Genomic DNA, 107424 nt, shown 5'->3' with positions numbered 1-107424 from the left:
ATAATAGGTAAAGACATCTCTGATACTACTGTTACTGTAAAAGACATAATTGACTTGGTTGAAATGGATAATCTAGAATGTTATTTGTTAAAGTTAGATCAGGAAAAGCCTTTTGACAGGGTTGGGCATGAATATCTTTTCTCAGTTTTACAAACATTTGGTTTTGGGGAGAGATTTATATCTTGGATAAAAGTTTTTTATACAGATATTTTTAGTACTGTCAAGTGCAATGGTTTCCTATCCAAATATTTTCCATTGGCAAACCCTGTTAAACAAGGTTGCCCAATATCTGCTTTATTGTATGTTTTAGTTGCTGAACCTTTAAGTATAATGATCAAAAGGAATGATAGAATTCAAGGTATTAACATTCCTGTTGTGAATATTGAAGAAAAAATATTTTCACATGCTGATGACACTACATTGATATTGTCTGACAAAAATTCAGTAACTGAATCCTTTAATGTTTTACAATTGTATGAACAAGCATCTGGGGCAAAATTAAATAAAGATAAATCTGAAATTTTGGCATTGGGTACTGGAAAAATATCAAAAAATGATTTAGATGCTTGGAAAATTAAAGAGTGTGATGGGGTTTTACAGCTTTTAGGCATATGGATTGGCAAGAATAAAAAGTTATGTGATAATCTCAATTGGGAATGCAAAGTGCAGTCTATTTCAAAAATACTGAATCTTTGGAAAATGAGACAATTGTCAATACATGGTAGAGTAACTGTGATAAATACTCTTTTAATGAGCAAACTTTGGTATACTCTGATGGTAGTTATTATACCAGAAAAATAAAATACTATTTAGATATCAAGAAATTGTGCATCGGGTTTTTGTGGAATGATAAACCATCTTTGGTTGCTTATGATGTTGTTATGAATAGAATACTAGATGGAGGTTTGAATTTTCCAGAAATTTTACATAAGATGTATGCGTTTAGACTTAAATTTTTAAGTCGTTTGTTAGATGTAGAGTACAGTGCTGTTTGGAAGCATCTTTGTACTTATTTCTTTTCCAAAGTACAAGAAATGAAACTTGGTATTGAGATTTTGTTCTGTGAATTTAAGCAGAGACAGTTGGAGAGTATTTTATAAATGTATGCTGTTTAATGTATGCTGTTTACTTGGGGAAAGATACGTGATTATATTGAAATTGATATCAATTTGAATAATGTATTTGACCTGCCTTTGTTCAATAATCCTTTGATTACTAATAATGGTAATATGCTGTATATCAAGACTTTTATAGATGCAGGCATTATTAAAGTGAAAGATTTAGCATTTGAATGTAAAAAGGGATTCATGAGAGATGAGTTTGTTCAAGATATTGTTTCTGAAAAGTTTCCGCAGGTATCTGCTGCTAAGATTATTAAGGTAGTACAATGTATAAAACAATGTATTCCTGATGAATGTAAAATTTTAGTAGAAAATAATGAAAATGTTCGTAGAAATCTCAGTTTGAATATAGAATGTAATGTTAATAATAGAAAGTAATCTTTTCCTAGTACAACAAAGTTTTTTTATTCTATGTTGTTGAAATCATTATCAAAAGAACCGAATGCTGTCAAATATTGGTGTGAGATGTTTTCTGATTTTGATACTCAAAAAGTCCAAACAATTTTGAACTTTCCATTTTTACCAAGTGATTGGATTGAGTTATCATTTAAAATATTTCATAGAGTTTTATTTACCAAGGAGAGGTTATTGAGATGTCGCATTACTGATGATTCATTGTGTCCAGTTTGTGACGATATGCATGAGGACTTAGAACATCTTATAATTTCGTGTAGACGTTTGACTCAATTCAATGACTTTTTTAAAGATTTTTTACATTATATATTGTGTAATAGTTCAGCTACCTTTATCAATATGTTAGACTTTGATTATCTATGTTATTTCGGTCTACTCAAGAAAGATTAAAAAAGTTAACTTTTATTTTGTTAATACTGCTTTATCTGTTAGAAGGTTTTATGTTGTAAAGAGAAGAAATTTAGTCATGAAAGATGAGAAAGTTTTGCACATTATTTCTTATTTTAAATCTGTTCTTCAAAAGCATGTTAATTATGCTTACATGTATTATATACAGAAAAAGAACTTTTCTTTGTTTCAAAAATATTACTTGAATGACAATCCTGTTCTTCGCATCTCTGATGATAATGTTGTGATAGACATTTAAATTTACTTATTCATATATACAGTCAATGTAATTTAGGAAAATTTGTGATCTGTGATATGTGAATTATTGGGAGACTAGCCCAATAATTCTTTTATATGATATTTTACTGTGAATGAAATTTTATCAAGATAAAAAAAAAGAGCGCCAGTCTAGTAAACTGGAGGTCGCGAGTTCGAATCTCGCTGGAGCCTTTTTCTCAGTTGAAATCATTGTTCACGTCTTTTTTCCCCTATTTTGACGCTTAATAGGCTACAATTAGCAGATTGTAGAAAATAAACTTTACATTTATTCCAAATAAAGCATAAGAAATCATCAACTTGTGGAACAAGTTATTAAATGCGACGTCAATGACGTATAAAGAACATCTACATGCTATTATTTTTTCTTTAAAATGATTCGGTGATCTTTCTGATGAGTAGATATCTTCAAAACAAGTACATGTATGTATATGCACATATCACCTTTTCTATTAAAATCAATGCATCAATACTATACAACAGTGTAGATCTATACACAAAGGCAGACGTAGATGTATTGTGTGTTCATTTTGTGAATCTGAACTTGTAATATTTGAAACTTGGTGTATATGATTAAAGGTTGTTTCTGTTGTATTCCATTTTCATATTACTATACTTTTCCTATTTTTTGCTGAACAAGACTACCTCTAAATACGGTAATTTCCTAGTCGTTGCTATCGACGGCTCCATACCTCAGTTGGTTAGAGCGCCAGTCTAGATTAGATGGTTTTTGGACTGATGAGGAAATTGTGGATAGATTTAATAAAATTGGTGTTGAAATTGTTTCTGTTATTAAGAAGCATAAGATGAAATCAAAGAACAATATTTATGATGGAACAAGAATTTTCAAAGTCAAACTTCCCCCGAATATGAAGTCAATCCCATATTCAATGAAGTTTTCAGTCAATGAGAAAGAGACTGCATATTACCGCGTGATTCATAATTACCAGGTAAAAGTCTGTAAAGGTTGCTTTAGTCCTGACCACATGTATAAGGACTGTCCTGAATTCAAATGTTTTGAATGTGGAGAGCAAGGTCATGTCAGCAAGAAATGCTTTTAGAATAAGTGCTCTATGTGTTTGCATAAGAAGGTTAGCTGTAAGTGTAGTACTCTAAAGAAAACATACGTAGACAATTCTTTTGCTGAATTCCAAGGAACATTTACACGAGATGACAATGTATGGCCATGTAGCAGAATAATGGATGATGACCATACCAATGGTGAGAGTAATAGAACTGTTAATGCTCATCTTGATGATGTAAATGATGTCAGTGATAGCGGAAAGAATGATGTTGCGAATCATTCCACTGTTGAGCGTGGTGGTGAGTCTTCGGCTTGTAGTGATAATGGCGTTGCTAGTCATATCACTGAAGATGATGAGAATGTTGATTTAGATGTTATTTCAAGTGTCGTTGCTAGCCGTTGCAGTGATGAGGGTGATGGTAATGGTGATATGAATGATTCCGTTTTGGACAATGATGATGAAGCTGAGATGGTAGATGGTGATGATGAAGTGTCTGGGGAAGTTGGACAAGATGATAGTATGGTTTATGGTGACCAAGAAAGAAACAGGACAGATAAAGAAGAAAGTAATGTTGATATTGAACTTAATGTTAACAATGTTGATTATGTTAAATCTGAAAGTAAATGTGTTATGCCAAAAGAAAATGTTTCAGAAAATGATTGTAAATTAGGTTCTATTTTGAATATAGAAGCTTCTGTCTCCCCTCTAGAACAAATTAACAGTCAGGGGGAAGTCAGTCAGAGTTCATGTGACACTTTAGACGACTTTGAAATGGATATTTTTCTGATGACTGATAGTAGTCAAGGGGCAAGTGAAAATGATTTTACTCTTGTAGCTAAGAAAAAAAAATGCCTTGGGTGTCAAGAGGGGTAGTAAGATTAATATAAAGCCTAATTTGAAAGCAGCAAGGTTATCGAATATACATAAAAAATTGAAATAAGGAATAATGGAGTGTTATATGTTTGCTATTTTACATTTTTGTTTTGCGATGGCTTCTTTTAATTTTATAAGCCTTAATTGTAATGGTCTTTGTGACAAAAACAAAAGATAGTGTATTTTTGCACTGTGTAATGAAAGGAAATATGATCTTGTATGTTTACAAGAAACATTCTGGAATGATGATTTATATAAAATTATACAGAATTACAATAGTGTATGGGGTGGTGATATTTTTGCTAGTAATAGTAATTGTAATAGAAAAGGTGTGGCTATTCTTTTAAGTAAAAGATTGAGAAATGTTTTTAAAGTTTGTGATAGTATATGTGGAAGATTATTGCATATTCAAGGTAAAGTTGAAGGTAAAAATGTTGATATAATCAATGTGTATGCTCCTAATAGTATCAGTGATAAATGTACTTTTTTTAATGATTGTAAAGACAAATATATGGAGATGAATATATTATAGTTGTAGGAGATTTCAATACTGCGTTCTGTCCTTTAGATAGAAGTGGAAAAACTACGTTTTATGCAGATAAATCTGTAAAATGTTTAACTAATTTGATGAATGATAAATGTTTATTTGATGTATGGAGAAATAGAAATATGAATGTCAAAATGTTTTCTAGAAAACAGGTAGTTCAAGGTTTTTTAACACAAAGTAGGATTGATTATATTTTGGTATCTAGTAATCTAAAATCATGTATAAGAAATATTTTTTATAGCGACACATGCTTTAGTGATCATAGCATTGTAAATATGAAACTTGATTTCTCTGAAGTTGAAAAAGGACCTGGTGTTTGGGTTTTTAATGAAACCTAATTAAATGATGATGTTTATGTTGAAAAGATTAGACAAATTTTACTTGATGAAATCGGTTCTGATTTTTATGTGTCAAATCCACTTATTTGGTGGGATAATTTGAAATATAGAGTAAAGAAAGTCAGCCAAAAATATGGAAAAGAGAAACAAAAAGAATTAAATAGAGAGTATTTTAGCTTACAAAATAAGCTGCAAGAAATGTCTGTGAAGTCAGCTTGTGGTATATCAATTGATCATGTCAAATATTTAGAATTGAAAGATGAATTAGAAAGTTTAGAAAAACACAAACGTAATGGTGCTATTATTAGATCAAAATGTCAGCATTCAATTGAAAGTGATAAGAATACAGCTTATTTCTTACGTTTAGAGAAACATAGACAAAACAGAAATATGATATGTAGTTTAAAAAATTGTGATGGTGTTGTTGTCAATGATTCTGCTGAAATGTTAGATGTTGTACACAATTTTTATGAGAAACTCTTTTCTTGTGTTCAAACTGATCATGAGGCAATAGAGGAAATGTTAGACTGTGTTCACGTTAGTGTTGAAAATTGTGATATTGAAAACTGTGATTGTGAAATTACTAGTGATGAAATTGAAACCTCTATAAAAGGCATGAAAAAGGGTAAAACACCTGGCCCTGATGGGCTTACTGTAAAATTTTATTTATACTTTTTAGTGAGTTGAAACCTGTATTGAAATATATTTATGACTGTATCGGAGAAAATAAAATTTTGTCAAGATCTATGAGATATGGAATGATTAACCTGATTTATAAGAATAGAGGTGACAAGTCTGACCTGAAAAACTTCAGACCTATAACTTTGTTAAATGTTGATTATAAAATTTTAGCCAGAGTAATGGCCAACAGATTTAAATTTGTATTACCAAAGATTATATCACCAAATCAGAGTTGTTGTATTATTGGTAAAGATATTTCTGATACTACAGTAAGTTTCAGAGATATTATATAGTTAGTAGAAATGGATGATTTGGAATGTTATTTGCTGAAACTTGATCAGGAAAAGGCATTTGACAGAGTTGGACATGACTATTTATTTTCTGTATTCCAGAAATTTGGATTTAGGGAGAAATCATGGATAAAGATATTTTCAGCACTGTCAAATTCAATGGTTTTTTGTCCAAGTATTTTCAATTAAAGAACTCTGTAAAACAAGGGTGTCCTATATCAGCTTTGTTATATGTGTTAGTTGCTGAACCCTTGAGTATTATGATTAAAAGGAATGATAGAATTCATGGTATTCATGGTATTGGGTAATTCCCAATGCATCTGGTGAGGAGAAAATATTTTCACATGCAGATGATACAACATTGATATTGTCTGACAAAAATTCAGTAAATGAGGCCTTTGGAGTTTTAAATTTGTATGAACAAGCATCTGGGCAAAATTGAATAAAGATAAATCTGAAATTTTGGCATTGGGTACCGGAAAGATATCGAAACAAGAAATAGATGCTTGGAATATTAAAGAGTGTGATGGGGTTCTTCAGCTTTTAGGTATATGGATTGGCAAAGACAAAACTGTTTGTGATAATTTAAATTGGGATTGCAAAGCGCAATCTATTTCAAAATTATTGAATTTTTGGAAAATGAGACATTTATCAATACAGGGTAGAGTAACGGTTATAAATACATTGTTGATGAGTAAATTATGGTATACTCTAATGGTGGTTAATATACCTGAGAAATACTATTTAGACATTAAAAAGATGTGTGTAGATTTTTTGTGGAATAATAAGCCATCATTGGTTGCATATGATGTTATAATAAATAGAGTTTTGAATGGTGGTTTAAATTTTCCAGATATATTTCACAAAATGTATGCTTTTAGACTTAAATTTTTAAGTCGATTGTTAGATAATGATTATAATGCAGTGTGGAAACATACTTGCACTTATTTTTTATCAAAAGTTCTAGATATGAATCTTGGTATGGAAATTCTATTTTCTGATCATAATAATAGACAATTAGGTATTTTACCTGATTTTTATAAGTGTATGTTATATGCTTGGGGAAAGATTCGTACTCATATGGAAATTTATATAAATATGAATAATGTATTTGATATTCCATTGTTTTATAATCCAATGATAGTAAATGATGGGAAAATGTATATTAAACCCTTTGTAGATGCAGGAATAGTTAAAATTAAAGACTTGGCATTTGAATGTAAAAAAGGTTTTTTGAAGAACAAATATGTACAGGATATAGTCTCACAAAGGTTTCCTGAGTTAGTTGCTGATAGAATTGTTGATGTAGTTCAGTGTATTAAGCAGTGTATTCCAGAACAGGTAAAACGTTTAGTTAAAGAAAATGCATATAACTATAATAAACCTGTCCTGAATGTAGTATATAATGATAATGGTAAAAAATATTCATTACCTAGAACGGCAAAAATTTGTTATGGTATGTTCGTAGAAACTAGTACAATAATGCCAAATGCTGTCAGCTACTGGTATGAAGTATTTAGTGATTTTAATGTACAAAAGGTTCAAAATATTTTGAATTTTCCATTTTTACCTAGTGACTGTATTGAAACATCGTTTAAAATTTTCCATAGACTTTTTTTTACGAAGGAGAGATTATTCAGATGTCATATTACTATTGATTCTTTATGTCCAGTATGTTATGATGTACATGAAGATTTGGAACATCTTATAATTTCATGTAGATGTTTGACTAAATTCAACAACTTTTTGAAGGATTTCCTACATAATATTTTGTGCAATAGCTCTACAAGATATGTCAATATGCTTGATTTTAATTTTCTATGTTATTTTGGATTAACTGAGAAAGATAAAAACAGTAACTATTATTTATCCTAAGTTTTATGGAATGCCAGCGAGGTCAGAATTCTTAATCCGTAAATTGTTAATTTGTAACTTCTTGTTTTGTAAATTGTCATTTTGAAATCCGTAAGTTGTTAATTTGTAACTTCTTGATTTGTGAATTGTCAATTTGAAATTCGTAAATTGTCTATTTGAAATTCGTAAATTGCCAATTTGTAACTTGTAAGTGTGTAACTTTCCATTGTGTACATTGAAATTCTTCATTTGCACATTTGTAAAATTATTAAAAAAAAAGTTCGCAAATGTAATGCACCGGTTGTCTTTTAGTTAATTTGTGTTACAATTGAATTAAAGTGACTTGTTTTTTTAAAAGATTAACCGAGTGTTTCCAAACACTTCATCTCTTAACCCCTTTTTTATAGTTACAACCTACTATATCCTCAATACCATCGGCCTCACCACAATCTAAATTCATTTCTACAGTTGCAGTTTTTTTTTATTTCAATTTATCTATACTTCATCCATTAGTGAATTAGGAAATATCCTGAACTCTCCCTTTTCCAAACATGAAATCAAATGACCTCTTATATATCGTTTTAAGTACTGAGTATGAAGACCACCAGTAAAACCACTTACATGTGTATACAGAATTCAACCGTGTTTGCAATTGCCATTAAGTCTCGTTGGATTATTGTCCTTTTTCAGGTTTTTTGGTTTTTTTAATATTATTACTTTCAAAAATCTTCTGTGATTCTACTCGACCAATTGGAACCAAACTTGGTATGAACGGTCCTTGATATATTCTGCATAAAACTGATGTGGGGATGTTTGACCCGTTGAAAAACATATCCGCCGTTGCTAAAAATACGACATAGGCGGCAGACAGTAGTTTTTCGCACCGTAAGGTTGAGTCCAATTCTTTGAATTGCTGAAATGATCCTTATTATAAAGCCTACAAAAGTCTGCGGGAACAAAGTTGTCAGACGACCCTGGTAAGAGTACATATAATTGTTCTTGAAGATAGAAAAATGATAATTTTTTAACAGTTTTCAGCTAATATCTTGAAAACTATGATAGATTGAAAGAAACTTTCATTTAATGAAATGAACCTGATGACAAATCCTACCAAAGTCTTCTCAAGTCAAAATTGTTGTACATTGTCGTGCTAAATGTATTGCCCTTGAAAGGCAAAATTCAACTAGATGAGCGATTCGGGCTCCTGGGAGCCTCTTTTTTCTTACATGAGTAAGTATGTAATACTGGATTTCCAGAGAAACTGCCAATTTATCATTTAAACTATCTAAAACATATAAACCTGTTTTTTAATGTTGTTTCCCTGCATGGTGCGTTAATTAGTGCTGATTTGATTGACACAAGTCCAAAAAGCTCTTTTTGCTCTCTAAAGGAAACTAAGAAACATTCCACTGCCAATAGATTTACAGTTGAAGTTATTTGATACTTTGATATCACCAGTACTGTTATATTCCTCTGAGGTCAGGGGTTTAGAAAATAAGCAAAACATTGAAAAGGTGCATCTTAAATTTTGTCAAAATATCCTTAAGCTGAGAAGCAGCACTCCAAATTTTATGGTTTATGGAGAGTTGGGTAGAATTCCGCTTGGAATATTTGTTTAAGTAAGAATGGTTAGCCTTTGGGCAAGAACTATGCAAAAGGAACAAAAACTGTCAAATCTAATGCTTCGGCTTATGATAAAATTGCATGATAATAATCCAACCAGATTTAGGTGGGTTAACTATATTAAATCTATCTTGGATGATACGGGTCTTAGTTACTTATGCAACGAACACGTTAAAGTAAATATTAACTGGCTTAAGGTCACAATTAAACAGACATTATGTGATCAATTCTGTCAATTTGGTTTTCACAAATAGACAACATATCTCGTGGTGAATTCTATTCAACTTTTAAACATGAATTCAGAATTGAACCATATCTTCTCAGATTGTCCCCAACAGAACGTATTCATTTGACAAAATTAAGATGTTCCACGTTAAAACTATCAATAGAAACTGTGAGGTGGTCTGGAGTCCTACGGAGTCAAAGAATATGTAATATTTGTAAAGAAGGGGTGGGAGATGAATTTCACATATTCTTCCAATGTAAAAATTCAACGGTTAAGTATTTAAGATCTCCTTACATCCCTGATTACTACATATACTCAAAGCAACCAAACATGAGTAATATTTGTGGGTTATTGACTATCTGTAATTTTCAATTATACAAAAGAGTGTGTGTTTTTTTTACAAAGAAAAATGCTTATATCATATGAAAGTGAATGTATCAAAATATAAATGTGATTCTGTTTGTATTCACATATTTTATGAAATTGACTGTTCTGTGAATTGTGTTTGTGTATTTGTCTTTACATGTATGTACATGTTTGTATTTGTTTTTTGTTGTCCTCTTGTACACCTATTGTGTCTGAGGCTATCAATAAAATCTTGTCTTGTCATGCATTAATTAAAAAGGTTGGATGTGGGTTAAAATGAAATGTGTGTGTAATTATCTCTAAATTAGATTAACAATGTGTGAAAGTTTTACAAGCCATGTAGCAATGATTAGAGATAGTTAATCCAATTATGATATATATGTATTCTACGCCTAATTATGTCGATAACTGAAGAATTTTCACCCGTAAAAAAGGTTCGATTTTTTATTTATCTCTACATTTATTTCGCATATTTATACACCAAAATGTAGTAAAACATGTAACCTGTAAGAATATGATAGATATTTTATGTTTTGTTACCATACCCCGTAAAATACTGCACAAATCACGTAACAGAAAGAGACCGTCCTGTCAAAATTCTCTCTCTCTCTCTCTTTAACGCTCTCAAAATTTTCATATCAAAATACTCTGTTCAATATAGTCTTTAAGAATGTGTAAATAGTTTTGACATACATTTATAATTAAGAAAAATAACTTTGATTGTTCCCATATCAGATACCCAATAGAAAATTTTCTGTTGGAAAAAGTTCGTCCAGTTAAAGTTCTGAATTTATTTCTGGACATATTTCAAAAACATATATATCAAAATGTAGCAAAGGTTTGAGCTTTCAAAATATTAAGTTTTTTGACAGACATGACGTAATTTTCAAGTACCGCTCCATGTTTACGAATCGGCAGACGAGAGTGACATCTACGTTTTTACACACGAGTTTTTTTGTGTGTAAATTCCAATTCAATGAAGCGTTTAAAAAAGTTCAACCAATCAAAAGGCTTAGATAAAGGTCATTATGGGGTCAATGCAATAGACTCCTCAAGGAGACTATTGCACCGTGCAATAGTACATCATCAGTGCAATAGATCGCCCTGCCCTGAATAAATTTGAAAATAGAGAAAAATATGTGTATATTTAATAAATAAGATAAAACCTTATAATTAGGTAATAAATACATTTATGACCACAGCTGTACTATTGCGCTATTTTTCAATGTATACCTAGGGCCTAGGAGGTCTGCCCAGCGCTTGTTCTCTTCCCTACTTGTAGGTTTTCTTTAAGAAATAAAATCAAGTATTTACGATCTTTTCCTATTTTTTATGAATAAATTTCATTTTCCGACGACGGCCATGTTAAACCGTGGCTTTTGTGGAAATTTAAATAAGGTCGCCTGAAAGGCCTTGTAAGTGCCTATTTTTATATACAGTGAAACCTGTCCAAACCGAACCCTATAATCCAAAAACCGGTCTAAACCAGATACTTCTTGAAATCCCTTTGTATCAATTTTAATGTATTTTGACTTTTGGCAAACCGAACCCCTTTCTAAACAGAACAACTTTAAAGTCCGAAAGGGATCCGGTATAGACAGGTTTCGTTGGAAATATATAAACAAAAGACTACGATTTTGTCCCTTGTATTTGTGAACATTTATTTTCTTTTTTTAAATGGCGGTACTGTTGGGTCCCTTGATATGTGTGCTGTTGCACAACTTCTTTAAATGGCACTCGATCTTCTACCAAACTTGGTTTGCTTGGATACGGTTCAGAACTGTAACTAAGCCAAATGACATCCTTAATTATTACTATTTTTTATTATTTTATTTAATCATAACGGTTGTAAATATATAACAATCTGAGACTCCCCCGGCTAAAAAAAAACAAAAGACAAAACTAACAGAAAACAAATACAAAATGAAGAAAACGTTTCTTATGTGCGAATTTCTAAATCCCAATAACTTGCCAATTAAGACAAACCGCTCCAGAATCCACATCTGTACTATCCTCCAGAATCCACAGCTGTACTATCCTCCAGAATCCACATCTGTACTATCCTCCAGAATCCACAGCTGTACTATCCTCCAGAATCCACATCTGTACTATCTTCCAGAATCCACATCTGTACTATCCTCCAGAATCCACAGCTATCGCGTTACCAAAGATAATTAGGGCCTGTAGGGGACAGACCAGAATCCACATCTGTACTATCACGTTACCAAAGATAATTAGGGCCTGTAGGGGACAGACCAGAATCCACATCTGTACTATCACGTTACCAAAGATAATTAGGGCCTGTAGGGGACAGACCAGAATCCACATCTGTACTGTAGCGTTACCAAAGATAATTAGGGCCTGTAGGGGACAGACCAGAATCCACATCTGTACTATCGCGTTACCAAAGATAATTAGGGCCTGTAGGGGACAGACCAGAATCCACATCTGTACTATCGCGTTACCAAAGATAATTAGGGCTTGTAGGGGACAGACCAGAATCCACATCTGTACTATCCTCCAGAACAGAATCCACAGCTATAGCGTTACCAAAGATAATTAGGGCCTGTAGGGGACAGACCAGAATCCACATCTGTACTATCACGTTACCAAAGATAATTAGGGCCTGTAGGGGACAGACCAGAATCCACATCTGTACTATCCTCCAGAACAGAATCCACAGCCATAGCGTTACCAAAGATAATTAGGGCCTGTAGGGGACAGACCAGAATCCACATCTGTACTATCCTCCAGAATCCACATCTGTACTATAGCGTTACCAAAGATAATTAGGGCCTGTAGGGGACAGACCAGAATCCACATCTGTACTATAGCGTTACCAAAGATAATTAGGGCCTGTAGGGGACAGACCAGAATCCACATCTGTACTATAGCGTTACCAAAGATAATTAGGGCCTGTAGGGGACAGACCAGAATCCACATCTGTACTATAGCGTTACCAAAGATAACTAGGGCCTGTAGGGGACAGACCAGAATCCACATCTGTACTATCGCGTTACCAAAGATAATTAGGGCCTGTATGGGGACAGACCAGAATCCACATCTGTACTATAGCGTTACCAAAGATAATTAGGACCTGTAAGGGGACAGACCAGAATCTACATCTGTACTATCGCGTTACCAAAGATAATTAGGGCCTGTAGGGGACAGACCAGAATTTTTTGGGGGTACTTCTTGGCATGTTTTATTTACTCAAAATGAAATAATTTTATATCAAAATCTGCCTATTACTATAAGATTTACGAATAAGTAAACTTTATTTGACAAACGTGACACATTTTATCAAAAATGAACTTTATTTCATCGGCATGTCCCCCTTTTTATCGTCATTCTCTTGTCAGAAAAACTATGTCCTGCATGTCAAGATTTTCGTTTTGACTCCTTTTTTGTTAATATTTCTCAAATTCTTTTAAGCAATTGAAAACACTTTTATTATTCTTAAGAAATTATTTAATTTTTTTCAATTCCACAGAATGAAACTAAAGTTATAGTAAAAAATGTATCAAAAAATGTCTGTCCTGTTTTAAGACCAACCCGTTTAATTATCGTTCTGGACAGCAGCGTCTTTTTTTGTCTTCCAATCCCGAGCGCCATCTGTCGTCATAATGATCGTTAGCATATAATGCAACTAAGCATACTTTGACATTTCAAATACACATGTTTCACGTCACAAAACTTCAGAGTACGAACTACCAATTGTGACATGTCAATCTTACGTGGTTTATTACATCGTCAAAGTTTAAAGTGACGAGTTAAAAAGTAAAAACATTTAAATGATTTACCAGTCTCGGAAAACGCATTACGAAGTGCGAAGTTGCAAATGAAGAATTTCAAAGTTAAAAAAGTTGTATTTCAAAGTTGCAAATACAGATTTTCAATGTACAAAATGTAAAATTACACACTTACAAGTTACAAATTGACAATTTACGAATTTCAAATAGACAATTTACGAATTTCAAATAGACAATTTACAAATTTCAAATTGACAATTTACAAATCAAGAAGTTATAAATTAACAATTTACGGATTAAGAATTTTGGCATTACATAGAGTTTTACAAATGTGTGCTGTTTCTTTGGGGAAAACACGTGATTATATTGAAATTGATATCAATTTGAATAATGTATTTGAACTGCCTTTCTTCACTAATCCATTGATTATTAATAATGGTAATATGTTTTTTATTCAGACTTTTTAGATTTAGTGTTTGAATGTAAAAAAGGATTCACGAGAGATGATTTTGTTCAAGATATTGTTTCTGAAAAGTTTCCAGAGGTATCTGCTGCTAAATTATTACGTTAGTACAATGTATAAAACAATGCATTCCTAATGAGAAGAAACATTTGGTAGAAGAAAATGAAATTGTTAGTACAAATCTCTGTTTAAATATAAAATGCAATGTTAATAATAGAAAATACTCTTTTTTGTCCTAGTAAAACAAGGTTATGTTATTCTATGTTGTTGAAATCATTATCAAAAGAACCAAATGCTGTCAAATATTGGTGTGAAATGTTTTCTGATTTTGATATTTAAAAAAATTAAACCATGTTTCTTTCCATTTTTGCCGAATAATTTGATTGAGTCATCATTTAAAATTTTTATTTACCAAGAAGAGCTTATTGGGATGTCGCATTACTTACGATTATCTGTGTTCAGTGTGTGATGATATTCATGAGGACTTGGAACATTTAATGTTTCGGGTAGATGTTTTACTCGATTCAAAGACTTTTTATAAGATTTTTTACATAATACATTGTGTAATAGTTCAGCAAGCTTTATCAATACGTTAGATTTTAATTATCTATGTTATTTTGGTTTAGTCAAGAAAGATAAAAACATTAACTTTTATTTTGTTAATACTGTTTTATCTGCTAGAAAGTTTTTTGTTGTAAATTTAGCCGTGAAAGAGGAGAAACTTTTTACACATTATTTCTTATTTTAAATCTGTTCTTCAGAAGCATGCTTATTATGTATATATTTATAATATACAGAAAAAGAACTGAAGAATGAAAATCCCGTTTTGCGTATCTGTGATGAAAAAGTAATCAAGGGGATCAAGATTCTAGTGGAAATCAAAAGAATGTAATACAGGGACAAAGACCAGACATGGAAAACCGACAAACACAACCAAGAACATAAAGTAACTAGAATAATACATACAAAAGTTAAAGAGCAACTCGAACTCAATTAAAAACTTGGAGCATGGACCAGGTGCACCGGTAGGGTAAGCGTCCTCTGCTTTTGTTGTATATATATAGACTAGCCCAATTATTCTTTTATATGATGTGTTTCAGTGAATAAAATTTTATCAAGAAAATAAAAGAGCGCCATTCTACTAAAATCTCGATGGCTGGGCCCTTTCTGTCAGTTAAATCATTTCTCACTTTTCCCCCTCCTGTTTTGACGCTTAATAGGCTACAACTAGCTGGTTCTAGCAAATAGACTTTATATTTGTTCGAAATTAAGGATAAGAAATCATCAACTTGTGGAACAAGTTATTGAATGCGACGTCAATAACATATAGAGAACATCTATATGCTAATATTGTTTTCTTTGAAATGATTCGGTGATCTTCCTGATATGTAGATATCTTCGAAACAAGTGCATGTATGTATATGCATATATAACTTTTTCTATTAAAATAAATGAATTAATACTATACAACAGTGTAGATATATACACAAAGGCAGACATAAAGGTATTGTGTGGTTAATCATTTTGTGAATCTGAACGTGTAATATTAGAAACTTGGTGTATGTCATTAAATATGTCTCTTGTATTTTTTTTCATATTACTATACTTGCCCTTTTTTATACTTAAAACATGCTTATTTCCTAAACGTTACTATCGAAGGCTCTATAGCCCAGTTGGTTAGTGCGCCAGAAGAAATCGGGTTTTGGATGTATCATCGCAGGATGCAAATATTGTGTCGTCCAGAAATTTTCCATAATTCGGTGAGTTTATCGTCACGAATTTGTATATAATTTTTTTCCCGATGTAAAGTGATGTATATATGTTCCAAAGTACTTTGTTGAACGCCCCCTTTACTGCTATTGCGGTGCAGAAAAAGGCGGTAGGTGCCGTTTGTTCGATTACTTTTTAAAGATCTGACTAATAACCAATGGCAACTTTAGGAAACGGTGGACCAGGAAGGTACGATAGAAAATCATATTTTGATATCAAACGCAGAGAGTGGTATTGGCTCTGTGAATGTTGATGATATGATAAATGAACTTGAAAAGCAGTGTGGGGTCGATGGTGTCACTCTTGTTTCCCGAAACAAGAATTTGGTTACGAAATTGTATTTATTGAAAGAAAATTTATGAAGCCAACACTTGGAGAACTATCAATTAATTGAGTTTAAAGTCTATGATATTGATTTTTTAAAATGTGATGAAGAAATGTCTATCAGTGAAACAGAAAACTCATTGAAAGGTGTGAAAAAAAAAAAGAAAAACACCAGGTCCAGATGGACTGACTGTAGAATTTTATCTTTACTTTTGAAATGGGTTGACACCTGTGTTAAAATATATCAATGATAGTATAGAAGATAAAATTTTATCTAAATCTATGACACATTGTATGACAAACTTGAACAAAGATGACAAATCAGATTTGAACAATTTTAGGCCTATTAGTCTATTAAATGTTGATTTTAAAGTCTTGTCCGTCTCCCGATGGAAGCTGTAATCCTGCCGCTTTCGAAGTTGTCGTTATTCATCAGTCAAAATAATGGTGATGAAACTGGGAAGTTAAGAAGCCCAGAGGTAACGCACTTCACTTTCGGATAAAAATAACAGGGGGTCTTCTTTTGTAGAGTTTCCGAAGATTAACATCAATGCGAACCATATCTCCGCTAAAATGCATGAAAGCTTGGCATATCTTAAATTTAGCTTCGATAACTAATTTCAATAAATGTCACGTGAATATTCATACCACTAGACATCAGTTGGTTCACGGTCAGACCATGCTTATTTTACCTGTCAACCTACATAAGGCATTGTCGCACCCCATCCAATCCACCACCCGCGACGCCCCTGTTTTTTGCAACACACGAAAAAAAAAGACGACAAAAAGCTGAACAGCAGACAACAATTAGCACGACATGCAGGACTGTTTAACACAAATATCATATAACAACTGTTATAACAAATACTAAATCTACATGTAGGCTATTAAGCACAGACATTTACACATGAACGTGAAGAATTCACATGTACATCCATGCTCCTCATGAGCGGTGCATCAAGCATTTCCTCAGGTACTCTTGATATAAATACGGGTATTTTAAGTTTCTACATATTTTTGGGTATGTGTAGGTGTACACTAAATACGAAAGAAATGTTGGAATATTTACTTTATGTACAAGAAACCTAAGCAACAGGCTTTTATACACACCAGGTTGCATACAATTTACCAGCAATTTGCATATATTAAATTTGCAATATCGAAAACATGTAAGGACATGTTTAATATGTGCACATTGTAAATGTATATGTATATTGAAATTTTTTTCCCGGATAAAGAAAGCAGTGTTTAAATAATTTTGTTATATAGAACTGTGCTGAATCATTTCAATAGATAAATACCCAGAGCCTGGACCTTTTAACAGGCAAACAAAGCAAACGGCTTTTAATTTTTCTACTTTCAAAATAAAAACAGGACAGAGTAAAAAGCTTTATTCGCACTTGATGTTATAACAGTTTCTAACTTCGCCAGATCGCCTAAGGAAATAAAATGCGTTTCAGAATTTATTACAAACAAAATTATCTTTAGACAGCGTGTTACAGGTTTCTATATACTAATGTTTATACAAGCTTATTTAAAGCCTTTCATTTTCACGCAAAAGTAAACCATAATGCAGAAAAATCTTTTACAGAGGCGGATCCAGGATTTTAGATTGGGGGGACGCACAGTTAAAATGTTCTTCCAGTGTGAGTGCAATGTAGATATCTTTTGTGGTAAAATTAACGAGAAATTAAAGTTTCAACCTCAACCACCTAAATCTACCGCTGACAACCCATGCTTTGCAAATTTTAGGTGGTGGCGCACGCCCGTCACGCTCCCGCCCCTGTTTTATCGATGAGGTTTAAACGGCTATCAGGGCAAAAAAGAATTTAAACTATTCAAATATTAAATCCATAGACAAAAAATCCCACGTAAAAGACAGTAAAGCAGTTCAAAGTATGTAAGTGCATTCACGTACATGCATGCATCTTCATAGCAGTGGCCACATCATAATTGACGTCTGATCAAAGTATAGTTCAGACTATTTCATTCTTTGGCGTAAAGGTGAGATAAAAGCTCTTTAATAAATATATCTACTCCACTTCCTACAGTATAATTAGGACTTCAGCGTATATTACACGGATGGCCATGTGCTTAATTATGTGACAGTTAGCGAGATCACATGATACAAGTACAGGTAATATACGACTTAAACATTTTTAAAGCGATTTTAAGTGTGATTATTGAAGGTTTTTTTGTCAAATCCATATAGAGATCCAGCGTTAACCAAAAAATCCTTTTTTCCTGTAGGAAGAATTTATAAATGCACACTTTCAGTTTCAATTTTTTTCGTTAACGCTGGATCTCACTATAAAATAAGAGGCAGAAGAGTGAAAAATGCTGTTTTATTTACAGAATAGCCTTCCAGGCGGTTTTTGTACGTTCGTTTCTGTATTGTTACTCTATAAATCACAAATTGAATGCATAAAATTGAAAAATTACAATATGTGTTACATCAATACTTAGTTTTCTTCCTAATTGATGACGATTTTGTTTATCAATTATTTCAAAAGGCAGAACAAGGCCTTTTGGACTCCATCCTTTGTTCTTCCTAAAATTATATCTCCTACACAAAGCTGTTGTATCACAGGGAAACATATTTCTGATACTGCTGAAGTGTCTGAGACATAATTGAGTTAGTGGATATAGATGATGAAGAGTGTTACTTATTGACACTTGATCATGAAAAAGCATTTGACAGGGTTAGTCATGAATATCTTCGGTTTTACATAAATTTGGATTTGGGGATCGATTTATCTCTTGGATCAAAACTCTGTACAATGACATTTCCAGCACTGTCAAATGTAATGGTTCTCTGTCTCAATATATTCCATTGAAGAATTATGTGAAACAAGAGTATCCAATATCTGCTTTGTTGTATGTGTTAGTTGTTGAACCTCGGAGTATTATGATAAAGAAGAATAATGTAATTCATGGTATACAAATTCCTAACACCTCTATGATTCAACATTGATTTTGTCTGACAAAAATTCAGTAAATGAAGCTTTTGGAGTTTTACATTTGTACGAACAAGCACCTGGGGCCAAGTTGAATAAAGATCGATCTGAAATTTTGGCATTGGGTACAGGAACAATATCAAAACGTCAATTAAATGCTTGGAATATTAAAGAGTGTGATGTGGTTCTTCTGCTTTTAGGTATATGGATTAGCAAAGACAAAAATGCTTGTTATAATTTAACTGGGATTGCAATGTGCAATATATTTCAATTTTTTTTAAGTCGATTGTTGGATAACGATTAAAATGCACTTATTTCTTATCAAAGGTCCAGAACATGAACCTTGGTATTGAAATACTATTTTGTCATATCTTGTTATTTCTATTATAGACAATTATGAAATTTGCCAGATTTTTATAAGTGTACGTTATATGCTTGGGGACAGATTCGTATTTTCATGGAAATTGATATAAATGTGAAAAAATGTATTTGATATTCCATTGATGTACAATCCAATGGTAGAAAACGAGGGTAAAATGTTGTATCTGAAACCATTTGTGAATACAGACAAAGTTAAGATTAAAGATTTGGCATTTGAATGTAAAAATGGCTTTTTGAAAGACAAATATGTACAATATATTGTTTTTTAAACTTTGCCTGAGATAGATGCCTATAGAATTGTAAAAACAGTGCAGTATATAAAACTATGCATTCCAGAAGAGTGGAAATTATTGGCTGAAGAGAATGCACATTACTGTAATAGGCCTGTTCTAAATGTAGTATATAATGATAATGGTAAAAAATCATTGTTACTTAGTAAGGTAAAAATGTTTCATGGAATACTTTTGAAAAAAGTGCCAAATGCTGTTAGTTGCTGGTGTGAAGTATTTACTGATTTTAATGTACAAAAAGTTCAGAATTTAGAATGTTCCATTTTTACAAAATGATTGTACTGATTCATCATTTAAAATTTTTCACAGAGTATTATTTACAATGGAGAGACTTCTAAGATATTGTATTACTGTTGAAAATTTGTGACCGGTGTGTAATGCTGTGAATGAGGACTCGGAGCATCTTATTATTTCGTGTAGATGATTGACTCAGTTTAATAACTTTTTAAAGGACGTTTTATATAACATTTTGTACGAGACTTTTGCAAACTATGTCATGCTTGATTTTAATTTTCTGTGTTACTTAAGTGGATAAAAACACCAACTATTATTTTCTTAATACAGTTTTTAAAAGAATAAATGTAGCCGTGAAAGATGAGAAGATTGTAGACATTTTATCCTATTTTAAATCTGTACTCAATAGGCATGCGAATTATGCATTTATGTGTTATAAACAGAAACAAGTTTATTATTTATTTGAAAATATTACTTGAATGTAAATCCTGTTTTACGTTTTTGTGATGAAAATGTGATTGACTTTTAGATGTGGACTGCAATATATGATAGAAAAGAATTTACTTGTGAAAAATAAATGTAAACCGTGAAAAGTGAATTATTAAGAGACTAGCCCCAAATTTATTTTATATATGTATTTACGTGAATAAAATTTTATGAAAATAAAAAGAGCGCCAATCTAGTAAACTGGAGGTTGCGAGTTCGAATCTCGCTGGAACCGTATTGTTTACAAAGTTAACTGTTTTCTTTTTCAATCCTTTCTTTCCCTTGCTGCGCTGACATATTCATCGAAACACACATTGCTATAGTGACTTTGATGGGTTTTTTTTTCAAATTCGACATCAAACGCGCACCTCTCTTCTACAACGACTTCACTAAATACCACTATTTACATAGTGTCCTTCAAGCCCATACATAGCACAACATTATAATTTATAACCATATAATTGACTGACTTTACACATTCACATGTATATGACACTTTTATTCCATCACATTTAAATATTTTAATATGGGTTTCGATATATTATATATACTTTGTATATTTTGTTAAAAGCAGCAACTCACATAATTACTTTTTTTTGTTTCTCTTATATAATTGTTGGATTTTTTCCTTTATTATACGGTTACAAAAGTATAAGTTTTAGTAATCTGTTTAAAGAGAACAAAGTCAGAGTGATTTTCTAAACTACTGTCTCTCTTCTAGTCACAGCTTCAGAGTGTTCTTTTTCTTTGGAAATATTCAAGAATCATATCAATGGAATGAAATTTTATTTTTGCATTAATATACTATATTATACAATTAATGACACTCAAGGTTCCATGCTCTACGGGAAATTGAAAACAATTTGCATATATTTTTAAAACCACAGTTTATTCAGCTCATTGAATAAAAAAAATACTTACAATCATTTAACAATCATTTTGCTCAATAACTATCATTAACCATACAGAACACATTAATATGTAAACACATTAGTACATTTTCACCATTAAAATATTCATTTCGACGAGTACCTTTCTAAAAACATAAATTCACAGTGAACAAAAGGATGTGGTAAATATTATACATTGTTGTATTAATTTTAAATACAATAGTATTTTGCAGAAAGAGTTCTTCCAGGAAAGTAAATTGTGCTAGACATAAAATGTATTGTGTTACTTGAGTTTCAGGGTGCCTTTCCTATAGCAAAGTCAAAGTTTTTGTTATTTTTGGAAGTATGGTACTTCATTCTAAAATTTAAAGGATCTATACATGGTCGAATTCAAAATTTCATAAAATGGCAGATGATTTTTACTGTTTAAAAATAAAGTGTAAAGAAATTAAAACCTGTCTAAAACGTCCAATTGAGATTTAAAATGTTTCACTGTATTTTTTTTAATGTTTTGCATAAATATTGAATGAAATTTGTGCAGTTTAAAGAGTGAACTTTCACAAAGTAGGAACTTTTTCGCAGTACACATATATATTTCAAATGCTGGTCAGACATTTTAATTATACAAAAAAGCCTTTTTTTCATGTGCAGTGACTCTGAAAAGTATACACCTGTCATCTGCATGAAATTAATTGCTTTGCAGGGTGCAGCTTAATACAACCCCACAGGTCGAACATTGAAGTTGGGGCAAGTATGGACACACCATTCTAACTTGATTATAATTAAATATTTTTTTGACAAAGGATAAAAATTTGACCTTAACTAAGTGGTCACTTTTCGGCCGCTTATTCCTAAATGTCTGAACTCAAAATCAATCCAAACCTTTCTTTTGGGATATGGCACTTAATTTTAATGCAATTAATTCCCGTTTACTCAAATTATTATACATCAATGGAAAAAAAACAAAAAACTTAATTTCTGGCCCCTTTATGGCCCCTTATTCTCACCAAATTTTGCGGTTGCACAAAAAGTTATAGCAAACCAATATTTAATCTGACTTTTTTAGCTGTCACTCTATAACAAGAAAAATATCATTTTTGGTATTTGAATAGTCAGTGAAATTTCATGGATATAGCTACTTCATTTTCCTTGCAATCTAATTGCAATAGAAAATTATTAGAAAGGCATTTTTTGATATGCGTGGTCCTTAAAAATGGTCACAAACAAAATATTTCAGTGAAGTATTTGCTGCTATGCATAACACAAAAGTAACATATAATACTTTGATTCTTATAAATATAAAATTGAACTGAACAAGTAAGGGTTTGACAAATCAACATGCCATTTAGGCTTCACAAAAAATAGTGTAGGTTCTCGGGCCGGAAAACAGTTTCAGTTTTATAAATATGTTACCATGATTGTTTGAGCGTTTGATAGGAGGGAACAATACACTTAAGCAGATGCAGTTATTTCACACAGAATAAAACATGGCCAATAATGTCATGTAAAACTTTATTTTTAGGAAGATTTTGTTGCCATGTAGTATCATACACAGCTTTTCCTCCACATCAACATTTTCTTAACTATACAGTAAATGTTTATCATTTTGTTCAGTATGTATCATAAAATTTTCATAGAAAAGTTAGTCTGTTTGCTTCTGACAAAAAAAGCCACCCTCTCCCATTTTTATAGGTGGCCTGAGAACCTAGACATTTTTTTTTTTGTATGGCCATATAAGTAGCAATCTTCATAATAATCAGGAGGTGATTCATGTCAAAAACCCACCGAATTCACTTATTCAGAAACACTTACAGACTTTCAATTTCGAGACAAAAATCATAAAGATTGTGTATAAAATCATCACTTTGCAAGAATTATCATTCCTGATTTGGTTTGATTGCTTGAATAGAGTGGTAGATGAATGTATGGTTTTCTAAAAAATAAAGAATTTTTCTTAAGGAAAGACTACTGGTATCATTACATAAAACTAAAACATAAGTAGGCCAGAAAAGCATAATTTGTTCAGTGGGTTTTTATTTACAATGAATCACCTTTACCATAAGCAGTGTCTAATATGAACTGGTACTTAAATTGTATAAAAACAAATACCTGTATGCAGTGATTGACTAGCTACATTTAATTGTGGATTTATGAGTAGAAGGAAAGACGAGAAAAAAAATTTAACACCCATAAAAAATCAACAAGCATGCTTATCAAGCTCAGTTTACATTATACAATATGTATGCATATACAAACAATAACTAAATTAAATGTGAACAGTATTACATTTTACATTAATTATGTATAAAAGTTATTACTATATTCTTCAGTGTATTCTGCGCATTCATGTAAACTGCACACATTCTTTGCAAGGGAAATTGATGAAAAAAGTTAGTTTCTGTGTAAAATGTGCATTGGAAAGCAAGGACAAGATTCTGGTAAATTGCCTAGAATGCATATCCTTTCATCATTAATCTTTTTAAATAAAAGTACTTATTATGTTTTCCTGCATTTGCAAGCCATTTAATAAATACTGTAATGTATTGAATCCATTCTAAAAGTCAGCTAAAATGTTTTACATTTCCTGTTCTTATGCAAATCAGGTGTATCACTAAAACAATTGTGTCAAGTCTGACTGTTTCTAAAAAAAAGGTGTTTTAGTTTGCCAAGCTTGTGTATAGACATTTGACTATTTGAAATAGATCATCAAGAGGATAACAGATTTAGTGACATGAAGACAGGTTGGCATTCCTGTTATTGCATATCTGACACTCCACTGCACACAGGTGAAGAAGTTATAATTGGGACTGCATGTTTTAAGAGAGAAATAAGAAGCCAATAGTAGTTTTTTTGTACAAACTATAAAATGCAAGAAAATAGCATTGATGGATAAAACAACAATTAAATAGCAGTAAATTTTTTGTTTATTTCATATAAAACTGTTCTCAAAAATACAAAATAGCTTGAAGTTGTTGTTGGTAGACAACTTTGATTCTGATTCCTGAAATGTCTCCAAAAAACAAATCTAGAAACTCCCATGTTTTTGTGTATACCTCACACACCCCCTTTCCTGGAACAATAGAAACTCCCATGTTTTTGTGTAAACCTCACACCCCCCTTCTTGGAATAATAGAAACTCTCATGTTTTTGTGTATACCACACACCCCCTTCCTGAAGCAAGAAAAAAGTTGAAAAAAAGTGTGTGGAATACATGGAAGAATACAGAACATCCATCCATGATTAAGACAGTAATTGACTACTGAATAGTGATTATGAAATAATTTTCAATAATGATTATTAGATACTAGTTGTGGAATGATAATCGACATGGATGGTTATTGGACAGTAATTATAGAATCATGTTCAATTTTAATAATTATTAAACAATGATTATGGAATGCTGATCAATGTGATTATGGAATCATGATAAATTTCATGAATATTGAATAGTAACTATGGAATCATGATCAATATTGATGACTATTGGATTTTGATTATGTAATCATGATCAATGTTCATGATTATTGGATAGCAGTTATAAAAGTATGATCTATGTTCATGATTATTGGATAGTGATTTTGAAAACATAATCAAGAAGAATGGTTATATGATGGTGATTTTTTAATCATGATCTATGATGGTGAAAATCTTCATTAAGCTATAAAATCTTTTTAACCTTAAAATATAGATTTAATGGAATGAGAAATGCTTTCAACAAAAACCTTGCTTAATCCTAACATAACCTGTGTGGACAATCACATAAAAAGTATCTTGATGAAACAGCAGCTGACTTGATGGCATAAGAACCAGGAGTTAATCCTTTGTCTGATATCACATGTTATTATCACAGTTATCATGTATTCTTGGGTTCAAATGTCACATTACAATACAACCTTGCTGTGTCCCTGGCATCTTGGGTAGTCCATTCTCATCAAAGTCTAAACCAGGGGCCTGATAAAATAAATGTAGTAAAAAACTGTCTTATACATAGATAAACCAAGGAAAATCTTATTTTAATGCATAGTAACTAATAAAACAGTCCTTCAAAGAAATAGTTCCAGTAAATAATGAGACTGCATGTAATGCTGCTGTTACAATGGTTTACTATAAGAGGTATTAAGTAGCATTCCACATAAGAATCATGCAAAATGTGATTCATCGTTGGAAAACCTACATATTTTTTTTAATTTTTGATATTTTGTTTAAAATGTTATACTAACAGAAATTAATATGTGGCTTTTCATATATATCTTAGGAGATAAAAATTATACAGAATGTACTGTAGAATTCAAAATTAAGAGAGATAACTCTGTAAATGACAATAAAATACAATAGAAGCTGTTGGATTGTCAATGTGGATTATCTCCAAAGAGCAGACAGATTGGAATCAATAATTATACATTTTCATCAAATAGACTGATCATGAAACTTAATAACAAAAATAAAAATGTGTAGCCTTTTTCAGGGTGTATCACATATTACAGACTTTGCATGATTCTTACAAAGACTACTACTTAATTATTCACACATTTTCATCAGTATCAAATAAATAAAATCAAACTAACGTAGTATGGCATTCGTGTAACTCCCTACTTAAACCTTTTATAAACAGACATGGTGGTTTCTATGTACATTACGAAAATTTTAGTTTGGTATTAAAAATTACATGCGAAATGAAAAAAAAATTAAGTATTCACAGTACTCAATGTGAATTCTCTGCTTTTTGCAAATCATACAAAACACAATATAACCCATTTTAATTCATTCTTTTTAAGAGCAAAACTCACTTTGTAATATAAAATAGGAAACTTGGCCAATACAAAACAAAATATGTCAATACCGATTTTAAATACATTAGTATAATCTGGGTCATTCAGAACTTCTCAATTACAAAATATTTAGAACGAAAAAGCCTACAGCACACAAAGAGTTTATTATCTGCAATTGTGAATGAACAAACAAAGAAAAATCAGAAATAGTTATGAAATCCAAGGTCCATTAGCTGGAGATTACACCACTGGCAAATGGGGAAGTATCAGGCCAATACAGCTGGTTTTGAACCAATAACAAGCCCAATACAGATATCATCACATAATAATATCATATTATTAACACTGAAATAACTACAGTCCCCATTTGCAAGTGGTGCGTAGTTATATATAAGAAATAATTTTTGAACTGTTATCTACTGGTGACCCAAAAATGTGCATACATACCATATCACCTACTATTTCCTTTGGGGGCTGACCTAAATCCTGCATCTGAAATTATTGATAAAAAATAATCATAAAACACTTAAGAATTGGATTTTTATGTGTAATGTTTTGCTCTGTTGGTTCAATGATGAAGTGAGAAAGCCAAAAATATATAATTGAGGAACAAACTGGTCATTTAATATATCATTTAACAAAAAAATAATTACTTTCTGTCAAAAACTGTTTCTATGAACTAAGTAACTTTCTTCTTAAAAAAAATTTACATATCTCAAAGGCTACTGTCACAAATAAACAACTAACCTATTGTACTTTCATGGTAAAATAATTATTGTATTATTACAATTTAAATTTTCTAGAATTAATACTACTAACAAACAAATACTGTGAAAGTATCATTGTTTGTGGGGTACCAATTTTCGTGGTTTTCGTTGGTTCATTAAACCACGAAATTTAGTTCCAAACGAAAAGGAAATTAATCTTTTATTTGTATTATGAAGTTGTCAAATCCACAAATTCAAGAATCTATGAACTGATGATTTTCCCCTTAACCACGAAAACTGGTTACATCATGAAAATTGATACCCCACAATTATTACCGATTTTACAGTAAAAAGCAGTATTATTTCTAAAATTTAAGGAATAGAATGGAACCTGTTGCATTAAATCCACTATTCTCTCAAATCTTAATTTTTTTCTTTCTTCAGAATCTGATGGTTGTTCTGATTCAAACTCTTGACATATTTCTCCCACAAGTGTCTGTTGTTGAAGATATTTTTCTAATTGAGCTGGATCTGTTTTATCTTTATTTTCATCTAACCAATGTGGGTACTAGAAAAAAAATTTTTAAAAACAAAATATATGTTAATTTCATAGTAAACAACTACTTTTTCTGATATTTAATTATAACACTCTCTACAATGTTCAGGAAGCACGAGTATTGATGGGAAACTTAAAGTGTTTAAGAGATACAGATAGCTGTTTATACAAAGAGTTCCAAGGAAAAAATGTTCATTCAATTTTCATGTGCCATAGTAAAATTGATAAAAAAATAAATAAACGTAATATAATGAACAATCAAAAGAAAGATTGTCCTGTTCAACCTAGAAAATTGTTCAGCAAAAGGTTGGTTGAAGCCGACTGACATTCTTTACTTGTTAAAGAAAAAAAGAAGTTTTACTTAGTAAGTCAAGTCTAGTGGCTTTGCGAAAAAAATCATTGAGCTAAAGGTAAAGGCATCACACTGAAGATTGTAAACACATACCAAAACTGTAAAATATCATGCCGCATATCTTATCATGAACTGCTTATTAGTGACCAATGTGCTGTTAGCACTGGAGGGTTTTGATTCTCATGGAAATTGTAGCATGAACAAAATTTCCATAAAAGTTTCACCAAGGACAGCATGATATGACCTCAGGTGTCGAAGCCTGAACAGTTGGGGAAAGTGTGGACACTCTATTAGTTTTTGACACTCTAAAGAATAAGGACTTACAATTTACTATGGACACATCAAAAGGTTTTGACTCTATATTGCACAAAATTTTAAATTAAATTAAAAATTTTCAAAATCAGACCAAAAATAAAAAAGTTGCTTTTTTCAGGTGTTGCCCCTCTGACTCCTTCTAACAGGAAAACAGTAAGAAATATCGGACATCTGATTGTAAAATGCAGGTGGGCATTTTAAGAGGAATCCAATGAAAATTTTGTTTTTAAATCGGTCCAAAAAAATGCATCAATTCTTTGGGGCATAACCCCTTTCAAAACTGTAAAAGATATCTGAAATTTGATTGAAAAATGCAAACATGGATTTTTATGAGCAATCCAATAAAATTTTTTGGGGCATTGTCCAAATTTGACCCCATATACTTGGAAACAGTTCAATACACATAAAATCTGCTGATTCATTTGTTTACCAGAATTAAATAAGGGACACAATAAAAAAAGAATAATTATAATAGGAAAAAAATTAACATTCAACATAGGTTTTAATAAAACACCTATTTTTACCCTTTTTGTAAAAAGGTAGGGGACACAAAGTACAAATTATATATGAACAATCCTTTAGTGGTTAGTAAAATCACATCAAAATTTCAGAACAATTGGTAGGCAACAACTATAGTTATTACAAGTGTCTCCAGTCGACCACAATGCAGATGCTGATGACTGCACAATAACATCATATGATGCAATTTGTTTGTTGTCATATAAAAACTAAGGGCAAAGGATTTACCAATATTAAAATAGCCTTATAGCAACATGACAACTAATTAACCTTTTTAGAAAGTTCCTTAAGAGATGGATACAGTATATCTTTAGATAGCAATGACTTCATCATTCCCTGCATCATTGGCATGAATCCATCTTGTCCATCTTCTAAACCCATGCAGGTAAAGGCTTTCATCAAATCATCCTCTGACATCTGACCCTGCAAAATAATACCCCAAAAATTCCTCAAACTGGCAATGAACCATATTTTGATGTGTTAAATCAGATCAGACAGAATCTAATCTAGCACTGTTAATGTAAATGGCTTAATGTTGAATAAAATTATACTTCAAAAATCATAAGACAACTACTTGAAAAGTATCACAAAAGTATTACTGAAAGGGTTCTTCGAATTTACAACAAAAATGGAAAATAAATCATTTATCATATTTATAATGACATGAACTTAATTTTGATGTGTACATTATGTACACTTTTATTCTTCAGAACTACCTGTAACTCTTCTGAATTTTCATCCAGACTAGAAATGGTTTGAGCTAAATTCTTTGCAAATTCTTGTTGAGCTTCGGTAGAATCACCTACAATCAAAAATATAATATATAGTTCACAATGTCTCCACACTTTCTAGACTTCTTTTAAAAGAAATAATAAACTTCAGAACAAGAGAAAAAAATAAATGCATCTATGGCCATTTAGACAACACCTTTCGGAACTGCTAAGGATTTTTAATTCGCATTCATGTAATTACATATTTCAGTGGTTTTTTTTTTCAGAATAAAGGTACTTCTTCTTGTTCCAGTTGTCAGTGCAGCACAAGATAAGCTATTGTGCTATAGCACACAATATACCCACCCCTCTTAAATAAAGATAAGGCAGGAAACAAAAACAGAACCTAAAGAAAACTTTGTTCTTTGCAAGAAATATTGTACATTATAAATAATTTTCAGCTTGATAAAACAGCATAGTTCGATAACTGAACAAGCTTCATTACTCTCTCAATTTTTATTGACGTTAACTTTTTCACTGCATAGGTTTCTTACATAGAATGAATGTTGTTATAGAACATAAATAAGACCCCAGCACATGGACAAGACCGATTAGAAATAATTACTTAAAGCAGGACTACCCTAGAAACGTCGATGTAACTAGGAGATACAGAAGATGCCTGTGTACATGAAAGATTTGCCTATTGACACTTAGGCAATATAATTAAATAAGCAACTTTTCACAGAGGTGTTAAGCTGGTAAATAGAGTTTCTACAAATCCTCCATAAATATGTACATGGGCATGAAGAACATATATACTGTATAGATGAAAATGTTTTTCAAAAGTCATAAACTTAAAAAATAGGATTTGTGTTTTTGAGTTATTGAGTGAAAACTGGAAAACACCACCCTTTTTATCAATGAAAAACCACAAAAACTGGAAGATTTCAAAAAAGATTAAAAGGAGCTTCCCATTAAGAATCTACCTACTTTCTTAAAGTTTCAATTTAATTAGAGTAAGTGTTTTTGAGTTATCATGCAAAATCTTGTGTGATGGATGGACAGACCAGAGTTAAAAATATATACCCCCAACTTTTAGTTGTGGAGGCATAAAATATGAGAGATAACATTTACCTATTATGGTCCAAAATTCCAAAACAAAGTTGAATTTTGGACCTTAGAACTTGGAGGTAGACCAATTTAAAAATCAGGGCCCAAAATCTTATTGCACTACATTTGTATAAGATTTTTGTTACAAATGTAAAATATGTTTCTAGAGAAGGTATTACAAATTATTTTTGACATTAAACCATGAACACTTATTTTCACCTATTCTAATTCAAGATTTTGGGAGAGTTTAAAACAGACCTCAATCGGTTGAAACATTATTTCTCCTCTTAGTCATCATTAGTTTATCTAATGTTCTACACACCCATTAATTTAAACCTGTATCTATAATCAGTACATCACAAACCATTAACCAATAGTAAAGAATAAACCATGTACATAGAATAAAGATCTGGTAAACCAAACAATAGTCTGTGTACCTGCACCACCAGCAGCAGCAGCTAGCTTTTCTATTTGTTGAACAAGTTCTGTGTCTCCACCAGCCATGCTTTTCATGGCTTCTTCAAATTGTTTGGCCATTTCATCAGAAAACTCCTCTGCAAACATGTCTGAGAGAGGATCATTGGATGCCTGTGCTTGTGGCTGCTGAACAGCCTAAATATAAAAAATAAAAAAAATCAAGAAAAATTATATATACTTGTCACATTTCTGCTTGGGCCTATGAAATGTCATGATTATCTAAAATATTATGAAAAACGTGTAAGCGGCACCTTCAGCCTTTACTCAAAAGCTTATTTCTAGTAAAGGTTGAATTGGTTTTGTTGATAAACAATGAAATTTGTTTACTAATATAGAAAATGCTAAACTCTATGGTTCATGTTCATGAATTAATTGCAGAAAAAATAAAAGATGTTATAACCTTTCCAAAAATTCTGCTATTTAATCAAATCAAATAACTTTATTGTCATTAAACCTAAATAATAATTATGTTTGTGACAGAACAAAACAAACACAACACAGCAAGAATTACATGCATGAATAAAACAACAACAAAATAAACATCTCATGATAATACTTCTGTCCTCACTGAGGTCTCCTCAGTTCTAATGACCCATGATAATACTTCTGTCCTCAATGAGGACTCCTCAGATCTAATGACCCATGATAATACTTCTGTCCTCATTGAGGACTCCTCAGATCTAATGACCCATGATAATACTTCTGTCCTCAATGAGGACTCCTCAGATCTAATGACCCATGATAATACTTCTGTCCTCATTGAGGACTCCTCAGATCTAATGACCCATGATAATACTTCTGTCCTCATTGAGGACTCCTCAGATCTAATGACCCATGATAATACTTCTGTCCTCATTGAGGACTCCTCAGATCTAATGATACATGATAATACTTCTGTCCTCAATGAGGACTCCTCAGTTCTAATGACCCATGATAATACTTCTGTCCTCATTGAGGACTCCTCAGATCTAATGATACATGATAATACTTCTGTCCTCACTGAGGTCTCCTCAGATCTAATGACCCATGATAATACTTCTGTCCTCAATGAGGACTCCTCAGTTCTAATGATACATGATAATACTTCTGTCCTCAATGAGGACTCCTCAGATCTAATGACCCATGATAATACTTCTGTCCTCACTGAGGTCTCCTCAGATCTAATGACCCATGATAATACTTCTGTCCTCATTGAGGACTCCTCAGATCTAATGACCCATGATAATACTTCTGTCCTCATTGAGGACTCCTCAGATCTAATGATACATGATAAAACTTCTGTCCTCAATGAGGACTCCTCAGTTCTAATGACCCATGATAATACTTCTGTCCTCATTGAGGACTCCTCAGATCTAATGATACATGATAATACTTCTGTCCTCACTGAGGTCTCCTCAGATCTAATGACCCATGATAATACTTCTGTCCTCATTGAGGACTCCTCAGATCTAATGACCCATGATAATACTTCTGTCCTCATTGAGGACTCCTCAGATCTAATGACCCATGATAATACTTCTGTCCTCATTGAGGACTCCTCAGATCTAATGACCCATGATAATACTTCTGTCCTCATTGAGGACTCCTCAGATCTAATGACCCATGATAATACTTCTGTCCTCAATGAGGACTCCTCAGATCTAATGACCCATGATAATACTTCTGTCCTCACTGAGGACTCCTCAGATCTAATGACCCATGATAATACTTCTGTCCTCACTGAGGACTCCTCAGATCTAATGACCCATGATAATACTTCTGTCCTCATTGAGGACTCCTCAGATCTAATGACCGTTTCAGACAGAAGCTAATAATTCTAACATGCCTAACAGGAAACAGGATTTAATAAATTTACTCATTTTCGTTCATCCAAAATCTTTGAGAAAACTACATTATCTTATTCTATATTTTTAAACAAAGAGTCTCTCAAATTCTGATTAACTTTACATTTAAACATAAAATGTGCTTCATCTTCAATAATGCCACAATTTTTGCATAGCCTTTCAGTACATGGATTTTATCATAACCACGTTTTTTATTCCAAGACTATGGTCACTGATTTGAAATTTAGTAAATTTAGTATAATTGACATGATTGAGAATTCATTAAAGAGTAAATAGAAGTTACTGTCTAATGAAGGTTCTATATTTTTATAAGGAAATCTTGCTTCTCTCATCAAGTCGTCAGATATATCATTTTTAATATATGATTTGAATTGTATTATACCCTTTTTATTTTGCAACTGTCAGTCATTGTCTAGGCCAATATTTTTTTTACATGTGTGTACCAAGAGTAAATCATTTGTAAATCATTATATTTTGAATGTTCAAAAGAATCTTTAATTAATGGGTTTATGTTTCAGTCTGGCAAGATATAATTTTCAACTGGTAGTCCACCAATTTCTGTTCTTACTCCAATACATGTATTTGAAGAAGTTTTTTTGTTCCAGGAAGATACTTACAAAATAACAAGTGATGTTTTTAAATGGAAATCTATCAATAAAAGTGAGATGGAACAAAGTAGGGAACCATCAAAACAGGTCATATTTCAATAGGAGATATTTTTTTCAAATCTGGCCAATGAAGGCTGAAAGGAATATATGGATACAAAAAACAACTTTCAATCAATCACAACTTATCATATTAGTACCTGTTTTGACTTTGCATTTTTCTTGTCATTTTCTTTTGTGGTCGCTTTCTGTTTAATGTCATCAAAGTCCTTCAATGCACCTTTAAATAAAAATAATGGACATTTTAGACTACCAACTATTTCAATGCTTTAATACCAGTGTTCTTAAGTTGATATAACATGCATATAAAAGTGTTTAAACCAAAGCGGTTGGTGCAAAATGCATGTAATTTTAAGAAACATGTACAAGTGTGAATAATTGAATAAGCAAATCTTAGAAAACCTCAATCCATTAGAGAGCCTAATATCATACGAAACTTTACATTGGATTTCTCATTACATCAGTAACTAACACAACTACAATTTCTAGGGGGTATTTTTTAAATTTTTTAAACATTTTTTGAAAATGTTTGACAGAATTCATCTTCAAATTAGGTATTGATATTCTTAGAAATCTAAATGAATGGTTCCAGTATAAATTCTTAAGAAAATTCTTCTTTCAGTATATCTGGGTGACAAAAAAAATCTGTGATAAATACTGGTAGAATTAAATTGGTTGCCACATTTATGGAACTATATGTACATACGAGCCCCGTGCAGGTCCGGGTGTTAAAAGAATAGGCCTGCAGCAGCGCTAAGCTTGTTGTAAGAGGCAACTAAATAGTGCTCAGAACCCTAGCCTGGAGCTAGGGCGCTCTGCCCACAGAGCAACTGGGATGTGTGCCCCAGGCGGTGGAATGGGGTACCCCTGGCGTGTTACATGCTGGGGTTGTCATGCTATAATACAGAAAACCTGACCGCAAACCATAGTGGTGCACCGTGTTGGGAAAGATGCCACGTTCCTCGCACGTTAAAGAACCCTACTGTGGTATTCTCACGGAGTAGGAACCATAGGGCTCCGCCACAGGAGTCTAAATTGCCCGACCCTACCCACCTCTCCCTATTTCCAGTGGCAATCAAAATTTGTCGACCCCATTGTCCTTGTGTCCCATCCCTTTTTCATATCATCATCATTTCATGTTCATTTTATCATCAATTTCATGTTCATCGTCTGAATATAGCAAAAATATTTCTGCTCGGACGTTAAACCTCAACAAACAAACATATGTACATACGATGTATATATGTTCATAATTCTACAATTATCATAACTTATATGTATGTTTTATAAAACATACTTCCACCTTATATTTATTTACAATGATTAATATACACATGTAGATATGTACATTTACATTGATTGGGGTATAAATATTAGTAATATTGAACAATCATACAATATATAAAAATAATTAAACAATCAAATGATTATTCCACAGCCTAATTGTAAGATTAATGCAGTGTCCTAACTAGGGCAAAAAATGGAGAGGTGCTGCTTGTTAATTACGGTAATTTACCCCAAGCCAATTGAGAAGTGTCATCTTCTTCATTAACTACATCCTGTCATACTTAACCCCAAGGTAAGCCTAATGTAATTAGCAAGACAAGACAAGACAATATTTTATTCAAACCTCAGACACAAAGGTGTACAAGAGGACATCATATAAACACAAACATCACATTATAGCATACAAAGCAACACATAACGTATAAGTCCATACAAGATATAAATACATTTACACATACATGTATATTTAAGTCAAAATACAGGGAGAATACAACGCAGTATACCTATAATAAGTATGATATGTAGGGGTACTAAACCACATAATTTGAAAGCATTTACATAAGCAGTATACACTGGATGAGATAATTTATAAAGTACGAATAAGAATTTTTAAATAACTTGCAAGATTTCTGTAAAGTTCAACATGGCAAAACATTAACAGCTTTTTTAATTTGTGATCCCTTGGATTTACAGTGTAGTATTGAGGAATATATTTTTTACGGAATTTCTTTAAATCTGGATTATTACAAACAAAAAGATAATGAAATTCATCCCCAAGACCGTTTTCACAAAGATGACAAATTCACTCTTCTTTTGGAGTATTTGTCCACCTCCCCATTTCAATGGGAATCTTTAAATTAGAGCATCTCAGTTTTGCTATATATAACCTATCGCCCTGTTTCAACTTTAGTAAATATTTTTCTAAACCAAACTCGGTTTTGTATTCTGAATAGAAAAAACCTCTAGATGAATTGCTCATTTGGGCAAACCACTGTTGGATAAATTGATCATGTAATTGTTGTGTAATTAATTTTTTCAAAGCCAATCTCTGCATTGGAATCTGACCTTCCCAAATAATACTCAAGCCATTTTCGTCAAGTACAGTTGTATTGACTTAACATAAGATATCCATTTAAATTTCTGCGGAAATTCTAAATGCAGTGATAGCAGTGCTCAATCTGCTGATCAGGGTTATCAGAGAAATGGTTCCCATTTGGATCTATCACCATTTTATGGACAGCCAATCACTTGTTAATAATTAATTTCTACTGCAAAATCAACTTCATAAATACTGTCAATTTAACAGGTCTAAATATTGAAGAAACTATTGTGTAAATAATTACATTTAGCATATGTTTGTTTGTTTAAAATGTCAGTTGCAATAGTTATGGGGAATGATATTCCTTTTAAATTAAATATGATTGTGAAATTTAAATGCAGCAATACTGAATATTCATTACATTTCATGCAACATTTCACCTCATAGTATGTGATAAATGTAAAGAATCAGTTGCCCCAAATTACAAGATTGCAATGTTTAAACAGACTACTTGAAGTAATACTGATAGTCATCTTCCCAGCATTGAGCAGTGTAGGAGTTGTGCTTCCTAGGTTTTAACATTATCTACCTTTGGAGTCCCACCAACAGAAACTATATTCCTTCATGCACATATGCATATGATACCCCAACCTTCCTGTTTTCATCAAAATCACTTGAGTTTTGCTTACAAGCAATGTGGACAGAAAGGCGGACACAGTGAGACAGGATGATTCCTATATACCGCCTGCACAGAGAAATATAGACACTACTATAATTGGTGAATCAGGATCAATTAAAATTGAAAAAAAAATTCCAAACTGACCGGACCTAGCAGTGTTCTCCCCTGGCCATTACAGCACTGTACTTTGCAGCGCTATGATTTCTTAGCACTGTGCTATCAGTAATTACTTTTAGTTAGAATGTACTATGGGCGCTGTGCTATAATTTTGGAGAAATGCCATAAGAGCTGTGCTATGCTAGTAAGCACTGTGCTACATGTATTTAAAAATAGTGGGGAGAACACTGCCTAGTGAAAAGAGAATCGACCCAGGATTACACAGCTTAAGTTTTTAGACACTTTATGATAACCAATGAAATGCAAAATACATACAATGTACATGTACTGGTAATTTTTGATAACATAGCAAAATATTTTAAGCCTTATGAAACAGAAAACCATTTAAACATACTTTCGTATTTCAGAAATTAGCATACATGTACATGTACTATAATAATGAATAATTTATCAAAACATTATTTGGGTACTTTTTGTACCAAGGACATACAATACGTATGTTGTAGGACTAAAGTACATCCATGGATCATTGCATGCTAATTGATCAGTGGTGGTCAAAACAAAAAGTATCTCCACAATTCAAGCCGTTTTGACCACACTGCCAGGGATGTTAGTAATATTTTAAGTACAGTACAGCTTGCAGCATAGTCTGATAAATACCAGGCATACCTCCAATACCTGGTATGCCAGGTATGGATCCTTTGAAATTGATTCTGTTATCTGTAATATACAACTCACTATTTGATAAATAAAATTATGGTGTCTCAGGTAAAACTTACATGTCCAGCAAGAAATATGGTAATAATTTTATATTATATTTTGAAAATATAATATAAAATTATTAAATTTCAGTATTAAATGTATGATAAAATACAAATTTTTATCTTTTACAGTTGATATTTTCCATAAAAGCTCCAAATATACTGTACATGTATAAATATCAATTTTATAAAATGCCCTGCAACTTTTTCCCTACATTTGATTTTTACTAATACTCTCCATGTAATCCTAATGAAAAAAATAGTAAATCTTTTTATTTTTTGGGGGGTCAATATAACTCAACTGAAATTTCACATATGTCTGAAAAGTTGAAAGTTTCATTTTTATCAAAAACAATAAATAAAAGAAATGAACTATGAAATATGATAACAAAACAGTTTTTGTCAATGAAGCCACGACAGTAGCTGAAATTGACCTAGGCATTACATGAAATCCTGCTTCGTTAAGCAGATATAATATTTTACAGTAGCACTCACAAGCATCCGTGATCAAGTTTCTAGGTACAGACCATAGTCAATAGAAAGGAGTGAAACTTGAAATGGGAAGAATTAAAAATAACCATAAAATTCATAGTTCATACCATAACCAGCATGCAAGAGAAATTTTGCATCTTTCATTTCATTTAGAAGTCCGCATAATAAGTTTGCACTATTTGATGACTTGTTTCATCAGACTGTTTGGTCACGTGGTGACAGTCAAACAATCACCAACCATCCCAAGCATATTAATTTCTCACATGACCTTAAGAGAAAAGTAATCTGGTTCCCTGGTCAATATCATAAGCTACCCTAGGGTCACTAAAAATATATATCTGAGAAAAACTTGTGGAACAAAAATATTATCCAGGCTACGAGGTTAAGGAGAAAAGCTGCTGAAGCTGAAGGGGACCCCACTCAGGAAACAGTTTTACCAATTTTAAAAGGCGGGTAACTTCACAAAAGCATCCCCTAATGTAGACAACATTCTTTTTTTCATAAATCCTGCATGAGTTGCGAAAAAAAGTTTTGATTATCTTAAGTTTTTTCTACACCTGTGGCCACCATTAATCAGTACCATTGTGTCTCCCTTCACCAGATGAGCATCATGTCAATTTTGATATGTAGCAGGGAAAAAAGGAGAAAGTAGCAGCTACATGTAGGTAAACTAATAAGAGTTTCGCAAGAGTTCACCCATTTAAAAAAAATAGAGTAGTTGTCAAAAGATGAGCAAGAAGCTGGTTGACAGCTTCTACTCACATCCATTACTACCATCTTGGCCATAGTCAGTTCGGCCATAGCAATCTTGTACACAGTATACATGTACATGTATATTTTGTCCATACATTTTTAAAATATTGTATACAGTCCTCCCTGGTGCATGAAATATTACGAAGTTAAGTGTGTACGTTTTAAAAATGCCAGACTGTACATGTATGGTTCAACTCTTTAGGTGTGTATAGAAAATACCCATATTATATCCAATATATTGAGAAAGCTGTAAGTCTATTCATCAGAGATGCACACAATTATAGAAAATGCTAGGAACAGTAATTTTATTTCCATATTAGTAATATGTGTCACAACAAGGTCTTATACTTGATGTTACTACAAAGAGTAGTTTATGGTTCTACCAGCATTGTCTTGTAAAAATTGGAAGGTAAGCTTCCTTGACTTGCTGAGACTTTCAATCATCTCACCTACATGTATTAAGGTGCTGGCAAGAACCAATTATATGTGAATATTTAATAATTAATTTCAACAAATACCTTTCTAGAGTGCACATGATTATAATAGTGAGGGTTGCCCATTATGAAACATTTTATACTGTAATTAAACAATTTTACCACAAAAGAAGCATGTTGATAGGTGAGCAAAATGGCTCAAATATATAGAAACTCATCGAAAAATTCATACATGTATATTGACCACTTGAGTATAAACAAGTCATCTCTACATACTGAAACTTCAAAATGTAGTTAAAACACCCACTATACAAAATGTTTCAAAGATATACTTGTTATTTGTTTGGAACCTCTTGGGTATATTCAAAAAATCTTACTTTGAATTGTGCTAAAACCAGGCATTCTTTGCCAATCCCAAAAATTTTTAATCAGTTAAAAATTCAAATTTGCCAGTGCCTAGAACTAAAAATATCCTAAATCAAATTTAAAAAAGGTGGTAAATGAAATGAATCCAGTTTATTTAAGAGTGAACCAACCAAATGCTTTCCCCATATTTATGATTAATAAGCTCCCAAAGGGAGTGTTAATGGCTGTGTTATCAACTGGGCCCTGATACTTATGGGCAGAAAAAGCATCATATCTGGTTTTTGTATGTAAAATCAGAAGCTTAAAACAGTATAATGGCAGCTTTATTTTCGTATACTTGGTAAATGAGATTGAGGACCACACCAGTCTAGGAAACATAAACTAGCTTCAATGATTAAATATGAATCAAACCTGAGCTTTTTCTAAGATAGGGATGGTCAAAGCATGGCACCTGAATGTTTATAAAAATGACATTATCAATACCAGAAAATTCGACCAAAAGTCATTTCAGACCATGACAACACACAGTTCCTTACCAAAGCTGGACATTTGGGCTCATACATATTTCAGATCATGACAATATGAGTATGTATAAGGACAATGAAAATTGTTGTATTATCAACTTGGTTCTGTATACTTATGGCAAGAAAAAGCATCAATATCCGGTTTGTACCTGCATTTTCAGGAGCTGAAAAACAGCATAATGGCAGCTTCATTTGCGCATACTTGTAAATGTGTGATTAAGAGCCAAACCAGTTTCGGAAAATATTAGCTAGTTTTGATAAATAAATACAAATTGAATCATAGATTTTCCAAGATAGGGTTGGCATTATAGTCTGCAGTATGACGTCCAGATGTTTATGAAAATTACGTAATCAATATTACCCATAATTCTCTGGTTATAAAAATTGCGAAATGAAAATGAACCAAAACAAAACGAAAATAACTGATAAAAGAAAGAATCGAAATGAATCAATTCGATAAAATGAATCAAATTGTTATAAAAACATAATTTAACCATACAAAATGGAACAGAATGAAGTGAAACTAAATGCAACAAAAGAAATCTTTGCAGATGTTTCGCATATATAAGAACCATAATGTTAACCAGTGCCAGACAATACGACCCAAAGACATTTCGGACCATGACAACCAATAATTCCTTACAAATGCCGGACATTTGGCCTAATAAACATATCAGACCACCACATTCAGTATAATGCTTTAGGACAAATATATATTATTACAAAATTTGCCATCCTTGAAGGTTTTAAGTATAAAATATCAAATCAGAGCTGACAAAAATTATCAAAGTTGTTTTTAATTAATGTTTCTTCGGGAGCATTAAAAGGTTTCACCTTCATCATATTATTAAATGATGAATCAAATCCAACTTTTATACCAATAAAATTACTTAACTGATTGCTTATCGAAAACCATGGCCGATATGGACTATGCCTATGGTCGAATAACAAACTGGCCAAAGGGGATTTCAGTATATATGTATCCCACTAAAAATCTCCATACTTTCTAACAATGAGTCTAACTCTTCATCCTCTTCCGAAACAATGGTCGACTTTGTCCCATTTTCAGCACTGTCTGTTGACTCTTTACCTTCGTCTCCTTCCATCACGCCTTATACAGATTTCGTTCCTTACGTGCGTGAAAAGACGGAAGCCGCTTAAATCATTTTGAAATCTTTTTTTAAAATGGTTTTAACATGATAAGGGTAAAGATTATTGTCTTCATTTCCCAATCATTTATTTCTTCTTTTTCGTATCTCCAAATTATGCTGAAAGTTAAAAAGTAGGTACGAGGCTCGTATAATTTTGTCAACGACCTTCACCTTTTGATCAGTTGAATAATTGATATAAAATTTAGGACATGATCAGCTGGATCTCACGTGTCAACATGAAAAAAAGAAAACAACTCCCGTAATGATGAACGCATTTTAACAGGAATATCATCACTGTTCAGAGGTGCGAGAAAATGGCTGAGTACATGTCTGAAACGACTTCCTCGGAGAGTGAATTTTTGAGTGATGGTGCTGAGGATCTATCATATGGTGACTTGACAAGCATTCCTGATTGCTTATATGATCGAGCTAAGACAATCAGAGCATTGTGTTTACATCACAACAATATAAATGTTCTGCCAAAATCCATTAACAATTTTGCTAACCTTATAACTTTGGATATAAGCAACAATAACTGTCACGAACTTGACGAAGCTGTGGTGTATTTGAAACAGTTAAGAACATTTATAGCTAAAAACAACCTACTAGACTGTAAAAGTATTCCTAAGGATTTCAGTAAACTTCGTTCTATAGAAGTGTTAAATTTTAGTGCTAATTTATTGACTGAATTACCTCCACAATTCACTGAACTACCTCGGGTAAAGGCATTGTATCTTGGTGGCAATGAAATATCTAATGTTACTGGACTTATCAGAAATATGTCTAGGTAGGTCATGTATAGCATGCTTATGTGTGGCTTCTTACACTCTCTCAATTATTTGATATTCAAATCTAAGTAGACCTGTACATGTATGTTGCTAGTTGTTTTTATTTTAACCTTTCAAAAAAATATTAAAAGTTTACATTGTATAGGAGAGTTCGCCAATCTCATTAGTGATGTCATATTCACTAATTTGTATATCATTAAGTGTCAAATTGGTTGGCAAATAAACAACTAAATGAACAATTAACAATTTCATGATTAGAATCCCAATTTTCAAAACTTTATAGCTTTGTTACTTTACATGTTTACTTTAAACGATATATAATCTACAGTACCTTAATTGCACTCTTTGTTAAAGGTTTTTGGTTTGACAGGAGAAGTTTACAATATGGCTATGATGCGACTTGTTTGATTTAAGAGAAACAAAAAATTATACACGTATTAACTCTTTCAGGTTGGAAATTCTCTACTTAGGTGGAAATAGACTGTCTGAGATACCTGCAGAAATAGGTCAACTTCATTCCCTGACTTCCCTTGTACTCTGTGATAATCAGCTTCAGAGTCTACCTCCAACTGTTGTCCATCTTCATCACCTGAAGTCCTTGAGTCTTCACAACAACAAATTATCAACTTTACCATCGGAAATTGTTAAGCTGAATTTGGTTGAACTAAGTCTTAGAAATAATCCTTTAGTTGTAAAATTTGTTCAGGATTTGACATTTACAGTGCCTTCATTGTTAGAACTTTCTGCGAGGACCATTAAGAATGAAAGAGTTAGATATAAAGCTGAAGATTTACCTGGTAATTTGACACAGTACCTAGACTCCTGTCAGCAATGTGTTAATCCTAAGTGTAAAGGTAATTAGGTATTGTAAAAAACATGTACAAATCAAATGCTTGCAATGGTACAATTTGTAGTATACAAATGTACACATGTATTATTGTGTTTCATATTTCATACATGTAGTTTCATTTAAAGGAGAAGACCATGTTAATGTGCAAGTCATAAATATCGAAACTAATCTGTTAAATATTCATGAAAATAAAATTGAAACAAATTAATTTCCTTTTCTTAAATAATAAATCGAGATTTATAATTAGGAAATTTGAATTTCCTGCGCCTATGGACGCCACCATGACCGGTTGAACTTTGACGTCACGAAGTCGGTTTGTAAAGTGGAAGTAAATAGGTAGTTGGTTATAATGTCCAAAGAAATCGCAAATTTGGGACTTTTCACCTATAATTTCAACCCAAAATAAATCTAAGAGATTGAGGCACAACATGTATAAGCAAATGTGAGACATCATTGACGAACAATGGGATTTTCAGCCAGATGACTAGTATTTGTAAGGAAAATCTTGTGGCTACTTCCGAAGAATGTTTGTGTTGCTTGCAAAAAAACTTTTTAGAACATTTCTCTTTTATCATTCGTGCAATCGTAAGCTTGACAAGTCATCATTTGATGATTAGATAAACATGATCGTAGAAATATTCACAGAATATTCTTTGTTTACATATTATTTGGAGTACTTGTTTCAGTACCAAACCGAGGTCATGAGCCAATCGGAAGCTATCGGTAAAAATAAAAAAAATCTGGCTATGATCTTCCATTAGATAGGAGAGTTCTGCAAGATGGCTATCCACTTATATTTCAAGGATTTCGAACTTTGCATAGCCTTGAGCATTTTATAAAAGCACATTTTGCATTAAAGGTTATTTATTTTTGTTTACGTGGGTATGATTTATTATAAGAGCCCAACTTAATGCATAGGTGGTCTTTCCCTTTAAACAATGATTTTTATGACACACCCGTATATTGTGATATTACATACATGTACATGTACTTGGCATTTATATTACAAGTGATATTGTACAGGTGATGTCAGTTTTTTATTCACAAAAAAAAAATACATATATTGTTTTCAGTGGTAAAATTATCAGAATCAGAGTCAATATTATTCTGTCAAATATTTCATAGGTATTTGCCTAAATTTGTTCACTTCTTTAAAAGACACTGAAAAACAAATACATGTACACTATGTACAAAAAAATGTGCATATAAAAATCTGGTTATACTTGACTCGAGCAAAGTTAATGTATACCAAAATACATGTATATTTTTATTTAAATCAAGGTAAATACAATGCAAGTAACATACTGAGTGGGAAATTCTTAAAATTTCTACAGAGAAATTAATCTTATAAAACAATTATGTCAGTTCAATGTATGCAGTATCATGGCCATGGACCTCAGTCAACTTTTCATTTACAATGAACGTGTTGATTTTGACCCCTGACTTCGTGTAGAAAAAAGTTTTAATGGAAGTGAATATTTTGTTAATCTACATTTGTACAAACAAGCTCACTTCTTTGCAAGAAACAAGCAATGTACATGTATTTCTATACAATTTACTGCTAGGTCATAATGTTTTGTTTTCTGTGTTTGAGGTGTGAGGTTTGTTGAGGTAGAGAATAGGAAGCTAGGAACCAGTTTTACATCTCTAATATTTTTTCTTTTAGTTTCATTTAAACTGGAAGTGCATATATCAATTATACTCTTTTTATATTTTTTAGGTGTATACTTCTCATCAAGAGTTGAAAAAGTGAAATTTGTTGATTTCTGTGGAAAGTACAGACTGCCATTACTGCAATACCTATGCAGTCCAACTTGTTGGACAAAACCCTTTATTCCTCATAGTGATACTGACACTGATGATGAAGATTCAGCTAGAGAAAAATTGAAGAGAGTCTTGCTTGGTTAGTCCATTAGGTTTGATACTCATGTCCCTGTAGTGCTTTCCATTATATATAAAACAATCTGTAAATCCAGTAAAAACATTGTACAATGTACAGGTATCTTAACATTTACATGTACTACCATCTGTATACAGTGTATGTACGTGCATAATTGTGATTGTAATACTGTACAATGTAAGTTCAGAGCTCAGTGTTATGTTTTGATTATTACTACATTGTAAATTGTGGCCTAGCAACTGCTGTAACTCAAATTATCAGTTATCACTAGTGGCAATGGATTGTGGTAACGGCAATTACCACACTCCCAATAAGGAGGAGGGAAATCCTGGTAAGATCATATCCTTAATCATTTTCTCTGTTGATACATTAATATGGCTGAAGTTGTTATTATTTGCAACAAGTCTGTGAAATACATATATCTATTTGAAAAAGATGTCTTGATACTGAGAAAAAAACTGGAAGCAAATGATTATGTGGTTTTAATTATGAGCTCATTATTTTTAGAGAATAAGATTCTCTTTTATTTTGTGATGCAAAGAAAATAATCTTAATTTTATTGCAATAACAACCAAATCACAAATTTTATTTTTTGAATAAAATTCATTTCTGAATTTCAAGTATCTTTGTCAAATAGATAAAAAGGCTGGGGAATTTTTAACAGGACAGTTTAATCTTGTAGTGCAATTGTTTATTTAAGCCTCATTTGACATTTTTGTTGTCTTCCACTAGAGCTGTTGTTGATCAGCAGTATTATTGTTAAATTTTATTGATATTTCCATCTACATGTACATGTATAAAGAACATTTATACAATACAATTTCTTCAAAAAGATTGTTATTTTATATGATCTTTTACAATAGCAAAATTATGGAAATATTGTCAAACAGTTTAAATTTAAGCGGTATACATTTTTTTATGTTTGTGTTTAGATAAATACTCGGATATGATCTTTTGTACAATACACTGTCAAATCACTAGGTTACACTGATACAATACTATAGTGCAAATGAAAAAAAAACAATTTCTACACGCTCTGTAAATTTAGACATTGTTCGGCACTCATGATCATATTTTGGTTGTTCACTCTTTCCAATTAGTTATCCTATTATTATACAAGAAGGAAACATTATTGGAGGAGGTCACATCATGAATTTACCTTCTAGTCAAATATCTGATAGGTTTATTATTGAATTTACTTACATGTTAATATATTTTTGGAATTTTGTTTCAAAATACACTGAAACCTGTCTAAACTGAACCCCTAATTGGACTTTGAAATTGGTTTGGGCTAGACAGGTGTTTGGTTTTCCAAGGTTCAGAATTCATTAGATTGCTATAAAGGAACGTCAAAAAGTGTACCTGGTTTGGTCAGGTTTTGAGGTTACCAGTATTCAGGGTTCAGTTTAGACAAATTTCACTGTGCTTACATTTTGAATATGATATATTCAAGTACAAATTTGTGAACAGTAATCATGGGTATTTGAACATGGTTTAGGTAGGTTTTTAATCTACTCAGGGTTTGATAAAGATGTGATTTACTGTAGAAAGGCTAAATACCATTAAAACCATGCTGGGCATTTCATTTAACATAAATATTTTTTTTTATTGTGAAATTTTATTTTTGACCTAATCTTACATTTGAAATCAGCGACCTTGTATTTTTTTAATAAACCATGTGTTCAAAATGTGATAAATGAACATTCACACATACTTGCATCACTTCTCTAGTTAACTGTTCACATTGTTGTACCAATGTTATGGTGTTATTGGTATAATGTAGATACATTGTGTGTGATGTACCATACCTTATTTCTCTCAGGAGCATGTAAACTAAACTGGAGTATAAATTATGAGTTATCACTTGCAACATTGATCTAATAAACCAATTATATGGGGTGACTATGTAATTAGTAATGATGTCAATTGCACACATACATGTAATTATACATGTATATTGAGTTACCTTTTTGCCCTCAGGTATGTTTTCACTCTATTCCAAAGATTGCCCTGTGCAGTTATTTTCCCCATTTAGAATTGACTCTGGTTCTAGATTTTGTTTTGGTACATCTTAAGTGTACAATATATTTATTTTTATATTGTAAATTTAGAAAGCATTGCAAGACCTCTAATAAATAGGCAATTAAGGTTCATCATTACCAAAAATAGACCTGGTTCAACATTCAATTTGCATCCAATTACAGACATACGTGTACACTTAGGATAAGCATGGCTGGAACTAGATGTTTAGACTTAAAATGCATTTTCTGTATTTGAATAAATTTGAGCATGGTTTTCCTGTGCCTTTTTTACCAATTCTGTAAAGAGTGCCAAAATAAACTAAATTGAGAAGAGGTTTTGAGATGCTCCCCAATTATGAAAGGTGGGCTCTTTTCAAGTTGACATGCTGGTCAATAGTCCCTTTTGTGGTAAGTTGGTGAGCATGCTCAATAAACACTTCAGAGAGGGGCTTGGGTAGAACAAAACAATTTTCCTCACAGAAGTGTATATTGAGCATGCACTTCTCATGCTCATCCACTACCCAACAACACATTAGGTTCTATAGAAGTACAATAGTCACTGGTATACAAAATGTGATTCAATTTGTGTGGATGTGGGTCAAGTGAGATAGGGATTAATGTATTTTTTATAAGGCATGTTATACCTTTTTTTTCTAAATGCAGACTTGTCTATATTCAGGGGACATGAATGGTGAAATTGAGCACATATTTGTGGAAGGTAATGATGAACCTTAACATAGAGTATTTGTTAATACACATAATAGATAGCTGAAGAAACGAGTATCACAATGGTTCTAAATTGTTAGTATTCAGGTCAATGTAACTAAAGCAGAGCTTCAGATAACCTGCTTATTTGCATTTTTAGGCAGCCTATAAAATCCAGTGAAGATGTGTGTAGTGGCAACTTTAATAGTGTATGTATAATCCATTTCTTCTGAAGGATAGAGTCCAATAGTGCAAAAGAAATGCTAGTATGCAAATAACCATCATCTTAGAAAAAGATGGGATAACTGCTCCCTGAACTTATTTGGAGCTCCATTAATATACAGTAGTTGAATAAATCTCATGTCTTTCCTACAAATGTATGTTTGGAATGAAAGTCAACCTAAAATGATCCAGTGATGTCACATTCTTTTTGATTTGATTTTAATTATATTTTGTTTTTTTAAACTTTATTTTGTCATTATGTAATATCTTAAAACTTCCTATTAGTCATGTCATTCTAGCATTTATCATTTTGTTTACTATGACTTGAAGATGATCATGTGTAACTCTTCTTTGAATAGTAAATTCCGGCTTAAAATTTTGAAGAATTTATAACCTGTAGCTGATAATTAAACGAATCTATAGGCGCAATGTAACTTTTTTAGTTCACCTGGCCTCTGAAACTACTTGACCAATTGGAACAAAACTTAATATGAATGTTCCTTGGGGTATCCTGCATAGAACTGATATGGGGATTTTTGATCCATCAAACATGGCCGCCATTACTAAAAATAGAACATAAGGGTCATACAGTAGTTTTTCGCATATATCTCCAAAACGGTTAGGTTAAGCCAAAGTCTGGTTGGGTAAAAGTGTTCAGCATGATGAGATCTATCTGCAGTCAAATTTTCATTTTAATCTATTAAGCCATGTTGGAGTTATTGCCTTTTTCAATGTTTTTTGCTATTTTTTATGTCATATCTTTCAAAAATCTTCCCCTCTGACACTATTTTACCAATTGAGACAAAACTTGTTATAAGTGTTTCTTGGGGTATCCTGCATAGAATTGAAGTGGTTTTTTTTTTATCCATCGAAAAGCATGGCCACTGTTACTAAAAATAGAACAAAGGGGTCAGACAGTAGTTTTTCGCATTTGTCAGACGCCTTCTAGAGTTATTGCCCTTGACAGGGGAAAATTACAGGGTTTTTTTTTACAGTTTTCAGCCATTGTCTTGAAAACAATGATAGATTTATACTTTCATTTACTGAAATGATCCTTATGATAAGTCCTATCAAATTTTTCTTGAGTCAATATTGTTGGACAACTTCTTGTTTAATTTATTGCCCTTGAAAGGCAAAATTCAACCAGATGAACGATTCAGGCTCCTGGGAGCTCTTGTTTTTCTTTTACTTCTAATGTCTGTGACTTGATTGTAGGTAATATGAGTTTCCATTTTAATCCTATAAAATGTATGCCAAATTGCAAAATAACTATACTTGTCCAGTTAAACCCTTCATGAATTTTATTTCTTAATGTCATATGATTATGGTATTGTAAATATTTAAGCTTTTAAGTTGAATAAATAAAATTGAAAAATCATAATGATTGTCATATTTTTTTATCATTATTGATGCTAAAATCCTCTCGCACTTGCTCTCCGTTCATTGACATGTCGCACACACGACATATCAATGGATGAGGAGCAAGTGATTGGCTAAAGTCTACACTGTATTTTGAGAAAACAGCATGAGAAGTTCATGAAAAGCTGATCTCTGTTGAGAGAAGCTTCTGTTTGTAGTTTCACAGATGAAACGGTTTAAAGGTATTTTTAAGGTTTTAGCCAGGAAATTTCGAATAGCCTCGCTAGAAGTGGATGAGTAAAGCTTGTGTCATTTAGGTGCATATTGGCAAGAGTCTCATATGAGCTTGAAATTGCTTTTGTTATTAAAAGTATCTATTTTGGAAATAACCAGTACTTTAATTCAGAATGTCAAACGAGGCCACTGAAAGAAGTTTTCAGTTAGTATGACTTCTATGACCTTTTGGTCAATTTTCTTTTAGGAGCTATATTGCCCGAAAATATTGCAGTCCTGAAATTGTTTGAAGCTGTTGCCAAAGTTTTCGTCAGTTTTATTGACAATATACACTTTTTTTTTTTTTTTTTTTGTTTGTTTGTTTTTGTAGTGACTTGAGTATTGTTTAAATGGAATTTCTAACTTGGTTTACTGAAAGCATGTTGAAGTTGATTAGGTTACTATGTGACTTCGTAGCTTCAATTTTCGAAGATCGTTATCAGGGTTTAAAAAATACAAGAACATTACATTTCTTGCCGAAGGTTGATGGAACACAACTTTGATATGCCAGTTTAGTCTTGACGCCTTACTAGATCAAATATATTGAGAAGATAGAAAGCGTTCAAAGAAGAATTGCCAAACAAATTCTCGGGATGAAAAACCTGTCATACCTAGGAAGACTTAAGATTTTGATTAAGTTTAATTAAGTCTTTAGGAAAGGTCTTTCTTACATTTATATGTAACCCGTGTAGGTCGGGGTGTCAAAAGAATAGGCCTGCAGCAGCGCTAAGCTTGTCGTAAAAGGCGGCTGAATGGTGCTCAGAACCCTAGCCGGGTGCTCTGCCCACAGGGCAACTGGGTTGTGTGCCCCAGGTGGTGGAATGGGGTACCCCTGGCGTGTTACATGCTGGGGTTGTCATGCTATAATACGGAAAACCTGACCGCAAACCATAGTGGTGCACCGTGTTGGGAAAGATGCCACGTTCCTCGCACGTTAAAGAACCCTACTGTGGTATTCTCCCGGAGTAGGAACCATAGGGCTCCGCCACAGGAGGCTAAATTGCCCGACCCTTCCCACCTCTCCCTATTTCAAGTGGCAATAAAAAATCTCTCGACCCCCATTATCCTTGTGTCCCATCCCATTTTTCATTTCATCATCATTTCATGTTCATTTTATCATCCACTGCATGTCCATCGCCTGAATATAGCTGAAATATTGCTGCTCGGGCGTTAAACCCCAACAAACAAACAAACATTTATATGTAAATGATAAACCTTGATGTAAAATGCCACAGGTTTCGACACTTAATTGCGGTCGTATCAAGCTGTTTATCACATACATTCTAATGATAATGATTAAGACCGTAATAGAAAGAGAAAGAAACCTTCCATTCGTTAAAACGATTGCAAGGCAATAAGTTTTTTTTTCAATAGAAAGTAATATGTGGCTTTTCATATAACCCTTCTTCATAGGAGAAAAAAATATATAGGATGCACTGTAGATTTCAAAATTAAGGTAGAAACTATTCGATTTTCCACGTGAATTATCTCCTAAGAGCAGACAGGTTGGAATGAATAATTATACCTTTTATTATATGGACCTATAAAAGAACAAAAAAAAATATGCAGGTGTAGCACATTTTACAGAATTTGAATGATTCCTACAAAGGCTGCTACTTAAGTTTTCGATTAGGAATATGACCACTTGTGCCAGGTCAATCATATTTGGCATGCAGTTGCATTAGCACAACTACATCACGATTCTGTATTGATTTCATGCCCCCGATTTACGGTCTAACGTAATTGATTGAAACTTCAAATTTCTTAATTTTTCATTTTTTTTCGATTAGGTCAGTTTGATATGAACCACTTGTGCTAGGTCAATGATATTTACGGCATATATCTTCATTACATTTCCATTTATATTTCATGCATATATGTTTGCTCCCTTATGCAGTGAATAACAGACCATGCACGACAGGCGAGATATATCTCTGTGATAACAGTTTGTTAGCTTTAAACATTCTCATATTTAATTCCATTAGGTTATGAACCTTTTGTTAAATACCGCATTTTTAAGGGCTTTCTCTACATAGGAAAGACTTTATTGTTTTTCTAATGTTTTTTAATTATTATTCTTTCGTCATTTGGAAAATTTGACATGCTTTCCTCTATTCATCTTTCAAGACATCATTACCAAATATGAACCATCGATAGAACTCATTAGGGACTTTTATAAGATGACCCTGTGAAGAATTCCACCATCCACTGTAGAAGTCATCGCCCTTTTATTGGCGTTTTTTCAACATGGTCCCCGAACTCATTTTTCATGATATCATGAACATATCTGGTGAACATATAAATGTCATCATGTTCTATCAGGAAATGACCCTGCTAAGGATTACATTATCATTTTTAAGAGTTATGTCCCTTTAAAACAATTTCTTTCAATTCCTCATATCTTAAAAACCATAATAGATAGAATAAATCTGGAAACGGTTTCATGTACATAAGCAGACGACCAAATTTGTAAACATGAATTTGTATTTTGTTATGAAACCATACGGGAGTTATTTCTCTTGAAATATCATACTAATTTTTTTTAAAATTATATTTCGAGAACCGCAAGTTGTAGAGACATGGGACCTTCATCAATGATCTTTGGTCCATGTGACCTTTCATTTACATCCAAAGTCAAAGGTCATAGAGTTCCAGAAAGACTTCTCACTGCAAACTACAGCCACAGAGTGCTAGTCTTTTTTCCCTTCCAACATTTACTTTGACACGACTCTGTTTCGTCATCTTTCAAGATATTACCAAATTTGGACCATCGATAGATCTCATTTCGGACTTTTGCAGGATAACCCTATGAAGAATTTCATCAGGTCTCACTAACCACTTCTAACGTTTCCATTACTTTACATGTTAAAAAAGTAATTTTCAAAGTCTCACTGTGAATTCCCAGGACAAATGACATCTTAAAGCTGCATACCGTTGCGAAGCTTGGAAAATAAGGCTTCCAAAATCATTATGCTAATGGTACGATCATAGTAGAAATTCTTCACAAAATTTACTTGAATAAATAATACTGAAAATCCACATTTTTACCTGTTCTGCTGACAGCATGGAGGCAAATTACTCACACATGTAAACAATATTCATACACTTTTGTAGTTAATTACATATATGATTTTAAAGTACACATTCTCAGCTTTATTTTGACTACTTTTAATCATAATACACACAAATAATGCACTTACAATGCATATGTCTAGGTTCAGTGTGTTTTTGGTACTACATAGGGGGATGGCCATTTGACCCGGAAGTGGTTAGTGAGACCTCATCCATAGTAGAAGTTATCTCCCGCTTATTATGGTCTTATCAACATGGTCAACAGGTTCCCCGAACTCATTTTTACGGTTATCATAATCATACTTGGTGAAGATGACCCTGCTAAGGATTTCATTATCATCTTTAAGAGTTATGTCCCCTTAAAACAATTTCTTTTAATTGCTCATTTCTTGAAAACCATAACAGATAGTATCAATTTAAAAACTGTTTCATGTACACAAGAAATAAAACCTAATGAATAAACATAAATATGTATTTTATTAACAAACCATACGGGAGTTATATCTCTTGAAATATCATACTTAAGTTTTTAAAATTTATATTTCGAGAACCGGAAATTGTAGAAACATTGGACCTTTATCAATGATCTTTGGTCCATGTGACCTTTCATTTACATCCAAGGTCAAAGGTCATAGAGTTCTAGACAGACTTCTCACTGCAAACTACAGCCTTGATATTAAGAAAACGATAAGAGATAAGTGCAAACATACAGCGTATGAAATGACCCTCTCGATTAGCCCTACATTTTGAGACAAAATTTACAACTGTCAGACCGACTACTCAAAAGTTATGACAATTCTAACCTTTTGAAGAATCCGGTTTGTGACCTTGACATATTTGTATGACCTTGACATTGTTAGTTTTATCAAGGTCAGGTAATTCTAAGATGTATGGTGATAGTTTCATGTCTCTACGACTTCTGGTTCTGGAATTTGTTATTGCATCTTATTCAAATAATCAGTGTGCTCAAAATGAGCTCTGCTATTGCCCAAATTGTTTTGTAAATTTGTTGCATATGTTCTGTAAATTATCATACAGTTTTCAGATTTGATGTATCATGTCCCCTTTTGAATCTATTGGAATTTTAGTTTTTCAGAGCGAGGGTATATATTTTAAAATCCACAATAGACACACAAAATGATCAGTACACAAAATGAAAGATGTGCTCAAGCACAAGTGTTTGACACAATACCAAGGACCAATAAAAAAAAAAAAACCAACGATACTACAACAACTTAAAATTTTCGTATTTTTCAATGGTTTTAAATACTTCATCAATACCTATTTATAGATTTGATATTGCATCATTTTTTCAACTTCGTCGAAGGGGGTCATTTTGAAGGTCTAAATGAATACATTTCAAAAATCAGGGTTTCAACCATGATAAGTAATACATGTTCGAAGAGTAGGGTCATTAAGTGCAAAAGAATAAAGTTCTAATAAGGTAATGTAAGCCACCCGCCGGAATCCTGTCCGTAATACCTTCCGGTGGTTACCGTAATGTACATGTAGAACATGTAGCGCCATATTCATATAATTGTTCGATTTAATAGTTCTACTTGTAATTTCCATTTTTATGGGTTTACTTTTCATAGGGTTTTCTGGTATTAGTCTTTGTTCCGTGAGATCGGATCTGGTATGCGTTCCTTTCTTTTATTGTGACCATGGATTCCCAATATTTCTGATAATCCAGATTCTGCTCATAAGATAGGGTCTTTGTTGTTAACTTCAAAACGTTTATTATAATAATAATCATATATATAACGACTATATCAGCTGTACGAGTGGTGTCCGACGTGGTGGGGGATAGTACTGTGCTTTCATGAAGCGGTTTTATTATTCCGTTAAACTTCCCGCATAAATAGAAAGTAATATAAGCGGCGGACATACGAAATTATCTTCCTTAAGTTAAGTAAAATCCATATTTGGTATAATTTCCTCACCTTAAGTCTGTAAAGATTTCTGGCAAAAATTCTATCATATCAAATATAATAAATTCCTACCCCATCCCTCCATTGAAAAACTATGCTAAACAGATTAATTTCCCAAGAATAAAAAACAGTTTCCTACTGTTTCTTACAGTAATATTGTTGCATATCAAATGAAAGGTCTTAAAGCGTACATCCGAAATATCGATGGTTTGTCCAGATATAATGAGTCGGATAATGTCAATGAGTGCAAAACTAAAGTTCTTTATATAGAGGTGAAAATTCTAAAGATCAACGAAAGTAGGGTAGTTGTATATCTAATGAAAGGTCGTCAAGTTTACATTACAAAAATAATATTGGAAACATCCACAATTGCATTTGACCAGGTTATCAACTGCAAAAACAACAAACTTTTGTAGAAGGTAGCATGTTATGTATCAAACCAAATGTCTTTACGTGAATATTTCAAAGAAATAGTTTTCAAGGGAAAGACCTTTGAATTGTTTAACAAACAATTGACATACTAGTTTGTTTTTTTGCTTTGCTTTGTTTTGTTTTGTTTTGTTTTGTTTTTTTGTTTTTTGTTTTTTGTTTTTTTTATTTTTGTTTTGTTTTGTTTTTGTTTTTGTTTTTGTTTTTGTTTCAAGAGCCTCAGTGTATGAAGATAAAGTACAGGAATCATGTTTTTTTTTACTTAAATTTATTGTTTTGCGTTTGATATTGACTTTATAACATAAAAATAGTAGAGTAAATAGATAATAAGAAATGGATTAAAAAACTACATAAATAATCCATATTAGATGTACAGATGCTTTTGGAAGTAGAAAATAAAATTTAGTTTAATAAAATATTACATTCCAGAGAATAAATAGTCGATAAATCAGTAGTGTGGTGAGGTTATAGCCATTAAGAATGAAAAGATACATGGACAGGTCCAATAGAAGCACACAGCCGTCTTTGATTTTCTCATTGTTGTATTGTAGAAAAGATACCTTAGGTTAGACATCAGCAAGTAATTGACTTGAATGACAGTGTAAAATTAACATGAAAATAATTCGCTCTGTGCACGCAGCCTGATATGGCTGTGAGTGTCCAAGAATCGTTTTATGCTTATATTATATAACTCCAATGTATTCCAAAATCAGGTGAAAATACCTGATTTATATTTATTTCTCGAAGTTGAATAAAAAAGACCGATTAACATGTCTAGGCCTGCTTCACTTATTTTTTGACACGATGCGTTTTAGAAAAAATGTCACACAAGCCATAAAGTGGTTTTGGATTTGTTGAAACAATGTCGGTTCCTCTACCCCTATCTTCGTCAATGCATGTTATGGAAATGGAGACCATTGAACTTGGTGAGCTTATAATAAAAATACGGCATAAATTTAATAAAATGATTGGGCGTATGAACCCAATGTTTGTTCGAAAATTAATTGTATTGATTATGTGCATTGCTCGGGTAATCGCCATGAAACTTGTTCCCTTTCTGAGCCCGTCAATCCCAAAATATCTTATTTGGTAAAAGTACAATGGCAGTACCTGCGTGCTAGTAATTCCCTTAAGTTTAGTAAATGATCAATCTATTTTGCAGGAGTGCACTGGAAAATACGGAAGGAAGGATGGGTGGAAGAAGATAACTAAATCAGGGGAAGTAAAATTATCGTATATTACGATATAAATTGAGTTGGAGAAAACCAATGAACATGCACGTACAAGCTAACCTCCAAACCCTCATTGAAAACTCGTCAAGAAATAGACTAGACTATCCACAGTGAGACGACACCACTTCTGTTCGAAGATTAAATAGAAATATTTCATCATGTTTTGTCATGCAAGATTGAACTTTTTATATAAAGTAAATTAAACTTTCATATTCTAAGATTTAAACTGTTCCAATCTAGGTCTTCAATGAAAATATTGATTGCACCCTTTTTACGGAACATTACTCCTGACAAGTGTACAAGTACCGTAATATAAAGTCCCCGAATGTACATCTATACGATAATATGAAGATTTTTATTTTTTATTGGTTTTTGATGTTTGAGAACCCATAGGAGTTTCGCGCTGAAGCTTCCTCGTGTTCTAAATCTTTTTTTGTTAAAATTATCTTAAAGGACCTTTCAAAATATTGACCGTACCAGAAAAGCTCCTTTAAATTCACCTATTATGTCAAATTCTCCATGTAGATTGTTTTATTTCAAAATTCGTAAGACAAAAAGAAATACAATTCTATTTCAATTATATCCAAGTCATACACGTGCGTCGACATCTGTGTCACGAGTCGCCGAACCATGTAAAGATAAAAGCCGCTAACGCTCACTCTTGAACATAATTAAGTCTACCGGGATTGTTTATTGATATAACCCAGCGACAAAGAAAGAACGATACACATAGTGTCACTATTTTAGTTGTACTCTCCTGTTCAAGTCCTTAAAAAAGTGTGCAAAGTAGTTGTGTATTCGCCACGCGGTGATGTATGCCTAACGAAAATGTTTGTTTGTTGGGGTTTAACGTCCGAGTAGCAATATTTCAGCTATATTCAGACGACTAACGAAAATGAATTAAGCTCACAGAAAACGGGAACTTTAGTTTTCTTACTTATTAAACGCGGTATCGCACTCATGCACAGATCAGTGGGCCACTCTGCATCATATATACAAGCTATTTTCAAATATTTATTAATTTTCTCGGGCACGTGTATACATTTTCAGTGCACCCAAATGGATATTTAGAACCAATGACGTAGCACTTCCATATGTGGTAAGTGTGTTACTTCCGGTTTTCATTTATGCATATTAATTAGGTCGTCGTGAAAATTCGCACTTCATTTAACCACACCTGATGAGAAAGCGTTTGTTACACTCGTATCTAAACATACTATAGTTTTTATAAATATAAAAAGTCATAAAATATTTATTTGTGTGATGTCTCTTTAGATTTAGAGATCGAAGGAAAAAGACTTAGCTATATGACAAACGCGACCACTTTTCATTCCGTACTGTCAACTTTCCTTTCATCTGTGGCAACATCCCTTCATCACCTGCGTATAAAGCTCTTACATTATACTAGAGCTTGCCTTAACTAGGCAGACTTTTTGTACCGTATTGGACTTCAGGTAGGCTTCTTTTTTTTTATGGTCGTCTAGAACCGATTTGTTCAACGTCAGTTTTCCTTTCCTCATTCGTCCACCCTATCCCAGACTTGACTATTGTGAGCAACTGTGCGGGTCTTCCTAGAAAAGCATAGGATACTTTTCCTAGCGGTGTACCGATTTTTACTAGAGTCCGAGTTACTCATTTACCTTCGTTGTTTTGTACGTATTATTTCGGTTATTTTAAATTTATGTTCTTCGTTGTGCGTGTGTTTTTTCATGTCTGGGCTTTGTCCCTGGATTAAATTCTTTTGATTGGTTTCCTTGATTGAATATTTGTTTTCTTTATCCCTGCTAATAAAGCTGCAAATGTTGTTTTTATCGGTTGATGGATAATTATTCACATAGTCCTCACCCGATTGTTTCATCGTTTAAAACAGGGAACCTCTTACCTGGTCCTCGCTTGGAGTAGAGAAGCAGCACGCATGCTCCCATGAGTCATTTTTGGTCACTTTAACATCAGTTCGAATACCTGTACCTCTGATGTCGCATCATGTCTAGAAGGAAGCAGGCAAATCCTAGACCACTAAAAGGTAGGTTTCATTTTTATTTCATAAATTATTTCAACTTTCCTGTTTTATTATCGATTTGTATGTATGATTTATCTCTACCAACTTATAGGAAGTTTAAATTGCTTAAAGAGAAAATGACATCTGCCAATTTTTTTTTCTTACCTGTGCGACAGGTGAGAAAAGATGCTGATGTATATTTCATGGATTCTGAAGACTACGATATATGATACGGAGGAACATCTTTTTTAACCTTTTTTAAAAAAGTTTTCCACAGTTACATTTAATTTTCGATGATACATAGGTTACTGGTGCCAAAGGGACAGCCTGATATGTTTCAGTAGAGTATGACTATTAAGAATCAAAAGAAATAATCAATTCATAATGCCATTGAATTTGGTTGGTCTTTTTTTAAGATAAGTCCAAGAACGGGAAATTGCCCCATACAGGTATTCCGTAACTCAAATGTGTAAAATCTAAAACATCAAAAAATCAAAAGCTTACACTCTTAGAAACTAGAAATACTGTGTGCAAATGGACTTAAATCAAAACACTTGTTGCATTATCTCCTATTGGAGTCTTAACTATGGTTACATTCCTTCAAGCACATCTACATATGTTGCCCAACCTTCCTAGAAAAAATTTCACTCACATCCCTTGAGCAGTCTAGGGGGATTTGCACTTACAAGGTTTTAACATGTTAAGTGTAAGTGTTTGTAAGAATCAGGTAAAATTGGAAAAATCAGAAACATGCATGTCAAAAAATCTTACAATGTTTTTCAATGATACTTTCTCCATTTCAAAAGACCTTTATTTGATCTCTGCATCACTGGATTTGCTGAGCAATTTTTCAATAGAATGTTAGAAAAATGAAGTTTTCGACAGAGTTATATGCCTTTGAAATGTTCCTTTACAGTGCATTTCAATGAAATTGTAACTCAATGATCCAGCATGATATGGAAAATCTTGTCTTATTTTCTCGATTCTGACAGTGTAAAAAGTCAAATTAAATTTCCAAAATGGTGTTTTTTTTTTATACAATGTTTCACCCACTGCCCGATTCTTACAGAGACTGACACTTAAATCCTTAATTGGATGATCTCCCTTTGAAGTCCCTGTAGAGTTACTTTGTTTCTTTTTGCAAAGATACCAAGCCTTCCTATAACCCCCTGAACTTTCTTTGTGGGGGAATAATATACTAAGCAAAGTTTCATGAACACTGCTTGAAGCATTTTTAGGTTATTGCACTAATAATGGAAACTGACCACTTTTTTATGAATAAAAACCCACAACTTTTAATCCTAAAATCACAAATTGTCAAAAATAGATAATCAGTGCACTAAAATTTCATTGAAATTGCTGCATGGTGTTGGAGTTATAGTCCAAAAACAGAAAATTGCCCCATATTTATAAGAGAAGTCCCATTGCTAAAAAAAATGAAAAATCTGAAGTTAATAAAACTGAAAGGGAGCTCACATTAATAAAAAAAAAACCAATTCCTTAGTTTCACAAAAATTGGAGACAGCACTTTCTAGTTATCGTGTGAAGTTTTATGTGATATAAATCATGCAATAACCCTTTTACTGTATGGATATATAATTTAGTCTTGTTTAAAATGAACTTTTGTTACTGAATAATGTCACATATTTGAACTATATTTGCACTAATGCAATATGGAGATTTATTGCTTGCTGGTGTTGCATTGCTTTCCATGGGGAAATTATATTGCTATACATTAATATTGAACACTGGTTTACTATATGTTCCTTCCATCTTAAAAGATTGGCGTTTAATTGTTAATTAAATCAAGTTAATAAAATGTCATCTTTTTATTTTTACCAACATTTTACATCAATCGCAACTTAACAGATGTGTTCACCTAAAAATGCATGTTTATATGACTGCTAAGTTAAAATTGTCGTAATACTGGTTATGTGTACTGTACTTATTGACATTTTCCAAACAATCAGTTGAATATTTTACAATAGACCAATAGTAAAATTATATCATAAGAACATAATAAATAACATGCATGGAAGATAAAGAACAAATAGAATATTTGGTACATTTGTACTACAAATAAATAGTTGGATAGAGAAATTTTACTACACAATACCCTTGTAATCCCTTACATACAGGGTACTAAGTGGTGCACAAAATAATGAATGTCATCTGTAGAATAACATTCCTTAAGATAACCCAAAGTTAAATACCACCCCCATTCAAAATCCTATTTCAAGACTAACCCGAAACAAACAAGAAATTCCAATTTTTTTTTTTAAACTTTGAACTGTCATTTTATTTTTATTTAAGGAAAGAACAACCAGAACTTCTTCATACATAAAAATGTAGCACATGTGGTTATTAGTTAAGAGATTAGTTTTACATTCCAGCATAAAAAATACCATCATCCACTATGTATGAAACTTACTTTCCAATAAGACACTTCAAAGCTAGTGACTAGGATAGTCCAAACTGGATGAGACTTAGGAAAATTTGTCTGCACCACCTGCCTTTTGGCTTGGACTTGAAAGTAGTGGTATTTCTTTTCTCATTATATGACACTTGCATTTCTATTTCCTAGAAAATTCTCAATTAAGTCTTGACTTCTTCACTTAACCAATTCTGCTTTTTTTTGTTTTTGTTAGTGCATACACTTGAAAAACTGAAACCATTGCAATAAGTGACTTGCAAGCTGTCTTTCAAATACCCTTACAATCTACTTGTGACTTAGTAGCAACAATGAAATGTCTTCCATACTTAAATGTAAATATATGATAATAAGATTAAGTTAAAGAATTTAAAAAAGAGAGAGAAAGTCTGATAAGCAATAACCCCAAATGAAATACGTAAACCTATTCAATTTATCAATACATTTAAACACTATTTTATCCTTAGCATTTTTTTTTAAATTAATGTACAAAATTGCCAAAAACACATTAAACTACATCTGCTCATATAAAATTCATACTATTCCTTACAAGAATTCAGCAGAAAGTAAAAATACAGACTGAAGTGTCTTAAGAGACAGAAATGTTAAACCAACTATTTATACTACAACAAGGCAAGATAGCACAGTGGCTTGTGTGTCTTCCCCCTTCTGAAGGAAAGAAGGCAACAAAAGCCAGTATGTTCTCCTCAACAAGGATATTTATTAAAATATGAAGTGGCTAACATTCTCTCTTTTGTAAAATGATGTGTGTATTGCTATAGACAATAAACACTCACAACATAAGGTCTCACACATTCACTTCACTCATACACCAACAAATGATCTGTCCGAAGTAACAATCGGCAGTTAAATAGTGATTGGAGTTTGTCCATTTGGCATCCACAGTACTAAGTCATATCTCGGTAAAAATATTCATACTCTGTATGAATAACACAATAAAAATTAAGTTACTAAAATGCCATTAAATTAAAATTTTCATTCATATCTAAAAAAAGCTTTAACATACTCCCAATTGGACAAGATAAAGGATGATTGAAAAAACTTTTAACAGGTCTGCCAAGCTCCAATCATATCACAACTTGAATTTTTTTCAGTAAAATCTGTTTTCATTGTTGACATCCCTGCTGTAGTCTCAAATTGTAAAAAAAAAAAAAAAAATCACTACTATGAAGACGTTCCTCAAGCTGTGCCCCCAGTAGCTGTTGTACCCTGGGCATCTGGGTTGGTTGTAGAGTCCTGAGTAGAGCCTTGTTGCCCATCATTTACAATGGCACGAATGTGTGGAGGTATAAGTTTAGGGTTGAGATTAGGCTGTATTGATAACTCTGCAATAATTAAAAAAAAAATCATGAAATTAATTCAAAGAGGCAATACATACACATATATTTAGGAATAATACATTCTTTGAAGTCACTGCATTCGTGGTTATCAATTTTCCATGTTTATTAAAATTTTGTAATTTATTCATTGAAAATTGGAACCATACAAAACATATTTCTTCAACAATTATTTTAACTATTATTTACATTGATAACTGATGAAGCCAATGAAACCATTCTGTCAAAAATTTAGGTTAACATTTTTGATAAATAATATATATAAGTATATTTAAATAACATATGTACAAGATTTCAGTTCACACATTTGCCAAGTCTGTGATTTGGCACACACAAAATCTCATTCTAAAAATACATAAAATAAGGCAAGCTACCCTACCTATCCTAAACATTTTATTGCCATTTTGGCTGAAGAACTGTTAAAGTTTAGATTCAGGGTTTTCATTATCTTTTCAGTGAACAGGCTTAATAGAGAAAATGGAACGTCTACACTTTCAAAATGTATCAAAGGGGGAATGGGGCCCATCATGATTTTGAACCGTCCATTTCCACTTTTTGAACTGTCTACATTTTGACAGTAGCCAGTTCTTAATGAAACCTCCGAGTTTGTTTCTCAATTTACTCAATGTAAAATGTTTTTGAAAAATGAAATTATTTCCCTACCTACCCTATTTTTTTTCTTGCTGGTAGCAGGAAACAAGAATATTACTTTTTTTTGGCATAAGAGAATTTGAATAGTAATTAATTTTGAATACATGTATCAATTTTTTCACCTAAATTTGACATGCACTTCAATAATTCATATACATGTATATATGTTTATAGAAAATAACAAAAAAAATAGTATTAGGCAAAAAAGTCAAAACTTTAACATGTAAATGTATTTATTCTATAACATTCATATTATCAGAATTTAAATAATTGTCTGATAATATCAAATTGTACTTATTCAGGTATTTTGATTTCTTCAAAATTTCTTTTTTTTTATATTGTATTTGTTTTTCATAGTCAGGGTTTTATAAATACACCACCATCAACACCTGAAGTCAAAACTTACAAGACCTACCTTGGGGAGTGAAATTAAATAAGGGTGGCAACTCTCTTCCATTTGGTAACCTTGTTGAAGGTTCCCTCAATTCATCAAAGAAACAATGAGCACATGCTTCAAGAGGAGATATTCTAGCTGAAGGAATATATTCTAGTAATCGACTGACAAGTTGTATAGCTTCTTGTGGGGTTCTTGGCCTAAAAACCTGTAAAATATAAGACAAAATATCTTTTATAATAATTTTTATCAAATAGTCACTGCACTAGCTTCAAATTCACTTTTGCCATGGTAAACAAACATTACGAGAGTATTGCAAAACAATACATAGTCCCCTACCAGCTATTTATATCATTGACCCAAATACTACCTTGGTTTATCAAGTGTAAATGACTAACTAAGGAAATGACCTGAATTTTTTAAACTTTGGAAAAAAATCAGCAAAGTGGAACAAAAAGTAATCTTGGTCTGTAACTCATCAAGGTTGACTCACAAACTGCACCAAAAATTGGCTCAATATCTGCAAGTGCGGAAAACTTAAATTTCAGTAAATTCAAGGGCCGTAACTCAGAAGAAATCAGTGAAGTGGAAGGAAACCTAACCTTGATTTGTAACCCCTCAAGATATACTCACATACCAAAAATCAGCTCAATATCGGCATGTAGAAAAAAAGTGCGCGAAACTTAAATTTGGGTAAATTTTTCAAAGTTCAAGGGCCACAACTAAGACAAAAATCAGTGAAGCGGAAGGAAACCTAACCTTGATCTGCAACTCATCAGGATAGACTCACATACCAAAAAATCAGCCCAATATCTGCAAGGATTCAGAAAAAAAAAATAGTGCGGAAAACATAATTTTTTTCCGGGCAGACAGAGTCTAAAGTCCCCTTTTGCTAAAGCAGGTAGGGGACTATAAAAAACAATACATTGTTATTACCAATATCTTAGTATGCAAACTAGCAAAAATGCATCATTGTTACGTTTTCTTTTCTAGTAATCTATGTAAAGTATATAAAATCAGTCCAATAAAAATAAAATGCTTTGCAAGGCACAGCTTGATAGGACCACAGAGGTAAAACCCTGAACAGTTTGGCAAGTATGGACAAACCATTCAAACTTGATAAAGCTTGGAGTGGATAAAGTGTAAGATATTTGACACAGTAAAAAAATGTACTGGCAACTTTTTGGTCCATTATTCCTTAAGTTGAAACCTTCAAAATCAATTCCAACCTTTCTTTGAAGGTATGGCACCTTGTGACACAGTTTCAAAACCATTCATTACCTTTTAATAGCTATTATAAAGAAATAAAAAACATCCATTCATTTTTACTCCACTTAATGCCTGGACATAAGGACAATGCTTGTTTCAGGACCCCTTTCAGTCCCTTTTTATAAAAAAGGTTTATCTTCAATCCCCTTTTGGTGGTATTGCACCTTATATACAATTTTAAAAAGATCTTTTCACTGAAAGTGAAGTTGTTGTCGCAACATATGATCAGGAAATGCATGTTTCAGACCCAGCTTTTGGCTCCTGATTTCTTTATAGTCTTTACAGATGTTAAATTTTTTACTACCAGTCTAACCATTGTGGTATAGAACATTGTAGGACACTTTCAAATATTCTGTAGACAGTGATTCTCAGATTGCACTTTAACTGACAGTTGCCCACCCTTATCTTGTTGGTCCCCGGAAATTTTTCAGTTATACACACGTAAACAAAGAATGTTTGTGCCTATTATATTACAGTGACATTTTCTAGATAGTGAAATGTATGAACTATTTTCCACTGTGTAAGCTATCATCATTTCCTGGACTCTGTACTGATATTTCCGGAGAAACTTTAGATTTTGGTGAGTTGGATCATGATCAATTATATTATGCTCCATTTTATTGTTTTTGACCAAAATAATGTTAGTGTTAGAAAATTAATTTTTGGTCAACATAGATCCATAATAATTTCATGTAGAACACACTGTACATTTCAAAGGAAATTGAGTCAATTTCATCATAGACCTGCTTGATTTTACGGAGACTCGGTCCATAGGTAGTAGACTAATTTCTTTCACTGATGTCATCATTAGGCGAGTAACCCATTTTTATGATAAATTCAACTTGGCATTAATCGTAGATATCAACAATTTTGCATTATAAACCCCCTCTTTCTGTATAAGTTTTAGTCACATGGCTGTCATGTGATCAGTATGCTTTTTATAGCCGTCAACAGTTGGGCTTATTTACTCAATATTTTGCTTCAAACGATTCAGTTATAGTTTTAAGGGTTTTCTAAAGGAGATTTATATTTCTTTGATGTTACATATAAGATTATATTCAAATAATTTCTTAACATCAAATTAGTTTGTCACAGTAGCTATTGCTACAAATGTATCTGTAGTGCCAGTAATTTTTAGCACAGACTTTGAAATTTTCCCTGGTTTGTTGGAATTTTGAAGTAGAAAAAATTAGTTTGTTGTATTTTCCAATAACTTCCATAGTTTTATTGTGTTTTTCCTTTTTATTGTAGTTAATCATATCAATAAGTGACAATGTATCAACCTATGAAAAGATATGTGGTACAAATAAACTGGATACACATTAACTGTCGTAGTATTATTTTATAGCCAGTACATATTCCTATGCTTTTACTGGAGTTATATATTTAAATTTAAGGAAACACTTGTTTTACCCCATTTTTGGCCTCCAATTCTAAAAATTTCTAAAACAGTCTGGGGCTATAACCCACCAAAATTATAACAAACCATCTTTTTGTGGTTAGAAACCTTATCATAACATTTTAAGATCAACCAACAAAATACAAGTTATCACAAGAAAACTAAGTATCTGTGAACAACGACAGGGCCATACCATTATACGCTGCCAATTCTGTGTGGCAATATAAAAAGTTTGTTGGATTACTTGGAACAATTTACACAAGGACTGTGATTTTGTTACCCTTTTATTGCTTCTTCCCCTGGAGACTCTTCCCAAAATATTGAAAAAAATTTTTCTCAAAGGGAGGAATATTCCCAATTGTCAGGCACAATTTTCTGAAAACCAGGTAAAGAAGCCAGTGAAATGTCCCTAGAGATGCGATTTCTTGGCCCAGTACTTTGTTCATTTCTGGGGAATGTTTTTTCACAGTAAGTGGAAACCTAATGTCAATGAATATTGGGAGTATGTTTTCAGTTCGTTATCGGTTTTCAGTTCCGGATCAGCATGTGACGTGTTCTGTCCCCTGTACTACATTTTCCAAATGTATTGAAAATATGGCAAAACCTTCCAAAAGATAAAGAGTTGGGGCTGCTTTTGAAAGAAGGAACAAAATCACTGAAGGAAAACTTTGCAAGCACAATAACAATAATGCATGTCCTCAAGAACTGGAAATAGTTGTTATGAATGTCTAGCACAATAAAACCACCTCTTAAACTAAACTAAGGAAATGGATTCTTTAGATTTTTCTCCAAGAACTCACCTTCGTCCATGGATGCGTTTTAATTTGGGGGAATTTAAATTCTGTGTAATTAGGATTCATTTCTTTTATTTGGTCTCTGTTAGGAGTTCCTAAAACTTTGATGATTTCTACAAGCTGGTCTACACCACTGTCTCCAGGGAATATTGGCTGTCCAAGTAGTAACTCAGCTAGAACACATCCTGCTGACCAAACATCTACAAAGCAGAAAAAAAAAATTATTCAGTTTCTCTAAATAATTCTGTATTAAAAATTATTTCGGCATTTTTGTAAAGCATTGTCTTCGACTTTGGCAATTAAGTAATTACTTAACAATAATTCAATCTAAGTGCTGCTAGCACTGCAGGTTTTTGAACATTGCTAATATTTCAACCATGGCCATGTTGGCACGCCATGCTTAAGCAGCTCACGGAGAACCCTGTATATTCCATGTGTATCTACTTCAAATTTTCTGGCTTGCCAAAGTGACTGTCATCGTTTACATTTTCATAAAAAATTTGCCAACAGATGTTAAACCCTTAACAGATTTGGGCAATTAATCTACTTTCCATCAACTTTAAATTCGTGTTTGTTCCCCAAATTGTATAAGAATGTTCTTCAAACAAATATTTATGACAGTTCAATTATCGCGTTACAGGTCTTACCGTGAGAATAAAACTGCCGCAAAAATTTCAGTCAAAAAAAGTCAACAAGAATATATCCACAGGGTCTTCTAATAATACCTTAATGCCTGTGTGACTATCCTCATTTGATAACTTTGAATATAGTTATAATGGAATAAGACTTTATTCCACAACTATCAATTATTCCTCTCCTTTGATAGGAAAGTAACATTACTGCAGGAGAGCTCACCTATCTGACATGTGTAATCTGTAGCACCAAATATAAGCTCTGGAGCTCTGTAATATCTTGAACAAATATATGACACGTTTGGTTCTCCTCTTACTAAAACTTTGGCACTGAAAAGAAATTTAAACATATGAGTATGTAGATAAAAATATACAAGTCCTAAATCTTTAGACTAAGCACTTGTAGTATAGGTTTTACATGTAAGTGTAGTTATCTTTAAACATTAAATTGAAGTGGAAGGAGATGAATTTTGCTGAGTAGCATAAATCTTCAGGTGTCTATCTAAAAGCCCGTTCACAATACACAATAATTGATCCTATTGTTGATCCCATTACATCTACATTTGTACCTCAATTAACTTCAAAGAGCATGACAGATTCGTCTATGTATGCGCATAATTTATGCTTCCAGTTTTGAAGGAGTTGTGTAGTCTATTTACCTTTAGTTTCCTTACACGTTTCATTTGTTATTAGTGTGTTACTTATTATTTCTGTTTTATTTTCTTTGCTCTGTCTTTATCCCTTGGATTATTACCACTTTAATGGAATTTCATCATGACTGCCCTTGGTTTAAACATCTGCTTAATAGCATAGACATGCAGCAACTTGGTGAGTGATGAAGATTCAAAATATACATGTACATGTACAGATGTATAACCAACTTCAACACTTCTCATTTAGTTGTTGTCTTTAACATCCCTACAGTTTTGTAAAACTGACCGTCAAGGTCTTAAAGACCAACTACAAACCGAAAGCCAATGCTGGTAAAATTTGCTGCTTACAGAATGTACCATAGTATTAAGCTAAAAAGACTGCTCAGAATTGCATTTTAAATTGTGTGAAGACCGAAATGATAACAGGTGACAACACAGTTCACTAACCTGCCAAAGTCACATAATTTGAGTACACCTGTTTCTGGATCCAACAATAAATTCTGTGGTTTTATATCCCTATGACAAACTCCTTGTGAATGAATATATGCCAAACTTCTAAATAACTGGTACATGTATAACTACAACAAACAAAAAAGATAGTTAAGGCCATAATAAAGTCAATGTGCTGTTAGCACTAAGGTTTTTGATTCTTGTGAAAATTGTACAAAATTAAAATTGAACATACATTTGCATTTCCCATACTTAGAACAGTTTTTCCTAATATGTAATAACTGAATGTCTTAAGTAAAAACTGTAACCAATAGTTAAACAGTATCCATCTTCACACACATTTGCAAATTTTGTTGTTTCACCTTTTTCCCATTTTTTTTTTTAAACCTGTCGAAAATTTAATTTGCAATTACATTCAAAAGTATTTCAACATAGTATTACCATACTGTAATTATTCTCAAATGGAACTAATTCAATCCAGAGAAGTGACCCAAAAAATCTGGATGAGCAGAAGTGAGTAAGGTCAGTTGTTTTTTGTTTTTTATTCATTTTGGCAAAAAAAAGGTCTAGGGTCTGTTGGGCAACTGGAACCACACATTTTTTCATTTGGCTTTATAGCCTAAACAGCATATTCTAAAATATCAATATACATTCATAATTGAAAGTAACCTCAGTAAAAAGCTTATCATTAATATAATTACATGAACTGGAAACTGACCTGACTTGTGGAAAAAGATAAACCAGTCTGAGTCGGAAGTAAAATTCATTTAACAAATTCATGCACTAAAAAACATAATTTTTCACCTGTGCCATGTTATGATCAGCAAGAACTACATGTAGACCTTCCTACCAAGTATCACAATATTTTTTACCAACCTTTATGTATAAGACAGGTATTGTCTGTTTGGATTTACTGTAATGTCTTGCTACTCTGTAAACTGTTTCAGGAACATATTCTAAGACTAAATTCAGGAACACTTCATCTTTCTGAAATAAAAAAAATGTGTGTATAGGCTGAAAGGAGTGAAAAAAAAACCCCTATAAATTCTACACCTGGTGCTGCTGGCTTAAGATAATAGTTCGAAATTTGTGGAAAACATACATTTTACCTACATGTACATGTACATGTAACAAGAATGGACAAGATAAATTCACTATCATAATTTCAACTTAGGGTTTCTTGATTTCAGCTTGGGAGAAGTTTTGACACATTTGTGGTCATTAAAAATCTGCAAAAATAACACTTTGCCTATTTGCAAATTTAAATAGTTACATTTTGTACATTATTATTTTATGACTTAAAAATGTCCTACAAAAAATTTACACCCATGTGAAATGTTTAACTTATCAAATCACTAAATCATTTTGGTTGCCTTAATGAAATTTATTTTAGCATGATCATGTACAAGTAATGATATACAATGTATACATAGGGTTAAGTTTTCAAATAACCTTAACAGATATACATGAAAAAATTGGACAAAAGAGGTGTTATCTACACAAAGACATAGCAGCCAAATAATTCTGAATTAAAGTGAAAATGTCTAAAATAGTTTTCGGCCAACAGATTCCTGGCCTGATTGAAAAGGCCCATTGGATTTCATGTTGATTGGCCTAAATTTCAAGAAAACCCCAAAATCAATCCAACTCTTCCTTTGGTAGTAATGGCACCTAAGTTGTAAAAATTCATTCATTACTAGTCAAGTAATTTGCTAGACATCAGAAGATTTTGACAGCTAATTTTTTAAATGATCAAGTCTTTACCTACAAAATCAATCCAAGTTTGACCATTGTGGCATAGAATATTGTGGAACAATATCAATTATAGACATTCCTATGCTTTTACTGGATTTATATACATGTAGTTGAATTCTATGGAATGCTTGTTTATGTCCCTTTTTAGCCCTTACATGCAATTCTAAAACGGCTTGGACCTGAACCCCCAATTCTCTTTTTGGCTTGAAAGATGAGTGATTGAATTCCATGGGCCACAAAATCTGGCCTGAGGTCAAGGGGCAATGCCCCTGTAGGGGGTCCCGGAAGCAAAGCACACTGCCAAAAAAGGACTTAAGAAGTTTTAACCATCTTTAAATGCCTTCTACTAGGACAATTTAAGATATTTTTTTTCTGGCATCTACTACGTTAAATTTACAATAAATATTTTGAAATGCATCTTACAACCGAAAGACTGAATAAGAGTAACTCAGTCTTTCCAAGGGTTTGCCGAAACATTGGATATCGCAAGTAAAAATGTGACAGGACCGGTAAAAAAATCAGGAACGCTAGACCGGAAGTCCAGAAAATTTCCGATATTAGTAATTCTTGATTCAGATCAAAATGGAATGTAAAACTTGGTTCGGTCCTGAAAATAGTACGTCATCACAGGACCAAATGTCCTGAAAAAAAAAAACTGAACCTTTGGAAAGACTGGTAACTATGAGCATACTATTGGGGTTGTAGTCTGTCTGACACTTTCTATACTCATTCACTACAAGAAGATAAAGGTAAATGTACATTGTGTATCATAGTTTCAATTCAACTTCATTCTGGAATAAGTTTATTTCTTTCTCGGGAAGGAAAAATATCATTCTACTTTTTCTTTTGCCAAAATTAAAAAGCTGCTTCAAAGTAAAACTTTTTTTTAGGTCAGGCCCATTGATCATAATGTTAATCATTTTGTTACAGGTTTGTGGATAGATTCTATTTCTTAATGGGGAGGTAATTCTGTTCTTTCAGTCTTCCATAAGAATAGGATTTGTCAAGGCAAATGATGCTAATTTAATTATGTCGGCCAGCATATTTTCACCCAATGTGAAGTTTCCAATTATATTAAATTGATCACTAGTGATAGCAATCATATAAAATATGGTACAAAAACAGAAGTTTCATTAAGAACCAACTACTGTCAAAATGTTAACAGTTCAAAATCGCAATGGGCCCCATCCCCTTTTTGATGCATTTTGAAGGTGCAGACAGTCCATTTTCTCTATTAAGCCTGTTCACTGAAAAAATAATGAAAGCCCTGCAAAAAGGAATGTGGCAAATCGAGATCCCCAGTCGCAGAATAATAACAGGGAACAGTTTGTTTATATTTCAAACACACTTGACATTTTTAAAAAAATTTAATGCAGTGTAAATATTAGATTTTGTAAAGCACTCGCCAAGCTGGGCGAGTGACGTCTAAGATATACTTGCCTGGAACATAATTCACTCGCCTGAAATATATACCATGTTTTTTTTCCCTTCATAATAACTGTTTTTTTTTCTTTTTAACACTGATCTCCCCTTGTGCCGGGGACTTAACCGTAGGGTAAAGTACACTGTACCTTTACAAATTGTAACATCTTACATAAATGACCTTCCATTCAATTCAATTGTTTTCATTTGCAAGAAAAAATTGGTTGGTTGATGATTTTACTACGAACCAATCAGATTCAATGTCATAAATGCATTTGAAAAAGACGTTCTCAAAATGGAAATAAAAAAATCTGCATCGACAATACGTTTTACACAAAGAGAAATTTCCTTCGCAATGACCAGAGGATTAACTTGAATAATAAAGGGACCATCTCATAACACAGATTACTCGCCAACACGGGCGAGTTCAATGCAGTTGTTACTCGCCCCAAAATTAATTTAGTCGCATTGGCGAGCGGGCGAGTGTCTAATTTTTTCACTGTTAATGTACCTTAAATATTTTCTAAGTGCATTCTGCTGCATTTGGCAATTTTTTATTTGCCGTCTCAAGTTTTTTAAGCGCTAATTGACACAAGGCACGGCCCAAAATGATCCCTGAAATTCAGAATTCTTATCCACTCGCTCTACTAAGCAATATTCTGAAAATTTACACTCGCTAAATATAAGTTCTTGAGGTTATTTCTGAACTTTGGAATTTAGGAAGAGGCTTAAGAAGATTTTTTTACGTCAACAATATATTATGAAGGTTTCACATTACAAAAAAAAAGGAAATGCACAAGAGTTACAGTTAACTCATGAATCATGATGTGAGAAAACTATTTCAAATACAACTTACCTTTTCTCCTGCAGAGTAGAAAAAATACTTCAGTTTGACAATATTTTGATGCTCTAACTTTCTCATGATCTGTAATTCTCTATTCTGAAAAAGATTATTAAACCATCATGGAGTGATGAATTGTAGAAACCCACAAATGTAACATTTTATATACCGTCACACTTCACTCGCTCAAACTTGAATGGCTCAAACACCCGGGATTTCTCAAACACAATTCAGAGTACCAACATTTTCTCTGGTATAATCAATATAAATAACCATGGATTTCTCGAACACTATAACTGACTAGTTGGTCTGTTTGGTAATAAATCTTAGAGAATAACCTTCACTAACTCAAACTCATCAGCCATTTTGTCAGGTTGGGTAACAAAAGGTGTGAAAAACTGAAACTCTATCATTCATCAGTGTCATTTTCATTACAGGTAATACTTAAGTCATCACTAATTAGGTAGTTTTGATCTTAACATAGTACTGATTGAAATTCCAGAATGTTCCAAAGTCAGTATGATGAAAGCATGAAAGAAAATCTGATTAAAAAAAATTAACCAAGAAACTCTAACATTTTTAAAAGCAAACACAGCATTTTTAATGTCCACAAATCAACATAATCTTCCGAAAGCGAATGAAAAGGATCCACGAACTAACACAACTTTGTAGAAAGTAATCAATTTCTAACGATAAAGTTGAACTCAGACCAGCAAAGCAAAGAAAAAATCAGGAAATATACGAACTTCAATTTCTCGAACTCCTGATAACTCAAAACACATTTCAATCGTCCCTTGGAGTTTAAGCTACAAAGGTTTCGCAGGGATCGAATTTTACTGGAAATACTCGCTAAATGTGAGTGGAATTTCAATTTAGCCAGTTGAAGCTACATCATGCCGATAAATTAAAGCGAGTATTTTTTTTTTACTGCCAAGTTTCACTTTCAAGCGTCTGAATCATTAGAACGCTTGATACCAGGGTTATTTATCCTGCCTTAAAGCATTTTACTGACCGGGGTAATACACAAAAAATTAAACGACCTTGAAAGGTCAATATTTATAATGCCGGCATAAGTCGACAAATTATGGCCTTTTTTTTAATAACTAACAACAGAAACTCTCAGAAGTAGGCTTGTTGTATTTTGTATTTTAGCTGTTTAAATTGTTTAATATTACTACATATTAAAAAATTTAGCAATTGACAATTTATTTTAGCAAGTCGAAAAAATTAGCACTTGCTAAAATGGGAAAATCAATCCCTGGACTGTAGATAAAATGACTGTCCTTTGTACATGTATAATGAAACTGAGGCAGATTGATGTCAAAATTCACAACTTTAATTCAGATTTATTTCTAAGAACATCCATTCCCTGAAAATTTCAAATAAAACTATATTGCTTTGTGTAACCACAGTCAAGTCGCCTTAGGCCCCAACAAAAAAAAAGTGTAAAAGTCCCATTACTCCAGTAAAATTTGTCTAATAAAAATCCTGTAAAATTTGTCAAATAAAAATAGCAGCTGAGCAGAACATGATAATTACATATGGTGAATATTGATCCTTCAAAATTTGAGCAAAATACAATCGCACCGAGTGGTTTCTGAGGTGCTGTGTCTAAAGTAGAGTGTGGCGGAAACTGAGACACTAGCATTTCTATGTCTCCTTCTAGGTAGTAAAGGGGGAGGGGGGGATCAATAAACAAACTAAACAAACTGATGACTGCTCTGCCTGTCAATTACATCATATTTATAGTGCAGGTTGTGAACTTTTAAATTTACATGCATGTACATGTATCTACATACATTTATCAATCTGTGGTACTATGCAGTGTTTTTGTTCAGAAGGGGAATTGAACCACAAGCACCCACCCCCTAAGTTTCTTTGATGCATTTGCATATATTCAGCAATCAACACAAGCATTTTAGAAAAGATTTATTATATCCAAATCCACCCCCTAGCCTCGAAACATACACTACACTCAGTGTGGAATGGTTTTCTAACACATAAGTGCAAACTGAGTAACAAGAGAAAACACTAGGTATGGCCCCAGACTGTACTAACTATACTTACAGTGTTCTAGCTAGGATTTGAAAATAGAGGGGTGCAGGGAAGAGGGCACTTTAACGAGTAGCATGTTTTTTTTTTCAACCAAAAAGGGATATTGAACTTAGTTTTTTTTTAAAGATTTATGTTTGCATTAAGTCAGAAATATCTTCCTTCTTTTTTTTATTTTCTTTTATGTTTATATTCTTATTACACACCTGCCAATTTTTGAAAATGAAGGAGGGACAATGTGTGAATGGACAGTGTTGCATCATATTTTGCAAACTGAATAAAGTTTACTGCATTAATACATGTATATGCATGACACCTTAATTGTATTATAAAACCTTTCTCGACCTAATGCCTTGTGAAAATGTATACTTGTAGAAATGTATTAGCCAAATGAATTACTTAAGCTCAAAAATACCCTCATAAGTTGTGATTAAACCCAGTCATCATTTATTGAGAATGATATGTAGACCAACTTCAACCTTGTTCAATACAATATGTAATAATTCGTAACTCATAATAGCAGGTTAAGGGCTAGTGATTCTGTACATTTATGACACACTATAAGGTGAAATGTTGCATGAAATATAACAAATATTTGATATTGCTCCAATTTAATTTCAAAATCTTATTTGATTAAAAGAACTGTTATTTCCTATAACTATTGCAATCAGAACTTTTCGAAAATGTCTTGTACTGTTGAAGATATAATAATGTTTTTAAAATATTGAAATTATAAGGGAGGTAACTGACATTTTGAATAAACAAACATGTGCAACAAGCAATTGTTTACAACCGTGGTTCTACAAAATTTGGATTTGTTAACTTAAAACATTTTGTTAAATTAATTGTGCAGTAGAAATTAAGTATTAACCAATGATTGGCTGTCCATAAATTGGTGATATGTCCAATCGGGACCCATTTTCTACTTGTCAATCATCATCCGATAACCTTGCCCTTGATCAGCTGATTCATGACCGATAATTACCTGAGGTTTACCTGAGGGTTAATTAGGACACAATGTAGGTAATGAAAGTGACACTTCTTAATTGGCTTGGGGTACGGATAATTTATCAACTTCAGTGTAATATTAAAGGGACATTCCTTTAATTGTAAATGGGCAGTAAGGGGGGTACTCAATAGGGACAGAGGGGCCCGAGCATGATAGGGACGGGGCACTACGCCCCTCCATTTTACCCTAGCTAGGACACTGCTTTAGTACTATCATCTATTCTGTGTGAAAATTTAAAGTTTAAGTTAAAACATTAATCAAAAGTATATATGCCAAAGTTAACAACAAGGCAGAAAAAGTACATACACAAAACAAAGAACATCAAATAATCAAAATACATATACCATATACAAAAAAATACAAGTAAATGAGCAACACAGACTCCACTAAAAATTTAGCATGGACCAGGTGCCCCTGTAAGTGTTCTCTGCTTTTCTAGTAGAAACATCTTCCGAGTATCAATAAAGATCAGGAAAACCATGACGCTGTGATTATACTAATTCTCATGGTACAGATGGATATACCACAAGGATTCACAATTTTATGATGACGACCATGAAACTTAATACTTTTCTTGGTTAACAGTTTACAAAATGCATTATAATCATACCTTGAATCTTTTGTCTTGCAGCACTTTTTTGATAGCCACAAGGTCATTGTTTTCGACTAGCTTGGCTTGGTATACAACACCAAATGAACCATTTCCAATGACTTTGGCGTCTGTGTAGGAGACTTCTTGCGTTCTGTCTGATCCTGTTCCAGGGGTTGCCAGAACAGTTGTCACTTTACTTCCATCTTTATCTAAAATAAGACAAATAGTGGCCACATCATTCCAACAAACATGCAAGCACTTGATGAATGTTAATATGTAGTACATGTTTATTGTGTTACTCAGTGATGAGAGATACATGTACAAAGAAAAACAAGGAAGCCAATCCAAATTTTTATTCTAGTAACGAAAATTTATTTTAGCTAGATTTTAAAGATCAGCACAAATTTGTGTTGACACCGGTACTGCTTCTGGTTCTTCATACATGTACATGTAACTGTATGAAATGGACATCGTTCAAAGGATTCTGACTGGCAATAGGTTCGTGTCCAAGTCATTTTGGTATTTGCAGGAAAGGGAAAGTGCAAGTTTCTGACTTTAACTGTCATTGACTGGTCATTATAATGATACTGGGGTTAAAGCATGTACCAGGGCTGATACTGGGAAAGAAATAAAAACTTGCACGTAATAGCCCAGAAAGTAACATTGACAGACAAAAATTCAAGCAACATTATGAAAAAATTTAAGAAATTTAAAATTTCTGGATGTACAGAAAAATAGCTGACCACGAATAACAAACATTTATATGTACATTCTGTTCATTGTACGACCCTGTGGCAAGCAAAACATTCTGCCTCCAATGTAAACAAGAAAATGTAAGGCTTGCAGAAAATGCATAAGCCCTTCTGGCTTGTGCTTTGAAACACCAAGTACAATGCACATTTTGTACAACAAACAAACCAAGCTTATTGTCCATTTCTTAATTTAGCAGAACTACAAAAATGTACATTTACATAAAACAACACTTGTATATAATTTGCTAAATAAAAGTGCTAAATGTTTAGTTTTGTTAACATGTAAATTGGCAAAACGAAACACTGTAAAATATACAATGTACATGTATGTACCAATCAGTGGTCATATGTATGATTTATGACCTATGATTGGACACCATGCTCAATATACATGTACAGTGTACACTTACTACCCACTTTCAAAACAGATACAGTACGCTTCAAAGCAAGCACCACAAATAACAGAGTGACTGTCCCCACAGAGAAAATCCATTTTCTTCATCCAAACAAATAAAAATGTTTGATTAAGGATCACCTTTTAGTAAAATTAAGTTAATCTTTTCTGGAAGTCTTGAGGTCTTTCCTATTATTAAAACAAAATGAATATGGTTAAAATAGTTGCGTTCGTATTTGAAAAATTGATGAAGGGGCTTTAAGAAAGGCTAGTATCTCTAAATCCGCAGGCCATATTGCAATGGTTAACTCATACTTAATAGGCTGTCCCAGAAAAGAAAACTAATTCAATAGCACTATAAGCAGCCCAGTTATAGCATACATGTGTGCATTTTGTGCTTGATCCTCTTTCACTTGTAGGCCAGCTTCATTTCACAATAATAAGTGAGCTCTTTGCTCACTTTTAAATGAATATAAATTCATCACACTGATACTTGAGGAACTTTTGTCCAGGCAAAACATTACATCAGGGTATATTGAAGCTTGTGAAATATTAAAAATACAGGCTAGATGGACATTTTAAAAGACATCTGTGTTATTTTTCAAAAAGGCTACTTCCATTCGGAAAGACATCGATAAAACTCTGCCATCCATGCGGAACCCAGAAAAGTTCTTCTGATAATTTATTTAGCTAATATTTGAAATGCCCTTTGCCATCTCCCACTCAATAGTGATAAAAAATTCCTACACAAACTAGTCTTATTTGTTGAAAAGAGAACCTGATACTTTTGCTATAAACTTCGCTAACAATTAAGGCCATTGCCTTCCTCATTTTAAAATGCTGATTAACAAATTATACGGTAATTTTTCATGGATTTGGGACATGGTACAACTGAAGTTCAGTTATACTTTAGTCCTAATTGCTGCAACCTACAACTTAACTGTCATTTCAAGCAAGTAAATTCTGGCAATAGCCAATACCCAGAACATTGTTATCAACAAACAGAACAATGCAATCAAATGACCTTTCCTAGATCAAAATAAAATGCAGATCATGAAGTATCTAAATGCAAGTCAGAGTACATATTTATTACTCTTACATTGTGGGCTGAGTAAGTCATTAGAATTTGGTCGCCATGTTGATTGTGCGTTGACCCAAATTCGGTCTGCAACTGATGGGGATACCTACTTATCGTTCTCATTCCTCCGTAGGGTGCTGTGGATCCTGATTTGTTTCCTTCGGCAAAGGACGTTGTTCTAGGACGTCCGCTCATAGTTTGGAAGGATAAAAATACATTAAAACTGGTAAACTTCGATGAAAACCTGTCAGTCACATCTCAAATGGCGCTCGTCAATCCGAGAAAATATCAACGAAATGAACGTTTAGTTAACCACCTTTTACTCCTTGATAATAAGTCACATCAGCATAATTTTCAAAGAAGAACATCTAAAAATACTTTGGCACAATTACAATTATCAAATAGTTTGATTTCCTGTATTATTTAACCCTATTTGTCAATCGATAACTCAATGTTAATGCAAATTTGGTTTCCAATGGGTGCTTACAATGACGGGCGAGAACACAGCCGTGAGTTTTCGTGAGATCACGAGAATACACAAATGGACCAATCGCTACGCAGAACTCGAGTCTTCGGCTCTTTCCGTACTCGTAAAATATGCAACACGAGACAGGTGACGTACTACATTAAACGAGGAGCCTTAGGGGTAAAAATAAGTAAGACAAAAAGGGGATGTGCCAAAAAAGTGATATTAATAATAATGAAATACAAAAGTATAAATAAACTGGTATGATCTAGCTGGGACTTTATATTACAGGGTCTGGTCACTCCTAACAAAATCTATGTAATGTATAAAAAATGTGCTTCCCGGTCTTTATGCTGGTTAAACTTAGGCTGTAAAATTTACACAGGGACTTAATACTATATATTGAAATGGAAAATATTTAAAAGCCTTTTATTTTAGATAATTAAAAAAAATACTTGTTGCCATTCTCCAATCTTTTATCTTTATTTTGGTACATCACTCATCAAAATCCATCTAGTGGTTTTTATTAACATCCTTAGCGAAGTAAACCAATTTTCAACAGAGAATTTTGAGAAAATTGGCTAACATACAGCCAAATAGCAAGCCGTTGTACAATTTATTCCCTATTATCGATATCAATAAATATTTGATAACAAGTTAATAAATATTCATCAACATATACATAAATTATTTATTGATATCAATAAATAGATGAAGTAGTAACATGTTGATAAATATTAATTAATACCTTGATAAATTTTTATTAACATGTTGATAAATAATTTTTTAATATGAAAAAAAATAACATGTTAATAAATATGAATTAATCTGTGTTTAAATCTAATTCTGGATTATGCATGCCAGGCAATATCTAATAAAATAATCAATAATAATTCATTCAGTTATTGATATCAATAAATGATTTAATAACATGTTATTAAATATTAACTAACGTGCTGATAAATCGTACAGTATATTGATATCAATTATTAATTATTACATGCTGATAATTAATTTATTGATATCAATATTTATTTATTAATGTGTGAATAAATATGTTAAATTTATTAATATCAATAAATGACGATTTAAAAGGACAATCATGTGTGGGGTCATATTAGACTCTCTTCGCGTTGACGTACTCCCAAACATGCAGTTAGAGTGGGGAAACGCTCTCAGACCCATGTGGGGTCTGGGACTAGGCCGGAGCGTCAACAGTGCAGCCCAGCCGCCAGTAGGACATACTCTGAGTTCTTCTGTCAGGTACCGAAGGCTGGGCTTCGCTACCTCCAACTTAGTAGTTAACACAATCCCCGCAAGGGGCGGTCGTGCGAGATCCGCAAGGATAGTCAAGACCGTAAAAAAACACCAATCGACGGGTCATATTTTATGGTTGGTATTCTTGATCACGAGTGCATGTCCTTGACTCGCATGAGTATTATTGAATTATGATCCTTTTAGAGTGTTTTTGACATCAAAATCAATAACGATTTTAACAATTATTAGCTTCATAAAAGAGGGAAGACCACCCAACACAAAAGGGGGGTCTGATTTTGAAGCTCACTTGCCTATTTTGCCAACATTTTTACTGAATTAACGCAATTTGCACGCACAGGATTTTATACAAGGATGACACTCCTGGTCTTGGAGCCTTTACTTAATAATCTTCATCGATGTGCTCACACAACTTATTTTTCCGAATTCTAAGAATTAAGAAAAATGATGGTAATGCTTTCCATTAAAACAAAGTTTCTCTTTGTCATGAAGTATAGTGTTCTTTTGTTTCTTCTGCATCAACTGTAAAAGTGCTCTATCTGCATTTGGCACGAGAATGACGATTTCACTTTTACAGTCAGCTGTTCCTTGTCTTGTACAGACAAATGACATTTATTAGTTTTTTTTCATAATTTATTCATTTATCTGAAAATTTACACCCACACACACCATATGGCTCAAGGAAGTACAAAATACATTTAAGAATTGGTTATGATAAAAATTTTGTCTATTGAAAAATAACATAAATTTTCCATGTGCATATTGTTCATTGCGCGAAGTGCAATAAACAAAATATGCACAGGGAACATTTATGTTATTTTTCAGTAGACAAATTTTTTATCACAGCCAATTCTTATAAATTAATTTTAAAACATGTTTTTATCTTTAACCATGAGAAAAGTAGCTCTGAATTTAACTGAATAGGGGCGTGTCAATATTTTTTTTTCCATTGAGATATAACAAAATTATTTTAACCAATCAGATTAAAGTATTTATCTCAAATTAATTTATAACACAATATATACATACAACCAAAAGAAGATACATGTAATAGTTACTATACATCTAGATGTAACGGAGAACTCTTGACCGACATGGACCTAGCGTATTTTCAGACAAAGGTTCAATATTTGGATTAAGAAATGTTAGTTTTAGTTGATTGAATGGGTGATCAGTATAGAAAATTATTTACAGTGTAACAATTTTACTTACAAGATGTACAATGTATCTTAGAAAAAGGGTGATCTCTCAATGCTACATTTTGTTCATATTCAATAAAAAAAATTAAAATGAAATCCATCATCAATTTTATTACAATGAATGCATTTTCTCTGAGGACTTTCAATAAGTTTCCATTGCCAGTTTATGGTAACTTTTTCTGAATTTGGTTATAAGTTGTCTAATTTCAAAACTTGATTTAATTCAAAGGTATTCTTCTATTTCAAATTCTGCTTTTAGTTTACTATGAAGAGTTACTTTTAAATTGAACTATCAGTGAGAGATGATGATTCATCGAAAAGGTTTGATATGTATTTTTCATGCGTGACCTCTTTGAATTTATTTTTCAATGAAATTCTAAAATTTTTAAAAGACTTAAAAAATTATTGAAATCTGCTATATCTAAATCAGCTTCTTTATACATGTATATTTGAGACAAAGGTAAACAAAGTATATCAAGGGATTAATTCATTTGAAAAGCCTCTTTTAGTAATGGATTAATTCCATTAGTATTTTATATACAAAAATACAACATGGTCTGACTTTTAAAAATATCTGCCAATTTCCAATTTTGCTGGTATATTACATTCAGTTCTCTTGAATCTTAAGATTGATTTGTATTATCTGTTATGGACAATTTTAACAACACTTCAGTTTTCTTGACTGTAACTGTCATAAGTTATCAACACTTCTCTAATTTTATCATAGAGTTTTGAAGACCTTGATGTAATTGGACTAAAAATTCAATCATTTCCAAAAATGAGACCGGATATTTCCGACTCTTATACAACTTATGGATGACAAGTATGGTAAGAATTTAATGCAAATACTTTATATATACGAAGTCAAATAAAGTAGAACTAAGGCTGTTCCCTTGCTTAACTCCTCTTCCCAGTTAAAAATATACTATGGTCAAATTTTACTACTGGTTCACTGGAAATATACATAATTATGTTACAGGGCAAATTGAAATCCAGTAGGATCCGGAATCATCCTAGGGCAAATTGGAATTCCAATTTGTCCTAGTAGAAATTGGAATTCTGATTTGCACTGGTTTAAATCCAGTAGAAATCAGAATTCCAATTTCTACTAGGACAAATTGCGATATCCTGATCTGTACTAGGCGGATTACGGAACCTACTGAATTTCTAGTAGGATCTAGAATCGTACTAGAATTTTAAGTTAGTAGGATTCTGGACACTGAATTCGAACTACATTCAATAATATTTTATTCAATCGAGCTACAGTATGTGATCAAGTTCAAACAATAAAAACACAACTTTTTCAATATTTTGAAAAATTGTCAATTTGCCAAGTGTTTGAATTTTGCTCCTTCGTTCGTTTTAAGTCCCTTTGGGCATCAAGACACTTTTAGATTGATGCATATTTAACTCCTGACAAAACAAACTTCACCCTGTCATATTTTTGTGGGAAATTATCCTCATATTCCGCTAGTTTTTCATAAAACATTTTTTTATGCTCTTCCATGTTATCACTTTCCATTTAATGATAATAAATGACCACAATTTTAGACAATTTTACTCAATTTTAGAGTTCAAAGGATTAAAGTCTGGTCACGGGGATTAACCAATTTGGGATCAATAAAATATCTTTACTACTTTTTTTTAATAAAAGATGATTAGACAATTATTTTATCGTTATATAATACCAACACACATTCAGTTATTTCTTTATTTACATGTATTATAACTTTTTAATGAATGTACACTCATTTAAGTCAAGACAATCGGAGTCCTCCTAGGGCAGATCGGGATATCTCAATTTGTCCTGGTAGAAACTGGAATTCCTAATTGCCTTAGGAGGATTCCGGATCGTCCTGGATTCCAGTATGCCCTGTAACATATACATGTTACTTTTAACATTAAATTATTTTGTTCCCACCCAGCTTTTATCAATTTATACTTCAAACCATTATGCCTCAATAAATCAAACACATTGAATTACTCTGCAAAACATGCATGTATCTTATCATAATTTTCGTTTACATATTTATAAATTATACTGTCTGAAACCAAATTGTTGTTTTGCAAACAATTTTTCATATTAATTCAATACACCGCAATTCATTACAGCACTAAAGAGTTTAGAAATGCAAATTTGGAGATGTATACCCTTATAATTGTTGGACAATATCATAACAGTATTTGACTTTCTCCAGTTAAATGTATCTGGATACTTGCCAAAATCTAAAATCATATTAAAGAGTTTAGTAGTGGATTCACAAGCAACCAAACTGCTAAGTTTATTAATTTCATTTACTTGGAATACAGTCTGGCTCAACACTTTTGTCCATCTTGTAGCAAGTCTATATACTCATTTTTATTTAACCCCTCACTAAGTTTTCTAATACTGTCATCAGTTTGTTAAGCAAACGCAGTATTGTAATGTTCTGGTTTACCTCGGCTTTTGGAAATGTTCGCTGAGAGATCAGTTTTTTTTCTCTTTTAACTTTAATGAATTCAAGAGATGCGAATACTGTTTTGGGTCGGTTTCTTTCCATTCAATAAATTTTTCATAATTGTTCTTTTTTAAAAAGATATTTTGCTTCTTTTAACTATTTTGTTTATATAGATTTACAATGACTGTAAAAGCTAATTAAATAATCGTACCTCTTTTGTTTACCCACTTTTAATCACTGCTTTTTTTCATTTACATCAATTCATAATATTTCCTTTTCTTTTCTTTTTACTATAAATATTTTACAAAACCTTTTCGTTGCATTCTCTACATGTGTGTAAAGTGGTGAGAAGCCTCATTTATCTCATTATCACTATGTCAGAAAAAATGTCGTCTCATATAAATTAAAAAATATTTTATAATATTAGCTTCATCACTGATAGCAACAAGTAGATTACTTTTAAATTCTGTCTCATATTTATACGAAAAATACATACATAGATACATTTTTTTAGCATTACATATAATTTATTAGACAATCAATATGGACAGAAATGTGACTTTTATCTGATAAATAAGTTGGATAATCATTTTTGAAAACAATGCGTGGTTAATGTGGTCCGTATCGACCAAGGCATAATTATTGTGGCATTTTGTTTCCAAGTTTTTTTCTGATAAATTAAGAGTAGAATAATGTATGCTTCTCTCATAATGTATGTAACCCTCTCCCTTTAAAATCTGGCAACTGTGGAAAAATATAATTACACGATTAAACACTCCTAAGAATCAGTTAAAAGTGGTTCATTCTGATTTATTTTTATGCATTTTTTTATGTCTGCTAAATTTGACCTATGTGTAGAAAGGTATTAATCAAGATTCTAGCGGTATTAAATCAAAAGAATGTTATTCAGGGATCAAGACTAGACATGGTAAACAGTGAAAAGGGTTAATCAATACTGGATGAATGTGGTTTGTCTTTTTTTTTTTGGGGGGGGGGTAGGGGGGGGGGGCGAACACGAATATAATACATCTTGGATATTTTTGACATTCAGGCAAAGTCTTATAGACCCATTTTCAACAGTCGTAGAACTCAAAAGTGAACAAACTCACATAAATCTTTGAATTGTATAAAGAAGATTTTGGATTGTAAAGCTATAACAGAATTTTAGATGACAAAAAGCATTATTACTCTTTGTAGATTTATAATAAAAATTACAAAAAGTAAAAGCGGGAAAATATATAGGGAAGATATGTAAACGTATAGAAAGGTCTGAAAAATTATAAAAATTTGCATTGTTGGGAATTTTTCAGACCCTTCTATATGTTTACATTATCTTCCCTGTATCAATTTGATCCGATGGAGCAGTGTAGCGAATAGAGTCGTCACATTCTGAGACGTTTTTATATTTACAGATCCTTACTGTCTTACTCGATACCATCAGAGGTTGTCCTATTCAGTTACATCATGTGCTAATGTTCGCGCTCTAGATTTACTTATGAGGAAGTATAACTCGGAGAGCGACCGATGCCAGTGTTTAAGGATGAGTTCTTTTGCAACTGGACAAACTTCAAACCGACAGACCACTTTGTACTGTCATTATCTAGCAACCATGCCGAAATCATGTCGTGTATGTCTGCGTTGGACCTCTCAATACTGCCCTGAGACTGTGGATGTCGGGGTTTGCCATGTATGATAACAAGATCCGGCCACATCAGTTTTAATTCTTGTATGATTGCTGCTGCAAATTCTCGACCATTGTCACTCTGCAGAATATGAGGAGCGCCAAATAAAGTAAAGATGTCGATTAGGTTGAAAGCTACCTTTGAAGCGCGTTTTGAAGTTAAAGCCTTTAACACACAGAACTTTGTTAAATGATCATCACAAATCAGAAATCACCATCTGGATTGGATTGAAAGTCCAACAAATCAACTTGACATCTACTACTAAACTCACTAGAAGATAATGGCTTCACGACTATTCCTTTGGATAAATGTTTTTTCTTCAAACAACTGTTTTCACAATATGCGAGAAAAAGCTCTGTACTATCCCTCTAGACATTAGCATACCCCTCATTGACTTTCTTGAGCATTCTGTCTCTTCCCCCATGTCCAGTTTCTTTATGGGCTTTCTCCAAAACACCGAAAAGCTCTTCGAGATACGCGAACAACTTAAATCCCTGCTGATCACCTTCTGGTACGTTATTAGATGCTTAATCCCAGCCACAGAGAGAACATCAAATCTGGTAGAATAGTAATATTCAGTCGACGATTTCTTTTTAGTTGCTGCTGTCGATTCCTTTTTCAAAAGTTCCAAAATTTCATTATATTTCTCACGAGAATGTATATTCCTAGTTTTCCCCTTCTCATAGCGATTTCTCATTTCTGCGTTAATTTCTTCCTCGAATTGAGACACGTTGACACGACTACACAAGATGAGCAAATGAAAACCATTTAATGGAAATCAAGTGAGTAGTGAAAAGAACATTTACTAAATATTACTTGAAAACAACTCAGAACCTTATAAACTTATTAGTTGTACATTGGTGTGTGTAGTGGCCTTTGACAATATCTGATGTTCTCTCTATAGTTAAGGATAAACAGTATTAAAAAACTAATAATTTATATGGAAAAGAGTGGAAATGGGGAATATGTTAAAGAGACAACAATCTTTAAATGATTAAAATGCAATGTTTTCTTTCTTTCATTATTTATTATTGCCTAGGAAATAAGTAGATTTTGACCACTATCATTTCAGGGAATAAGCCTAAAGCCTGATTTTTTTAGGCAATTAGTAATTGACTAGTCAATAGCTTATTGACTAGGCTTTAGGCTTAATGCCTGATTTTGCTTTTTGCCGCTAACATATATATATGTATATATCATCATCATCATCAAATACCCCTACTCTTTTTCTATGATAAATATAGACAAATACTTTATTAATAACATTTTACAGATAAATTTTCGGCAGATCAATTAAAGCAGTTGTTACCAGCAATGAGTCAAATATAGATATATAAATCCTTGTCCCCAGGGAATTATCCGGTCGTTCGTCACGGTGAAATAAGCCGTAAGGCAAAAACCTAATTCCTACATGCGTTTCCTCGTCGTTTATGTCACTTGGAGGCGTCGGATCCACACGCAACTATATGTATTTATTTTTTGTTTTGTTATTTTATTTACCCAATTGCCATTAGTTGTTTTTTTTTAATGTCATTACTGTATATCCATGTAGTATGCTCTGTGTAATATTGCAAAGAAAAAGGAATTCATGGGATAAGACTCCCATAAATTTGATATAACATTAGATAAAAAGAAGGGCATGCATTTCAATGGATTTAGTTCACACCTAGAGAAAACCCAAAATAGTTTCACCAGAGAGGCATTGGATTGGAATTTACAAAGACACAGAAACAAGCCTTTGCTCAGCTGGAGAAGAACAAGAATGAAAGTGCTGGAAAACATTGACAATATCTGTAATGAGGCAAAAAGAACAGTCCAAAACAGAATAAGATGTAGAACGACCATAGCAGCCCTATTCTCCACACGGAACGAAGATGACTACGCAAAACAATAAGATATAGAACGACCATAGCAGCCATATGCCCCACACGGAACTAAGATGAATAAGTCAAATAAGTCCAATTTGACGTATGATAGCATGTCTCTAATGATTGGGGATATAGTGTATTTTCCTTGCTATGGCATATTTATACATCTGATCAACGTAATCATTTCATCTAACTTATCTAATTTACCCATGATTTTGGTTATAAATCTTCTTCCTCCTTATACAAAAGTGAGGATTCTGAAAACTAGCGTGGATCCCCTAGGATTTAGTTTTTTACCACTGCATACCGTGTACCAAAAGAATGAAAGTCATACGTAAAGTGATGCTTAAAAACCTTAAAATCAAATTGAGACACACTTGAAGATAACCATCAAACAGAAATGGGTGACGTAATTGGTTAAATTATATATCTGTTGGCTACTGGAATCAAGTTCGGAGATTGCATCTATTGATTCTGTCACGGAGATTTAAAATAATTTGTATCGAGGAGTATATCAATTTACTTCTGTTCAATCCATTCTGTTATATTACAGATCAAATGTACTTAATGTAAACTAGAATCTCTGCTTACCAATGTTTGTCGAGGAGTGCTTCTGACTTTTAATTTTGTCGTTCGCTATTTGCAGTGAAATTAGTGATTAACAAATAATTATTTTTTCAATAGGAGTGCTGTGTATTTTCCCATTTGTATGGGTATATCAGTATAAATTTTTACACATTTATTACATGAATAATTGATGATCATCTTTATACTTAGATAACTCATATCGTCAAAAAGACCCTACAGTTGTATGCAAGTTAGTATCGATACAAATATGACGTTTCAGTTATCTCTCTTTTCACTAAAACGTGAAACAAACGGTTTTCCTAGCGACAATTATCGCGATGCTATAGTTCTTAAGCGCTTTTATATCACACTAAAAATAAGATGCATTGTGTTAAGTGAGAAAGTAATCAAGGGAACCAAGGTTCTAGCGGAAATCAAAAGAAAGCAATCCAGGGACAAAGACCAAACATGAAACACAGATATACACACCAAAGAACATTAAGTAACTAAAATAATACATACAAAGTAACAAAAGCAATCGAGCAACTCGGACTCCACTAAAACTGGGAGCGTGGACCAGGTGCACAAGGAGGGTAAGCGTCCTCTGCTTTTCTAGAAAAACCCGTCGAGTTGCTCACAAAAAGTCAGGTCTGGGGTAGAGGAAATAGGAAAGGAAACCTATGACACGATGAACAAATCATTTTCATGGTGCAGATGGATACATCGTAATGATCCACAAGTTCATGATGGCGACCATAAAACGTCTGTAGTGATGACTTCAATTTTGTAACAACATAGCCCTGTTCCAGAAGCCTAACTGTAAGAAGTCTAGTGCGATTCAAAAGTCTGCGTAGTAACGGCAAGCTCTGATTTTAGTTACTTTATGTTCTTTGTATATGTCTGTTTTCTATGTCTGGCCTTTGTCCCTGGATTACATTCTTTTGATTACTGCTATAACCTTTGTTCCCTTGATTAGTCTGACATAACGTATGAGTTGTGATATGAAAACTCCATATGCAGGTGCTAAAGAAATGCTGCCAGAGATGAAAGGAAATTGACAATTTTGGTCAAGTTTTTCTTTCCCATGGATCTCTAAGTGTAGGTCAAGATACGAAGCTGTCTTCACAGTGTCTATAGTATCCTTTATCTTAAGTTCTTTGGGGGTAGATAAGATGTATCAAGTCCCCGAAACTAGGCTTGTTTAACGATAGTACGTCATCTATATAGCGGAAACTGAGATTAAAAGATTTAGCAAAACGATTTTAATATGAAATCAGCCTCATAAGAGTGTAGGAATAGGTCAGCAAGTAGAGGGGCACAATTTGTTCCCATTGGAATGCCGACCATTTGTTGAAAAACGCATCCTCCAATAAATAATTCCAGCATTTAAAAAAAATCTTCTGTATATTTGGAAGATGATTTGGAATTAAATCTTACAAAGTATGAGGAATCTCCACCAAGAACTATATAATTCTATCTAGGTGGAGCAGAGTGGTTGCACAGTGGAAGCGATTTTACGATTGTTTGTTCAATTATGTAATTGGGAAGCTAGACGACGAGCACTATAACTTTTGTCTACGAGCATGATTTCGATTAAAAACGATCTTTCTAATCCTACGTTTATTTACATAATATATACATTCACATATTTGAATACAATGTTTACCGATCGAACTCTGATTTCTAACTGACCATAATTATGTGCCGAATCTGAACAAATAAACCCAATTAATCTAAATGTAACGGAAAACTCCCCAAATTACCAATTTGAACTTTTACTTTCTCATTGTCTGTCTGATACATATCATTAAATATGTTAAACAGCTGACCGCTATCAAAATAATTAATTAGTTCCATGTACTGGATGATCAGACAAACAACGACTATCTTATCTTAACTAGATCAAGGTTACAATTCGATTTCTATGTAAAATTATCAATGAAAATTAAAAGTGAAAAGAAATAAAACTAATTAAAAAATACGTTATCTAAAAACATATGAAAATTGAAGTCAAAAAATATAATTGTCTTCTAAACACTAGGTGTACCATCTTTTTTGGAGAAACAACGATGTATAATGTTTTTAAGTCGGGATTTTCACTGAGTATGAGGAATAGAAGTATACAGTTTTGAAAAATCATAGGTTTTAATGCTATTATATTCAGATAATAATCTTGAATTGAGGGTCTCCAAAAGATCTTCCGAATTTTTCAGGATCCACATTGAATTAATACCACTACAGGAGTAATAAGTATTGTACTAAGACTGGAGACCCTCTTTGACAGCTGTGAGTACAGAAGTTAAAAGTTTTGAAAGGGGTTTGGTGGTACATTTTGCAGATCTAATTATATAACGTTGTTTGTATGGATTCTTGTGGAGTTTAGGAATCCAGTACATAGATGGTAAATCACAATCATCATCTTTGGCAGAGAGAACAAAAGAGGATAGCACAGATTTATGGTTATCCACTATCTCTTCTTTTGAGAGTGTAGTGACAGTATAGGTCTTATCACTGCTATTATTGTCTACGTCTACCTCTGATAATAAACATTGGATGTAAAACGTTTTGCACTTTGTCTGCTGGAACGACAACAGATCTGTCATGTATAGTAGACAATGTTTTTGCTACATCGGGGTCTTTGAAAACTGATGTAGCAATGGCACTCATTAACCAACTTAAAACTTTCATTCGTTTCAAAATTAAAGACCTCACGGCCTTTATCCACACTGACACAGAATTAATATCTTCTTGCTCGCGTTTAATCCATTTTCTTGCGTAGTCCTCAACTGCATCCATAAGAACTTTAAAGTTATAATTCCAACTTATGGAGCGTGGTTCACGGTACTTGGGATCTTTAGAAAGGATATTACGCAGAGATTCGTTTTCGATGATTTTTTCAAGGAATGGCTTTCGATGATTTTTTTTTGCAAGTGTGTGTTGTTCAATATCAGATTTAAGAAAAGATCCGACTCTTTATTTTAAGATTAAACAGACTCAAATCCCAAATTAAGCGTCTTTTGCTTTTGCAAAACTAACATGAAACGCCGTCGCTGGGTTCATGTTATCGACTGATAAATTGTCATGCAGTTTCTGATAGACAATGTTGTATTATATGACTGTGACGCCATCAATCTTTTTTTGTTTATTTTTTATACTAAAATTAAATTAACAGGTCTATTTGAAATAACTTCAATGTCCGTGTTGCACACTTGAAAATAACCTGCTACCAGGTTATTTAATGTGCACCACGTGATTGAGCTTATTTCCTCATAACCGAAAAAAGGTAAGAGCCATTCCTTAAATACACAGCTCAATCATTCACATGTATTTATACACTCAGAGATTTATAAAGTATTGGCCCGCGTGTGTGTGTTGGGGGGATTGATTCCAGGGTATCATTTGCTCATATTTGTTCACATACTTTTATAAGGGATTCCAACCCCTCGAACTCCCTTGTCCCATCACTGTATCCATTGGATTGTAATCTAAGTGCACTTGATGTTCAATAGTACATTTTTTTATTTTAACCCCTTTCATATCAAACTCTTTTATTATTATTTTGCGGCGATCTTTATCATTTTTATCAGGAAAATTAATTTCGTAAGGATATTTATGTTGATTACTTCATTTGGTAGAATGTAGTTGTTTGAATACTGAAAAATACACACACAAATTAGGATATTTGCCTCAACAAGGAACAAAATGTTGTCGTGATAGGTTTTGTTTTGTAAATAGAAATCCTAAGAATGCCTGAATATCCTATTGATGATTGAGGAGGGTGCACGGGTATAATCTCCACCCACGTATTATTATAGATTACTGGAACACATCAGTGGACACAAAACTGAAGCAAAACTAGTAATAAAAGAAGAATATGTATTTAGATAATTTAGACACTAGAATATGAGGATAATTTAATTTGAAAAGAAAGGTAATTTCAAAGGGGTTTCTAGAAAAGCAGAGGACGCTTACCCTACCTATGGTGATTAAAATTGGCCTATAGAGAGAGCCAACTACCAATTTGTTTAAAACGTCTGTCTATGAAATAGACAACATTCCCCTCCCCAATAATGAAGGTATTATATTGGGAAAACTATCAGCCAATTTAAAAAAAAATCAATGAGAATTTAAAAAGTCAGGGTTTTCTTGCTACAAAAGTAACAAAATACCTTAAAGATCATGAACTTAATTAATGCCTCTGTATATTCTTTTAAGATATGTGAGCTGCAACTGCGTAGAATGCATATCAAAATGCCTTATCAAAACTCAAAAATCAAAAATTTTAGAACTTTCTGATCGTATTACGACGAAGCTTGTGGATTGTCAAGAATCCATTAACAATGAACATTTCTGTGAAGTATTTATCAGCTTTTGTCAAGTATAAAAGGGATTTTTGTGAAACTGAGATAGCAACACAAAATAGATACTGATAGTGCCTATAAACGAGTCTGTGTAAAGAAGCCTTGTCGTTTCCCCCTTGCCATAAAAATACAAAAATACCAATCATATATATTGCAGGTTTCGATATGATGTACACGTATTCAAGGAATAACCTTTCATCAGCAGCATTGGAATCAAATATATAGAAAGATAAAAATCTAAAAATTAATTGTACACAAGATGTACAGAAAACAAAACCAGAACTATCGAAATAGGAATCTAAATCCATCATCACGAGGTTCTACCATGTGTAATACAAGGAATGAAGCTTCAGTGTTTGAAGTTGTGTATTTTTTTTTCATTTGTATATTTTTCAATTACAATACAAATACAAAACATGTATGAAACAACTAGTACAAAACTTAAAAAACCTCATACTCACATCCATACTCTTGCCCACTAGTGAAATAAGACCAGTTTTCCACTAGCAGCCAAAGTTCTTGAAACAGTATTGCCTTCATAATACAAGTGAATAAGTGTTTCGTCATCTTTGTACAAAATTTACATATTGAAGTACCTTTAACGCCAATTTTCTTAAGAAAAACATTAGTGACGAAGACATGATGTGTGCACTTGAATTATAACCATCTTAATCTTATATCTGAAGCACACTTATAAATCAGTAACTCTAATTTTGAAAATTCCCTGGCGTCATTTAAGTTAATATCACCATTTATTTTGGTACAGTTTATGAAGTGGGATAATTGTGATGAATACATCACATAAGTATCTGATGCCATTTTTAGCTCTAAAAAATCTTGGAAAAATAGTGAAAAAAGGGTCTTTAGGACATACCAACTGCAACAATGCTGATAGTGGTATATATGGCATTGCTGAGGCCATAAAGTGCAGTAATAGGAGGTCGAAAATGATAATAAGCACACAATTCTTCGTAAGATGTAAATTGTGCCTTTACAAAGAGATCACCAATGAATCCTATTCCTCTGTCCTACTAGAGAATAATGTCACAGGAGACAAAATAAAACAAATTAGGACGTATATCGCATATTTCTTGAAATTCACCGTAGTCCCTTCAGAAATACGTTTTTTTTAATTTTTATTTATTTATTTATTTATTTTTTTGGATTTTCTAGAAAGTTCACTTAACCAGAAGTTCCCGAAGTTAGTCATTACAGATTCATCGATACTATGCAAGCTTAAAGAAGAGTTTCCCAAGTAGAGTTTGATAAAAAAAACATTTATCCATGTTGTTTCAATAGACTTATTAAAATATTGAATATGTATCATCTCAAAAAGTTTTCTATGGTGTCAGTTTGAAAACTGAAAATGCTATTAACATTGTAATGAACTTGAGCATAATTTTGTTCTATTTCTATACTTTTGTAGAAGACCATGGCGCGATGAAAATTTTGATTTTTTTTTTGGAAAAGCCTGTGCACATTTATGTAAACCAGAAACAAAATATACCGGTATCTTCATGTTTTAAACATTATCAAAATTGAGACAAGTGAGACAATGCAAATTATAAAATATCTAATATATACATAATATAAGATGAATAATAAATATTTGTAAAAAAAACTTTTTGTATATTTATTTTATAATTCATTAATTAGAAAATATAATAAACACTCCTAGGCAGTTTCATAAAAAATCTTCTTTATTTTTTATTTCTTTCTAAATGCTGAAATAAAGTCATGGCAACGTCAAATAGAGATTTAGAAACTGATCGGGAGACTCTGGATAGGTTGAATCTCCATTAAACTACCACTTTCAAAATAACTAGTAAGTGCTAATTGCATTTGAGTTTCTGTCAATATTACTAATGATCTCAAGATTTATCTGCACAATTTATTTGACCTCTGGCTCAATCAAGGAAATTACGTATTTCAAACTGACCCTAAAAAGCACTAACTGTACTGAAACTGATTACTACCATGGAAATGGTCAATATGTCGATAAACACTTCTTTCTGATGTAGTTTGTCAGTATTATAAATTGGACGGAGCCATCTGTCTACTGTTGATAATACTTATCCGACCAAAAAGGACTTGTAATCACGGGTCAGCAAAGCTACCAAAATTATAAACAAACATAAATGCCTCTTAAATGACGATTATGTAATGTCATTGGAAAGGTCAGAAACGGTAAATCCCAGATCATAGTTAGGTTCCATTCCTACAGAACTCACCAAGCGATTTTCACCAGCAAAAAGACGCGGATGAGATATTACAGAAAACCTAAATAAAAACTTAAAGGTAGACTTAGCAAACAGCTTATTGAATTTGACAAAAAAAAAACCAAGTTAATTGAGGTATACTAAGTACTGGACTTCTGATGGCCGCATTTTTGCCAAAGCTACTACTGAAGGGGGAAGATATTGTGTCAGCAATTCCCAAATAGTCCAAAGCCATGCCGAGTTCGAATTTTCATATGTTAAGGACAAATTTCCTGTTATGAAAACATTCCAAACACATATCGTGAGAAACCAAAATATAATTTATCGTACCAAAAACGCTTGAAGATTGAACTCGTGCACGGACCTAAGTCTTGTTCCATGCACTCGTTTAATGTTGGCAATCTTAACCAATTGTTATGATATTCAGGTTACCTACTTTCAGTCAATTATCTTTTTTTCTTCTTTGAAAATGTGTTAAATATTTTAATCTCTTAGAACTAACTAAATAGAATCACTAAAATCAATTACTAAGTGGACATCGGACCGAAGTCACTTAACTAAAGTGATATGAAATTACATTTATAGGCAGGATTTTATGCATCAAAGTTTTAGATTTAATACGAATAAATTACAATTATTGACAACCATTATCATACCAATGAATTGTATCTTTAAATGGATTATCTTCAACCCTTAAATTTATTTAGGACACTTATTAAAACAAACAGTAAAACATGAAAGTTCTTACAATCTTTTTTAACATACGCAATACATTACATCTCAAGATTTAACCTAAAAATTATCGTGCTGTCACAAGTACCTTTAAAACTCAAGTTTTCTTCAAGTAAGAAGAGCTGGTTACCATGTTTTATGTCTGATAAAAATAAGATATATATGTGACTCACGACTTTAATTTTGACATTTTTTTATCATTGGACTAATGTTTTTTCAATGTAATTCCTCATTTCGTGAATATCATTAAAATCACTTTTCTCCAAAACATATTACAACATTGAACAAACTGTGGTCATATCGCATGATGATATTGCTGACCTCGCATTAAGCTATGACCATAGTTTCAATTCACAAGAATTGCATTTTCCTTCATATATAGAAGACTGGAATAGTTTATCCGTAAATGTCGGTTGGCTGCAACAGTTTCACCGTCAATGTCGGTAAACTGTAACAGATTCACCGTCAATGTCTGTAAATTATAACAGTTTATCTGTCAATGTCGATTGATAACCGTTTCATCGTCAATGTCGGTAGACTGTAGCAGTTTCACCGCCAATGTCGGTAGACTGTAATAGTTTCACCGTCAATGTCAGTAGAATATAGCAGTTACTGGATTCCTAAACTCCACAAGAATCCATACAAACAACGTCTAATAGTTGGATCTGCAAAATGTACCACCAAACCTTTTTCAAAACTTTTAACTTCTATACTCACAACTGTCAAAGAGGGTCTGCAATGCTGCCACACACTTGTTACTCCCGTTGTGGAATTATTTCAATGTGGATCCTGAAAAATTCAAAAGATCTTTTGGTGCAACCAGTTCAAGACTATTATCTGAATATAATAGCGTTAAAACCTATGATTTTTCAACACTGTATACTTCTATTTCCCATGCTCAGTTATTTCCCGACTTAAAAACATTATACATCGTTGTTTTTCCAAAAAAGATGGTACACCTAGATACAAAAATATACTTCTTGGTAGAGATTCTTCATACTTTGTAAGAAAGAATTCCAAATCATTTACCAAATATACAGAGGAAGATGTTTACAAAATGCTGGAAGTTTTAATCGACAACCTATTTGTCCAGTGTGATGGGCGTGTTTTTCAACAAACGGTCGGCATTCCAATAGGAACAAATTGTGCTCATTTACTTGCTGACCTATTCCTCTTATGAGGCTGACTTCATAGCTGATCTGATCAGAAATAAAGAATATCGTTTGGCTATATCTTTTAATTTCAGTTTCTGCTATATAGATGACGTGTTATCTTTAAACAATCCTAATTTTGGGGATTTGATACACCACATCTACCCCAAAGAACTTGAGATAAAGGATACTACAGACACTGTGAAGTCAGCCTCATATCTTGACCTATACTTAGAAAGGAAAACTATTGACCAAACGTTACGACAAACGTGATGACTTTTCATTCAGAATTGTCAATTTTCCTTTCACCTTCAGCACCTGCGTATGGAGTGTTCATATCACAACTCATACGTTATGCCAGAGCTTGCCGAAACTACGCAGACTTGTTGTATCGCGCTAGAACTCTAACAAATAGGCTTCTGTTGCTACGAGATTGAAGTCATCACTACAGAAGTTTTATGGTCGTCATCATGAACTCGTGGTTGTTACGGTGTATCCATCTGCACCATAAAAACTTATTTATTCAACGGGTCATAGTTTTCTTTCCTCGTTTGTCTACCTCGGACTTGACTTTTTATGTTTCTAAAAAGGCAGAGGACGCTTACGCTACCGGTGCACCTCGTCCATGCTCCCAGTTTTAAGTGGAGTCAGAGTTGCTCATTTCCTTTTGTTACCATGTATATATTATTTTAGCTACTTAGTGTTCTTTGTTGTGTATGTCTGTTTTCCATGTCTGGTCTTTGTCCCTGGATTATATTCCTTTGATTTCCGCTAGAACCTTGGTTCCCTTGATTACTCTTTCACCGTCAATATCGGTAAACTGTTACATTTTATTTATGATTTCTTTATGACACTCAAAATGTTGAGTAACGTTTGGCATTCACGACATATTCGCGAAACTGATCCTTTAAAAAACTTATGAAATTTCATTATTACCTGATAATTTATTGGTTCTTTCCATGAGCTTATAAAATCTTTTATGATACTTTAAAACGTATTATATCTTAAAGCAATTTTTCAATAACATTTACAATATATTTTATTTTAATTTAGGACTAATTAAATTCAAACATACTATTAAATGTGAAAATAAGCGTTGGAGTTTTGTACCATTAATTCTAAACTAATTTGCTCTCTGTTAAACTGATAATGTTCAATGATTATCAAAAATATAATTAAGTTGTCTTTACCCTGAAAAAAATCAAAATAAACATGATTTCTAGAACAGGTATATGAAACTGATATTGAGGTTCCGCGAATGGTAATATAGAAAAAAACGGCATTAATTACAACAAACGCTAAAGCGTTCTTTTTGTATTTACTTTCTTTTTCTTTGTTTACAATAGTCATAAAGCACTTATACTTTAAATAAAATGGCAATGGCATAGTGTGTTTACTAATATCTCTCTACATTAATAGATATATTTGCAAATTTTCACCAAGAAGTTCCGAATGCCTACGGGTATAAAAAGCAGAAAACTCTTGGTATAAAATTTCATTTTTGTCACCATCATCTCTGAATTATCAGGTAAGATATTTTTTTCATTACAGCGGTACGGCTGCTAGATGCGAGTGGTTTGAAATATCTTTTGTATCAAACAGTGTCTAACCAACAGGGTTTAAATTATCGAGTTGAATCTTTCTTTAGAACATGTCATTCGAAGTCGATAGGGAGTTTCTGGCTGGGTCTGTGATGGTTCTAACACAGGTAAGTGCACGTGTGTGTATGTTCAACAAGGTTTCTGCATGTTCGAGATAAGATACATTTTCTTTTAAACTGATAAGCTTTGGTCAGGTGTTTAATCGTCAGTTTGGCTGCATATTGGTAGGGTGTTAGCAACAACAACAACGTATGTTTTAAATACGTGTTTATGCAGAGCTTGTTACTAGCTTGTACATATTTCTCCTCTAAAAATAGCAAACGTGTGCATTTGCATCATCCGATGATATGAGTTTAATCTTAGTACGATCAAAGTTTTACGCATAACACGTTACAGTAAAATAAAATAACCTTAAGTATCGCAGTATTAACAATTGAACATAAAGTGTGCAAATACAAACATGTTTCTAATTACGATGCACTTGAAAATATATGTAGTTGCGAGATAAAATGAAGTGGGAATCTAATAGATTTCATGAAGCAAGTAAAAATAAGTGCGTGAAATAACATATTTGATAACCAATCAATCTGTAACGACTTGAAGAAGACAGTGAAAATAACTTTCCCTTTTTCCCATCAGCAATAGATGACTCTAACTTCTTTCAAAATTTTAACACTAAGTCTTGGGTTTATATTTCAAATTAATGTCATGAATACCTTACAGTGGTTCTACTCTTTCTGACCTGATTAAGACAAAACTTGAATTCTCTATAGCTCTGTATACCAGTTAAAGTAATAAGTGTTAGATATGTCCATAGTTTGCTTAATAGAACAAAAACGGATGTTTTACCTCATTTAATTTTTCGACAGGAGTAAGATCACTTTGAGTGTCACTAATAACAAACAATTCAGTTTTTCACTTCTTAATAATTAACAACTGAATCGTTCGATTTAAGGTTCGAGAATATAATAATGCCTCAGTAGATCTAAATGGTATTAATTTCCAAAGATGCTTGCTGGCATTTATCTGTGAAAAAGGTAATTTCAAATTTTACCAGGTAGGAATGCCTATTTTAAAACTTTCGGTTATCTTTTCATAGTTAAAATAGCATTGAAAATTTATAAGGAATAATACAGAATCAATAACCCTAATTACAGTAAGTAAAGCGACAACGCTTAACTTGTACATAAACACAAGCATAGCTTCCTTAAAATAATTGTTACGCAGAATATGAAAAAAACTTGCAACGTACCTAAATAATAATAAAAAAAAATGCACCAGGTAGGGATGCTACTGACGGCGCCATTGGATCCCTTTTTATGTTTTTAATGCCAAGTTCCATCAAAACATTTACGTTAACAGGTTTACAGATGGTATAGTTTTTATGAAGTATCTAAAGGGTATCCGACAAAACTCTTAGGTAGCACTTTCAATCACTATTTTACCGAAATTCAATCACAAACTTTTGAATGCAAAAACTAAATTTATAAAACACCAAAATTTAGAAAAGGCTAGAACAGTATACTACTAAAATTCTTTCTTCCCTAAATGACGCCATATTTGGTAAAAAACAACGCGTCCAAAGGCAATAAAAAGAGTTGTTTACAAGAAGAGGAGAAATAACTTCAACCATTTGATCCCACGACCCTACGATTGATGATGTAAAGATTGATATAACTAAATTATATGTAAAACTTGTATACAAATCAGTGGTACTGACTTAGGATGATCTAATCTAGTTATCCTTTATTGGAAATAGTATCGCTATGTCCTAGTTTACACTTTAAGTGTTTCTAATCAATATTAAAAGAAGCACCATTATTGACGCTTCGGTATTCATTTATTTACCGATATTCAACCGTACTTTAACTTTTACAATATTTCGTGTGTCCATCATACAAGAATTTCCATCGTTCAGCTATCGTGTCTTTCATTACTTTTGTTGTCGGGGGTTCTCAGAGCTTTCTTTAGGGTTTATTCACGCTTATCGTAGACCTTTTGGTGCGTGATCTCTGAAACTATTTATTATTTTGTATTTACGTTACGGTTGTGCAATTGTTACGTTTCACCATATTCGTTCTTTTTCTTTCTAGTATCGAATGCACTTCTGATTATTTTACTTTATCAAGAGTAACTATAAGTAACAGCCTTTGTAAGAAGCGTGCAAATTCATTCATGAAATATGTCATACACCTAAGAAAAAAAAGGCTACACATTTTTATTTTTGTAGTCAGTTGTTTTATGGGTTTATATAATGAAATGTACAAAAATGTATAAGCGTTCATTCTAATCTGTCTGTTCTTAGGTGATAATTCACATTCAAAACTCAATAGTTTCAATAAGACCAAAGGAGGTAATATATATGAATGTTTTAGCTTTTGCCGTGGTTGTGGACAAGGAGATACACTATCCCCTTATCTTTTCATTTTATGTGCAAAACGTTTTGTATTAAGATAATATAAGGGGAAATAGTAGGATTCAAAGTATAGAAATAACACAATTTGCTGATGACACGTCCCTTATTTTAGATAGAAGAGAGGATTCTCTTACTGAAGTTTTGGGAGAACTAGATTTGTCTGCTAAACTATCGGAGCTAAAAATTAGTTTTTTTCTCAAACACCAGTGGTATGTATTGGGAGCAAGAAGTATAGTGAAGAAATATTATATCATGACAAACAGTCGTGGGGATCAAATACTATAAGACTTTTGGGCATTAACATTGACGTAGATCTAAATAAAATATTAGCCATAGACTATTAAAGAGTAATCAAGGAAAGCAAGTTTAGATAGATTACTTCAGATACAAACCTTGCCACAACTTGGTCCAAAGGAAACTTGGCAGTTATAGGGGAAATGTCTGTAGTCAAAACACTTATGCTTCCTGTTCGAACTATTTGCTTATGACATTGCCTAATTCTATAATATATATAGTTAGGAAAATAAATGAGATATTTTATGTTTTGTATGGAATTCTCCAGGATAAATAAGAAGGGAGTACTATATATGGATAATTTTCATGGTGGCTTAAAGATGATAGATGTAAATTCTTTTAATACTGTACTTAAGTACACATTGATAAGAAAAGTATTCAATTAGGAATAGAAATGATTAAATATTCTGGATACCATGTTAGATAAAGAAAGTCTATATAATGTTGGACATAACTATACTACAAAAATGTTGTCAAGTATAAGAAATACATTTTGATATGATGTATTAAGTGCATGGAAATTGTTTTAGATAGAGAGGACAGTGCAGATTAGAATTATTTAGTATCTATACCAATATGGATGAATAAGAATATTATTGTTGAAAATAAACCTATATTTTTTAGATAATGGTTTACGAAAGGAACATTTTTTGTTAATGATGTAGAATTACTTAATATATTTAATATTCCAGTAAACATTATGGAATATAAGACTGTTATATCAACACTATTTAGATTGGAAAGACCGTATTCATTTGATGAAAAGTAAACTTCATTGCCACTTTGCTCTATCATTAATATAAACTGTTATAGAAAGACAAAGGGTGCAGAATATAATTATCAGGTATTCATACAAAATAATATTCCAAAGTGACAGAAAAGATGAGAAGCACAGTAAAATTTAGTGATAATTAATGAAGAGAGATTTTCAAATTTTTAGTTACGAAAAATACAAAATTACAGCGGTTGCCGTTTGAAAATAACCATAGACACAAAAACATTAGAAATTTATTTTGGAATTTGTGAAGTTGAACAGCGTTTCATTGAAGGTATAGTATTTCGGTTTTTATCAAATGATAAAAGTCTATTGTTAAATAAGTATAAATTTGGTGATGTATCAAGGATTTTTAAAGGAGAAGACACAAACTTGATTTTTCTGAGCCTGAAACAGTATACTTATGATATGAGATATTTTAAAGAAAAAGTAATATGTAGTATGATAAATGTATTAAAAGATTTATATTTTTCTAGAAAAAATGTTATGTTGTCAAAAATAAATAACAAAATGCAGTAATGAATGGAACAAACTTGACTTCATAACATATACATGATTTGATTGTCAAACGATAGAAAAATGTTTTTTTTAATACAGATAGTATATTAAATGAAATATACGTATCTTAACAAACACGAATTATTATTCATATTGTATTGCTAACATGACACATAATCAGACAAATTTATCCTGGATTTTATTCTGTTTCCCTTTGAAAGGGGGTAGTACATACATATCATTTTTCATACTATAGAAATCAAACCCCTTTTTTTTTAATCTGCAGTTTTGGCCTAAGAGCATAATTTGCTGTTGTCAAATATTGTCATTTGAAATATAATCATGTTATATATTTATTGAAAGACATATCTTTATATAGATTTATATGGGTTATTTGGTGATATGTACTAACAAAAACTAACAACCATATTTGTTAGGATAACTTTACTGTGACACTAATGTTAACGAGATCGGGATAAGGTACCTGTACCCGATATTTTGGACTAACAAATGTACATATTGAAAATAAAAGATTTAAAAAAAAAAATTAAAAAATACATTGATAACCAGTGATAAAATATGTACTAATACATTTAAAAAAAAAAACAAAAACAGCATTTCGGCTTAGCAGGTGAACTTGACTACAAAGTGCTGTGTATGTTAAATTAAGTTTGACATATTTTTTTGGATCGTGACATAATGAAGTGTCAATATTTTATAGTAGTACAGTGGTTTAATTGATTTTCTAAAATATGATTTTGTTCTGCCATGTGCATCCTACATTGCAAGTTCCGGTACACAGGAAGGTTTAAATCCAAAAGTTACTGGTATACAAGAATAACTTATAATATAAAAAAAGGAATCAAAGATCTGGCACCAAGATATTTGACCATCTGCAATACAAGTAGTGAAGCCTCTGTGTTTCAGGGGCTTTTGAATTTTGTAAAAGAATGGACTGCAAATTTTGGTAAATAATCTGTGAAATGATTCCAGTCAGGCAATTTTTATCCTTTGGCTTGTGATTACCTTCAGGAACCTTTGAACCACCAGCAATATTTGATTTTTGAATTGTCATAAATATAAATTTCAATTTCACACTGATGTTTTTGTTTCGTTAACAGGAAGAACTCTAATTTCGTGTACCTTAACTAAATATTTTAGATCATTTTGAAAACAAATGTTGAGGTTAAAGCAAATTAAGGCTAGCAATATTAAAATTCAATTATTTGAATACTGCTTTTGTGGAAACGAAACCAAAATAAATATGCGATTGTAAGTATTCAACAGCTCCCTTATTTGATTTTTGATACACATATGACAAGATTTTAATAAGTTTATAGACTTGCAATGTGTCCTTTCTGGAAAATTGAAAGATGTATTATCAGTAACGATTTTAGACAATCAAACATTTAAAAAAATGAAATTTTGATACATGAATACGTTTCTTACTAAATTGAATCTAGTTGTCATTTAATTTGACAAGTTATACAATTTAAAGACACAAAATATAATTTTGTTAATAACACCGTTGCTTTGTTTTGGGGGTAAGGGTAGGTTTTTTACTCCAACTGCCATACGACTTTGGTAAATATTATTATGTTTGGACTCAAAGCATATTAGGAACGTTGGAAGATAGTTTAGTGTAACAAAATTGTATTTTAAATGGTTAGCAAGTTCAATATTATTATTTAAATATAAAATTATAAAAAAAATTCAAAATTCACTGTAGTGGTATATTTTAAAATGAAATTTTTCACACTTTGCAGTAATTGCCAGTCGGCAAACATCAATTCTCGTTTTATAGATAATAACAACAAATGTGGTATTAAAAATTCCGCAAAGGGAATGGGGTACCAAGGATGTATTTGCATGTGTGTGGCTCATGGACCAATACAATGTACTTTTAAACAGAAAATATCGTATTAGCCAATGTTTACCTAATATTCCAGGGTTCCCGACAGTCAAAGGTATGTAAATTTTGCAGTTTATGTGAGGATGCATGTAACTTAAAAAAAAACTTTTACCATAGATTTTAATACCATATCAAAGTTGAGACATCTGTCCTGGGTTTCAAAAACAAATCTTAAGTTGAGAATTTCCTCTCAAGTCCTGTGTTTTTCCTCAAATCTTCAATTTTGTGATCTGATTGGTCGAAATTTGAGTTGAGGAAGTATTTGAGGAACATCTCAATTCTCAAGTTTTATGAAACCGGAACCATTTCATCTATAGATATTCACTCTAGCCCAATCTTTTGTTTCAATTGGATAATGTAATTCAAAACATCTTAACACGACTTAATGTGGTACATTTATAAAAGTGGTCAAAAATTAAAAAAATATTTTGTATATGTTTTGGTGACAATCTTATAAAAAGATACAAAAAGTATCAGGGTACCTGAAACAATTTGTATGTAAAAAAAACTATGAGCTGGGATTCATGGGGTTGCAGTAAACGTATTATTTCAACATAAAATCACTTTTAATAATATTTATCTTATTTTTTTCATAATTTGGTCAGATCTATATGATGCGATACAAGGATTTTGTATTGATACCTGTCATTATTGGAGCTGTCGTATTTCTTCATTCTATACAATCATATTATGTTTCTGAAAGAACGACGTATTCAAAAATTAAACCGTTTATGGTTTCAAAAAAGTCGAAGACATACAATGATAGCAAAGCGGCGTATCCAAAATTGAAACACAATGATGGTTATAGAGATATATCTCTCCTGAAAGATTGCCCAAATACAACATTTCCGGAAAAATTAGAAGACAACATTGAAAAAGTAAATTCTTACAATTTCACTGTCCCGGAGGGGTACCTCGAAAAACTGCAACTGGACGATAAAGGTGTAGCCAGTCTAATTAGCATAAACGTTAGCTCTTCGATGCCCGTATTGGTGAGTGGATTTTCGGCTAATCACTTTGGGGAATTTGAACAGAACTGGAATATAACACAACGGTCATTACTAAAAGCATTTCCAACAATGAAAGTTATACTTTATAATCTTGGATTTTCAGAAAAACTTCAGGACCAAGTCAAAAACATGTGCAATGGATGTGAAATTCGGAAATTCAAATTTGGAGATTTTCCAAAGCATGTTCGGAATTTAAAAAGTTATACTTGGAAACCTATACTATTACAAGGAATTCTACAAGAATACGATTTTGTTCTTTGGACAGACACTTCTGTGTTAGTTAATGCAAACAATGCGAGTAAACTGTTCAGTAATGCTATTAGACATGGTATACAATCTATGAACGGAGATGGCACTATAGCAGGTCGTACAAGCGGGCATCTTTTTAAACTTCTTAATGAAGATCCTTGTTCGTTTCGTGTACCGGAAATCGCAGGTGGCTGGGTGACAATTAAACGGACAGAATTCACTTTGAAATATATTATGCGTCCTTGGGTTTCATGCGCTATACAGTTTGGATGCATGGAATTTCCTAATTCACGTAATTATCTACCATGCCCAGGGCGACTGAAAAAGGTTGGTTCATGCCACAGGTTCGATCAATCAACACTTGGGATAATTTTAACAAGACTGTTTAACAAGAACAGAGACCGCGTAACATTTAAGGGTAACTACTTCGGTGCTTTACACAAGATATAAATAAGTAATTAGTTAAATATCGATGACTAAGTGGAATTTTGAAAATTGCGGGAAAATGGCAAAGATGTTAATGGCGAACTCTATGTACTACTAAAGTATTTGGGTACTAGATATGGCATCTTCATTTTTAACCAGCTACCCGTTCAACTTATTAAACATTTCAAAATATTGAATAACAATGAATTAGAAGAAATGCAATATTTTAGGATTTATTTTTATCTACTTGTCTACATCAATTTTCTATTTTTAGCAGCAGCTATAGTCTTATGATTGTTGAATTTCAAATTAGGAGCCGTGTTTCTCTTGGTATACCAGAGAATAAAAAATAAAATATCTTAAAAGATCAGAAATGCATAGATGTTAGTCTAAATAGAATAGCATTTACTATATCAAGCCAATGTACAAAAATAAGAAATCAATTAATCAATTCCTGTGATGCGTCAACCAGTTTTTCATTTTACATGGAATAGTTTTATGAAAATGTCAGACAATAAATAATTCATCGTTATGGACCAACAACATGTTTTGATAGCTAATTCATATTTGATGGTTTTTGTTCAGCTTTTTAAATAATTCATTTATATTAGTACGTGGACCGAGATAACAGCCGTGCAACCCCTCCCCACCAATCATCAACCAAATTATGATTTTCATGTATCCTTATACCTCCCATTTACGAATCTTTTTTGTCGCCAAAAAATAAACTGAAGCATTTTTGTATTTTTTGGCTACTTATTATACCTAGATGAGACAAAAATCAATATTTTATTTTTTTTTATTCTGCGAACTTCTTCTTTCTACAAAACAAAGTAAACTGACATATGTGTATGCTAAAAATTAACATTTGGGATCATGAGGTACTTTTTTCATGGGTTGGGGTGGCAATTTTTTACCTATTTGGACTTGGAAAAGTTCAAATATTTATTACTTGGGATCGTTAGAAAGCTAAGACACTATATAATTGTATTTGAATATACAAAAAGCTTGTTTGAAGTACGGTACCAATTATAGGTGAAATTGAAGATTGAAGGAAATATGAAAATCCGAAAATTCCCTTTTTATGAAAAACTCATTATTGTCATATCGAAACTGAAAAATACGCGTATGAAATTAGGAGATATGTTGGATACAAAACTTATTCGTTTCAGTTTAAGAAATTCAAACTAATTCATCAAAATGTGCACTTTTTTGTCGAAATGGGCAACAAAATTGCAAAATATGATAGAAAAAGAACATATTTGCGCCTAATAAACAAACTTAAAAGATTAAATGGAACCAATTGTATCATTTAGAATTTTTTATACTATTAATTAAGTGTCTAATACATTTTGTTCGAATACGTCTACCTTTCAAATTCAATGAAATTACCATTTTTTAAATATTTGGAATATCAAACCTATCAGAATCTTTTACGTCTTTATTTTATTCTCATTAAATATATATAGTGACAGAAAATATATACAAATACTAGTGATGTATCATAAATTGCATTTGAAAACAATGGCATATGTGTTGAAATTAACTAAGATAAATAATTAATATAATGTAAATAATATTAAATCGCCAAGCTAAGATCCAAGTTTTATTTCCGGAAAATGCATTGCCATTTGTTCATGTTGTCATTTTATAAATATCAATTTTACTCAGAAAGTATAAGCATTATAAATAGAAGGTTTGAAGCATTAAATCTAAGTATGGCTCAACTTGAAGCACTTCAGTACATCCAGAACAAGTTTGACAGAAAAGGTTTGATTTCAGGAGTTTATTTAAAAGAACTTTCTAATGTTGTTACATGTTTACTTTAATTATGCTAAAAAATGCTTTAATAAGATAAAAAAAAATATTAGTAATTTAGTAACATATTGCTTTCAATGTTGTCACATGTACATTTAATGCTCAACACAGTGAAAGCAAATATCACAAATGTACGACACCTATAAATTCGGAACAGATTATACAACTTCATGGTCAGTGAAACCTTTGTCCTTTTTGTTCATGTAACTGATTGATTATTGGGCAATGAAAAGTGGGCAAATCAGGGTTTAACCGAATATCTGTGATCGATAGGTGCCAAGTGCGTTAATTCATTGCATAAATATATGTACCAAAAAAAAAATCCAAAACAAAACAAAACAACAACAAACAAACAAAACATGCGGGGACAGACAGACAGACGGAATAACTGAATCATCGCACAGGCATGCTCTTAACATAGAACATATATATATGACAGTAAGATTAGTCACATATGTAAACTTATAAGGATTTAGTACATTTAATACTAAAATTATCGCGAGAAGTGAAAAAAAGAAGACTGTTAAATTTTATTATCAAGAACACAATCATTCTAATCTTATTA

At 32.4% G+C, this 107424-nt stretch overlaps 4 protein-coding genes across 9 annotated transcripts; 2 read left to right on the top strand and 2 right to left on the bottom strand.

Moving 5' to 3' along the window:
* Positions 1-21548: 21548 nt before the first annotated feature.
* LOC148617334 (peroxisomal biogenesis factor 19-like) lies at positions 21549-41267 on the bottom strand. Its single transcript, XM_088584974.1, has 8 exons — positions 41048-41267; positions 33733-33812; positions 31044-31218; positions 29503-29588; positions 29057-29209; positions 27436-27612; positions 26785-26829; positions 21549-25519 (listed from the first exon to the last, which is right to left on the bottom strand). Exons 1-8 carry the CDS (start codon positions 41148-41150, stop codon positions 25445-25447), a joined length of 894 nt encoding a protein of 297 aa, XP_088441100.1. The 5' UTR covers positions 41151-41267; the 3' UTR covers positions 21549-25444.
* A 109-nt stretch (positions 41268-41376) lies between these two features.
* LOC148617333 (leucine-rich repeat-containing protein 58-like) lies at positions 41377-58000 on the top strand. Of its 2 annotated transcripts, XR_015922477.1 has the most exons (5): positions 41377-41982; positions 42434-42837; positions 44554-44736; positions 55908-57076; positions 57848-58000. XR_015922477.1 is itself a non-coding variant. In XM_088584973.1 (3 exons), the coding sequence occupies exons 1-3, from the start codon at positions 41510-41512 to the stop codon at positions 44739-44741; spliced, it is 1065 nt and encodes a 354-aa protein (XP_088441099.1). In that variant the 5' UTR covers positions 41378-41509; the 3' UTR covers positions 44742-49062. The 2 variants fall into 2 exon arrangements, 1 of the variants encoding a protein (XP_088441099.1); XM_088584973.1 differs by lacking the exons at positions 55908-57076; positions 57848-58000 and having other exon boundaries at positions 41378-41982; positions 44554-49062.
* A 1790-nt stretch (positions 58001-59790) lies between these two features.
* On the bottom strand, positions 59791-78399 carry LOC148617332 (glycogen synthase kinase-3 beta-like). Its single transcript, XM_088584972.1, has 9 exons — positions 78013-78399; positions 75697-75887; positions 72041-72124; positions 68884-68994; positions 68005-68135; positions 67128-67234; positions 66279-66472; positions 62832-63018; positions 59791-61753 (listed from the first exon to the last, which is right to left on the bottom strand). Exons 1-9 carry the CDS (start codon positions 78095-78097, stop codon positions 61608-61610), a joined length of 1236 nt encoding a protein of 411 aa, XP_088441098.1. The 5' UTR covers positions 78098-78399; the 3' UTR covers positions 59791-61607.
* Positions 78400-97311: 18912 nt separating this feature from the next.
* On the top strand, positions 97312-107096 carry LOC148617331 (uncharacterized). 5 transcript variants are annotated; one of them, XM_088584966.1, is made up of 3 exons: positions 97321-97388; positions 103394-103411; positions 103962-107095. In XM_088584966.1, exon 3 carries the CDS (start codon positions 103968-103970, stop codon positions 105063-105065), a length of 1098 nt encoding a protein of 365 aa, XP_088441092.1. In that variant the 5' UTR covers positions 97321-97388; positions 103394-103411; positions 103962-103967; the 3' UTR covers positions 105066-107095. The 5 variants fall into 5 exon arrangements, with proteins under 5 accessions (XP_088441091.1, XP_088441092.1, XP_088441090.1 ...); XM_088584964.1 differs by having other exon boundaries at positions 97334-97388; positions 103211-103411; XM_088584962.1 differs by lacking the exon at positions 97321-97388 and adding an exon at positions 97397-97568 and having other exon boundaries at positions 103962-107096.
* The last annotated feature ends 328 nt before the right edge of the window (positions 107097-107424 follow it).

Source organism: Perna viridis, chromosome 5 (genome assembly GCF_037379345.1).
Source record: "Perna viridis isolate PV_CMFRI_1.1 ecotype Kerala chromosome 5, ASM3737934v1, whole genome shotgun sequence".
Taxonomy (NCBI): domain Eukaryota; kingdom Metazoa; phylum Mollusca; class Bivalvia; order Mytilida; family Mytilidae; genus Perna; species Perna viridis.
The sequence above is the reverse complement of the archived record's forward strand: the minus strand, read 5'-3'. Positions and strand labels throughout refer to the sequence as shown.

Bases quoted from the DNA above. Each gene is read 5' to 3' on its own strand.
- LOC148617331 (XM_088584962.1), top strand. From the start codon at position 97,512: ATGTCATTCGAAGTCGATAGGGAGTTTCTGGCTGGGTCTGTGATGGTT.
- LOC148617332 (XM_088584972.1), bottom strand. From the start codon at position 78,097: ATGAGCGGACGTCCTAGAACAACGTCCTTTGCCGAAGGAAACAAATCA. The intron at 68,995-72,040 runs GTAAGTTGTATT...TTTTTATTTCAG, and splicing joins TCTACTCTGCAGGAGAAAAG to AAAGATGAAGTGTTCCTGAA. The intron at 61,754-62,831 runs GTAGGTCTTGTA...TAATTATTGCAG, and splicing joins ATTTAATTTCACTCCCCAAG to AGTTATCAATACAGCCTAAT.
- LOC148617334 (XM_088584974.1), bottom strand. From the start codon at position 41,150: ATGGAAGGAGACGAAGGTAAAGAGTCAACAGACAGTGCTGAAAATGGG. The intron at 29,589-31,043 runs GTACACAGACTA...TTTTGATTGTAG, and splicing joins TGCTGCTGCTGGTGGTGCAG to GTGATTCTACCGAAGCTCAA. The intron at 26,830-27,435 runs GTTCCATTCTAT...CAATAATTTCAG, and splicing joins TAGTGGATTTAATGCAACAG to ATGCAGGATTTAGGTCAGCC.
- LOC148617333 (XM_088584973.1), top strand. From the start codon at position 41,510: ATGGCTGAGTACATGTCTGAAACGACTTCCTCGGAGAGTGAATTTTTG. The intron at 41,983-42,433 runs GTAGGTCATGTA...TAACTCTTTCAG, and splicing joins CTTATCAGAAATATGTCTAG to GTTGGAAATTCTCTACTTAG. The intron at 42,838-44,553 runs GTAATTAGGTAT...TATATTTTTTAG, and splicing joins TGTTAATCCTAAGTGTAAAG to GTGTATACTTCTCATCAAGA.